We start from the raw sequence: 144,179 nt of genomic DNA, 5'->3' as shown, positions 1-144,179 counted from the left end.
TAAATTTATTTATTCAAAGAACTAACCTTTAGTAGGTGATTATGTCCTTGCTAATAATTGGTGTTAAAATCTCCTTTCATTTAGGAAATGAGGCACTCATATGAGTGATACAATTTTTTTACCATCTTTTTTAGCAAAATAAAAAGATAATAATTTAAGTTCCATTCTCAGCTTTTTTTTTTTAATCTTTCTTTAAAATCTTAAAACCTAAGAGCCATTTCTCAGCATGACAAACTATGTGTGATCTATCATTCCCAAGACTTACCAGTTGTGGGTAAACACCTAGTCACAAAAAGGATTACAAAACCGTGTTTTCCTGTGTCTGCTCCCACCGGCAAGGCCAGTATTACAGCCATCTTCTCTTTACCCTTCTCTTGTGTTAGGACTGGACAGGAGTCCACAGGACGGACACTGGGGTAGAGGGGAGGGGGTGAGGGACACCTACTACCCAGCACTCGGAATCACTGTCCTTTCTGTTCCTTGGCGTTAGACCAAGGTGTGGTGGCAGTAGCGGGAGTATGGGCGCCAATTCTTTGATCATGGCCGTATGATACTCTTTCAATCCTCAGTCCTTCAAGCCACCTTTCCAACCATATCGGGTCGCCTTTCCCTATGGTGACAACCCCGCTGCTATGGTCTGCGTGGAGGACCGCAGTCGCTCACAGAAGCAGACCCTGGCGGGCTGCTGCGCCAGGGCTCCAGAAAAGATTCGCGACGCCCGAATCCTGCGGGGCTGAGCTCAGTCCCGGCGGAGGTAGAGCCCTACAAGAATCTAGGCACCAAGTCACAGGACACGGGCACAATGAGTTAGCCAGCAGGAAGACCTGATCATCAAAGGTTCAACGAAAGCTGCCCCGTTTCCTCCTACATATGACCTAATAGGAAGCCCGCTGCACCCAGTTAAGAGATATGCTTGTCCTACAATTTAGGGAGGTAAACAAGTCACTCTACTTGGGCCTGTTTCTTCAATTCCAAAACTACATGTCTAGGATGCCTTGCAGGAAAATAAAACTCTAAAATCGAATAGGATTTGATAGACTTGTTGGGCAGGAGCCACGTGGGGTACAATGGGAACCTGGCGCCGGACGGGCTGAGCCGACAATTCTCCAGACCTGACTCTCCGCCACGTCGCTTCCGGGGAGGAGGGGCGGGGAAGTCGATGCGCGGCGTGCGCGTCCCCGCCGAGCTCAGCGTGCGCGCCCCCGCCAGGCTTGCCACCGCCCCGAGGCCGCCGGGTGGGCGGGGCAGAGCTGGGCTGGGCGGGGCGGGGCGCGCGGAGAGCACGGCCGGCTGGAGTGGTGGCCGAGGAGCCGGAGCAGGAGGTGGAGAGGAAAGGCGGCGGCCCGCCGGGGCAGAGAGGCAAGGAGGAGGCGGGCTGCACGGGGGTGCGGGGCGCGGAGCGGCGCTGGGACAGCGCGGAGCAGCCGGGTACGGCGGCCACGGCAGCCAGGGCCTGGGCCGCGGTTCGGCCGGGCCGGCCGGTGAGTGTCGAGGAGGCTCGCGGGGGAGGCCGGCCCGGCCCGGGCCGTGCCGCGGCCGGAGGCGGCGGCCGGGCGGTGGGAGGCCCGCGGCCGGGGGGTCTGCGGGCCGGGCCTGGGGCGGAGTAAACACGGCCTCGCGCCGGCCCCGCAGGTTCTCAGCCGGCCGGCCGTCCCGGCGCAGAGGGCGTCCGCGCCCAGCCTCCTGCCGGCCAGCGGGGGAGGCTGTCAGCAAATGGCGACCCAAACGCCGAGGACCGGCCCCTGTGTCACCGGGGCTCGCGTCTGTGGGTTGCGGAGGGGTGAAGCAGGAGTTGGACCTAGGAAACCTTAAGAACCTCGAAAACCCGGCTTCTCTTTCCTTTTGCCGTTTAGAAACTTGGCGTTCTTTGGGGACAGATGGGTTAAAGGAAGATTGGGAGGCATCATCGGCTGTCTCCACGGGATGAGTGAAGTTGGTAACTCTTCCATTCATGGAAGTGACAGGATCTTAGTCTTAGCCTCAGTCCTTATTAAAGAAAAACTTCCTGAGTTTATCGCTCTGAGGGATATGACCATTTACAAGTATCTCGTGGAAGTGCATTGCTTGGAAGGGGGGCCACAGAGTGCACGCTGGATTCACAGCAAATCCCCTTGAGTACGTTTTTAACGTGTGTGTTTAGAGAATAGAGAAGGAGCAGCGTGTTGTTTACCATGGTTCTAGTACTCCATTCCCTTCTCCCTGTCACTTGTTTTTCTTTCTGAGCCTTGTCGTAAGGCTCAGATAAAAGATGCTTGGGAAGGAATTGACCTTTTATTCCATAATTACGTTGTTGGCTCTGACCCAAGATGAAGTTATTTATGGGCATTCTGATAGTTTAGATTAACTTAAAACTCCTTAAATACCAAAAGCCCGAGGTTTCTAAACTTTAATTTGTTTGCTACATTTCAATCTGTGTTGTATCCTTTAGAGACTTAGTAAATTATATTAACAGATTTTTGCGTTTGCTTATACTTATTAAGCTTTTCCAAAGCAGTCCCATTGTTGACTCGGCAAAAGGGTAAGAGTAGCATAAAATGTACGTGTAAGATTTTTCTAAGGGTTCAGTTTTTCAGTATGCAGTTTTCGCTGAATCACTCTTCTTTACGCTTAGTCACTGTTTCTTACTACAGAAGTTTAATTGGGGATAACATGGTGTTTTGCTAACTTTTTAAATCGCCAGTTTGTTTTTATTTGGTACGTTAATGCGGTGACATAGCATTTTTTGTGATTTTGGAAATGTTAGTGGGTGGAGTTTTGTGAGTATTATCAGAGAACTGTAGTTTCCGATACAGGTAAACTTACGCATTCCAAATGTACTAGGTATTTAATTTCAATCCAGTATTTCTGCATGTTTGGCCTTGGAGACTTTTAAAGAAAATACACAGTCTCCTAAAAATATGCTATTAAAGAAAAATAATACATATTTTGAGATAATGTATATAATTAGAACAGTACTGTTCACCAAAATAGGCATTGTTTAATGTGCCTATTTATTTAATACAATATGTTACTAAAATGTGGCTTTTAATGGCATAAGCTTAATGTTATTCTGTATGGTTTTTGGGTAAATCATCTGAATTACCGTAACTGTTTATTTCATTAAAAGGAGTTAGTGCATGCTGTGGAATGACATTGTATATGTAGAATTTGTTGATGTCAAAGTCTTCAGTCAGAAGGCTCTATAAAATATTATTTGAGTTGAAATTGATTTTAATGAAATAGGTGAGATTGGCCTTGGACTAGTGGTTTTTACACTGGAGGTGGCTAGGTAAATGCACCTAAGCATGCCTCAAAACCAGTCTGTGAAAAGCTTTTACAGAAAGGGTGCTTTTTTTTTTTTAACGAGTTGGTAATGAGTTAGCATTAGATAGTTCCTAATATGATTACTTTTAAGTGTAAATGACCTGGTATAAAATGATTATATGTAAAGGTATGTGCAGGTACATGTGGCCATTGTGTGAAATAAAGTACATCCGTTTTCTGAGGAATACGTTTGTATGCTACTGGACACACTCGTAATTATAACCCACCTGTGTAGAGTTCTAGGTTGTTTTCACAGTAGAGTAATTGCCTCAAGATGACAAAGCTGAGATTCCTTGAAAGCCCATTCCCCTATGCCATGCAGCCCATTTTAATAAGCTGAGTTCCACCATTTGGGTGGATTATTTTTATCTGGGTATCAGCTCAAATAGGTTCTGCTGTGAGTATTACATATTCATTAATATTTATTACTTAATTTTGGTTGTAAGTCTGTAGTAATTGCATTTGCTTATTTAGCGGAGAACAATGGCAAATAGTTCGAACTTTCAGTTTGGAATAAGCTACCCATGACCATGTTTAGAAATAGAAGATGTATGTTTTGATTATATCATAACTGGAAGGGTGAAAACAAAATTCCATATAATTAGGTCATCATTCTATAAATAAAAAGTCAGAACCAAAATTTAACAAAAGAATGTATACTGGTGTAACCTATTTAGACATTTTGGACTCACCAGTAGGGTATGTGCTTTGAGTTGGGAGTTTAATGAGCTTGCATTTTCCATTTTGCCTAATCACCCCACCCCCCTTTTTGAAACCAGTAAAATCGTGGTTATAGATTTAGAATGGTCTTTATATATATATATTTTTTAATTTTAATTTCATTTTAATGGAGATCCTGGAGGTTGAACCCAGGACCTTGTGCATGCTAAGCATGTGCTCTACCACTGAGCTATAGCCCAGCCCCCTATTACGGTCTTTAAAACTGATGCACCTGATCAGTAAATCATTCAGCACGTGTTTGTATTCACTACGCAGTAGTGCCTCCGAGTATACAAGAAGGGTGAGCCTTGCTCCGGAGGAGTTAAAACTGATTGCTGAATATGAAATTTCATTCATAGACTTACTTGTAGTAATGGTTAACTGATTGAGCAAGTTTGTCTATAGTTCCATTTCGGCAACATTTTATTAAGTAGAATTCTTTTTTATCGAATGTATTGTAATATTAAGGAAGCAGGCTGTTGCCACTTCCTTTTTTGAGCTTCCTTTCCTCACTCTGCACCTACGCAGACACCTGCACACGTGCAGACGCCTCCACCTCTGCTTTTCTTCTTCAGTCTGATGCCTCTATGGTCAGTAACCTGTAACCAGACTGCAGGGTTGATTTAGGACTTAAAGTAGTGGGACAATATACAGGTAAATGTTTCCTTCTGTGCCTTTTATTATTATTTTTTAAGATTTTGAAACAATGGAAGATTGAAATTAATTAAAAAATTTTTCCCTTTGATTTGACTTTTTGATGGACAATTTAGCTTACTCCATATATAATGCCTGGAACACCTGAATAATAAATGTTTGAATACTTCTGACTTTTTATAGCTGGTATAGTGAGGTAATTTTGACTCAATTTGGTTGACTAATAATAGAGCTATAAGGTTCTATCTTTTCGTGAAGTATGTAGTTTTCCATGAAATCAAGAATTGTTTTGGAATCCACTTGGTTATTTCTTGTTTTATAAAAATTTCATTTGTGTTTTTTAAACAGGTGAGGCTCTGATTGAGGCATAGTTTTGAACACAGGGAACATAAGAATAAATGAGACAGAGATGGTCCTGCCTCCTTTGTGGAGCTTATAGTTTTCCCGGGAAGATAAATATTAAACAGCATAATGGTTTCACTCTGAATTGTGACTAGTGTTACCAAGGAAAAATGCAGTGTGTAATGAGCACAGAAGGGATCCACACCTTGCCTTTGAGTATGTGGAAAAGTAACATTTAAGCTAATAAAGATTTGAGGCAATTGCTGGGAAGGAAAAGGAGTATGTGTGTCTTGGAGGCAGACGTTAAGAACAGCCTGAGGCAGCAAGCTGTGTTGAGTATTTGGGTGACTTGATGTAGTGTGTTTTAAAATCATGCAAATTTGCAGTGCTGTATTTATCTCCTTACGTATTTTAATGAATTTGGAAAAATAAAGGATTGCTTTTTGAGGGGCAGTGTCTTTATGTCTAGAAATAGCCTTAAATGACAAGGCATTATTTCATTGTACGGGAAAATGCCATGTCTTAAAACTGCTTTTATGGATTGCTTGTAAGCCACAGAGTATGAGTTGGCCAAGAATTTCTGTTAGACAAAACGGAAACTATTGTAAAGCACTTAATCATTTACAGATATTCTCTGGGCTAATGAAACTTTTTCCAGTCATTCAACTTTAAGTGTAGATAGAGATGTTACTTGGAATGTTAAGATTCCTTTTCAAGAGTTGTTTTTTTTTTAACTTAATACTGAATTTTAAATTAAGCTCATTTTGAACTTGAAGCCTCAGCATAGCAACATGTTTTCTACTGGGCCTGCTATGTTACTGGTCAACTGATAAATCAGGGATTGACATTTTAAACCCATTTCATAGGATTTATGAGTGATTGTGAAATACTTGATGTGGGCATATTTAATTTGATAATAGCAATCTTGAAAGAGGATGGATCTGGAAATTTTGAATTCTGAAACTGAGGGCTCTATCCCCAGAATACTCTGGGTATTGTTTAGTGCATTTTCTTAACTTACTTCTTAATATATTTAATTTTAAAATAGAATTAAACTTTATTTTTTCTTTGTATAGCTGTTTTGGGAATGGTTAGGTTTGTAGTGTTGTTCCATACATTTGTACTGAGCACTATAAATGTAAGTTATTTTTAAAATAATTTAAAACACTTATGTTCAAAGCAATGTGCTATTATAATTAGAAAGGACCAAAAAGACTTTCTTGACCACAAGGGTGATTAAGTTTTGGAATAAACTACAAGCAAAGTTGTGTAACCTTCATTCCTTAAATAACATCTTAAAATTGGATCACCAGTTACTAAAGTACTGCCTTATTTTCTTAAACTTTTTAAAGTGAAGGTATCTATTATTGTCCATGTACATTGATCAGATACAGATTTCAGTCCTAGACTAGGTAGATGACCTTGGGTAAGTCACTAAGCCTTTCTGTACCTCAGTTTCCTCTGGATTGTTATGAGGATTAAGTGACATGTTATATGTGAAGGATAAAATAGGTACATAGTGTTCCCTTTTCCTTCTCTTAAGTCTACTTCAATATGTAATAAATATCGTGGACTTGTTGCTGTGGATGTTTTTGTTTTTATTTTTTAAAACATTTCTTTTGCTCAGATGGGGAATAGTGTGGAAGAGGTTATTTATTTTGAACCTTGAAAGCCCTCTACTTCTACCTTTCAAAGTTGTTATTTTGCATTTAACTCAGTTGTTTGTAACAGTTGCTATTTTAAACACTTTTGAATTAAGTTATTTTTTGAGATGTGTTGTGCCTGGTTTGATCATGTGATGTGCATGTAACGTAAAGTGTTCCTACAGAGTTCTGAGAGCATTGGTCACTTCTGTTGGAACCGCTTGTATTTTTAGGTTTCTCTCTTAGTAACAGTCAAGTTTATAACCTTCAGCCTGTGAGATGAACTCAGTCTAGCTGAAAAATAGGAAAGCTTACAGCTGTTTTTCACAATCTAATCACTCAGTAAAATTTGTCTTAATTCTTATTAAAGTTTCTCTTCCCTTAATTTACAAATATCATTGTTAGTCTGTCATTTCTTTTATTTTGACCCTTTTAGCATGTCTGTCTTTAATTTTACAGATTCTGTCCTTAGTTATAAGATTTGTAGGGATAAACATTCAGAGGTATTTAACTCATAATTTGTAATTTTTAAGCACAATTAAAAAATATTAGTTTCGTTGTTAAATGTGTACCTTGTTTTTTTCCCACCCCCCTAGCATCATCAGTGAGCACCATAGTATCAACTCAGGTGTTTTCTACTTAACAAAAGTTCTATCAATAATAGGTACATTTTGTTATTTGAATTTGAGGAAAATTAAGCCTGGACTGGAGAAAAAGATACAGCAATTTGAGGAGTAATGAGTTTACCTTAGCCACCTGGCACCAAGATAGAATTTATGGAAGAGAATATGTGAGAGAGCTAGCAATCAGTCTTCTCTGCACTTAAAGAAAATAGGATACGAATCGGCTTTTTATCCAGAAAATTATTATTCATTTAATTTGGGAACTGTCGAGGTGAGTTGCCTGTGTCATATTCGAGTAGAGATCTGAAGCTTGGGCAAGGGTTCTGGGCAAGTTTTCAGCATACAGTGGTAATTGAGGCTTTGGAGAAATTGAGAGCACCCTGGGAGAATGTATGGAATGAGCCAGAAATGACATGGAGCCCTGAGGAAGAGTAATATTTTAGAAGAAAAGAGTAAGGAATAACCAAAGAGGTAGAGGGAAAAACCAGGGGAAATGTGAGATCATAAAAACTGAAGAAAGATAATAGTTCAAAAAGGAGGGATTAGTCAACATAATGATATAATGGCCGAGGAAGACGAGATCTGGAAGAAATGCCCTTTGGATTTAGCACTGAGGATCTCAGTAGAGTGTTTTTAATGAGTGGTGGTAAAAAAAAAAAGCCAGATTAATGGGCTGACGAGTATATGGGAACTTAAAAGGGCTTTTTGGTTTTTTGTTTTTCTTTTGAAAGCTTGACTGAATAGGGGGAAAAAATGTAGCAAAAGGGGGATATTGTTTTATTATTTAGGTTTTTAAAGGAAAAATAGTCTTGTAAACTTTTGATGCTAATAGGAACAAACCAATAAAGAAGTTGATGATTATAGAAAAAAAGACATTGAATAGGCTTGGCTATGGTGATTAAATCAATGCATTGTACCAATGCTTTCTCTTCTTTTTGTGTAAAACTTTACTTGGTAAAAACAGGAAAGACCATTAGTTACCTGTGATCCCTGCTATTTCTCTGATTAAAATCTTCAGTGACTTCTAACTACTCAAAGTCTGAACTCCTTAGAGTAACATATAGCTCATTTTTCATGACTTCTTATTCCTGTCCAGCCTCATCTCTCATAGCTACCTGCATTACACCTTGTGATCCAGGGATACTAGGAAACTTGAGGTTCCCCGAACATGTTTTGCCTTCTTGCTTTTCTGTATTTGCAGATGCTGTTATTTCAGCAACAAATGCCTCCTTTCCTTTCTAACCCTGCCCTCCAATGCTGAAGACTTCTCATCTTTCAGGACAACTGCGAATTCTTTTCTATCCCATACCCATACTGATTTTTTTCTCTGTCATATTGATCATACAAAAATGTGACATGATTGTATTGTCATCTCTGACCTCTTGCTGTAGCTTCTTAAGAAGAGTCACTGTGTCTTCTATTTCTATTTCTCTTCTATTGCTACACCAAACGCAGTGCCTGGTACATGGTAGTTAAACAGTAAGTAGGTGTGTAATGAACCAGTGGGAACCGTGGCCCTCAGAAGTAAGTGATCTGCCCTCTGCTATAGAACTGGAGCTAGAAGTTGCCTTTTCTGGATAAATTCCCTGTATGTTTTAATTAAGGCTTACTCTATTGATTTGTTGTAGAGTTTATTAAGGCATATGTAGAGGGAGCAATCAATAGGTGAAATCTTAAATGAATTTATGTATTTAGAGGGAATACAAAGAAAAGTATATAACTTTAATAAAGTTTTAGTTAAGTATATTCATGAAGTTCAGATTATTCTCTTTGAGGAATATGATGAGATCTCTGGAATGTGGGTACATCATAATCAGTGTAGTTAAAACAGGAAAAGCTAAATAAAGCATTCTCTGAGATCTATAAGTTAAATATGCATTAACTTGTTTTTGGCACTTATATATTACACAATATACTAGAATTTAGTATATTTAGTGTATTATATTTTGAAATGTTAGGGCTTTTGGGCATATTGTTATATGGTATATAAAAATGTACTTTTGAATTGCTCCTTGAAGTGCTTAAGTTGTTTCAAGATAAATTGATTATATGTAAAATAAACATGTTAAATATGTTTATTTTATATATTTCATCCTAATATAAGCCATTATACCTTCATGATTTGATTTTTATTCTTAAACGGTTTTTAAAATTCGACCACTTTTTGCCTAACTTCTTATTTCTTTTCATCTCAATAACCAGAGCTGGACTGGCCATTATGGAGGAGGAGCTGCAGCATTCTCACTGCGTGAATTGTGTCAGTAGACGGTGTATGACAAGACCAGAGCCTGGCATTTCCTGTGACTTGATTGGTTGTCCATTGGTTTGTGGAGCAGTTTTCCATTCTTGTAAAGCTGATGAGCATCGACTTCTGTGTCCATTTGAACGAGTGCCTTGCTTGAATAGTGACTTTGGATGTCCGTTTACAATGGCTCGAAATAAAGTTGCTGAACATCTAGAAACGTGTCCTGCAAGTGTGGTGTGCTGTACTATGGAGTGGAACCGATGGCCAGTTAGTTATGCAGACCGAAAATCGTATGAAAATCTAAGCAGAGATGTGGATGAAGTGGCACAACTAGATATGGCTTTGGCCCTTCAAGACCAAAGGATGCTCTTAGAATCTCTCAAAGTAGCCACCATGATGTCAAAAGCAACTGATAAAGTATCAGAATCTAGAGAACAAATCTCAGTTAAATCAAGTGTCCCAGAAATACCACATCCTAATGGTTTGGTGTCTGTTGCTGAAGAATCCTATGGTGCACTTTATCAAGCTACTGTTGAAACAACCAGAAGTTTGGCTGCTGCTTTAGATATCCTGAATACCGCCACAAGAGACATTGGCATGTTAAGTACGAGTCTTTGTGCTTCCCCAAATGAAGTGAATGAAGAACAAAATGCCAGCGAAAACTTACAGAATAGAAACTTAAAAGATCAGGACTGTCTTTATGAGGATGAGATAGGAGCAGTAGGTGGAGTTGACCATAACGGCACCAGTCAGAATGCCCAATTTGAACAAAATGGTTCAAGTGATTTTTTATGTGACTTGGATGCCAGTTCTTATGGCACTCCTGCTCTATGTAATGGCTTTCCCTTGGAAAATATATGTACAGAGGTCATAGACCAGAATTTACATGATGACTCCAAACAAAATAACTTAACAAATGGAGAATGTGTAGCATCTGATGGTACTTTAGAACCTTCTAGTTCACTTGCAGTAGCAGCACAACTTAGGGAAGTAATACCATCTAATGCTTTGCCTAATGGCACAGTTCAGCATATCCTCATGGCAGATGACGATGAAGGAGATTTGTGTCGGAGAAAAGTAGACTTAGGGGACCTGAGGAATGTGGATGTCTTATCTTTCAGTCACCCTCCTCCATTCAAATTTCTTTCTAATTCATGTTGGTCTAAACCAAAGGAAGATAAAGCAGTAGATACATCAGATTTGGAAGTTGCAGAAGATCCAATGGGCCTCCAAGGAATAGATCTAATCACAGCAGCGCTACTGTTTTGTCTGGGAGATTCTCCGGGTGGGAGGGGTATATCTGATAGTCGCATGGTTGATGTTTATCACATTGACTTTGGGACTCAGACTTTTTCTCTTCCATCGGCAATATTAGCGACAAATACAATGGTTGGGGAGATAGCTTCAGCTTCAGCTTGTGATCATGCCAACCCACAGCTTTCAAATCCAAGTCCTTTTCAGACACTTGGGCTGGATTTAGTATTGGAATGTGTCGCTAGGTACCAACCCAAGCAACGTTCAATGTTTACATTTGTTTGTGGACAGTTATTTAGAAGAAAAGAATTTTCTTCACATTTTAAGAATGTGCATGGTGACATTCATGCTGGACTCAATGGCTGGATGGAACAGAGGTGTCCCTTAGCATATTATGGTTGTACCTATTCTCAGCGTAGATTTTGTCCATCAACACAAGGAGCAAAGATTATACATGACCGCCATTTGAGGTCATTTGGAGTTCAGCCATCTGTATCTACAGTATTAGTAGAGCCTGCTAGAAACTGTGTGTTGGGATTACATAGTGACCATCTAAGTAGTCTTCCTTTTGAGGTCTTGCAACATATTGCAGGCTTTCTTGATGGTTTCAGTTTATGCCAGCTCTCTTGTGTGTCCAAGTTAATGAGGGATGTGTGTGGCAGTCTTCTTCAGTCTCGTGGAATGGTCATACTGCAGTGGGAGAAAAAGAAGTATCCAGAAGGAAATTCGTCATGGCAGATAAAAGAAAAGGTTGGTTTAATTCAATTGCATCAACCCCTTATTTGACATGTAATAGGCACTAAGTAATGTTGCTGAATTAATAAAATTAATCTTGTTGAGAAATTGTCCATCCTTAAAGCTTACTAACTCAGTGTATAATCACAAACTTTTTTTATAATGATAATTAATAAAAAGCAAGGATAGTTAGAATTGTTTGTCATAATCACATGTTTACTACAGATATCCTAGAACTAGATTCTAATATCACATGGCAGAGGCCACCTCCGTTTCTTCAGTTGAGGGGTCCTGCACCCATTCACTTCTGTAACAACTCCCTTTGCTTGAGTTTGTGTTAACCAGCCTCTAATTTGGGCTCCATCTGAAACATTGGACAGTGGAGGAAGCAAGGAGAAGGTTTTTTTTATTGCTTGTAATTGGCAGTTTCTGTCCATTAGCAGTTTCCTTCTTTGAACTTGATTGTTTCAGGTACAACTTAAAAAAGGAGACATGAGAAAAGTATAACTACTACTGCTAGTAAGGAACCAGTGGAGTGTTTGGGGTTAGAGAACATAAATGGATGGATATGGAAATGTATTAGGCTGAAGTGAAATGAGGGCTGCAGGGTTTGACATTGGTGAGGACTCTGGGTTTAGTACAGTACAGGGGAGTGCTGCAGATGGGAAGCTGGAGCTGGAGATTGAAGCAGACCTGAGAACAAATCCTGGCTCCACCACTTTCCTCCTGTGATATCTTTTGCCCAGCTTCTGTTTGAGGCACTGTCCAATAGAAATCTTTGATCGAAGGTGTTTTTTCATTTTATGAAACTGATTTTATAAGGTACAAGAAAATTTGATAAACTTCACATTGGCCACACAGGGTTCGAATTTCTGGCTACTTCCTTCTTTTTTTTTTTTTAACCACCCTTAGGATTTCTCTAATTTTTACTCTTTGCTCCAGTTTTTCAGAATTCTGCATCTACTTCTGTGTTCTCCTGGAGCTTTGAGCAGTAAATGAACACACTCATTATTTCATGATCTTTTTTTTCCAAAAGAGAATTCTGGTGGCAGAAAGTTTCATACTTGCTGTATATATGTGGCTATGTGTGTATTTTCATTTTCTACATGATTTGATGTCTTTGCCATTTGGGATGGGACACTCAGAGCATGGCCCCTTTTTGTCCTTGCCCACGAGTATTATTGACCTTTGAGGTGATGTATTTTCTGAGGATTCTTTTCCTGCAGAAAGTCTAATCTACTTTTGGAGTTTAAATTGCCATCATTTATACAGATTACTCACATGTGTTTATCTGGCCATTTTCTCCTCTGAACCCTAGACCATTACATATATGCACCTACTGGACTTCTCCACTTGTCTCACAGCTTCATCAAGCTCAACATGTCTAACCTGTTCCACTTCTGTACCCCTTTTCATCTCAGAAGGTGACATTATCGTCTCTCACATTGTCTAAACTAGGAATTTGGGAGTTAGGGTGGCCCCCCCCCTTTCGTCTTTATTTCCATATCCAGGTAATCGCAGAGTCCTGTTGTCTCCCTTCTTCATACCTGTCAGGTTTGCTTTACTGTTTCTACGCTGTTTCCTTAGTTGGTCCCACCTGGAGTGTTCTCTCTTTTCCTAACTGGGTTTCTATTTCCGACCGAGTCCCTTTCCAACATATTCTCTATAGAAGAGATAGAGTGATAAATAATTTCTTATATATAGTTCTTATGCTGTAGTGCTTAAAAACTTTTTAAATGTCTGTCCATTGCCCTCAGGTAGAGGTTGACTCCTTAGTGGAACATGTAGGACTTTGCATAATCTTGTCCTTACTTACTTCAGTTTCCTTTTGTCACTTTATATCCCAGCCATAGAGTTTACTGACAGTTGTCTGATACTTTCTTCCTTGCCTTAAGGCCTTTGAGTATGCTGTCCCTAGTACCTACATTGGAACATTTGCAATGTGCTGGACATTGTGCACTTTACTTTTGTTTATTTAATCTACTGCCCCTATTTTATGGTTGAAGAAACTGAGGTTTAGAGAGGTTAAGTAACTTGTCCAGTTGATGGATTGAAACCCAGGGAACCTGTTTCTGGAGTTTGTGATCGTCATCTCCTTGCTATATCCTGCATACTCTTCAGATCTTACTTTGAAAGCCTTCTCAGGCCCCATTGAAGCCTTTAGGGAGGCGCACTGCTCTGTGTTCGTGTGGCGCTCTGTTGTGTACCCCTACTCCGTATGCCCCTACTAGAGCACTCACCGTCCTGTTTTGAAATTCACCTATGATTTGCCAGTTCCTTTCAGCAGACTGTAAGTTCCTTAAGAAGTGAGGCTGAGAACCAGGTATCTGCTGCTTAGCATAGCACCTGCCATATAGCGGCACCAAGTGAACACTTGATGGATACTTGGATGCAAAGTTGGCCCATTACTATCTTGTCATCAGGAGATGGGAGCGATCCATTTTTTCTTGAGTTTTTTGTTTCACCAGACTAACTGTCTGGAAGTAGGGAGGCTGTCTGCCCCCATTGAATCTTTCAGCTAATTTGTTCCGTGAAGCTTAACAAAAACTCCTAATTCTTAGCGTAGTTGCGTGGGTGTGGGGAATTGTAATCTATAATGTGTATTGATAGCTACTCTCCAGGCCTTCACTGACTCCAGGGAGATGACTCCACGCGGGGTAATTAATAGAACCTAAGAAGTGTAGCGATAAAGTGCCCTACGTGCTGAACCATGGTAACTTCTGCCAGCTGAAAAGTAGTTTTGTTGCCACAGAATTTGAAGGCATCTGGCCACCCAGAATTCGTACCGTTCTGTTCTGAGCTCTAGTGTGTGCTGAGGGCTTCCCCTCAAATCCTCGGCTGCTGCTGTGGGCCGTGGATTCGGTGTTCTCTCGATAAGTGCCCATTGATTAGCTGAGCTAGGATGCCTAGGCCTGTCCTGCTCTGTTCATGTTTATTACCTACATTCAGATAACTATGTACTTTTGAGTTGTAAAGATGAGAGGGGGCCGCAGTAGTCACAGCTGGACTAATGAGATGGCGGTGCTTCAGGGCTTGGAGCTGCTAAGTGGGCAGAGAAAGTAGTTCTTAATTTTATCAGCAGACACATGAGCAAGGATGGTAGATGAATATTTTCCCCAGAAATGCATTTTATGATTTAAACTAAGATTTAAACTAAGATTCATTTTACAAAAAGCTCTTCCTATAAAAGTTTCCAGAAACATTTTGAAAAAATTGAAGCACTTGCATTCTTCAGTATTACTGAGTGCCTTCACTACTTATAAATAGGAAGAAAAACAACCTTGGCACAGTATTCTAGAGTATTTTGAGTATACTTTAAATGGTATCATAGAAATGAGAGAAACACTTGGAGGAAAAAGTAACGCTCATATTGTCAATATCTCCAGACTAAATAGGTCTGTATATACAGACGTTTGGATAGGATGAAAGACTAGTGTACAATATATATTATTTTAGGAAGTAGCTCTGAATTCATGACGTTATTTCTTAAAAATTCTAAAGAAGCCAGGTTGGATGTGATTTTTAATGTTGAGTTTTGTCTTTTCTTTTTGGTTATTACCTTTATTGAAATCATGTCAAGTAAGTGATTTATTTTATGATTATTTGATAAACAGATTTGTATCCAAATGGATTACTACTTTTCAGCTTTGTAGCTAACTCCTTGAAGCTTTATATTGGGTGTTTCTCTGACAGTTAGAAATGTATGCAGTTAGAGCAAGAAGTATGTTTTGATTCTCGTAAATCGGCTTGTTTAAATCTGAAGTAGAATTTTCTTTTAGGTATGGCGATTCAGTACTGCATTTTGTTCTGTCAATGAATGGAAATTTGCTGACATCTTAAGCATGGCTGACCACTTGAAGAAATGCAGTTACAATATTGTAGAGAAACGTGAGGAAGCAATCCCATTGCCGTGTATGTGTGTGACACGAGAACTCACTAAAGAAGGACGGTCACTTCGCTCAGTTTTAAAACCTGTACTTTAGAAACTGTAGCTCCACTTGCACATCCATGCGAGCACCTAGCATGGTTTCTTTTTAGTATGTGACACTTTATTAATGTATTAAAGAGTACAGCTAGCTAAATTTATTGTCACCGTGTATATAACGTTTTGAAGTGACATATATTTTTATAAAGTACTGTTTAGTTGGAAAAAAATTGCCTTAATGTTTGAAATGTGTGATTTTTTTGGAACTTGCTGGACAGGGTGATTTAATTTTTAGCTAATAATTTTCAGAATTAGTATTTTTAATGGTGTGCATATTTTGGTTCTTAAATTTTTTGCTTCTTAAACTAACAAGATCCTGACCAAACAGTTTTCCTCAGATTTTCTGTGGGTTACAACCCATGCATTCAAAAAGCAAATCTTTGATTCTGATTTTTACATCATAGGCTTTTGAGATAAAAACTTTGAATTGCTTAAATACTGCATAAGACCATTATAAAAGTTTATTTTCTAGTGCTCCCTTATATAATTGTTGATATGTAGGTGATCTCTAATATATACATAATATTTAAAATCATGAGTAATATTTGATAATGCCATTTATCATGTTTTAAAAATAGTCCACAAACGTGTTTTCACCTTACATATTTATAGCTCTCTTACAGAGAGTGACTGTATGCAGCTTTTTTTTTGTTAGATGCCACATCCAAAGACTCCAGGCAGCGTGCTATATGACAGGTTAAAGCAAAATCAAACAGAAAGCCTGTGAATTTATTTAATTTGAAGCTGTATATGGTATTTTATATGTATGCTATGTATTTGATATTTAGAGACAAAAAAATACAGTCGGGCCTTCATATCTGCAAATTCAGTATCCATGGATTCAACCATAATGGAAAATAATTTGAAAAAAATTTTCCATAAAATTCCAAAAAGCAAAACTTGACTTTGCCCCTCACCTAAACTATTTACATAGCACTTACATTATATTTACAACTATTTACATAAAATTGACATTGTATTAGGTATTCTAAGTAATCTAGAGATGATTTAAAGTATATGGGAGGGTGTGCATAGGTTATGTGCAAAGACTACACCATTTTATATAAGGAACTTGAACATCTGTGAATTCTGGTACCACACGGGGATCCTGGAACCACTTTCCCATGGATATTGAGGGACGACTGAATACCTCATTTTAAGTTTGAATTGGGCATGTTGTGTGAATAAATTTCAAATAATCAGAATGTAAAGGGCTTAACTTTTTTTCATAAGCGTTTAAAATTATTGCCTTTTGATGTTTCTAAAAACCACAATTATGTTTTTTAAGACATTTAAAAGTGTGACACTTGATATCTTTGTAAGATGACAATCGTGAAATGCAGAAACCTGTCTTGGCTGACAATCTCTAAAACATTTCCAGGTTAATATTCCATAGACTTTGCTACCAAAAAGTAAGAATTGCATCTTTGTGTAAAAATCAGAGTATAACAAAAATATTCAAAGACCTACTCTTGAACTATTTTATTATAGTGTTCAAATTGATTTATACTGTTATTAACCTGATATGGTCAGTTTGAAAAAATGAATATGTCAGTATTAAGAAATAAATTGCAAGGATGGGAACATGTACTTAAATAATTTAGGTAACTTCTGGCATTTGGTAGTCTGAAATGGTGACAAATTACCTTGTTACAAAATTTCAAAACTCTACTTTGTCTTCTCTTCCTACATGTGTCCCTGAGAGTGCTCTGTTGTTAACTAGGTTCTTGATTCCCATATATGGCAGTCGGGCTGGGCAGAGGCGTTCCTTGGGCATTAGGAAAGAATTCTGAACTACTTAAGACTTGTTTTGGTTGTATCAAATCCTTATTACAGTTGAAAACTATAGCATTAAACACTAATCAATTGTTTTGCTTCACTTGTCATTTTAATTAGTAGAATACTTACTTCTCAGTACTTAAACTATCTTTTTCAACTGAGAGATTGAATTACATAAACAGCCTCTGAGAAGAAGTCAGAAATGAAGTATCAAATACTGTAAACTGTAACTGCCTTTTAAAGCTTTGCTGAAGAATGTGTCTGGTTAGGATAGCACAAACATTAACTTGTTTTATGGTTATGCTTTTTAAAATCCTTGTTTTTTAAGTTTTGACTTTTTGTTTTCCACACTGGATCATGAGATATTTAACATTTTCCACCTTTTATTTCTTTTACACATCTTTGGCAGTTTTTTGTTGTTGTTGCTGTTATGCCACCATACTATTTTGTTAAAATGTGTTCTTTGTGCAACATTTGTTCAGATTCTAATAAAATTAATATTTTCCCGTATATGGCTCAGTAACTTAAAAATGAAAAACTTAACATTTAAATAAAATTTTAATCCTTGTTTGACAAATTCCAGACACAGTCATATTGTTTCTATAGTGGGGATTTTCTGCATGTTGTAGGACTTGCTTGTTGATTATCATTGCTCGCCCAGGTTTTACTGGTGAACATGAATTTTTTTTTTTTAATATGGAAATCTCATTAGTTAGCTTTCTCTGCCCCTTCAGTGTTTTCTTGAAAGTAGTCCCACCTAGGGATATTTCTGAAAGGCTGAATTTTCTGGCAATGTTATTTTTCTTAACTTTGTAATGGGAACAATCTATCTAGACTTTTAAGCATGAAAAGTTTTGTGTGTTGGCCAAGTAAATTGTCATTTGAGAAGTCTTTGTTGATTCCTTAGTCCTTGCTAATCAGCAAGGTAAGAACAAGTGTCAGGAAGGAGGCAAATACCTGAATTCTCTTTTATTCGCTGCCTTCTTCCTCAGGATTGCCTGTAAACTTAATCTCAACGCCCCCCCCCCCCGCCCTCTCCCCTACCCCTCTCTCTCTCTCCTGAGAACCACAGATCACCAATAGTAATGGTTCCCCAAGTGTGGTCCCTGGACAGTAGCATCAGCATCACCTGGGAATTTGGTAGAAATGCAAATTCTTGAGCCTCTCCACAGACTTACAGAGTCAGAAACTCTAGGGTGGGAACCAGCAGTCTTTTAACAGAGGCCTCCCAGGTGATTCTGATGCACAATAAAGTATGAGAATTTAGAGGAAAGCCTGGGACACGCCAGCTATTCTATGAATGATGTGTTACTGGAGCAGGTGCATATGTGTAGGTACATATGTGTATAATCCAAAATTAAGAGGAATAGTAATTTATTAGTATTAATGATTGAATTTAATTTTATATGTTGTCTCAATCTTACAACCATATGACAAAATATATTGGGTACCATGGTTGTCGGACATTTTTTTTAAAAAGCTAATATTTACTAGTATTTTTAATTTACTGTTATTTCTAGTATTTCACTAGTGTTTCTTCTGGTCAGGGTAAATTGCAGTGAAACTTACTGTTCATTATTAGCACTAACATTTAGCCTAGTCATCGTTCATTCCTGTGTTTAGTGGTTGCAGAGTCATGTGAACATATTAGATCTCTAGGATAAACAGAGTAGATGTAAAAAGATACTGGATTAAATTTTACAAGAATTTTGTAGGAATTCTTTGAACCCTATCAGCAAGAGATGGTAAAGACTGTGTTTCTGGTTTACCAGTAGTATAGAATCGTTTTTTGGTCTTTGACCCTGTGCTACATATCCCAGCAATGTTGTTGCTGTTACCCAATGTTAAGGGATAGTTAATACTGGGATCTTTGAAGATACGGTAGTTTATACTGCTGTACTGGTAACAGATTTTTAATCCCTGGCAATTTGAATGTAGTTTTTGGTGTTTAGAAGCAAAACAGATTTCTTCATGTTTTGCATCCCAACCTAAAAAGGCTTAAAGTCTATTAGGTTTAAAAATTTTCTAAGGAATAGTTATGCAAACATTAAAAACTACGTTCCATGTAAAACACACCGCATTGGAAGGTGACACAATTGGAATCTGCAGAGGTGGATGTTTAGAATTGCAGTAGAAAGAAAGCAATTGGCCCTCATTCTTTCAAAAGTCTGGATAGAGCCTTTTGATGAAAATAATTTCCCTGATGTATGTTTGGCTGGTTAACTAAATACAGCTCTTAGTATTAATTAACATTCTTGTGAGGCCTAGGAAGCAAGAGAATATTAGTTACCTTTTAAAGAGAATCAGCTCATCAGTGACTCATCCATTGTATTTAAAATAATTCAGTAATAGGTTTTTTTAGGATATGACTAAATCTGATTTCCAAACAAAAAAGTTTAAGATGTACAAGTAAAGGCCAATGCCAGTAAATTCCTTTCTAAATAGGAGAATGGGAAGAATGGTTTCTTTGAAAGTTACCTTTTACACAAATATTTTCTTTGATTTATAAGATCAAAGTAAGTTCAAAAGATAAGATCTTTATTTTACGCTTCCATTGTATGGATTTAAAAATGTACTCAAAGTTTAGGTACTGATGAATGTTTTGGGGTCTTTGAGAGGCAGGTGTTCTGACACAGTTCACTTTTCTTCTTTACAAATGCAGACTGAGAAGGGACGTATGATGTAGGGAAATACTGTTACCTAGAATATTTGATTCCTAGTAAGTGTTTTGGAAAGAATTATTGGTTAATACCAAAAGGAAAGAAAGTAGAAATTAACTATAGTATGCTACTCTGAAAATCCTTTGCAAAAATAGGGTCTTTAGCTGAACTTTTATAAGTATTTTATTGCATCTGTGATTAGTAGATTCTGTAAATGCATTATTTATACATGCATTTATTTGCACTTAGAATCTCCATAAATTGGCCAAGTAGATTTTAATACATCTTGAGATGTACTAATGGAGATACATCTCAAATTGCTTTTTTACCTTAGAACATTTCAAAACTGACATTTTGGGTTCAGGATATTTTTGACTTCCAATGTATTTTGTGGGGAGTGACTTTTCATTAATAAACTACAAAGAAATGAGTTACAAGGATGATTCATGAACATGCTCTAGAGAAATACAGTAAAAGTTCATTGATACGAATCTCCTATTTTATAATTTTTTTTATTTTTGACATGCTATATTGAAGCATCTATTATTTACTATGAAGAAATGCATTTCTGAAGTAAACTGACAACAGAAACAAAGGAAATCTATTTCTTTTTCACTAACATCAATAAAATTTTAAGCATCCCCCAAATCATTTAATTAACCCATTTGCATGCAAATATTATGATACAAAATGATTCTTCAATATATGAGTAGTTCTAGTGGTGGTAATAGTGTGTGTGTTTGAAAGTAAACTGTATTTCTGTTGAAATACTAAGAGTTACGAACTCATCAGGTCAAATTGTCCTTTTCCAGTAAAAGCAAATTCATCAGATTTGAATTTTACCTTTTTCTAATATAAATTGTTAGAATTTTTTTTTACTCAGACAAGATCTTTAAACAGGTAAATAGGATGATATATGTGTTGGTTCATTCTACAGTCAAAGAGTAACATTAATTGTTAAATTATTCAGTGGTCTAATAAGATAAGAACAGTAGCAATGATTTGTTACTGTTCAGAAGATTGAAGTCGGAAAAAGGAGATCCTGCCTTTTGCTTTCCTCCTAGAAATTGTTTTTTCATTAAGTCCCCCTTTTCATTTTAATTGTCAGTATTGCTTGTTTATCCCATGACTTCAATTTTCTGATCTGGTGATCAAAAAAAACCTAGATTAAGGACATAGAGTTTTTAAAACCTTATTTTGCTAATCAGCCTATGTTTAGTAGTTTTGGTCAATAAAGTTTAGATTTGATTAAGTAACTTATTCAGCTTCTTTTAAAGTCTCTCAGCTCACAATTTGTAGTGTTGAAAAATTGAAGTTTCAGCATTCAGGTTTAATTACATTATTTGATTAAAAGAAATCAAACCACAGAAATAGAAACAATAATAGGGTATTACATCTGTTCAAGAGTAAAATTACCCATTGAATATTTAATTATGTCAAGTGGATGTCTTTCCTATCAACTGGTAACTTTTAAAATTGTTACCTTCAAATTAGAGATTTGAAATAAAAATGGAGAATAGTATTGGTTCCCTACAACATTCCAATAGTTTTATGATTAAAAACTGACATATGACATAAATTGCTTTAAATGGTTAATAATTTGGTGGACATGAATTCTAAAGACGTCTATGCTGCATTTAAAATGTTAAAAGTTGTTCACTTGATCAGTGTTTAAGCACCAGTCAGTCCTGAAAACTTGAATTACATTCTGAAAGGTAATTGCACTGACTCATTAACTTACCTCAGATGTCAGTTTAGTTTCCAAAGTATCTTCTGCTTATGATTTGCATAAAGGTTTTTTTTAACTCTTAAATGCAAAAGGATACAGTATTTCTTGAAAAACATGCTAAGTGAAAGAATCTAGATCCAAAAAGCCACATATTGCATGACTTCATTTATATGAAATAATCCAGAATAGGCAAATCTGTTGCGAGCAATCAGATTCATGGTTACTAGGGCCTGTGGGGAGGGAACAGGGGAACTGACTGCTTAATGGGTACTGGTTTCCTTTTGGTGGTGAAAATGTTCTAGAACAATACAGCGTTGATTGCACAACGTTGTGAATGTACTAAGTACCACTGAATTGTACACTTTAAAATGGTTTAAATGGTAAATTTTATGTAATGTGTATTTTACAACAATTTTTTTTAAAAAGAGAAGTATTTGCAGTCGTTATCAAAGCCAAAAAGTACAGTGCTTTCAAGGTCTGTGAAATGCTTAAGGTATGATTTAGAATTAATTTAGAGCATTAGTATGTAACACATTTATTCAAAGTCCTAATGAAATTTGTGAATTCCATCACGGAAGTACTGCTGACAGCAGCAGAAATAAAGTTATAATTCATCACAATTTCCTTACACTTTTCTTCTACAATTGTAACTGAGCAATTGGCTTCCACATTAATGTTCATTTCTCACATTTTACATTTTCTTATGATTCCTTGTGGCATATCTCAATCACACTTTTTAAGATCCGTATTTAAAATCATGCTTTGAAAAAAATTTGTATAATTTTAATGATCATTTTTTATAGTTTTATACTTTGTTCCTTTTAAAGAGCAAATACATTGATGTATTAGATAAGACTAAATAAATTGAAGTGATGTATACATTTTGCATTCTTTTGAATTGTCTTGTGGGAAAATGCTTGAATCTTGGGATTGGTAGGTACTTTAACAATCGTTTAGTTTCTCATTTTATGTTTGGAGAAATCGAAGCTGAGTCTGCCTGTGTAAGTTCATTCAACAAGCGTTTATTGAGCACTGATGCCAGGGTAGGCCTAATTCTGGAAGGTTGTGACATGCCTCACATCACACAGGAATTACTACTACTTTCTCCTCCTTCTCTGCCCACTGTATATCTGGTAATATACCAAGTACATGGACAGTGGACACGTTCCAGAGAAGGAAAGGCTTCAGGCAGAGATTCACTTTGAATGGTTCCGCACATGTATGCTTCTCAAATGCTAGAGAGATGTTCTTTAGTAAAATACCCATGACTATAGTGTTACTTGAGGAATGCATTAATTAACAAGTAAGTTTGCTTTTGCACTTTAAACCAATTACTTTCCACTAAGTTCCAAGGAGCTGACTTTAGAAAATTGTTGATTAAAATCAATATTAAAACAGTTAAATTGTTTTTCAAATACTGTGCTTCTCATATGATTGAGGGTATATATGCCAATTAAGGTGTTCGTGTGCTCCAACTTGAACAACAGTAAGTGTGATTAAATGGGCTTAACAGAATGAGGCTGGTAGCATGAACTAAACTAACAGGATAAGCAGAGTAGACAAGAGGAGACTTGCATCACAATAGGTCTACTTAGACACTGCACAGGGGTCAGAGTCAAAGGATGGGAGGAAGGGAGATAATTCATATTCCAACTAGTTAGGAGGAAGGAAAATAATTGTCATAATTCACTCATGATTTTTTACTTAGTGGTTTCTTATTAATTTTGTAATATTTCTGTAATAGTTAGGACTTCTTATCAAATAGTTTTTGACTCGATTTCCTTAATCATAACTTCTGTTCCTTCCTCTTACAGGCTACGTTGCTACACCATTTCTCAAACACTCTCTATCCTTTCATGTCTCTGAGCCTTTATATATGCTTTTTCCTTTGCCTAGAATGCCCTCCCCCAAATTCTTTGTCTGGTAAACTTCAGATCGTTTGTGAGGACCCAATTTTGATGTTTTTTTCCTAGACCATCTCAGGTTAATGAGTTACCCATGCTCACTGTGTATCCCCCCTTTTTTTTAATCATACCTAGTTTTTCAGTATCCATCACACTACACTGCCATTATCTATTTGCTGATACCCGTTCACTGCTATGGATTGTAGCCCCCTCTAGGTAGAAACCATGTCTTACTTGGCTTCAGATCCCTGAACCTAGCAGAAGGCCTTACACACAGAAGGTATTCAGTCGGTGTCTGTTGAATGAATCATGAAAAATGATAGAATAATTTTTTAATGCTTTCAGTTAGCTTTTGCTGCATAACTTGCTCCCCAAAACTTCGTGGTTTGAAACAAGTTTAATTAGCTCATGATTAGTTATCTGGACTAGTTTGGTCTGGCTTGACTTGGCTGATCTCTGCCTGGTTGGCTCATGCATCCATGGTCAGCTGCTGGGTCAGCTGGAGGTTAGATGATCTAAGACAGCCTTACTGACATATCTGGTAGTTGGCAGGCTGTTGGCTGGGGTGATGGGGATGATTAAGCCACATGTCTCTCATCATCCAGCAGGCTAGCCCTGGCTGATTTACATGGCAATAGAAAGAACAGCAAGAGAGTTAAGTCCCAATGTGCAAGCCACTGCTTGTCACATTTGTTAATGTCCCATTTTCCAAAGCAGTGACATGGCTAAGCCCAGATGCAAGGGATGGAGAAATAGAGTCTACCTCTCCGTGGGAGGAGCAGCCAAGTTATGTTGCAAACAAGTGTGTGCACAGGAACAGAGAGAGTCATACCCATTCAAATCTACATGAATGCCTCGTAATTTCCAGTTTGATAGTCCCTCCTTTCCTCTTCAGATTTTTCTAACAAAACCCCCTAAATATTAAAAACGAGGGTCAATTAAAAAATGAAGGAGAGCATCAAGTTTGTAAGGATAGTAGGGAGGAACTGCACAGGGTGGAGGAGCAGCAGCAGGTAGGAGCATTGTGACCTAAAAGTGACTCATTCTACTGCTACTGTTTACAGGATCTGGAGTCATCCCTTTGGCTTTCTTAATTTTCTTCCTTAGTTGTTATATGTCATTGATTTTTGCCTCTTTTCTTTATTATTTCCTTTGTTTCTACCCTGTGTTCAGTTTGCTTTTTGTTTACCACTGTCTTACTGTGGAAATTTAGATCATTGATTTTAAACCTTTTTTTCTTTTATGTTACAGACATGTACAAATGTAAATTTCCCTTTAATCACTGCTTCAGTTGCATCCCACAATGTTGACATGTTGTATTTCATTATTATGTAATTCAAAATATTTTCTGACTTCTCCTATGATTCCTTCTTTTATATATTTAGAAGTATTATTAATTTTCTTGACGAGTTGACTTTTTGTCTTTCTGAAATGTTCTTTATCTCTGCTAAAAGATATGCTATGGAAAAGAAAGAAAAACTAGAAGAAAGGGGAATTTGGGAAGGAGGGAATGAGAGGCTGCTTTCAATTTTTAAGTGTCAGAGTAAGCCTCCTCAAGGAGATAACCTTTGAGGAAAGACTTGAAGTAGCTAGCGATGTGGCAAGGGGAAGAGGCAGCAGGTAGCAGCAAGTACAAGTATCTGAAACTAGAGAGTGCCAAGTAATACAAGGAATAACAAGAAAGAGTGATGGGAGAGGAGTGAGTGATGTGGCGAACAGTGGGAGAGCCCATGAGAGAGGTAATGGGCGAGACCAGATCATGTGGAGCCTCGAGTGTTTTTATGAGACTGACTTCTAGTGAAATGGGAGCCATGAAAGGCTTTGAGTATGACTTCCTCCGCGTTCTGACATCTATATTAAAGGGATTGCCTAGTGACTGATTTGAGTCTAGCTTGTAGTGAAACAAGGGATGGAAGCAGGGAAGCCTGTCTGCAACCTATTGCTGTAATATAGGCAAAAGAACAGGAAGATTTGAGCCAGGGTATTAGCAGTGGAAACAGTGAAGTATACGAGAAAAGGGGGAGTCATGGATGACTTCAAGTATTTTGTACTGAAAAAGTGGAACTATTATCCTCATTTTACGTGTAGGAACCTGAGGTCTAGCTCAGTTCATTAGTGACTTTTCAGGAAATGGGTAACAGGGAAGTTAACACTGAGTCCTCTGTTAAGAATAGCTGTCACAGAGGGAGGGTATAGCTCAAGCAGTAGAGTGCACGCTTAGCATGCATGAGGTCCTGGGGATTGAACCTCCTCTAAAAATAAATAAACAAATAAACCTAATTACTTCCCCCTGCCAAATAAAAACTAAAATAAAATGGTGATCATAATTTAAAAAAAAAGAATTTTTGTCGCTATAGCTGTGTCTGTGGCTCTCAACCATTAAAGGACACTGTGTGAGACTTTGGTCTACCAGGACAGAAGTATTGAGAAACTTGCTTTAAATGAAACATTTTATGAAGCGGGTTAAGAAAGCCAAAATTTGCTTACAAATGAAGTGAATTCTTTAGTTGATAACAAAGATGCCTGATATGATTTGTAATATTGCCTTAAAATCCATACGGATTATACTAGCAGAAAGGATAATGGCTTTTATAGAGAGTCAATCTCACTGGTAAGCCACAGAGAAGATATCACACATTGTCTAGCTATATCCAGGGGAAATTCTGAACGCACCCACATCATTTAAAAATGTGTTGTTAATAGGGGAACATGAGATTAAAATGCTATTCTAAGAAGTAAGTGTTTTAAAATATTAAAAAGATGATATGTGTTAAATATAGGGAAATAATACAGATAAAAAGGAAAAATATTCGCATCAAATTTCTGTCACCCAATGTTAATCACACTTAATACTTTAGTTTTTATGTTTCTAGATTTTTCTAAATATATTTGAACCCAGATAATACCAAACAGTAAATGTCATTTTGTGAATTACTTTTTCCTATCAATTATTTATTTTTCCCATTTCAGTAAATTTTTATCCTGCCTATGTCAAAGTCATATTCAATTTTTCCCAATTATTCTGCAAAATGTTCTTTACAGTGTTTTATCCAATGCAGTATTTAATCTAAGCACACATATTACATCTAGTTGTTATGTATTATGTATCTGAAACTAGCACGATCCTTTTTTATGACTAATATTGGAGTATCTACACCAGATTTCTATGAGGACCAGCTCCTGCATTCGTCTGACTGGTTCCCCGTTTCACTTTTTCTTGTATCTCTGGTATTACCTGAAAACTGAAAGCTAAATAGAGGTAACTATTTTTGACTAGACAACATCTTAGAAGATATTGTACTTATGATACTTTTAATACTTTTTTTTAAAACATATGATGACAAAGGATAAAAACTAACATGAAAAATTATACATCCCGATAATTCAAATCTCACATTTAGTCATTAGACTCAATTCAATCTTCATGAAATTTTTTTACCACAGCAACTCTGGAAAAGTGAAAGGTCATTTGAGTTTATATCCTTTTCTTTTTCCTCTCTTTAGTGGAGGTCATATGAGCAACGAAATGATAAAATTAAAGGGCTATCAGGAAGGAGAGAAGAAAAGCAAGATGCCCTCTCCTCACAAATTAGATATAACCCCTAAGTAATATATGCTATTAGAGTACTAAGCACAAGTAAATTTATTTCACTATTTAAAATTTCAAAATATGAGTGACATTATTGAGAATGTCAAAGTAAGGGCCTCAAATATTCCCTTCTTAAAAGCAATGAGAATACTGGCAAATATAGTCAAAATTAACTTTTTTCACAACTCAAGAAGTTAACCGAAGATTTGCAACAATCCAGGGAACATTATTCAAAGAAAATGGCTGAACCTCAGTAAGAATAGCAAGCTTTGTGGCATTTTAAACTCACTCCAATCTCACCTCCCTCTCCCAAGCTCCATGGAAACCTTAAAGACCAAGAACGTGTAAAAGTGGTGAAAACCTGCAGCCTAGCAGCAACCAGAGGGATCAGAATAGGTTTGGAGGTATTTCAAAGTCTCATTCTCAGAGAAATGTAATTATTTAACCTATCTGGCAGTTTCCTGGCAAACTCCATTTGCAATGCATGTTTTTATTTGACCTGATTTAGAGCTTAGCCCATGTAAACAGCCTTTATCCAGCGGCATTTGTTGAAAATAATCAGTGATAATTGTTCAATTTTGCAGCTATGTGAGGAGGTAATAATGGCTGGTGCAAATAACAGTCTAATGAAAAAATTTAAAAGAAAAAACTGAGGAATGCTATGTCCATAGGGGACTTTGTAAAGTTCTGATATATAATGGGGAAATATGTAATTCTACGTGTATACCTATGGCTGTATGCATACTCAGGAAAGACCTGAGAAGGCTATAAGCCCTAGCCTCTGGCTGACTTTGAGGCTTTATGCAAGAAGGCTGCGGTGGAAGTCATGTCCCAGCACACACAGGGCCCTTTGAGAAAGAGTGGACCTTTGAGAAAAATTAAAAAGTGAAAATGAAAAATCCAAATCTGCAAGTAAGAAGTAAAACTGTATTTGCAGATTGATAATCTAGTATGTAGAAAATTCTAAAGAATGTACTATAGAACTATTAGCATTAATGAATGAATTCACCAAGTTCACAGGATACAAGATCAAGTATAAATAAGTTGAATAAAAAGTTTAAAAAATCAATTGTATTTCTACGCAATAGCAATGAACAACGTAAAAATAAAATTAAATCGATTTCATATTCAGTAGCATCAAAATAGTAAAAAAAAACTTAGGGATAAATTTAACCAAAGAAGTTCAAGACTTGAATGTTAAAAGCTACAAAATACTGTATTCAATTAAAAGAAATTGAAGATCTAAATAAACAGAAAGTATTCTGTGATGACTTAGAATCACTAAGATGACAGTACTCCCCAAATTGATCTAAAGATTCAATGTAATCCCTATCAAATCTCCAAAATGCTCCCCTGCCTTTTTTTTTTTTTATGGAAATCCAAGGGACCCAGAATAGCCAAAAAAAAATCTTGAAAAAGAACAAAGTTGGAGGATTTACTGTTTCCAATTCTGAAACTTACTACAAAGCCCAAATCAATACAGTGTGGTACTGGCCTAAGGAGAGACATGTAGACCAACAGAATAACATTGAAAGTCCAGAAATCAACTCTTACATTTATGGATTTTCAACAAGGAAATCAAGACAATTCAATGGGGATAAGAATAGTTTTTCAATAAACAGTGTTGGGGCAATTGATACTCACATAGAAGAAGGAAGTTAGAGCCTTTCCTCACATTATACCCCAAAATTCACTCAAAATGGGCCAACATTCTAAATGTAAAAGCTAAACTATATAAAACTTGCAGAAGAAAAAATAACATAGGCATAAATATTTGTGATCTTGAATTAAGCAATGGTTTTTTACATATGACACCAAAAACACAAGCAGCAAAATTAAAAACAGATAAATTGGACTTCATCAAAATTTAAAACTTTCTGCATCAAAGTACACTAGAGAGAGAAAAGACAACCTACAGAATGGGAGAAAATATTTGCAAATCCTGTGTCTGATATATGCAATATCAAGAATTTATAAAGAACTCAAAACTCAACAATAAAAAGACAAATAACCCAAATAAAAAATGGATAAAGCATTTGAATAGACAATTCTCCAAAGATGATATACAAATGGTCAACTAACACATGAAAAGATGCTCAACATAATTAGTCATTGGAGAAATGGAAACAGAAACCACAATAAGAGCACTTCACACCCACCAGGACTGCTATAATTAAAAAGTAGGAAAATAACAAGCATTGGCAAGGATGTGGAGAAACTGGAACCCTCATGCATTGCTGAGGAGCATGTAAAATGCTGCAGCCACTTGGGAAACAGTTTGGAAATTCTGTTTTAATTTAGTTTCATTTACTTTTTTTTGTGTATTTTTGAAAATTAAGTTTGTAATTGAGATAGCATTGATTTATCACATTATATGTTTTCTTGTGTATAACATTATATTTCTACTTCTGTATGCCCTACGGTGTGCTCACCACCAAAAATTTAGTTTCCATTTGTCACCATACAGTCGATCCCCTTCACCCATGTCACCCTCCCCCACATCTCACCCCCTCTGATAGCCACTACTTTGTTGTCTGTATCTACGTGTTTGTTATTGTTTGGTTTGGTTTGTTGTTTTATTTTGTTTTGTTCATTTGTTTATTAGTTTTTAGATTCCACATATGGGTGAAATCGTATGGTATTTGTCTTTCTCCATTTGACTTATTTCACTTAGCATAATACCTTCAAGATCCATCCATGTTGTTGCAAATGGCAACAACATGTGTATGTGTGTGTGTGTATATACACACACACACACACATATCTCACATCTTCTTTATCCTTTGAGGGGCACTTAGGTTGTTTCCATATCTTGGCTATTGTAAATAGTGCCATAATGAGCATAGGAGTACATGTATCTTTTCGTATTAGTGTTTATATATTCTTTGGATAAATACCCGAAAGTGGGATTGCTGGATCATATAACAGTTCTATTCTTAATTTTTTGAGGAATCTTAATACTGTCTTCCATAGTGACTGCACCAATTTATATTCCCACCAACAGTGTATGAAGGTTCCCTTTTCTTCACCAACACTTGTTATTTCTTGTTTTTTATTGTTTTTTTTTTCTTCATAATAGCCATTCTGAGGGATTTGAAGTGATATCTCACTGTGGTTTTGATTTGATGTTGAACATCTTTTCATCTGCCTGTATGGAAAGATGCTGGCCATTTGTATGTCTTTAGAAAACTGTCTATTCAGCTTCTCTGCCCATTTTTAATTGAGTTGTTATGTTTTTTGGTTTTGAGTTGTATCAGTTCTTTATATATTTTGGATATCAACATCTTATTGGTTACATCATTTACAATATCTTCTCCCATTTGGTAAGTCATCTTTTTGTTTTATTGATGGTTTCCTTTGCTTTTTTAGTTTGATGTTACCACGTTTTTTTTTTTTTTTGCTTTTGTTCATCTTTCCTGTGTAGACGTATCAAGAAAGATATTGTTAAGACTGATGTTAAAGAATGTACTGTCTATGTTTTCTTCTAGGAGTTTTATGGTATCTGGTCTTACATTCAAGTCTTTAATCCATTTTTAGTTAATTTTTGTGTGTGCAATGTGAGATAGCAGTCTGGTTTCATTCTTTCTTTCTCTCTCTTTTTTTTTTTTTTTGCATATGGCTGTCCAGTTTTCCCAACACCATTAATTGAAGAGACTATCCTTTGTTTTAATTTTAATTTTTATAAGTTTTCAATTAAAAAAATAAAAAATGGAATTACTGTATGACCCAAAATTCCACTCCTAAGACTATAGTTGAGAGAATTGCAAATATATAGTTACACAAAAACTTGTACGTAAATGTTCACAAGAGCATTACTATTATTATTTGTCAAAAAGTGGAAACAACACAAATTCCTGTTGATGGTGAATGTATTAAAAAATGTGGTATATCCATACAACAAAATGTTATTGGAAATAGAAAGGAATGAAGTACTAATACATTCTGTGACTTGGTTGAACCTTGAAACATTGTACTATGTGAAAGAAGCCAGACACAAAAGGTCACATATTATATTATTTGATTATATGAAATATCCAGAATAAGCCAACTCAGAGAGAAGGAAAGTTGATTAGTGGTTTCCAAGGGCTGAGGCAAAAGGGGCAGGGGAATTACTATTTATGCGTATGGGGTTTCTTCATGAGGTTGTGAAAATATTTCATAAATATACTGAAGGGCAGTGAATTTTACACTTAAAAAGTGAATTTTGTGGTATAAGCTATATCTCAATTTAAAATATCCATTCACAGAGTTTATTATCATTAACCTACAGAGGGGTTTGAAATTTTTGCCTGTGCTTTGTTTTGTCTGCTCTTAATTTGATCATCAAAATTGTGCGTTTTAACAAACAGAATTGTTCAGAGCATTAATCTCATTTATGTGCTGCAGAGTGGATCTAACACTCAATTTCCTCATTTATCTTTGCCTTCTTCTGCATTAAAAATTTAGCCATGTGTAAAATTAAAAATAAAAAAGCTGATTACAACATCACAACTCATAAGCACTTTCAATAATTGATAATCCTGCAACAGTAAACGGCTCTGCAGTGATAGTCACCCTTTAGTGAGTGTGGCACAGAAACAGACTTGGGTCGTTCACCATTCTCTTCGTGTTGACTCTAACATCCTCTCCTGTCTTTCCTATTCAACCAAACATTTCTGGAAAGCCAGTGAGTGGAAATAATGTTTATACAGAAATGAGCTTTAAACACTGCATTATTGTCAAACTTTGGATCTTTGATACGAATAGCAAGTTAGTTATAAGGGCCACTGGAGCTGAGAACTTGAAGACAGTTAAGTCTTAGGTTAATGGGGTATTTACTTCTTAAAATAACCTCCTAAAATAGTATCTCTTTATTGTATTGCTGCATTCACATTGCCACTCTCTACCATTAATCCGATGTGCTTTCACCTTTAATCAATACTTCCACGGAGTTGCAGGAGCCACCTTACAGAGATATACTGGGCAAGCTAGGAACTCCTGGTATCAAAGGGTGTGCGGAAACTTTCAGCTTACTGTTCCCACTGAGGGTCAAGGCCAAAAAGCTATTTTCTAGACAAAACACCAAAGGACAAGCAGAGCTACTCAGCCACTCTGTATTCCCTAACTGTCCAGAACATCTCTATTCTTTCACTGTCAGCGGGAAAACTTGCTTCAAACATCACAGGAAACAAGACACAGTACTACAATCCAGCATTTTCCTCCCAGATTTATTCTAACTTTTTCTGAATGTGTACTTATCTTTGTTCCTCTTGTTTTCCCTTCAAATACGATTGCTAGTTGATTACAAAGTTAATCTCTTGTACATGCTCAGGATCCCAACTTTCTCTCCTACCCCTTAGGGGAAATACGCTCCTCCAACCAGCATTTATTGCTTTCTACATTCAAATCCTGTCTCCATGCTAAACGTTCTCTCAGCTTGTATATACGGTTGTCTTCTTCATCTTAAAGTAAACAGAAACCTCTATTCGTGCTTCACTGCCCTCCTCCCTTCCTCCATCCCATCATATCTCTTGGCTCTTCATAAAACCAAGAAACCATGAAATCAAGGCCCTTGAAAGAATGATTTACCCTCACTCTGTGTTAATTCGTTCATGTGTCATTCACTAGCCACCTTGAGGAATTTAATTTCCCTGCAGCAATGGAAAAGAAACCTTTCTCAGCAAAGACCTTTTATTTTTATTGACGATTGATGATTGATTAAAGTAGAGTTGATTTACAATATTGTGTTAGTTTCAGGTCTACAGCAAAATGATTCAGTTATGCATACATATATGTGTGTATTCTTTTTCAGATTCTTTTCCCAACATATCAAATACAGTTCCCTTGTGCTATATAGTAGATCCTTGCTGTAAAATAGCAAAAATCTGATTGCAATTCTATTAGGAAATTCTTCTGTCCTTATTGTACTTAAACTCTGACTCTTGAAACTCTTGCTGCCCGAACCTTCCCTTAAGTACTTCCTCCTACTTTTCCTTTAATTTATTTTGGCTGCTGTTAACTGGACTTCTCAAGGGCATGGGCTTTGTCTTATTTGTCTTCCCGTTACCAAGCTCCTGCATCACACAGAGCAGGCACACAAACACGTATCAGTGAATGAGTAAGTGCTCCTTCTCAGTGCCAGGGCTCTTCTCTAATCCCGGGGCACACCAGAGCTTCATCCTTGGCCCTCTTTCCGCTCATTCTGACCATTAACTGGATAATTACATTCACTTTTCACCCTTAGGCACACCTGATTTGGTGACTTCCAAACTTAAACCTCCCTTAAATACTATAGTGATTGACCCAACTGTCTTCCAGTTAACGTCTCCTGGATGGCCTGCAAGTACCACAATTCAGCATGGACAAAGCTTTCCCCATCTTTCCTTCCAGAGTCGCTCCTTTACATCTATATGAGTTATCTATCAGTTGTTAGCAGCATACATGTTGTGGCCAGACTACCTGTTTCCATTTAGTTATCTCCTAAGTAGACAGAGTTTGATTCCTTTAGTTTTCAAAGAGAAACATTTGTGAGACTGACAGATGTTTTTCTTCCTAATAGACCATTTCTTATAGCATAATCTGTATGGGTCTCTGAATCTTTTCTATGCTTTGCCAAAGTCTAAAATTTCATTTATACTACTCTGTTTTAGGATGGACCAGAGCCTGAAGGGATCAGTGGGAAAAGTGTGTGTGCATGTGTGTGTGCACACCTATTAAGTGAAAAATTTTGAGAAGAAAGGAGAGAAAAAATTCCACTTTTGCCACATAAATAATAAAACATAAAATAGGTACCTTTTAAAATATCTTTCTACTTATCTAAAGATACAGATATTTAATAAACATCAAAAATATCTGAATCTTATCAAGCACAAATGTAATACATTTATGTTACAATCACATTGCTAGCTCTTGACAAGTGACTTTGCTAAATAATTTCATTTTCTAAAACATATTCAGCTACATGTCACAGCCTATCTGATTGTCTGGAATTGCCTCAGGTATTGATTATAAATAACCACTGATTTAATACTAATAAATCAAAAGTTTTTACCACATATGGTTAGGTAAAAAGCCAATTTGTTCACAATTTATAAATTTGTATAATAAACGGTTCAAGTATAATATTGGTCCCAGAATATTTTATTACTCATGACATTTTTGTGTATTCAATTGCTTTTTCCTTTAATACTAACACATTTATTTAATGACCACATTTATTTAATGACAAATATATTTATAATAATGCGAAAAGTGGTCATGTGGTTAGGAAGTCCAGGTTGACCAAGAAAAAATTAGCCTTATGACTAAAGTGCTAGGAATTAATACCTATTCATTGTGCTGTAAGATAAACAATGACAATGCTACCGTCATTGTCCCTATTTTAAAGATGATGCAAATGAATCAGCACCACAGAAGGTGAGAATTCTTCAGTAGGAGGCCTTGTGGGTAGGCAGTACTCCCCAGATTACTTCAGAGTACATCAGCCATTTCCTGGCTCCCATCTTTGCTATGAGAAATCAGCTGTCGGTAATTATCTTTCTTTCATAGATTATCTTTTCTCTCTCTTTCTCTGTTTGCTTTTAAGATAAACTCTTTGTCATTGGTACTCTTTGTTTCCATTATGATAGATCTAGGTATAGATTCTTTATTTATCCTGTTGGGATTCATTATAATTTTTGAATCTGAAGATTCATATCTCACAAGAAGTTGTGCCACAAATGGTATTAAAGAAATGTGAACAACAAATAGAAGGTGATGTGAGAAAGAGAGAGGTTTAGTTAGTTTGTTTTAAGGTGAGAGAAATATTAGCATAAGTGTTAGTGGCATATCTGATCCAGTAAAGAAAGAAAAATTGGTGACACAGTGAGGAGAGGTGGGACTTGCTGAAGTGGTGCCTTTGAGTATATAAGAGGGGACAAGATCATGCAGAGATGGAGGACTTAGCCTTAGACATTAGGACTGACATACTGTGAGAGAGGGAAGGAAGAACATATGAGTCCAGGTATGTTTTGTTGGGTAGAAGTGGAAGCAAGAGCTTGTAGAAGTTCTTTTTTGATTATTTCTATATTTTCAATAACAATTTCTTCATGTTGGCTTCTTCATATGTTGCCATGTAGGTGAACATGGAAAAGCTACTTGTGTCAGAAGTTTGTATGGAGTTTAGAAAATGGTACTTGGCTAGGGCAGTAGTTCTCAGTCAGGGTGATACTATCCCTGGGGGACATTTGGAGACATCTGGAGACATTCTGGTTGGCACAACTGCAGAAGTGCTACTGGCGTCTAGTGGGTAGAGACCATAGATGCTGGTAAACACCCTACAATGCACAGGAAAATTTCACAAAATAAAGAATTATGTGGCCCAAAGTGTCAATAGTGCTGGGGTTAAGAAACCCTGGTCTTAGAGCTGTGGTGAGCAAACATTTTCTTAAAGGGTAAGATGAAAAATATTTTAGGCTTGGAAGCCATTTGGTCTCTGTGTAATGAGTCAACTCTGCCCTTGTAGTGTGGAAATAGCCATAGACAGTACACAGGTGAGTGGACCTGTCTGAGTTCCAATAAGCTTCATTTACGAAAACGGTGAATGGCCCAGTTTGCTGACCCCGAATCTAGAGGAGTTTTTTTCTTTCTTTTTTTTTTTTTGCTTTTTCTGCAAACACCTAAGAAATAGAAGCAGGGTTTGGACTAATCTTAGATGGTAACCATGGACAAAACCTCTGCATTCCACAAGACTATTAGTGCTTTGACATGTTGGCTATGCACCTAGTTGACACTTAGTGAATACTTTAAAATTCAGGCTTAAATAATGGTAAGTCAGTAGGCCACTTATCTTTTTATTTCAAGCATTAAATGTCCTCCTGTCATTCTGACCCCTGAGGCGACCTCCTAGTAGCCACTGTTCTCATCCGCATCCTTGTGATCTGGAGCTGCTCGTGTCTGCCCTTTCCCACAACCAGAGCGCTCCCTCTTCTCCATCCTCAGGCGCGTAGGGCTCTTCAGTCCACGCGCTCACACACACAGGGCCAAACTTCACTGAAAGGTCATTATTTATTGTCTACCTCATCACTCTTCTAATGGTTTACTTTTTTTCTACTGTTATTAATCAGCACACACACATCCTAAACAGGAAAAGAGTTTGCTATTTTAGTGAAAACAATGCACAATTCTCTTTAGGATTTGTAAAAACCAAATCTTTAAGTCAGTCAAAATCAAATTTTTACTGGTTAGGGACTGAAATAATATTCCTTTTGCAGAACCAGACAATTAAATTTATTTTATTCCTTTACAATTTTCAGAAATTGAGAAAAATGCAACCTAACATCTCTTTTTAAAATTATGTTAAGTTTCTCAGAAATCTATCATTCTTGATGTGGAGACACTAAGTTAGTAATACTGCCCTGAGTTGCCTTCATTTGTTATCTTTAGCTTAGCTAGCAATAGAAGAATCATATCCAGACAGTGAATGGAAAAGTTATCTTGACATTTTTAATATTTTCCACTGAAGATGTGGCATGTATTACCTTTGGGAATTTATATGTAATTTGACTATTGAAAACTTTTTTTCTTATACCATAGTAATTAATTTTGTATTTATCCTCAATAAGGCTAAAGTTCAAAATAAATATAGTTTTTTAAAGCATGACCTTTATTTCTAGTAAAAGATCGCTTTACTGTGAAGAAAGAAAGATAGCTAATGTGGTTCTGGCATTTCAAAAGAATTTGCTAGAAGTTAAAAAGTAAGATAAATAAAAGAAGGTAGGCCAGAGGGTAAGAAGATTAGAGAAAAGGCCACTGGGGCTTGGCTTTGGGAGCCTCACAGGACTGGGGGAAACAGACTCCATTCACTTGAGAAGCATACACGGAAACTCACGCACCAGGTCCAAGGGCAGAGGCAGTGATTTCATGGGAACCTGGGCCAGACCTGCCTGCTGGATTTGGAGGGTCTCCTGGGGACGTGGGGGACCGCTGCGGCTCACTCAGGGGACATAAAAGCTGGTGGCAGACATTCCAGGAGTGTTATCTACATGATCTTCCCTGGAGTCTGACATCTTGATTGGATCATTAGCACCAAGACCTAGCCCCCCAACAGCCTGTAGGGAAGCCTCAGGCCAAACAACATACAGGGTGGGAACACAGTCCCACCCATCAAAATTCCTAAGCTACAAAGGCCTCTAGACACAGCCCCACCCACCAGAGGTCCAGGACCAAGCTTCACCCAGCAGTGGGCAGGCACTGGCTTCTCCTGCCAGGAAACCTGCATAAGCCTCTAGACCAGCCTCACCCACTAGGGCAGACACCAGAAATTAGAAAACAACAATCCTAAAGCCTGTGGAAGGAATCCACAAACACAGAAAGATAGACGATATGAGGCAGCAAAGGAATATCTCCCAGGCCAAGGCACACGGTAAAATCTCAGAAGAAGAAATAAGTGATAAGGAGATAGGTAGTTTATCTGAGAAAGAGTTTAAAGTAATGATGGCCAAGATGTTCAGAGAACTCAAGAGGAGTATAGATGCACAGAGTGAAGTTTTTAGCAAAGAGTTGGAAAATATAAAGAATACCCAAACAGAGTTGAAGAATAAAATTAGCGAAATGAACAACACACTAGAAGGAACCAAGAATAGACTAAATGAGGCAAAAGAATGGACCAGTGAGCTAGAAGACATATTAGTGGAAATCACTATTTCAGAACAGAAAAAAGAAAAAAAGAATGAGGATAGTTTAAGAGAACTCTAGGACAACATGAAGCACTCTTATATTCAAATTATAGGGGTCTTAGAAAGAGAAGAGGGATAGAAAAGACCTGAGAAAATTTTTGGAGATATAATAACCAAAAACTTCCCCAACTTGGGAAAGGAAACAGTCACTCTAGTCCTGGAAGCACAGAGAGTACCATATAGAATCAACCCAAAGAGGAACACATCAAGGCACACAGTCATCAAATGACAACAATTAAGGATAAGGAGAAAATATTAAAACTACCAAGAGAAAAGCAACAAATAACATACAAGGAAACTCCTATAAGGTTATCAGCTGATTTTTCAGCACAAACTACAGGCCAGAGGGGAGTGGCATGATATATTTCAAGTGATGCAAGGGGGAGACTTACAACCAAGAATATTCTATCCAGCAAGGCTCTCATTCAGACTTGATGGGGAAATCAAAAGCTTCACAGATAAACAAAAGCTAAAAATTTAAGCACCATCAAACCAGCTTTACAACAAATGTTAAAGGACCTTCTCTAGTCATCAAACCTTAAGAAAAGAAAACAAAAAGAAGAAAGAGGGAAAAAAAAAAGAGACCTACAAAAGATTGCTTTGGCTGTTTGGGGTCTTTTGTGGTTCCTTATAAAATGTGGAATTGTTTGTTCTAGTTCTCTGAGGAATGTCACGAGTATTTTGATGGGGATTGCATGGGATCTGTGAATTGCTTTGGGTGGTGTGGTCATTTTGATAGTGTTGATTCTTCCAATCAAAGAGTACAAGAAATCTTTCCATTTCTTTGTGTCATTTCAGTTTTCAGAGTATAGGTAACTTCCTTGGTTAAGTTTATTTCTAGGTATTTTGTTGTTTTTGATGTAATGAAAATGTCTCTGCCAGTTATAAATTTCTGGTTTTTGAAATGAAAAAAAAAAAAGTGAATGAAGGGCTGCAAATGGCAAAAATATCTTTCTTTTTTATGGGTGAGTTGTATTCCATCATATCTATATCTATATCTATCTATACATTTATGCTGCATCTTCATTATCTATTCAGCTATTGATGTGCACTAAGGATGCTTCCATATCTTGGCAATTATAAATAACATTGCTGTTAATGGCAGGATTTGTGTATCTTTTTGAGTTAATTCTTATTTTGTGGTTTGCTTTATTCCTTTGATAACTACGTAAGCTAAAAAGCTAAAGCTCTAAACGTTCTTAGAAACAATGAACAGTACATATATGTACATTAAAAAAAATATGTTCAGTAAAAAAAAAAGAAAGAAATATCAAGCCATGAAAGACATAGAAGAAATGAAAAAGACATACTACTAAATGAAAGTAGCCAGTCTGAAAAGGCTACAAACTGTACGATTCCAACCAAAAGACATTCTGGAAAAGGAAAAGCTACAGAAACAATAAAAAGATCATGGTTTCCAGGGATTTGGGGAGAGGGAGGGAGGAATGAAAAGATAGAGCACAAGGGATTTTTAGAACAATGAAATTAATCTGTATGATACTATAGTGGTGGCTGCATGTCATTATGCATTTGTCAAAACCCATAGAATGTACAACATCAAGATTGAACTCTAATGTAAACTATGGACTTTGGTTGATAATAATGTGTCCATGTTGGTTCATCGATTGTACCAAATATGCCTCACTAATAAGGGATGTTGAGGGTAGGGGAGTGTATACGTGTTGGTGGGGAGGGCTATGTGCGAACTCTGTATTTTCTGCTCAATTCTGTTGTGGAATTGAAACTGCTCTAAAACAGTAAATTCTATTTTAAAAAAAAAGATTAGAGAAAAATGGTGATTAACTTATGGAAATTATGCGGAAATTAGATGAAAGGATAAAATGGAAGAGAAAAAACTTACGCATGATGAGCAATTAGCAGAAGAACAATGAAAAAGAATAATTTTTAAAGATTCTGCTTTCAATGTATCTTGAAAAGGTTTGGTTATACAGGAACATTATTCCAATGATTTAAAGTTTTCTGCTTCAGGATAATATCAAACTTTGATGCTATTGCCCATCATGCACAAGAATTTTTTTCTCTTCCCTTTTGTCCTTTCCACCTAATTCCCATAGATTAATCACCATGTTTTTTTCCTAATCTTACCGTCTGACCTACTTTCTTTTATTTATCTTACTTTTAAACTAACTTAAAATACCAAAATACAAGATGAGCTAAAAGTTTATCCACCAAAGTGAACTGTTGTCATAACAAAAATTGGATGGACTTGAAAGGTAACGAGAAAAATATCTTACCTCTGTGGATCTGGGCATTCAATTCCTCCTACTTGATTATCTACATTATTCTACATATTAATACATATTTTTCCTAAATTGACATTGTTTAAATTGACTTCCCAAGAATATGAAATTCAATAATTATTTAAAAATAGTATTTTTTCTTCTTCTTAGATTGTCACCCTTGTTAGTGCTTAAATATTAATTTAAAATATTTTTTAGTTTAGAAATATATTTTCTAGGAAGGTGTAGATCATTTTCTAAAGTGAGCCCCCAAATCTCTGCTTACGTTATTTTGAATTGTTTTGATAACCTAATATCCTCAAGTCTTAGTAATACGTTTGTTGTCTCTATTAGCTTAATGTTTGAACTTTTATAGCATCTTTTATGTGGTAGCAAACAAAATCAAAGTCTTCCAAATATCTTATTAAAAAAACAAAAAGCCTTTGGAGTCAAAAAGCTTTGGGTTTAAATACTGGCTCAGCCACTTTTTCACTTGTAACAGAGAAAGAGTTTACTTCACCATTTGAGTGTCAGTATCTTAACCAGAAAAATGGGATCATAATTTCTAGTTAAGAAAATTAAAGGAGTTTTATTAGCTAATGTAGCCAAAGTTTGAACCTCAGTACCCACCACTGAGCTTCTCATTAAATGACAACTTCTATTATTATTATCTAATTGAGAAAATCCAAGTATTTCTGAGGCAGTTAAATTTTTTTCCCAAACATTTTACTTTTTTATCCAGATATTTTACTTGCTAAACAATGAGATGCATTATAGACTGTTCTACACAAACAAATACTAACCCTGTGAAATGTCTTTGTGCCTAAAATAGTTTTGTTTTGCATATTTCTCCTGGTAGAAAAATGTCACAGTTTCAACTTTCCAAGTACAAATTGTCAAACACGTCCTATGTAAAAAAGAACTGTTTTCTGAAGCTAGTAAATACAAGGGAAGTTAGCAAAACTTTCCCATCGTTACTTAGCAACCAGCTAATACTTTTGAAAAATCTCCTTTGAAAACTAAATTACCATGCGATGTGTGTCTGTTGCTAAATTGAAGATCAAATATGCAGTCACAATTTCCCTAAAGGATACAGTTGAAACCTGGTTAGCATCAGATCATTACTGCTAAGAGACCAACGTTTTGTTCTTGCTGTTTAGGAATGTGATTATGTGCTGTTACTTAGACATAATAAATTCATAATAATGGCTCTCAGACTGAGATTGTAAATGGGAATTTGTCAGGTAGCCAACTGCTTCTCTTTAATACTTAATATGTGCCAGTCCTCCAGAAGCATTCCTTATTTGGTGTGAGAACACACGTATAAAGTGTGATATGAATAAGGTCACAGTACCTTCTGGTTTGCCTAAGATGGATCTTGCTTACATCTGTTGTAGATCAGTGGATGCTGTTAATTATTTTAACACCTCTTTTCATTCTCAAAATTGACCTGCTTTGGACAATACATTACAAGCTCACCCTAGGTGTGAAACGTTGGCGGACAGTCCAGAAGAGAGTAGTGGAAATAGTTAGAGGCATGGGAAATAGCCTCTATGAAGAAATAACTAAAGGAATTGGGTTCATTTGTTTGTTGAAGAAGAGAAAACTTACGGAGATTACATACTTGAAGGAGAAAATACAGGAGATACTCTAAGAGGAATCAAAAGCCTCTGCCTTCCTTCCCACCCAGAACTAAAATTCTCACATTGGAAACAGGCCATGTAGAGGTTGTAGAGGGAGAGAAAGTAGAGGTTGGGAAGATGCTGTCCACACTGGATTGCGCCCTAGTAAGGGTTATTTTTTCCCCTATTTTGAATATCCTTTAAAGAACAAGTAGACTATGAACATACTCTCTTGTCCAGCAGTTCTGGTTATATCCTGCAGAGAAATGCATGAAAATGCCCAGCAGGATGTCCATATCGGGCTGTGAATAGCTCCACTGTCTGTAATGGGACCATTTGAAAATAATTCATCTGTCTACTAACAACAAAATTTATAAAATATGAGATAGTCAAACAGCGAAATAAACTGTACAAAAACAAAAACAATTGAACTTACGTTCCCCAACGTGAACGTAATTCAAAAACATCATGTTGAGCCAAAGACCTAAGTTAACAAGAGAATGCAGGTTACAAAGGCATTGTCACTTGCACCAGAGGCTGAAACTGCTGCAGGGGTCCAACTACAGCTGGTAATCTTCCAAGTTACCCAGTGAATGGGTTGAGGCAATATTCTCGAGTGGTGGATGTTCTTTAGAATCCAAAGAGGCTTGTTAATATCTGTGCTGCTTTCTTAGTTGTGGGACATACATGGTATTCCTAATGGGATATGCTGGCATACCTCAGACCAAGGATCTCTAAGCACTACTGGTGCTGCAGGCCTCCGACTTTTTGAAGGAATGATTTCCAACTCTCTGGTGTGCATTTTGCCTTACTGACGCATCCAGAGTATTGCAACTTCTTGATCCTCAGTTTCAATTATTATGCTATCAAATATAGTGGCTTGCTGTGAAGGTCTGAGAAATGTCCAGATGACTGAGGTACCCTTGAACTGAATTGTGTTCGAGATCAGGAGTGTTATCGTAGTCCTGGGAAGGCTGTGAGGGAGTCTGCCGTCATCCATCATGATCCATCTGATTTTTGTAAAGGTCAGATTGGTGAATTAAATGGAGACATGATGAGGACATGACCCTGCATCCTTTAAACTTTTAAGCCCTTAAATTTTAAACAGACTTTGCTCCTTATTCTTATGACAGAACTGGACATTTATTGAAAATTAACGACTCTGGAAAATCAATGCTTTCCTCAAAGTGATAATAAATGACACTTTCTAGAAGGAATGTTACTGCCTTCCAAAGATATTTACTTTCAAAAGCAATCTCATGTATCTAACCTAATGCCTCAAAAATTTGATAACTAAATGAGATTATTAAATGTATATTAATTCATTGCCATGACTAATACTGTTTTGCTGATAAATTTGTGGGTGTTACACTCACATACTCACTGCTAAAGGTAATGAGCAAATAGATTATAACAATTTACAAGGTACAGATTTCTGCTGTTATGAAATAGCATAAATGAACTTGTGCCTTCATATTGACCTAAGGTGCATGAAATGGTTTACCTCTTGATTTTAGTAAGTTTGATAGTCTCTCTTTGGACATTAAATACTCAAGACATTTTCTTTTCTCTTTTATTTTCCATCTCTTTGTTAGAGAACTACCATAACACACTTGTCTCTTTATCCATTATTTTTATTACATATGGTGGTATGTGAAACATATAAACTGAAGTGCACAATTATTCTAAAATGCACCTGAATAAGGCAAAATACATGTTTGTCCTAGAAGTAGACTCATGGACGTAGAAAACAAACGTGTGGTTACCAAAGGAGAAAGGGTGGAGAGGGATAAATTAGGAGTTTGAGATTAACAGATATACATCACTATATATAAAACAGATAAACAACAAGGACCTACTGTATGGCGCAGGGAACTATATTCAGTTTCTTGTAGTAAGCTCTAATGGAAAAGAATCTGAAAAAATAAAAACAAAAAAATACATGTTTATCAATTACCTTAGAAAAATGATTTCTGCGATCCTTATCTTTTGCTTCTCTAAAATTGTAAAGGTCAGAATTGGATGGATGCACCAAGGACCTGGACAGGTTGAGTCTGACATCAGGTCATGAAGGACTTGCAACCAACACACGTTCCTCCTCTGACCTTTATGATTCCTGTTTCTAGTTGGCAGTCATTGCCCCGTGACAAGTACTTTAGTAGTCTTACATTAAAAAAATTAGTATTTGTGTTATAATTCAACTTTTCATGTGTATATATCTCCAACAAATACACCACAACGCATTAAGGATCACATCCTAAGTTTGTGATGTCCAAGTCACCTGATCCAATGCTGTCTACTTCAATAGTATTTGTATATTGATTGTCTGATGTGAATTAGCTGCTTTTCGGGGAAGGATTTGAAAACAACAAAAAGGTTATTCTTCCCATCCACCACTTCAAAGAGCAAATCAGTACCTTAGTGTATGTTGAAGGGAGAAAATTCTTTTCTTCTATATTTTTAGGAACCAGGGTTATGTGAAAAGCAGGGGCTTAATGCTCAAATCACTTAAAGAGGCAATACAAGCTGGTAAAATAGTTCCCACCCTTTTTTTTTTTTTGCTACATTCCACAAGCTCTTTTTTGTGTGGTGCTTAGAGAGAATACCCCCTTACTCCATCAGATCACATTAAAAATTGAAGTGAAAGGTGCTCAGGCTGGTTCAGAAAACTATTACCCTCATCAGAGCCTTCTCTGGTCTCCTTTTAAGGAAGGAAGCATTAGAATTTTTGTTTCCTGTTTCACTCATCTCTCTGAATTCCCTGAGCTAAAGAACAACTATGAATTTTCTGGTGAAGTTCTTGCACAATTAAGTCTTAGCAGAGCATAGAATCCCCTACATGGCAGGCCCCCAAAGGCAGACCATCTCACCACAGTGGATGTATATGAAGTGTAGGCTAGTGTTCTACACCTAGTTAGATACATCTGTATTTGTCTAGGCTGATGGATAAAATCTGCTTATAGCTGTAATTTTGCTAAGGATCTGTTCTAATGAGTGAAACTATTGAGATTTACCAAACTGTGTCTAAATAGTTGTCATTAATTTTTTTACACTTTTTCTTTTGAGAATTTTTTTTTCTTGTCCTCCTCCCTTCCCTCCTTCTCACACAAGCTTTGCACTGTGGTACAGTGTCTATGACCATATTATGTGGCAGACCGTCTGGGCTGTCTTTGTTTGGGTTTTTTTTTTTTTGGTCTACTTTTTAAAATTGAAGTATAGTTGATGTACAGTATTATGTTACTGGTGTACAATATAGTGATTCAGATTTTTATAGGTTGTACTCCATTTATAGTTACTATAAAATATTGGCTGTATTCCCTGTGTTGTACAATATATCCTTGTAGCTTGGTTTATATCTAATAGTTTGTACCTCTTAAAATCCTATATTGCCCCTCCCCCTCCACTCTCTCCTCTGGCAACCATTAATTTGTTCTCTATATCTGTGAGTCTGTTTCTTTTTTTTTTTTCTGTTATATTCACTAGTTTGTTGTGTATTTTAGATTCCACATATAAGTTATACAATATTTGCATTTCTCTGTTTGACACTTCACTTGGTACAATGCCCTCTAAATACATCCATGTTGCTGCAAATGGCTTTATTTCACTCTTTTTTATGGCTGAGTAGTATTCCATTGTATGTAAACATGACATCTTCTTTATCCATTCATCTGTTGATGGACACTTAGGTGGCTTGAATATCTTGGCAGTTGTAAATAATGCTGCTATGAACACTGGGGTGCATGTATCTTTTCAAATTAGAGTTTGGGTTTTTGGTTTTTTTTTTGGTTATATAACCAGGAGCGGAATTGCTGGTCATATGATAGTTCTATTTTTGTTTTCCACAGTGGCTGCACCAATTTACATTTCCACCAACAATATAGGAGGCTTTCCTTTTCTCCACATCCTTGCCAGCCTTTATTATTTGTGTTCTTTTTTGATGATGGCCATTCTGACAGGTATGAGGTAAGATCTCACTGTGGTTTTGATTTGCATCCTTGATGGTTAGCCATGTTAAGCATCTTTTCACAAGCCTGTTGGCCATCTGCATTTCCTCTTTGGAAAGATGTCTATTCATTTCTTCTGTCCATCTTTTAATCAGGTTTTTTTTTCAAACTTTTGTAATCAGGGCTTTAACTTGTATATTCCTTAGTGGGAATTGGGAATGTTTCCCTCTGGGAGAGGGAAATAGTGAGATGTGTCACCCCTGGGCACTCACAGGCCCCATGGCTTTATGTACATGCGGCACCAGGCTTACAAAGGAGCAGGCATTTCATGGGAAGAACAGAGCACCCAGAGCAAAAGGCTTTGCAAGTGGAGCATGGGCAGCATTCCACCCCACTGACCCCTTCAGCCCAGTGCTTGTGCGCAGTATCTGAGCTGCATAACCCAAGGCTGAATCCCTGGCTGGAGAGATATTCTTGGGTACAATTCCTAGCTCTGTCGTTCATTGGTTGTATGGCCTTAGGCAAATCAGTTGATGTTTTAAAACTTCTGTCTTTCTTCTGTAGAATGGAGATCATAACAACACCATGGAAATGCGGAGAGGGTTAAGTAAGATAACCCAGCACAGTGCCAACCTCACGGTAGACAGGAGATCCATAAATGAGAAATTACTATTATTATTATATATTGTTAAGAAAAATTATTCAAAATTTAGAAGTAAGGTGCAAGGTTGACTGCATGTCAGGCAGGCTGGAGCAGCACCCACCAGATCCATTAGAGAGTTATTTCCTTTTATAATGAGATTATTCATGCCTTGATTCATGCTACTGTTTATCAATGATTAGAGCCCTACTCCCAAAGTCATAGGTAAAATTTTATAAATCTGTTAAAGAGGCAAGTGATTTCTGTGTGGTAGAATAAACCCAAAGGTCACAGTTTTATTGCTCAGTAGGAAATTAATCAATTGTGTATCTAACCTAGTAATCTTCAGTCTTTCAGCATCAATATACATTGCATCTTGAATTCTTTTTGAACCATCTTTACCATCCTATTGGTTCTCTCATTAATTTACATTAGATTCATTATGGAAAATTATACTTTGACAATGTCTATGGTGGTGCATGCTTGAATGAGTACATATCTTTAAATAAGTGGCTGGTTCCACTAATTAAAATGTGAAGATACCCCCTCCTTCTAACCTATTTTTGCATTTCCATGGAATCTCTGAGGTCATAGTAAGAACTAGAGACTGGGGGGAGCCCAGACTTTATCCTCTGTTTCCTGCTAAAGGCCAGTGGGCTTTCAGCCCAGCTTACAGTTGCACCAGTGCTTACCTTCTCTGGGATCCTGTTCTTTGTCCCGCTGCTGGTGAAGTAAAGGAAGGTCTTCAAACCAACCTTCTGCCTGCTGTCCACTCTCCATCTCAGAAACAGGCATCCTGAACAGTTTCATGTTTAAAATACTTCTATCCTTAATATAAGCACATGGAATGCTTAGGAAAAATAAGCAAAGGATGAATTAGAGTGTTCAAATTCTTAAAAAGTATTGTCAGGTCCCCCGACCCCCCCCCCCAACCCCCATTACCCTTCTTCCCCACCTCAGTCTCCATCCTTCATTTAAGTATAAATGAGCCCGCTCTCCTTTCAGCTAACTTCTTTTCTTTTTTTCTCAAACTCTTTGAAAGTTCCCTTGGGAGTTTCAAAGCATCCCTTCCAGCCACTACTCTTTTATTCCCAAGGGTTGAGTGATTGGGCCCTCTGCCCTCTCTGAGAAAGGTGTTAACTAGCCTGCCATTCAAGTTACCCCAGACCCAGGAGGCTCTTTTTACTGTGGAAGGAAGCTCTAAGCTGGTGTCTCTAACCTCAAGGTCCAGCCACCTGGCGTGACATTCTACTTTCCCGAGGAAAAGTCAGTTGAGGTCATTGCCTAACAGAACCTGGGCCTGACTGACCTGTTGAGTATCGAGAAGTGTGGGGAGGAGGTGTGGGTTTTACAGTGCTGAGAGTGGGATGGGATGTGTGAGGGAGGGGGCAGAGTCAGTGTCTTTGAAAAGGCATAGGTTTCATTGTAATTTTATCCTTGGAGCATGTTTAACAATTAACATTTTTATTGTATACATTACAGAGAAATAAGTATGACACATAAGCATGTGTGCTGGTGATGCACTGGAAATGCAGGACCTCCCTATGACTGTGTGGGGTGGGAAGTGGAATTACTGGAATCTCCTGGAGATAGAAGATTTTTTATATACATCAAAAAGGGACATGGATTTTTTAAATAGTTGAGAAATGTTGTGGGATTTTTGAACAAAGCCTTAGTTAGCATAGCTCGAATCCTTCTATCGCTCCAGATCCTCAAAGGGATTTCAAGTAGCCTAACCTACAATTTTCCAACCCAGAAAAAAAAGTCAGCTGCAATATGCAAACATTTAGAAGTTATTCAGGTTCCCTCTGGAAGGTTTTGTTTCTTTGTTTTTGCTTTTATTTATTTATTTGGCTACAAAATTGCAAATAATATAGGTACATTTAACTCAGTGTGTTCTGACAAGTAATAAACTAATACTTACAATGGTTCCTAATGGATGAAATATGGGTTATATCAGTGAGTGTGCATATACATACACAATATTATAAGGAAAGATTTATGACAACTCACTCACCAGTGGAAGATTATTTCAGAAAACATAAATTACCAGAGATCCAAGTAATGGCTTTCCCTGAGGGGGATTTGAATTGGATCCTGAAACTCTAAATTTAAATCTATCACCCAGACTTCAAGAAATATTGTAGTTATATATAAGATAGCACTACAGAAATGAAATCCAATGACAACAAATTAGTTGAGCCTTTTAAAAATTATTATCAGAATTAATGTTACTCTACTGAGCTAATTCTTGCTCTAAATTCAGCTTGTCTTCATAGCATCAAGAATCTGATCCCAAATGGATTTCATAAATAATCCCTTTTAATAAGTGTATCATGTTTCATTGAAATGTAAAAAGAAATCTCATATGGAGAACTCTAACAAAAAAGAGCTGGGAATAAGACAGCTTAATAATTGGTAAATTTTTTTCACCTTGCCTTCTTAAATCTGTGTTTCTACTGCCAACAAGATAGGCATATTGACATAAAAATGACCATTTTGTAGGACCTAAGGTCAAACCCACTTTAAATACCAAGTTATTTATGTCTTTACAGACTCATTGATCAGTGTAGACGGCCACTTGTGATTCATCTGTTCCATCATTCCTAAGCATGAAGTTAGTTACAGGAAATAATTACAGAAAGTTCGTTTTCGGTTTTTTATTAAGAACTAATGGAGAATAACATTTAAACATGCTGAGATTAAAATGCATTCTGTAAATGATTTCCTTATCAGAAATCAAATCCTGTATTATGTCTTCAACTATATAAGCTGAATAGACGTCTTTTAGCACCTGACTCTGCCCTTTCCTGGCTGTAGGCTGTTAATTGGACCTTTTTTCCCCTGTTTTCTCACATATAAAATTGGGGATAACAATTGCAGTTATCTCACAGAATTGGTGAGAGAATTAAATGAGCTAATATGAATATGAAACCATGTGTCTGGCACATAAAAAGGGCTCAATAGCTGTTATAATTATCACCGTTAATAAATTCAAATGATTGACAAAGTATGATTGAGACTTTGAAATATGTCTTTTAATCCATATTTTGGTATTTCTCTCTTTCCAAGTGCATTTTATTTGGGCACAATGTAGCCATCACATTTGCACTGTATGTAAATCCATGCCATAAAATAAGCTGTTATATATTTGGTTTAGGGGCTTAAAAGGGTGCTTCCAACTGTTAAAATTACTCAACTTCTTTATGAGGAGACAGGAGAAAAAGAAATAATGTCTGTTGAACAAGTACACTGTTTTCTTTTTTTTTGTTACTGTTTTATCTACCGAATGGGCAGTACTCCCTTTGGAAGAGCTGGTGGGAGAGGGAAATGCCATTTAGAAAGCATACAACACAGGCAGCATGGCAAAACACTAAAGTTCTGAACTGTCAGCTTCCAGGGTCCTTGAATGGCCAAATGACTCTTATTTTCCTAAAAATATTCTAAGAATATTTTCTAACAGCAATTTTAATAAACTGAGTCACTCACCACTGTGATTTAACATCTACTGTATCAGCTATGTCTGGCCAGCCCTGCTGTCTTCACATTTTTTCTTTATGTTTATTCTTAAGCTTAGCAACTAACCAAACATTGAGTGGAATATCAATATTTAAAAGTAAAGTGTATTAATAGTTTACTGTTCCACAGAGTGAATGAGTTTGTACAGTTTACATTTTTATACTTCTGTTTTATCTGTGATGTTGTGAATGCATGAAATTTTGCCCCCCCCCCCCCCATTATGTTTCACAAGCTTTCAAATACTGGCAAAAATGTGTCTTTGTGTGTCTTTCGTTCACATAAGAGATTATTATGTTAAGTGCTGGTGAATATAAAAATGTTAAGAACAGGAGAACGATTTTAATAAAGAATCAAAAACTAACAACTATGTTAACAAGACAGTTGGTTTTCTTAAGGCAGTGAACAAAATTAAAACTCCCCGCCTCCCTCATGTAAATAGTTTTCTTCTGACGAAATAGCTATAAGCCCGTGTTTCTGGACACAAAACTGTTTTAAAACACTGCTGACTTTTACCTAAAGCAAATTTTAAGCAAAGTGTTTTATTTTATGCCATTTAAAAATTCTAAAAGTCATCTGTTTGCGGTCATAGAATTACTGTTTTTGTTTTGTTTTACTCTGGAAAGGCTTGAAAATATTTACTCTAAACCCATTTTACCCATACGAAAAATATTACCATATTTTGGAAGAGAACGTGACCATTTGTCATTGCGGGCATCAGATTGGTCTAGGCAAGGGAAAAGTATTTAGTGTTTTTGCATCAGCTCTTGGTTCTGAATGGCGCCTCTTCCACCCATCAGAGAACCTTTAGAGCTGGCAGAGTCTTTAAGATCATTATTTTTTTACCCTCAGTTTACCGATAAGAACCTGAGCTCCAGAGAGTGAGGGACCTGTTTAAGGTGCAGAGCGCTCCAGATAAAGTGCAGGATCCTTCCTCAACTTCCTTGTTGTGGAGGCTGCCTTCTACATGCCATTCTCTTTTTCTTATGATCCTCACAAAGATCATTTCGAGTCTTTCGCAAAAATGACTGGAAAATTGGGGCTTATGAGACGTTTTCCTCGCTTTCTCCACGTCCCCAGCCGACGGCGGAGCCGCGGTGCTGGAAGAGGCAGCCGAGCAGGGGCCAGCCTCCTTCTCCGGGAGAGCGGGTGTTGGCTCCCGCTGACCACATCCCGCAGCCAGAGGCCCGGGCCCCAGGCCGCGTGATGCGGCCCAAAAAAGGTGCAGCAACGCACGTGGCGCCCCGCCGGCGCCCGGGTCTCGGCGTCCAGGCCTCGCGCGCCACCGCCCAATCGCCGCGGCCGCCTGGCGCTCGGACCGCGCCCGCGGGTCGCAGGGAGACTGGGGGCCGGGAGCCGCGCCGCCCGCCGCCATGCGGTTCCGGTTTGGGGTGGTGGTGTCGCCCGCGGTGGCCGGGACCGGGCCAGAGCTGCTGGTCGTGGGGTCTCGGCCGGAGCTGGGGCGCTGGGAGCCGCGCGGAGCCGTGCGCCTGAGGCCGGCGGGCACGGCGGCGGGCGCGGGGTCACTGGCGCTGCAGGAGCCGGGCCTGTGGCTCGGGGAGGTGGAGCTGGCGCCGGAGGCGGCGGCGCAGGACGGGGCGGAGCCGGGCCGCGTGGACACGTTCTGGTACAAGTTCCTGAAGCGCGAGCCGGGAGGAGAGCTCTCCTGGGAAGGTACGGGGAGCTGCGCCGGCCCCGAGCGCCGAGCGGGGCCTCGGCCTCGGCCTGGGGCGGGCCCCACAGTCCCCGCTGCGGCTTCCCGGGCGCACTGCCCGGCTGGGCCGCCCGAACGCCCCGGGCGCCCCGGGCTGACGCTGCGCAGCTGTCGCCGCCAACAGCGCCTCCTGCTCCCGACTGGTTCCCTAGATTCAGGCTGTGTCCCCGACCTCCCGCCCCTCCGACCTCTTCACCACACAACCCGGACGCGCCCAGCGTCTCTCCCCCGCGCCCGCGGCGCGCTCGCGTTCCCCCGCCCTCCGCTCCCGCTGCGCGTCCCGAGCGGCCCGGCCCCTCCGCTCAAGGGTTCGCGCCTCAGCTCTGCCTTAGTTGTTTCTGTGCCCATTTTCTTGTCCTAATTCACTAAAAAATGGCCCAACCGGTGAAGCTAAACTTTTCGCTAGTCCAAAAACCACATCGTGCTACTTAATTTTTTTCCCCATCTTCGTAGAGAGTGAGTTAATGCATTTCTCTCTTTTTTTGGATTAAAAAAAATCCCAAATAAATGGCAGTTGAGATAATGCTCTGATTTCTGGTCTGGGGACATTTATTGTCCTTTGTGTTGCCATATCAGAATAGAAAGGTACTCTCATCAATTATGCCCTTCTTTACAGGGTATTACTATTAGTAGTTTTATATAATTTTTTTCATAAAAAAGTAATGTCTGATAATCTTAATAAAAATTAAGATGGCTAACAACAAAGCTCTCCCCCTTTCCCAGTCCTCCTTTTCTATTTTTAGTGTTTCTGATATTCCTCCCAAAGTTCTGCATAATTTGCTTATATTATTATTTCTTTAAGGTATCAACTTGAACTTTTCTGTTTTTAGATTTTCTGAGAGTTATATATAATTTATTAAATTATTATTATTATTAAATTAAATTCATTAAATTATTATTATTAAATTAAAATATTGACAGCTGCTGATACCTGTAAAATTAACCATCACATTTGCTATGAAATATGAGGAATTTAGCTCAAGTTTATTATCTCTCCTCCCTGCTGATTTTTATTTTAAATTATATATATGGAGTTGACTGTTGACTTTCTATTATATAGAAAGTTCTGTATTGTACTTACGTTATATAGAAAGTTACTCCTATATAAAAGGATAAGAATAGCTCACCTGCACATTCCTTTCCTCCCTACTTGGGTTAATCATTATTTCTCCATTAAGTTCTATAAAATTCATACTCTGTTTTATAATTGTTACTACACCTTCTTGTTTTAGACTGATAGGTTGGTTCTAAGAATTGTAAGTTAACAAAGAGCATTATGAGAAGCAGCAAAGCCAGTGTTTAAGAGCAGTGATTATAGAGCCAGAATTCCTGGCTTCACCAGCCAGTGTGTGAACTTGGACAAGTCACTTAACCTTCCTGTGCTGTTGCTGAAAAGACTAATCTGGCTAATAAATCTAAAGAGCTTTGAGTGGGACATATTAAGTGTTAAATAAGTGTTAGTTATTACTATTTTTGCTATTATGGTTAGGAAATAATTACTTAGTACAGAGCCAAGTAGTGCAATTAGACTCATAAAAAAAAGAAATATAATTCTGATATGAAACCTGTGTACCAGGAGGAAAAACTCTCTTCTCTTACATAATAAGTCATGTTCAGATTTATTTAAAATGACATTTTACTTTATATTTGGGTGGTGATGCTCTTCTACACCTTGTTTTAATATTTCTAGTTCCTTTTTTTTTGTACAAGTTCATACTATCTAGTTACTTTAAAAAAAAAAAACAGAAACAGCCCATTTATCCTCAAAATTACCTAGCTTAATTGCCCTATTTGATAAATACAAATTCCTTACTTTTTGAAGGCATTCTTTTCCTTGAAGAACTGGGATATTCTAATTTGCACTGATATATAACTTTCTGAGCACAGCTATCTGGGACTTTTATTGTTTTTTTCATTGAACTCCTGTGTTAGTTGTATTGTTTTGGATTCCACATTTTTCGCTTTCTTAAGTACCTTAATCATTTCATTGGATTGTATCCTCAAATAACTTTGAGGAAATAGTAAGTAGGGAGTCCTTATAAGCCTTTCTTTTGCTTTCACACTTGATTAATCATTTGGTAGAGTATTTTAGTCTCAAAATAATTTTCCTTTTGAAGGCACTGCCTCAGGAGCTTCTAGCATCCACTGTAGTTAATAATTCTGATGTCAAACGAATGGCGTTTCTTTGTAGGCACTCACTCTATTTTGTTTTTTGGTTTTTTTTTTTTTGTTTTTTTCCTCTTTTGAAGCTTTTAAACTTTCCCTTACACTACTTTACCAGGATATATCTGTCTTTTTTGTTGTTGTTCATATCACTGACAATTGGTTGACTTTTTCAATTTCAGAAACTGTTTTTTTCAACTTACGGAAATTTTCTATTTCTTTATTTCCTCCTCTCTGTTTTTTCTGTTCTTTCCTCTGAGATGTCCTTAGCCATATGTTGTCCCTTCTGCTTTTATGTGAGTATCTCTTAACTTTTCTCATGTATTTTCCATCTTTTGTTTGCATAGATTTCCCTAACTGGTGTTTCCAGATTACTATTTGGTTTTTATTTTATTTTTTAATTTATTATTATTTTTTAAATTCTTTGGTAGGATTTTTTTCTTTTTTCTTTTTTCTTGAATTATAGTCAGTTTACAATGTTGTGCCAATTTCTGGTGTACAGCATGACATTTCTGTCATACAGATTCATACATATATTCCTTTTCACATTCTTTTTCATTATACATTACTACAAGATATTGAATATAGTTCCCTGTGCTATACAGTATAAACTCATTGTTTATTTTATATATAGCAGTAAGTGTTTGCAACTATTTGATTTTTAATACTAGCCATTCTATCATTTATTTCTTACTAGATTTTTTTTTATTTTTGGCAATCATATTTTTAATCTCCCACATTTTTCTGTTATTCTCTGATTTCTTTTCCAGAGCTTATTTTTCTTCCTCTGTGGATTCTATTTATACCTGAATCTTTATGAGGACATTAAATAGAATTGATTAAAAGTTGTTTTTGCCTTGCATTAACTTTTTTTTCCCTTCTGTAGTCAAAATTTTTTTAAGCTAAAGGTGTTCCTTAAATATCTGGTAATCCCACGGTGACCATTCGTTTTTATGAATAAAGGATCTGTTGATTTATACAGGCAGCTGTGCTGGTTTCCTGTTGAAGTTGCTTATGTTTATCCAAAATCTCCTCTAAATGAGTGGACACTCATGGCATACTGTGTAATTTGGCAGATTTTGTGGAGGGGAAAGTTTCCCTCCTTACGGTTTGTGGCCGGGGCTCCAGCAGACTCCAGGTCTGTATCATTAGCGAAGTAAAACCAGACCAAACCAACAAGCACTTTACTGTGGGGAGAGGTTTTCAGTCTGTTTTATTCCTGAGTGGAGTTAGCTTTTTCTCTTGCCCCCAGGTCTGTTGGTGGGTCCAAGGACATCTCAGGATCTGTTGCACTAGATCTCGAGCCCCTACACCCATGCTAGGGCCCTTTCCAGGAAATCCCTCCTGTGTTTAGAGCAAGCTTATTTCATGTTGGGGACAGGGTGGGGTGGGAGGAGGCAGTGGGAAGCCTTTCCTTCTGCTCTTCTCCAGGTTGGTGTCTCTTTATTTGTTAAGTCTCTTCTTACATGTTGCTTTTTCAAAAGTGTTTCCTAACTACCTTCTTATCTTTTCTCCCAGCTCCTGGTCCTCTCCTTATATCATTACAGTTTAAACTCAACATTAATTTATATTGGCTTGGACTCTGGTTGCAAGTGATTAAAAACTGAGTATGATCAGGCCTAAAAAAAGAACTATTATTAACTCGTGGAATCAAACTGAAGATGGGTGGGGTCCAGCCTCCTTCCTCACTTGCCCTCCAGCCTCTCCCCTCTCCTCACACTGTTGCTTTCCTCAGGTACCAGCTTCGTTCTCTGAAGCTAATAGACTCTACCAAGCTAGATTCCCCAGTGGGCTGCAGGCTTACATACTTAGAATCAGAGAAGAAAAAGATAGCCTTCCCTGCCAGCTTGAGTTAGAAAAATCGGGGGGGAGGATTAGAATTCACCTTGCTGGAACCACTCTTGCCAAGGAAGTGGGAGTGCGATGAGCATTTCCAACAACAAACACTTCTTGAAGTAGAGAGGAAGAACGCTCTCCCAGCCCCAAGAAGTGTGTGCTGTTTCAGGAGCAGTTTGGAATGTAAGTTAACAGAAAATACAACAAACAGTTCCTTAAACAAAGAAGGGTTTTCTGCTGTGAAAAATTCACAGGTACGTGATAGTGGTGCTAGTCCACAGCGCACAGATGTCAGGTGAGGGGCCGTTGCATTTTATTTTCTTGGCTTTTCCCTCAAGGCAACCGCTGCCGCTCCAATCATCACACCTGCATTCAGTGGAATAAGGGAGGAGAGGGAAACATGGAAGCGTGAGCCACGGGTATCTCTTTGTATCTAGAAAGCAGTAACTTTGCCAGAACACTTCCCACCTCTCAACACACGTACGGGTACACCTTGTTGTATTGCACTTAGTTAAGCCTTTGCAGATATTAAATACAATATTTATTTGTTTATTTGTGTAGTATATAGCTTCTTTCCAGACTGTGACCTCTATGAAGATAGGGACTATGTCTACTTTCTTCACCCTTTTATATTCTGTGATTGTAACTGGCACATGGTAGCTGCTCAGTAAATACTGGTTGACTGACTGAAGCACAAAGAGAAAGATGGAAGTTTTTCTTAAGTATCTGTCATGTGCTAATTACTTCTTAGGTGCTTTCAAGTAGCATATCCTTTGTCCTCAACAACAACACTGTGAGAAGGAAGATATTCATTTGCCTGCTGTGCAAATGAGGACGTTGAGGCTTTCTGCAGAGTGTAATCTGCAATCTGTTATTAATCTCATCCAGTGAAATTTTCTTTTCAGATATTGTATTTTTATCCTCTGAAAGTTCCATTCAGTACTCTTTTGCATATTTTCCTTTTGTTCTTATTTAGTTTATGTTTTTCTTTAAATTCTAGATCACATTGAACATGCAGCTAGAGTCTTTATCTTCTAGTTCCCTTATACCTGTTTTATATTTGGGTCTGATTTCTACTGACTAATTTTCCTATTGGTTATTAATAATACTTTTCTGCTTCTTTTCATGTCTCCCCAACCCCAACATAATCGAGCTTTATTTGTGTATTTTATTTTTACACATTTTGGACCATATTGCATGTATATTTAAAAATTTAACTGTGTTTGGAATGGTTTTGGATTTACAGGAAAGTTGCAAAGATTGTACAGAGTTCCCATATACTCCATACCCAGCTTTTTCTATTGTTTACACTTTATATTAGCATGATATACTTGTCAAAATTAATTAACCAATGCTGATACGTTATTATTAACTAGGGCCCATACTTCGTTCAGATTTAGTTGTTTTTTTTTTTTTTTAACAACATACCTTTTCTCTGTCCACAACACCACATTACATTTAGTCATCATGGCTGTGTTGGTTTCTCAGACGTTAGTTGTTTCTGAGATGACTGGTAGTTCTGAGGATCTCATCAAGTATTTTGTAGAATATTCCTCAACTGGGATTTTAATGGTGTTTTTCTCATGATTAACCTGGGATTATGGGCTTTTGAGAAGAACATCATAAAGGTCAATTGCCTTTCTCATCACATCATATCAAGGGTACATGCTATCCACATGATTTACCTCTGTTGATACTGACCTTGATCACCTGGCTGAGGTAGTGTTTCTCAGTTTTATCCCCTCTGAAGTTACTCTTTTCCCCTCCCTTTCAATACTGTATGCTTTGGAAAGAATTCATTGTGTACAGCCCACAGTTTAGAAGTGGTGAGCTATGCTCCACCTCCTTAAGGGTGGGGTAAGTACATCAATTTTTTAAAATTCATCTGCATGGGGGATTTATCTTTTCTCCATTTATTTATTTATTCAATCACTTTTTTTTATTTTGGTATGGATTCTTAGGCATTTATTTTATACTTTGTGTTATAATCCCAGTATTTATTTTTTTTATTGAGGTATAATTGACATTTAACATTATATTAGTTTCAGGTATATAACATAATGGCTCAATATTTGCATATATTGCAAAATGATCTCCATAGTAAGTCCAGTTAACGTTTGTCACCATATGTAGTTAGAAACTTTATCTTGTAATGAGAACTTTTAAGATCCACTCTCAGTGTACCTTTAAAATATGCAATACAGTATTATTCACTATAGTCACTATGCTGTACATTACACCCCTATGACTTATCTATTTTAAAACTGGAAGTTTGTACTTTTTGACTTCCTTCACCCATTTTGCCCACATTCCCATCCACCCTCCACCCCCACCTCTAGTATTTTATTAATTTTTTTGCTCAGTTTGGTCCACCTTTGGCCACTGAGAACTCTCTCAGTGGTTCCAGCATCTCTTTGAGATGCCCCATCGTTATGTGTGTGGTTGGTTGGTTGGGTTTTTTTTCTTTGTTTGTGGCTCTTTTTTACTTTTTGGTACTGCGAGGTGCTCCAGTCTCTTTTTCTTCTTTTTGTACTTCCTGCCCTCACACGAAAATCAGCAATTCATCCAAAGAGCTCTGGTTTGTTTTAGCATAGAATCATGTTAGAAACCAAGATCTGGGCACTAAGTATGCTCCTTGTTTCTGGGATATTGCCACCTGTAGGCCCTCTTGGCCGACAGAACAAAGACGTATATATGTGCATGTACACGGGGAACAGATACACTGCTTGTAATATAAAGTTCTGTGAATTATGGCAAATGCAGTCATACCCAGTATTATAATATCATACAGAATAGTTTCAGGTCCCTAAAAATTCCCTTGTCTTTTGTCTATTCAATCCTTCCCCAGCTTCAAACTTCTGGTAGCCCCTAATCTGTTTACCATCTCTATAGTTTTGCTTTTGCCAGAATGTTATATAATTTAAATTAAACAGTGTTGAGGCTTTTCAGACGGACTCCTTTCACTTAGTAATATGTGTTTAGGATCTACCCATGTCTTTTTGTGACTTGTCAGGTAATTTCTTTTATTGCTTCATAGTATTCCATTATATGGATGCCTCATAGTTTATCCATTCTATTGAAGGACATCTTGGTTGCTTCCAGATTTGGTGATTATGAATGAATTTTCTATAAACACTGACATGCAAGTTTATATGACATGCATATAAACCTAAAGTCTTCAAATCAGTTGGGTAAATACCTAGGAGTAGGTTTGCTGGATCATATAATAAGACTATATTTAGCTTTATAATAAACTGCCAACCATCTTTCAAAGTGGCCATAGCATTTTTCATTCCCATCAGCAAGGAATGAGAGTTCTTATTGCTCCACATTCTCATCAAGTGCTTTCGTTCATTTTTAAAAAAAAATTTTAGCCATTCTAATAGGTATGTAGTGGTATCTCATTATTTTAATTAACAATGCCCTAATAGTAAATGTGGTTAAGCATCTTTTCACAAGCTTATTTACTACCTGTATAATTGGATGTTGGCTCAGATCTGGTCTCTCTTTTTCAGTTGGGTTGTTTGTTTTCTTATTGCTGGTTTTTTAGACCTCTTTGTATATTTTGGATACATGTTCTTAAGAGATATGTGATTTGTAAAAATTTCCTCCCAGTCTGACTTGTCTTTTCATTCTTCTAACATTGTCTTTTATAATGTAAAGCTTCTAATTTTAATAGAGTTCAATTTACCATTTCTTTCTTTCATTGATTGTGCTTGTGGTTTTCAGTCAAAAAATTCATCTTCAAATCTAAGGTCATCTAAATTTTCTCATGTGTTATCTTCTAAAAGTTTTATAGTTTTGCATTTACATGTAGGTCTGTAATCCATTTTGTGTTAAATTTTATGGATGGTGTAAAGTCTGTGTCTAGGTTTTTTTGTTGTTGTTTTTTATTTGTTTATTTTCTTTTTGCATATGGACATCCAATTTTTCCAGCACCATTTTTTACTGGTTTGAGTTACCTTAATTAAAAGTAGGTCAACTAAAAAAATATTTGCATGAGTCTATTTCTGAGTTCCCTATTTGGTTCCACTGATCTATGTGTCTGTTCTTTCACCATTATCACACTGTGCTAATTACTGTAGCTTTATACTAATTTTGAAATAGTGTTATGTGAGTCCTCCAACTTTGTTCTTCAGTATTATGTTGGCTCTTTTTGGTCTTTTGCCTTTCATATACATTTTGGAATCAATTTTTTGATACCTACAAAATAGCTTGTTGTGATTTCTGTTTGGGATTGCATTGAATCTAGAGATCAAGTTCAGAAGAATTGACATCTTAATATTGAGTCTCTTAACATATAAGCATGGACGGTACCTCCATTTAATTAGGTCTTTTTGACTTCTTTTATCAGTGTTTCGTTATTTCTCCATTTACAGATTGTGTATGTTTTGTTAGATTTATACATAAATTTTTTGGGGGGAGTGTTGCTATTTTAAGTGATGTGTATTAAAAAACTTTTAAATTTTCAATTTCAATTGTGTATTGCTGGTGTATGGGAAAGAAATGGACTTTTATATCTATCGATTTTTGTTTGGATTCTGGACGTTGTAGTTTTACATTGTTTTGAAGAAAGTTTGGCTTTTTGCTGACAGTTAAGTTACTTACGGATTAGTTGGTTTCTTTTGAGGTTTATCTTGAAGGTTTATAAGGGCACGTCTGCTATAGCTTTTACTGTAGGGCTAGTTTAGTCCCACTACTAAGCAATGATCCTCAGATGCTCTCTGCTGAATGCTCCATTACTCTGTCTGCTGGAAACTCGGATGTTTCCCAGTTCTGTGTGAGCACTGCCAATTCTTTGGCTTACAGTTTTCAGAAATTGTTCTTTTCTTGCCATTTGTTCTTTGTATGGCTCTGTCAAATTCCAGTTTATGCATCTACAGGTTGGCATGAAGCCAAAGAATATGAGACCTTTATGCAGATTTATGGACCTCTTTCTCTGCATGGCTTTCTCACCTCTGGAATTTGGCCCTACAAATTCTAGTTGCTTTGTTCTAAACCAAATCCAAACCCAAATTTGGAATTCTGTTTCCTCTGTCAGTGAGACAATTGGGTTCTACTTGGGATTCAATCCCTGTGTAATGGTTCAGAAATTCTGTATAGGCAAAAATTCATGGCATTCATATTGTTCATCTTGTTTGTTTTCTTTCTCTCAGAGATTACAGTCCTGCACTGCCTTTTGTTCAACATCTAAAACAGCTGTTTCATATACTTTGCCATTTTTCCCTAGTTCTTGCTTTTACAGGCAGAAGTCTCTGACTGATTTTTAAAAGTTTGCAGGTAGACATTTTTACAGCACATTTTAAAAAATTTTGTGAAACAGCAATTCCTTATTTTGTCGTTTAATTTATGTCTAATTTTTTTATGTATTTGTGTATATACTTAAAAGTATATGTGTGTATATATAGAGACACACACACACACACACACACACAAGTCTAACCTGTATCTTTCTTGTTAAAATTAGGATATTTTCTTTGGTACTATCTTCTTTCCTGCTGAAGATCCCTAGCTCTCTAATTATAAAGTGGCATTAAATTTTGTTTCCACTCAATTACACTCTGAATTAGGCTTCATAGTCTTAGATTTTAGTGGCCATAAATTCAGCACTCTAATTATCACTATTTTTTACTCTGCTTTTATTCCTCTCTGCAAACTGTAATTTATCTTTATTTCATATTACCTTCTGTGTCACAACAGTGATTGTGTTAGAGTAGATTGACATATTAACATTTCTAATCCTTAAATAATCTATTATTATAATTTAAGAACATTAAGCAAATCAACTTGCAACTTTATGTGTTTAAGATAAGGCATTAGTTTACTAGGGCTGCTGTAACAGAGTACCATGGATTGGATGATTTAAGCAACAGAAATTTATGGTCTCCTAATTCTGGAGGCTCAAAGTCCAAAATCAAAGTGTCAGCAGGATGTGTTTCTTCTGAGGTCTGTGAGGGAAGGATAGTTCTAGGCCTCTCTCCTTGGCTTGTAGACGGTTGTCTTCTCCCTGTCTCTTCACATCTCCTTCTCTCTATGTGTCTCTCTGTCCTAACGTCCTCTTTTAATGAAGATACCAATCATACAGGAATGGAGTACACCCCAGTGCCCTTATTGTAACTTTATTGCTACTGTAGAGATACTCTCTTCAAGTAAGTTCACTCTGAAGAGCTAAGGATTAATTAGGGCTTCAACATATGACTCTTAGGGGACACAACCAATAGTAAATCTTTTCTAATATTCACTTCATTTATCAAATTGTTCTTTACATTCTGAATGATTAAAGAAGGCTATCATTTGTCACTAGGCGAGAGAGATGGCTCTTTGTCTTGGTACCAGAGTTGGTGCCACTGCTTCCATACCAGTAAGCTCATTAAAATGTTTTATTATTCCAAGATGATCATCAATTTGAGTTTCATTATGCAGCATATTTTCTCAGTTTTCTGCTCTAATGGTGGGATCACAGGCCAGAGCCAGCTAGCTGAAGTCTGTAGAACAGTCAGTATACAACAGAGTGAGAACTTAACATTTTTAGTTCTATGACCTTCATGTTTTTAAATGTTAAATCATAATGTCACATTAACATAGAGCTTTATCCTGAATTTTAGCTAATAAACCATACAGCATCAGAGGAATGGTAACTTTGAAATCATTTCCTTTCTCAGTTTAGTTGTAAAAGGCTCTGTTTCTGTGAAAAATAACAAATCATCATTTGATCTGTTATTGCCAAAATTTTTGTATATTTGTAAATTTTATTAACTATTTGTACCTTTGGGAAAAGTTAGCGTAACATTTACATTCATGTCTTTTGCCATAAATTACCAGTTTATTACCATCTTTATTGAGTGCAGTCACTAAAAATTTGTTTGATGAGTGACAGTTGTTATCCAGAGCTGGAGTAATTTGGACTCCTGTACACAGGAAACTGTATATTTGGGAGTTATACTGTTATTTCCATGATCTTAGATTCAGAACTATTCTATATATCACCTGTTGAATTCTGAGGTTGTGCAATTCTGAATGTTGTGTAAAAGACCTTGGTTTAAAGTATTTAACACTTACTAGTTCAGAATAATTATGAGGAAGAATTGAGTTAATATATATGAATATTCTTTGTAAATGGAAGTGATAAATATTTTGTACTAAAAACATTGACAAGATTTTGTCATTGGCTTATTGATGTGGATTTTTTTGTGGTTTTTTTTTTTTTTTGGTGACATTTCACATTTTATTTACAACAAAGGAATATCCTGTAAAAATGTTTATTAAAGAAGTTCTTTACCCTTGAGTTGTGTATACTTTTTTGCACAGACTTCTGTCTTTACTTAATCTGTTTAGAAATTTGAATCTGAAACTGTCACTTGGTAACATTATCTTTTGATTGTGGTTGAAGAGGTTTTATTATTTCTCAGAGAGGGGTACTTAGAATTAGTTAGTGGATCAATCTGATTAGATGTGAGCAGTGTAGAGAGACATAATCCAAATCAAACTTAAAAAAAAGTAACTCTTCTACGTAGTATGCTATTACAAAGGGAATAAGTGCCATGGAAATAAAAATGTACTATTATCATTAAACCTCAAATTTTAATATTATTTAAAACCTTATTTTGGTATTAGCCTTTGAGAAAGGATCTCTGTTACTTTCTCTCCCTCAATTAAGAAAGAAAAAGCCCTAACAAATCAGAATTGGTATTTTATTTATTTATTCAACTTATTTAACAAATAGGTTTGAGGCTCAGTTATCCACCAGGAATTGTGTTAGGTGTTGGGAAACAAAGACGAAAAATTCACAGGTCTTGTGTTTAGGAGACATATTCTAGCTGAGGGGAAAAAAGGTTATAGTCAAGTGGGGACTGTAACAGCGATCTAAGACTCAACATGCAGTGTAGTGGAGGAAGCCCATCCTAGTGGGAATTCAGGAAGGGGGGAGGGGTTAGGAAAGTCTTTACAGAAGGGGTAGTATTTTGGACTAAGTATTTAAAGAAGAATCGGACCATCCCTCATTTATTTTTTCTGTAATTATGGAAATAAAAACAAAGTTACTTTAAAACATCTGCCTAATGTGCATCCAACTGGCTCTGACTTTATCCTCCATGAATGAGAATCATTGTTTTACTAAAGTGAGAAGGAAAACACCCAAATCTGAGGGCTCAAAGGCATGTAAGCCTTTCAGCCTTTTGTGGAGAGGCTCGCCGGGAGTCCTGGAATAAGGGGTGAGCTGTAGGAGTGCCAGTTTTCTGGGTGAAGGAACCCCGAGGGAGGTGCTGTAGGGACAGCAGGTGGGAGGGTGGACTGGGGTCTCAGGAGGCCACTGTGGGATGCTGAGTAGGGCTTTCTTCTTGGAACCTAGAGGACTTGGGCAGAGATAGCCTTTCTTCCTGCGCTGCTCACTTTCAGCCATCTCTGTTGGCGTCTTTTCTTTTTCTTCAAATGGAACTCAAGTAACGCTCTGGGAATAATACACATTCACCAGTGTTTCTCAACCTGATTAAGTATTAGGATCACCAGGGGAGCTTTTTCAACATACAGATTCTTGGGTCAGTCACAGACTTAACAGAATCTCCAAGGATGAAATTGGTCTATTAATATTGTGTGCAATTCAGTGGTTTTTAGCATATTTACAAAGTTGTGTAACCATCAACACCAATTCTCCAATATTTTCACTGCTCCGAAAACAAACCCTGTACCCATTACTAATCAGTTCCATCCTCCCACCCACTTCCTCTGCCAAACACTCAGGTATTTTCTTTCTCCATGGATTTGCCTATTCTGGGTATTTCATATAAATGGAACCATATAATATGTGGCCCCGTGCAACCAACTTCTTTCACTTAGCATAATGTTTTCAAAGGTTTAGACATTGTAACGTGTTTCAGAACTTCATTCAGTTTTATTGCTGAGTAATATTTCATTGTATGGATGTACCACATTTTGTTTATTCGTTTATCATCCCATATGATAGATGGGTTATTTTCACTTTTTGAATAATGCTACTGTGAATATTTGTGCACAAGTTTTTGTGTGGATATATGTTTTTACTTTTTTTTAACTCATTTTTAATTGAAGTATAGTCGATTGAAAACGTTACTTTCAGGTGTACAGCAAAGTAGTTCAGTTATACATATACATATACATACATACATGTATATTTTCAGTTTCTTTAGCATTACATCTCCTTACAAGAAATTGAATATTGTTCCCTGTGCTATATGGTAGGTCCTGTCGTTTATTTTATATATAATAATGTGTATCTGTTAATCCCAAACTCCTAATCCATCCTCCCCCCCCTCCTTTTCTCCCCTGGTAACCACAGTTTGTTCTCTATGTCCATGTTTCTGGCTTGTAAATAAAAATTTTTTTTTTTTAGATTTCACTATAGGTAACATCATATGATATTTGTCTTCCTCTGTCTGACTAACTTAATATGATAATCCCTAGGTCCATCCATGTTGCTGTGAATGGCATTATTTCGTTCTTTTTTATGTCTGAGTAATATTCCATTGTATATTTATACCACATCTTCTTTATCCAGTCATCTGTCAATGGACATTTAGGTTGCTTCCCTGTCTTGGCTATTGTAAATAGTGCTGCTATGAACACTTGGGTGCATGTGTCTTTTTGAATTACAGTTTTCTCCAGATATGTGCCCAGGAGTGGGATTGCTGGATCATATAGTAAGTCTATTTTTAGTTTTTTATGGAGTTTCCATACTGTTCTTCACAGTGACTGCACCAAATTACATTACCACCAACAGTGTAGGAAGGTCCCTTTTTCTCCACAACCTCTCCAGCATTTATTTGTAGACTTTTTAATGATGGCCACTCTGGTGTGAAGTGATACCTCATTGTAATTTTGATTTGCATTTCTCTAATAATCAGCAAAACTGAGCATCTTTTCATGTGCCCATTGGCCATCTGGATGTCATTTTGGAGAAATGTCTATGTAGGTCTTCTGCCCATTTTTTGACTGGGTTGCTTGGTTTTTTGTTTTTTGTTTTGTTTTGGTTTGTTTTTTGATCTTAAGCTGTATGAGCTGTTTGTCTATTTTGGAAATTAGTCATCCCTTGTTGGTCACATCATTTGCAAATATTTACTCCCATTCTGTAGATTGTCTTTTCATTTTGTTGATGGTATGCAAAGCCGTACAAAAACTTTTAAGTTTAATTAGGTCCTATTTGTTTATTTTTGCTTTTATTTCCATTACTTTTAGAGCTGGTTAAAAAAAATACTACTGCGATTAATGTCAAGGAGTGTTATGCCTATGTTTCTGTCTAGGAGTTTTGTAGTATCCAGTCTTACATTTAGGTCTTTAATCCATTTTGAGTTTATTTTTGTATATGGTGTTAAAGAATGTTCTAATTTCATTCTTTTCCATGTAGCTGCCCAGTTTTCTCAGCACCACTTATTGAAGAGACTGTCTTTTCTCCATTATATATTCTTACCTCCTTTGTCATAGATTAACTAACCATATGTGTGTGGGCTTATTTCTGGGCTTTCTATCCTGTTCCATTGATCTATGTATCTGTTTTTGTGCCAGTACCATACTATTTTGATTACTGTAGCTTTGTAGTATAGTCTGAAGTCAGGGAGCATGATTCCCTTAGCTCTGTTCTTCTCTTTCAAGATTGCTTTGGCGATTCAGGGTCTTTTTGTGTTTCCATATGAATTAAAAATTTTTTATTTCAGTTTTTTGAAAAATGTCATTGGTAATTTGATAAAGATGGCATTAAATCTGTGTATTGCCTTGGGTAGTATGATCATTTTAACAATGTTGATTCTTCCAATCCAAGAACATGGTATATCTTTCCATCTGTTTGTATCATCTTCAGTTTCTTTCAATACTGTCTTATAGTTTTTGGAGTACAGGTCCTTTGCTTTCTTAGGTAGGTTTATTCCTAGGTATTTTATTCTTTTTGATGTGATGGTAAATGAGATTGTTTTCTTAATTTCTTTTTCTGGTATTTCATTGTTAGTGTATAGAAATGCAACTGATTTCTGTATATTAATTTTGTATCCTGCAGCTTTACTGAATTCATTGATGAGCTCTAGTAGTTTTCTGGTAGCATCTTTAAGATTTTCTATGTATAGTATCATGTTATCTGCAAGCAGTGACAGTTTTACTTCTTTTCCAATTTAGATTCTTTTTATTTCTTTTTCTTCTCTAATTGCTGTGGCTAGGACTTCCAAAACTATGTTGAACAAAAGTGGCGAGAATGGGCATCCTTGTCTTATTCCTGATCTTAGAGGAAATGCTTTCAGCTTTTCACCACTGAGTATGAATTTAGCTGTGGGCTTGATGTATATAGCCTTTATTAGGTTGAGATATGTTCCCTCTATGCCAATTTTCTAAAGAGTTTTGATCATAAGTGGATATTGAATTTTATCAAAAGCTTTTCCTGCATCTACTGAGGTGACCATATAGTTTTTATTCTTCAGTTTGTTAATGTGGTGTATCACATTGATTGATTTGTAGATATTGAAAAATCCTTGCATCCCTGGGACAAATCCCACTTGATCATGGTGTATGATCCTTTAAATGCATTGTTAGAGTCTATTTGCTAGTAATTTGTTGAGGATTTTTGCATCTATATTCATAAGTGATATTGACCTGTAATTTTCTCTTTTTGTGATATCTTTGTCTGGTTTTAGTATCAGGGTGACCGTGGCCTCATAGAATGAGTTCCAAAGTGTTCCTTCCTTTGCAATTTTTGAAATAGTTTCAGAGGGATAGGTGTTAACTCGTCTCTAAATGTTTGATAGAATTCACCTGTGAAGCCATCTGGTCCTAGACTTTTGTTTGTTGGGAGTTTTTAAATTACTGATTCAATCTCAGTACTGGAAATTGGTCTATTAATATTGTCTATTTCTTCTTGGTTCAGTCTTGGCAAACTGTACCTTTCTAAGAAATTGTCCATTTCTTCTAGGTTGTCCTTTTTGTTGGCATATAGTTGCTCTTAGTAGCCTCTTATATTCTGTGGTGTGTTTTTTACTTTTTTTGGGTATCTACCCAGAAGTGGAATTGCTGAATCATATGGTAACTCTACTGTTTAACTTTTGAGGAACTGCCAAACTGTTTTGCAAATGTTGCAGCATTTTAACATTCCCACCAACAGTGTATGAGAGTTTCCGTTTCTCCACACCCTTGACAACACTTGTTATTGTCTGTATTTTTTATTTTAACTATCACAGGGGGTGTGAAGTGGCATTTCATTGTGGTTTTGATTTGCACTTCCTTAATGGCCGATGATGTTGAGCATCTTCTCATATGCTTATTGGCCATATGTCAATCAGAAGATATATGTAAGTGTGTGTATCTTCTTAGAGAAATGTCTCTTCACATCTTTCTATTCATTTTAATTGGGCTATTTGCTTTTAAGATGTTGAGTCATTGAGCCCATGTATTTTAAAATTTCACCTCAGGTGACACTGATGCAGATCTTTGGATGGGTAATAAGTAACTGTAGGATAGGCTGCTGATAAACCTAACTTGGGCTGAACATTGAAGCTTTTACATTGAAATGCATGAATTGGTTTTGTATAGTGCTTTACTTTGTTGTAAACAAGTAAGGCAATATAGTTTAATGCTGATTTAATGGGATTATCTGTTCAGTACATTTATCCTTCCTTGGCCAACCCTAATATTACTATGTTCATCTTTCTGTGCACTGCTGCTAAGTATAAGTGCTCTTTGAGCTTCTTTACTCAGATCATGTCTCATATTAAGCTATGTTCTTTCTTTGGAGGACCTCCTCCAATCCCATAATCCCATGATGATACAGCTCTGGCTCTAATCCCTCTTCTGGGCTCCAGATTTATATATTCTTTTGTTTATAAGATTTTTTCATCTGGATACCCTGCAAGTACTTTAAACTCAATATATTCAAACTTCAACTCATGATCAACCTTTGCAAAGCTGCTTTTTCTGTATTCCTGATTTAAAGACACCATAGTTTAGTCATTCAAGTATATGGAAACATGAGAACTCCTTAGGCTGGGCTGCCTGCATCATGAGCCCCTGGGGTATTTTCCTAGGCCACATCCTTGAAGACTTTGATTTAATAATTTTGGGATTGTCCAAGGAATAGGAATTTTACAATTTCTCCAGGTACTTTTGATAAGCAACTGGCTTGGGAGACCACTGTGTGAGATTCTGCAGTTGAAATATTTTAATCCACACCCTCCTCCTTTTTTATGTTCATTTTACTGCCTCTGCGGTAGCTTGGTGCCTTGGCATTTCAGTGGCCTTCTACAGCTCTAACTCATTTGTGTCCCTTCTCTATTTGTTCCTTCTCTATGCTGCACTGCTATCTTCCTAAAGTACGGATTGAATAATGTCACATGTGTGATTAAAAATTCTCTGATGATTTCTTATTTCATATAAAATAAGTCTAAACTTCTCAGTATGACCTTTTATGTTCCTCATATTTTGGCAGTTACTTACTCTTTTTTTTAAAAAAAAAATTAGTTTTGCCGGCACTTTTCCTGCCACTTCCTAAAAACAATCTGTTTCAGCTACCTAGACTCTTATTTTTCCCCAGTATTTCATGCAACTCTTTGTTAGTGCTGTACCCTTTTCCTGGATATCTGTCAAAACTATGGCAGTCTTAGATCTGTGACCAACCATGCTGCATTATTCCATTGGCTTGGGTGGGGTAATATGAAAAGTCAGAGATAGCCTTTTCAAATAATTTATATTTATTATACAATTCTTATATACAGCAAATGATTATATAATATAAAATTATTGAATCTATCTAAACAAAACCTTCTGATTAATGCACAACACTCACAGATGCATGTAATATACATACTTTGGATTAGGGATACAGGAAATTAGTATCTTACTCTCTAGGGGGTGTCTGCCACAGTCCACTGGTGACATTGTAGGTAAGGTTGCTTCCTTTTTCTCTGGCAGCTGGCTAGGTCATCAGCATTGATTAGATCAGTATGAAGGCTTTCATTTTAGAGCTTCTGGTCAGAGACCTAACCTTCTGACATTAGCAGAGGGAAGCACATATGCAGCCCTCCTGCTAGAGTACGTGTTATTGAGCAAGGAAAATAGCGTGCAGTTTAGGGAACTCATGTATTTTGGTTATATATACAGTTAGTGCAAATACTGGCTCTGTTGCCCCTATTCAACTGGTTGTGGGTTTTACATATATGTGAACTAGGCAATTGTTAAGTGTTGATGCTAGATTCAGTTTGCACACATCTGGCTCTGATACCCCCACCCACCTGGCTATAGTTTGGTGTATATGCACATTAAGAAACCCTGCCCTGTTGCTTCTGATGAGATGTGATATCCTTCACTGAACACAGGCAGCTTCTATGAGTCTGTACTGATAAAATGCTGAGTCTAAAGCTGAGACATAATTCATACTCACAAACATTCTAAATACCTTTTCTCTTTCTACTTGTTTAATACATTCTCATCTATATCTCACATATCTGAAGCATAAATATTCCAAGTCTCTAGCTTTCTGTGAGAATCCTTCCTTTTGATATTTAAGTTAAATTGCTTGAGTTCCCATCCACATGTTGACAGATCTGATCTCTTTCCTCTGTGTTACCCAGAGCCCCCTTTTCTCAGTGTAGTTGTAAAAGCTGGGGTGTGGCAGATTTTAACCAATATCTATGTCCTCTCCCCATGGGAGGATTATTCTTCTTTGTCCCGTTGAAGTGTCTCTTTGTCATGTGACTTGCTTTGGTCAATAAAACATAAGAGGAAATGATGTGTGTCACTTCCTGTTACTTTGCCTCACTCTTTTCTCTCCAGCAAGAGGTTGTTACTGTTGATGTTTCAAAAAGTGATTGCTTTGTCTTATGGTCCCACATGAAGATGATGACAAAGTGAAAAAGAACCCTTACTTAGCTGATCTACAATGAGCTCTAGCACGGGAGAGAAGTAAACCTTTGCTCTGCTATGCCACTGATAACTTGGAGTTGTTATCACTGTATGTCCCCAGGATCTGAAACAATGCCTGACATTTGGCAGGTGTTCATTAAATACTTGATGATTGAATGAATTTGAACAAGGCACTTTCTAGGTGTCTCAAACTAGCATAGTCATACTCTCTGTCTTTCCATCTTTGCTGTGGTCCTGGGCTAGTGAATCTGTAGCCCAGGAAAGACATACACCATTGTCTCAAAGCAATAATTTTTCTAAAAAACATTTGAGGAAAAAAAAATTCTATTATTTTCTAATTAAAACAGACATGTATATGATATGGAATAGAACACAAATCTCACAGGAATTTTAAAAGGAAAAGTACAAGAATTTTCATGACAGCAGGGTACTGCTTTAATCGTTTTCTGAGACCCCTTGGAAATGTTTGAGAAGCCCTGATGATCTCCGAGTCTCACTTTTTTTTCCCTAGAAAATACAGGGTTCAGACAAGGGTAGAAATGTCAGAGGCTCTAAAGGAGGGGCTGTGTGGTGTCAGCAGCACTGGCCAGGGAGCCGGCAGCCTTGGGCTCCAGTGCTTGCTTTGCTGATAGAGAAGCCAAGGACTCTGTCCAGTCATGTCATCTGCTAGATCCTCAGACGCAGGAAAAGTTGTGCTCACATGTCTGCCTCTGTCCCACTGGATTTTTTTTTTCTCGGTGGGGGGAATAATATATTTTAAAGTATTTTGAAAACTGTTAAGCTCTGTTATTCCAGTTGAAAAGTGGTATGAAAGTCTTGTAATCTTTCAGATTTGAAGTCTTTCATTATACTTTAATTCCACTGGATGGCAGTATTTCACTTGCACGCCACTATAATATTAGGGTTTGTATATAATCTCATAGAAAAGAATTTAATCACCATCTCATTTTCTTACAACCTTATCTTTCCCCTTTCCCTTCCCAGGCACTCCCTATCTCCCAAAACAATTCTGAGAAACTGTTACCATTCGTTTAAAAATGATTTAATGACATAAATGTGAGGACAATCACTAAGACCTAGCAATTTATACAGAACTGTAGATTCTTTCGGGAAGAAGTGTTAGATAGCTTAATTTTGCTGAGATGTAGGTAAATTACTTCGATGTAGGCAAGTAAAATCAGTTAAGAAGTCACCTACAAATATCTTGTCATTGGCTTTTTTTTATAAATGCTTTAACAACTTATTTTTTTCAAATAAACTCGTGTAGTCATTTTTGACTGATAATGCCACGTGCTTATTTTATCCTATGTATCATAAGATGATAAAGTTGTTATGCTGAATCCTTTGATGTCTGTGACATGTTTGTGAAACACTTCATTATGGTTCCATATCAGTTTACTTTGTGTCATACTCTTAGAAAATTAATTCTACAGGGTGAGTTGAACAAGAAAAGTATACTTATAAAGCTTGATAAGTTTTTCCTCCCTGACTTCTGTTGATATTAAGGCTTCCATATAAGTGGTGGTCCAGGTCTACTAGTGTTCCCTGTAGCAAGAAAAAAAAAATCAAGATTCTTTAGCAACATAGTGGATTGCTAGTTTTCACTTGTAAGGAGACCATCAATGCAGTTTTAAAACTGCAGTAATCACTGGATTCTATACAAGAGAAGGTAGCTGCTTGGAAAATTAGATTATTGAAAAGTTGCTTATAAAATGATGTTGCTAGAGAAATTATTATTTTTTTGATGGCTGACATTTGAAAGAAAATTTTAATTGTTTTGTGTCAAATACGTTTTTGTTGTTTTCAAGGAGAAAAAAATGTTAAAAAAGATAGATGTCTAAATGTAAGTTGATATGTTAATGACAATTTCATCTCTTTTTCTTATGGTCATAATTAGGAACCACATTTCCTCTCTTCTAATATACAGGATAATGATAAGCTGTTTCACTGTGTATGAACATTTGAAAAACTTTTTGTGGAAGATAATCTGTAGCTTTTTAGTGATACTCCAAAGGACTTACTAATGGTATTTCATTAGTACCATTGATGGTATTTCATCATTACATATTTTAAATAGATTTAAAAATTGCTTTAGAAGTTTTACCTCATGAAATATCAATCCTCATTTGTGCAAGGGGTAAAAATGGAGGAACAGAGTATCTTAGTTAAGGATTTTAGAAAAATCTCACCATTTCTTTGTCCACAAATTAGAAAGTGACTGGCTGGCTAATAGATTAGTTTGGTGGATCCATTGTAAGTTGAACAACTGAAACTAAGGTGTTCTGATTAATAAACCAGTGGGAACATGAGGCATTTCACAAGTCACTTTATAATAGGTCCTTTCCTGCCAGATCTTTTTATGAGTAATTTAGGAAGCATGCTTGTCCAATTTCCTATTGAGAGAAAACCATGAGAAGTAGTTTCTGTTTCATTTGAGAGAAGCAGTATTCAACATATGAAGTCTCAAAGACAGGAATAAACCAACAAGAAGAAATTAATAAAAGTCAAGTCTTGTATTTGCATTAATGAGTTATTTTATAAAAATAGACAACTAGAGAAATTTCCCTTGAGAACAATTCAAAGTGACAAGATTTGGGAGTTTCAATTAGTGTTGATTTTAGGGAGAAGTTCGCATGGTTTGGGAAGAGATTGGTCAGACTTTGTAAGCTAGGTAAATTGCTGGAAAAAAAATCAGTAGTCTTATCTTTGGAACATGTAGGTCTGAACAAAGCTGTGGTTAAAACAATCTGAGCATATTTTAGGGGGTTACCTGTTTTGCAAATCCAGTGAACAGTTTTTCAAACAGATTTAAAGGACTGGAAGAGAAGAGTAACAGTTAAGCATTGTCATTGAGCTGTTATTGAACACCAGCTGTGGTAGGTCCTGTGTTTAGTCCTTTAAACGGGTCATCTAATTGAATTCCCTCACAACAACCCTATGAGCTAGATAGTACTGCGATCCCCTTATCACAAACGTGGAAACAGAGGCACAGGTTGCTGAAACGACTTTCTCGTTACTATTTACAAACAGTGAATAGCATAACTTGGGATGGAGTCCGAGTCTGGATCTTGAGTCCATGCCCTTAGCTGCTATAATATCGTGCCATCCAGGGGAAAGAGTATTATGAAGCCAACAGAGGGGAGCGTCATCAGAGAGTGGTCACTATCGTTAAATGCTGCGGGCAGGTAAAGAAAGGTGAAAAATGACTCTGACAGGAGATGACTTCATATAAGGGTTTTTCCAGGGGAGTGATGAGGGCAGATGCCGAATTGTAGGTCGCTGAAGAATGAATAGGGAAGTGAGGGTATTTGGTGAGGACAGAGCTAGTTAGAAGAAAAATTAGACTAGAAGCGATGATGGTGGGACAGAGACGACAGGAAAACTGGAAGAGAAGGTTTAAGGCTAGGAGGAGAGTCTGTGTCATAGCGGAGAGGTCATACAAGCCAAACAGTCAAGAACTAGACAGCCTGTAGTCTCTCTCTTTCTTTTTGGCCGGGGTGGGGGTTGGGGGGGTTGGGGTGGTGGTGGTTCAATTTTCAAGGTTTTATAGTACATTAAAATGCTTTTAGTTTTACTGTCGATTTATTTTAAAAGCAGTTTACAATTAAAAATTTAATGCACTGAGTATGTTTGAATTAAATCAGATAGAGACATGGGGTACCTAATGAAATGTGGTTTATCTTCCAAAGTGATTTGCTGGAGAAAAGTGATGTGTTCAGACCCATGGAAGTCCTCATCAGTGGCCTAATTAGCATTCTTTTCTGCCACGTTCCCGGAATAACAGAAATCCCGACTTGTGTTAGTGGCAGTGGGATGAATCCTTACTGCTCTGATCAGTTACGGTACTCTTTGCTCACCTTGGCTAGCAGTTGGTCTAGGGACGTCCCTGTCGCCTAGTTCTGGCTAATGAGATGTAGGAAGTCTTTTGGGTGAGGCTCCCAGGAAAGCTGTCAATTTTCTCACGAAAAGGAGCAGAGACTCATCACTCTTCTTTGTGGCCAGTGGAGTGTCCAGACATTAGGTCTAGAGGGCACCCTTTGAACATGGGTTGACAAGCATGACGACAGAGTCAATGTGTGAAGGACATTGTGCAAAGCAGACATTTAGGAGGCGCTTGGTATTTCACGAGTCCTGGGCTGCCTGGCTTCACACCTCCTGGTTCATGAGAGGCACACATGTATTTACTGAAGTCACTGTTCGTCAGATTTCCTGTTGCTTGCAATCAGATGTAGGACTCAGAGAAGCAAAATTCTTCACCAACTGTTTCTTACACACGTGTAGTTTATTTCTGGCAAATTTTAAGGTAATCAACCTAACTGACCCTCTTCTATTTTTACAGCCTTTAATAATGTCTCATTAAAAAGATTTTAATCTGGTTTTTCAATTTCAGAAATAATCTAGTCTTTAAAAATTATATTTGACCACTCTATACTTTAACTCAGTTAGCTATTCATTTCTAGTTTCTTTCCAGAGACAGAGCAGTGCCTATATGATGTTGACATCTGCTGTATCTCTGTAACATCAAAAAATATTTTTGCCTTGGAAGAAACCAAAGCATGAAGCCATCAGAGATCGTTTTCCCATCAGACCCAGATCAGCTCAAGGGAATGTCTCATTAAACCATTTAGTCCACATTCTAGAAAACCTCAATTGAAGAGAGATTTCATGCCAAAATGTTTATTTACAATGAAACTGCTAAAATACATGTGTGCTGGGCTAGTTGTATTGGGATGGGGTTAAATGTAAAATAATCCTCAGTGTTCTTCAGAGTTCCTCGGATGAATATGATTATTGCAGTGTTCTTTGCACCTAAATGTTGGACACTTGAGATATGACTGCTAGGGAATGTGCTGCTTTCTGCCTCAGCATCATTGGACTTAAAAGTACACAAAGATAGGTAACATAGCCTTTGTCGTGGGCTTCTAGGTGAGTTAAATGAAGCAGTGAAATTTGTTTAGAAGCATTTTCTTCATAGAGTGAGTCTAATATTAATATAGATGCTTTATTTTGATAGTGTGACTTGCATTTGTGTTCAGACAATGAAACACAATGAAATTTCTAGTCAATTCTGAAAGTGCTATGGAGAGAAAAATTGACCTGACAACTTAACAGCAAAAGTCTAGACACTACTATAAAAATTGTGTAAATGACAGTAGGAAAATCAACATTAAAATTATTGGAGTAATCAAATATAAATTTATTAAACACATGAATAAACATCTCTGCATGTGACATAGAAAGTAAATGCAGAATGTAGCAAATATCCAATTATGCAGAGATGGAGCATTTTAATATTCTACTCTTCTTGCTTAATCCCATGAGTCATGGCATAATTAGCTACCAAAAGATTTGATCACTTAAAGTCAGGTGGTCAAATCTTTTAGCTTCTCTCTAGATGATCATCACATTGAATGAATCATTAATAATTCAGTCTTGGTGCTTTGAGTCAAGCTTATTAAGAACAACCTAAGTTTCAGATTTTCTCTAAAAATTATGCAAAAGAAGAGCTCTGTTATTGTATTTAATTTTAAATGGAAGCATAATTGCCTAGTAATGCTATTTTTAGGATGTTTTTAAAGAGAACATTCAAGCTTTGAGATGCTCCCCATTTTAAGATGTGTGTATCAGTATGAGTCACTAATTAATGTAAATCGTCTGCCATACAAAAAAGCCTGACTTCCTAAAATCATGGCTGGAGAAGTGGTAATTCTCTTCTCTGCTTTTCCAAGTCATGACATCTAGTTGTTTTACAACGATTGGTCTAGAATTTGGTAAGTCATTCTGACCCCCGTGGGTTCATATGTTGTCACTCTACCCACTGAAATAAACATGTGTTCTCATTACCTATTTCCTCCTTTGAATCATACTCATTCATACACTGTTGTGTTCTTTGTTAAGTCTCTCAAGCATACCTTGTTGTCAGTCACAGCTTGAGACCCACCCGCTCTGTCACAAACCTTTTCTCAGTGGACAGAGCTCACACTGATACAACCACCTCCATTTCCCAGCCTTCTGCATCCATGCGCACACCACGTGTCTGTCATTTCTTTTCCTAGTGAGCCAGCTGCTCTTTAAAATACATCTCGACGTAGCATTCTGGTCATCATACATTGAAAATGTCGTTTAAGAGGACGCTTATTTGTAATCCTTGAACATTCTGTTCATGTATCAGCATCTTATGTAGTTTTTAAATTATTTCCATCATTTAGTTTAGTTTTGTTCCTTTCACTAATTGCTCTGTGCAACCTTTGTCTAATCAGCAATAGTTGATTCATCGTGAGAATCATGTTTTAAGTTTCACTCTCCACTTCAGTGTGCCACAGGACTGGACACATAACATGCTCTCAGTAATCCTTGGATATTTTCTGGACTAGAAGTCTCAGGTCAGGGGGCCAGCTGGTCTGGTTTCCTGGCTTGCGGATGACTGCCTTCTTGCTGTTTCCTCACACAGCATTTCCTCTGTCCCTGCATGGAAACAGCAATCTCTGGTTTCTCTACCCTTTCTTATAAGGACATTGTCCTGTTGGTTCAGGGCCCCATCCTTATGATGTCATTTAATGTGAATTCCCTCCCTGTTGGGCCACACCCCACAGGCCGGCAAGACTGGAGGGAGAGCCCAGAGTTAGCGACAGAGATGTCAGTGGTTTAATGGATAGGGTGATCTTACTAGTCTGAAGCAAGGCCCTGGAAGGACACCCCAGCATGTGCAGTGGTCGGTGGACAGGACGCGGCGGCAGTCTTTGCTCTTGGAGGGGGGTGGGTTACCAGTCATAGAGGGAATTGATGTCAAGTTGGCTTATCTGGGAAACCAGCAGAGAGCCACGGCCCTCACTGCCCCTTTAATAAATATAGTGGAGAGTTCTCATGTAAAGCCTGAAGAATGTTAGCTGGGGCCTGGGGCAACTGTGTAGGAAGGTCAGTCATGTGAGTAGGGTGTAGGTGAAGCAGGCACAGTTCGAGCGGGGACATACAGAGAGCGGGAGAACAGCCAAGTTGACCAAGTCCTGAGTGACTTGACCATACACTCCCAAAGCCCCTTTCTCCGGATAAAGGCCAGTTAGGCCTTCAACATATAAATTTGGGGGTACATAATTTAGTTCATAACAATGAGATATTAAAGTATTAGTAAATCTTTTAAGAAAGGAACCATTGAATTTTGCTTTTCCCATAACTTTTTTGTTGTTGTTGTATTTCTTCAACCTAGCTTGATCTAAGCCTCCATTTCACCTATCTCTCTCTCTAATCATGGGAGTTTTCCCCTTCTAATATTTTCTGCTCTGTATGATTTGGCAGGCATTAATCAAGTTTTTCTTTAAAATTCTTAGCGGGAACTGATCAAGGCTCTTTGGGGGGTTGTACCTAAAAGATCCCCTCTGGAGGCTTGGCAGAGAGTGAATCCACGGCTAAGCTCTATTAACCACTCCTGCTGTTGCCCTTACTGCACACCTCACGCTCACCTTCGAGAGGATCAACATGTCACACCCACCTACTAAACTGCTGTCTCAAGGACTTTTGTTGATTGTCTCACGGAATTTGAAGCATATGTGAGTGGTCTTAAGTCTGATTATTAATGAGAACGAGTGAGGCCATCTCTATCATATACAAAGGTAGGAGCCCTCCGACTTGTGTTTCTGTCAAGTAATTGTCTTAGACTGAGTGGCTCGTTTTTGACTAAAAGGGTTAGACAGGTTTACGTGTACAGGCTTACAGAAGGGATAAAGCTTATGTATTTTTCATTTCAACTTACAACTTGTCATAAAAACAGCAATCACCAATAATAATTAGTTTTCTACCTTGAAAGACAAACACACATACACATATCTGCATGCCTGCACACATACACACACACACACACACACACATACACACCCCCCTGAATCAGATGTTTGATTCATTGCCAGAACCACCCTGTCACATTTGATGTTTTCCTTTCTGGTCCTCCAAACTCTAGCTCCTTAACAAATAATATTTTTGTATCTATTGTAGAAAAATCTTATTATCTCTAAATCTAATTCCCATTTTCATCATTGCTAAGTCATTATTTTTTTTATAATCAAAACTCTTGGAGCTGTTTCCTGTATTTGCTGGATTGTTTTGTATTAGATTTTTCCTAGGAGTTATTTATTTCAGATCTAACTCTTGGCATAGCACCCTTGACTATATAAATGTTCTATTATTTTAATGTAAAATTGTTATACAAGAACTGGGCTTTGGTCTACATACCTACCTGAATTAATATAGAACTTTCTTCATACACTAGCTAGTCACTGATTTCCTAATTTTCATTAGCCAGATTTCATTATTTTTGCCATGTCTACTTAACACTTTGTATTTAAGATTTGTGCATTCCTGTAATCAAATGAGATAAAAATCTTGAAAATAAAAATATTCTTCCTAGGTCTTGTATTATTTATTATTTTCTTATTAACTTTCCTTGTTTTCTTTCTTAAAATTTTATTTTGTTGTGTGTGTGCAGATTCAGAAAGCTTGTAAAGAGTCTATAATAGCATAGGTTAGAGTTTAACTGTGTCTTCCTCCTTACGGCATGTATGTATCAGTCCCCGTTCCTCTAGGCTGCAGAGGCTGGAGCCGTCTCTTTGATGCCTGTGTAGCAGGGAAGGTTTAAATCCTCACCTTTGCTTTCCTGCTTCTGCTCTGCTTAGCAGATGCAGCTTCTTGTTGCCTGCTTATGTTGCCCTGTTCTGTATCAAGTCAACCTAGGCAACAAATTCAATTTTTAAATAAATTTTCATTAGTGGCCTGTCTTCTCTCTCTCCATACAAGAAATCTGTGTGTGAATGTAGTAGGTTATATTGAAGGTTGGGGGTGGGGGCCGGGGAGAAGAGAGGAATATTATAGAAAGGCATGGAAACACTTGCTGCAATTTACCTGCTCCCGGCCGGCTATTTCCTGACCCTGTGTTTTAATTAGCCACTTCGTGTAGTCTGCCAGTTGGATCTTCTCTTCTTTGCCCCCTTTCTCCATCTCACCTTTCCTTCTCCTTCTCAGTCTTCACATCCTTTTTCCCATCTTCTTCTTCCCTGATTGCACCTGTGTCCTCTACTCTATGATGCAGTTCAGTCTCCCATCACTACTCCCAAACCCAGCTGTTTTCTACCTTGCATATTGCAATGTATCAAAGTGCTCATTTGGAACAGGATCCACTCTCAAAGAGGCAGTTGGTTGACCAAAAAGATTTTTTGCCTTTTGTTTTGTTTTGCCATTAGAACTGAATATCAAAGTGCCAGAGTTGGTAATGATTATACTGTATTTGTACGGCTTAATGCACCAATAGCATCTGGAGTAGTAAGTAACAGATGGGGCGTGAGAGAGATCTGGTGTGGATGAATTACTAGCTAAAATTAGAGATTAATGTGTTAGGTTCAGAATTTATGTTCATGTGCTGGAAATAAAAACGGCAAAGTAATTAAACGTCAAAGAGGATAGAGTCAAATAAAATAACATGAATAATAATTAGAATTTTAATTTTAAGTAGACCACACTATCCAATAGATTTTATTTATCCAAAATAATTTTAAAACGTCTGACTTTATAAAAAACAAAGTCATTTTAACCTGAACTTTAAAACTTATAAGCTATTTAAAATAATGTTCAGTTAGATTTTTAGATTCTGAGGTTTCTTACTCCTCTGGCTTTAATGGGCATGCCCAAAAAGCAGACCTCTTACTCCTTCACGTTTATTCACTTTATTTTAACTTACCTAACTTGTCTCAATAAACAAGTAACATGATGCCCAAATCTGCTCTAAGGAAATAGGTGTTTACTGTTAACTAAACCAGTCCTTTTCCACTTCTCTGCCAATAACACAGATGAGTTTATCCCCACCTTAGTAGCTGTCTGTAAGTGTATTTATTTTATTTGATTTTATTTTCATTGACATATAGTCAGTTTACAATGTTGTGTAAATTTCTGCTGTACTTTACAGTGATTCAGTTATACATATATATTACTTTTCATATTCTTTTTCATTATAGGCTATTATAAGATTAAATATAGTTAATGCTAATGAATAACTGGCAATGGCTGACTTCAGTCTGGATAGATAATTCACTCCTACTTGCTCCCTCCCCACTACCCCATCCCCTGACACAAAGTTACTCCTTCAACCTTGTTAGAACATAGCCAGCGGACTCTTTAATGAGGCATATGAGATCTGGAAAAGTTAACTAAGCTTCTAGGCTCAAGTGATCACCATGGTAGTAAACAATGCATTACACACTGTACTTTTAGGCCAGCCCTATGGAACAGAAAGTAAATCAAAACTGAAAAATTCTCCAGTCTATTTGGAAAAAACAAACCAGGATTTATTTTTTAATTACACTTTTTTATTTTGAAGTAATTGTATATTCACACGCAGTTGTAAAAAATAGTAAGGAAAGATCCTGTGTAAACTGACCATTTCCCTCAATGGTAACATTCTCATCACTGCAAGGATCTCTCTTGTTGCTCTGTTATCCTTACCCACTTTCCTCCTAGCCCCCAACCTCCAGCCCCCTGGCAACCACTAATCTCATCTTATGTTTTCTTTCATTTCAAGAATGTTATATAAATGGAATCATGCAGTATGTGAGATTGACGTTTTTTCACTCAGCATAATTCTCTGGAGATTCACGTAAGTTGTTGCATGTATCTTTAGGTCATCCCCTTCTATGGGTAAATCATGGTGTGGATGTACCATGATCTGTTAAATTATTCACCCATTGAAAGACATCTGGGTTGTTTCTAGGTTTTGACTATCATGAATAAAGCTGCTGTAAAATTCTTCTACAGGTTTTGCATGAGTAAAAGCTTAGTTTCTCTGGGATAAATACTGGGATTATAGTCGGGTTGTATGATACTTGCAAATTTAATATTTTTTGAAAAATTGCCAGATATTTTCATCTCTGTTCACACTTTCAGTCACGCCTCAGTTACTCCTAGTTATCCTCTCCAGCTTCTCTTTCTCTACCTCCTTTATAAGCTCATTCTTCTCTATTCAGCTATTAAATGTGGAAATGCTTTTCAGACTCGGTTCTAGAAGCCTTTTCTTCTCAGTCAGCATTTGTGTGTGTGTGACTCATCTGTATCCTTGTCTCAATAACCACTTATACTTAGGTGACTCATAAACTTATGTTTCTAATTCACATCTCTGGTCTGAGTGTCAAACCAATAACTCCAGCTCCCTACTTGACATCTCCTTTTGTATCTAAATAGCACTCTAAGCCTCAAACGCCAAAACCAGGCTGATGATCTTCCCTTCCAACTCTTCCAGATTTCACGTCTCGGGGAATGGCACCACTGTATGCTGAGTTATATTTGCCAGAAGCCTAGGAGTATTTATTGCTTCCCTTGTTCCTTCACCTCTCATATCCAATTAACCACCAAATCCTGTGGCTTTTCCCTCTTGAATCTTCCCCCTTCTTTCCATTTCTACCTCCAGGCTTTTATCATCTCTTACCTGGGCTAATGCAGTAGTTTCCTAACGGACTTTCTTCTTCTGATCTTTTTGTGCTTGAATTAACTTTTGACTCTGTAACCAGAGAGATAATTTCAAAATAAAAATTTGGTCATGTCACCTGCCTGCTTAAATTTTTTTTTATTGCTCTTATGGGAAATACCTAAATCCTTAACATGACTTAGTACATACAGTTGACATTCAATAAATATTTATGGAAGAATAAATAGATAACTTATATAGTGTATAGTATTAGCTATTAAAACAGCATTGCTACACCATGTATGTATCTGCGTATCTTTCTTTACTCTGTTATACTTCTGTTGGATGTATTTCTAGAAGTGGGATCACTAGTGTAGTTTGGCTTTCATCTACTGAGTATCAGGGTTACTGGGGCAGTTGGTGTAGTGCCTCATAGCCACGAAGAGAAAACTGAGCTAGGAAGATCTGTGATGATTTATTAAAGGAGCCACCCTGTACCTCCTGTCTGATGGAGGAGGGTTATAGTCTAAAGAACTGCCCAATGATTTAAGGATTTTTAAAAAACAGATTGTATGCCATATAACCTTAGATTAAATATTTTGTAAGGCAGAGCAAGGAACACATGAGTTGAATTTTCATATTCATAATAAATGTGACTTATCCTTATTTTATTTTGCTTATATGTTTTTCTTATTAAGGACAATAAATGGAAATTAGGTAGTTTAAGGAAAAGAATGATTTGAAATCAGGTGGTCACATAAGAAGGGCTAATAAAAATAATTTATGACTTATAATTTTTATAGAAATAAAGGATCTGTTTACTAATGTAGCTGATAACTGGGCAGAACTGTGATGTCCGCAAATAGTATTTTCAGAAACATGCTCTTCTGTCTCTGCCTCTTTTGCTCCCCTCCCTGGAAGGAAGATGGTACGTCTCAGTGCATGTGGAGTAGGCAGAAAACAGCATGAAGGTATCCAGTGCCTGAAAGGTGGGGGGTAGGGGTATCAGGTTACTGATAGCTTTGTACTTGTTGGTTCTGTGACCCTGGACAAGCTAGTTAACCTCTGTGATACTTAGTTTTTCCATTTGAAGAAAATACTAACCACTGGTTTACATGCAAACTGGATTAGATGTCATCATTTGTTTTATTATTTATTAATGTATTTATTTTTTGAAATTTCTTTATTTTTTTGAGCTGATATGAAACACTTTATTACTGATTTTAATCATAAATTTGCATACCAAGAAGTGAAAAGCATGCAGTGCAGGGACACTAATGGCTTTAAAAACCCTAACAGCAGCTTATCAGGCTGCGAAATGACTCACAATGGGCTCCTAAGGCACTGAGAGGTACCATGAAATTCTGAGAGTTACTGTGCTTTTGGAAATATCCACGTTTTCAAAAGGAGCATAGAACTCTATGAAATTCATAAGCAGCACTAGAGTTTTTTTGCATTGTGTTCCTTCTTACTCTAGACTGTTTTTGTTTATACTGAAATGTATTAATTATGCAGCTTTATATTTATTTTCATCTTACTATCAATGTTGCATCAGCTACTTTGTGGCTGCTTAATTGATGTAATTGCCCTGTCTGTCACTCCTTCTTGTTCTAGGCAATGGACCTCACCACGATCGTTGCTGTATTTATAATGAAAACAACTTGGTGGATGGTGTTTATTGTCTCCCCATAGGACACTGGATCGAGGCCACTGGGCACACCAATGAGATGAAGCACACAACAGACTTCTATTTTAATATTGCCGGCCACCAAGCCATGCATTACTCAAGGTAAAAATAGTGCCATATTTATAAGCACAGAAGTAGGACAAGGGTAGCATTAGGACGATGGAAGTATTTACTGTCTTCAAAACTGCAGTTTTTCTCTTTGCGGGGTTGTATAGGCCTGTGGTACTTTGAGGAGGTAAATTGCAGTGAATTACTGTGTGAGCTTCTCTGCTTCCAGATGTGAAGGATCCTTTTTACAGAATTCTTTTATTAAATACATAGCCTGACATCAACATACTTAGACCAGACGAGAGTTAACCAATCTTTGTACTTACATAGTGGAATAAAAATAAAAACTAGACTAAACGATCCTAAATCAGTATTTTAATCTTTTATGCTACTAAGCAATAGTGAAACAAGAATTGGTGTCTCTTTATAAAATTTTATTCTAATAAACATGAGTGAAGATGTAGACATAAAACTAGATTGGATATGATCACTTGCTCTATTATTTATTAATATATTTATTTTTATTTGTCTGCTTAATTATTATGCCAATAATATGTGCCATACTGTAACTTCAAACACAGAAGAGAATTTTAAATGAAAAGTAAGATTCAATACATTTTCATTCATTCCCACTCATCAGAAATAATTATTTTTAACCATTTTATGGTTAGTTCTTCTGGAAGTTAAAACCAAGTCTTAAATAATATGCACATATTTTAATTGTAAATATATCAACTCAAAAATCGCTATTAATTTTCCTCTATGACGTGAGAGAAATTTAGCTCACTTATACTCATTTTCTCTCCTGATTCCCAATCCCTACCAGGCTCATTAAAATAATTCTTTTGTTATTTAACTTCATAAAAATTCTACTTCTTGACCCATAATTTTCTTTTTACAGTGTCTCTTGATTTCCTACCCTGTAAGATCAGAGATTTATTGCCCCTATATGTTCCTCCACATCTGCTTCCACCCATTAACTCCTGTTTTCCATTACTTATACATGTTCAAGTTTTATAGAACTTAAATTTATCCAGCAAATAGAAATGTCTTTCATACTTTGCTGATTTAAAATTTAAAACCAATGCCCAACATTTAAAATATTATGTATGTATTATTTGCTGTAGAACATGCAGTACTTGTACCATAGACCAAGAGATCCATTCTCATGTACTTAAAAATTGTATTGCTTTGAATGAGAGATACAATGAATACAAACAGCGTTGTAAGGGGTGGGAGAGAGGAAGAATGTAACTTCATCACAGTGTTAGGGAATTAACATTCTTCTTGGACATACCTTTCTTATAAATTCACGTTAGATGTTGGCCTTGGATGCAGAGCCTGAGGAAAAGAGGAATTAAGTATGACTTGTGGTTTTATGGTCTGAGCAACTGGATTAATGGTGTTAACCGTTTACTGAGATGGCAGAGATTTAGAAGAGCACTTTGGAGTTGGGATTGAGATAAAAATTCTACTTTAGACATACTGCATTTGAAATGTAGGTTAGATTGCAGAAACAAAATTAACTTGATGTCTGGAGTTTTGGGGAGAGGTTAGAAGTAGAGAGATAAATTTGGGATTATCAATGTATAGATAACATTCAAAATGGTAAGTCTAGATGAGATCACTTAGCAAATGAGTAAGATGAAGAAACGACAAAGAAAAGAAGAGCCCTTGGGTCCACACAAATCAAGGATCAAGAAGAGGATCCAGAGAGAAGAATGAAAAGGAACATTCACTGAGATGTTCTGATATTTAGCGAGGATGTGTTTATGGGTTGGTTTGCATTTCTGCTGAGCCACATCTTCTCTCTGAAGAGTCACGTCTTAGGCTCTAGGGATTTTCCTCTGCTGCTTGATTGTTTCTCTGCCTTCACTGTCTTTGTTCTTCCAGTAGAGATACCCCTTAAGGTGGATGCTGGACCTCGTGGATTTATACTCTATTCTTGACTCTTTAAAAATATTTTCAGCTTCTGCTTTGATGGCTTTATATTTTAGGAGACTTCTTTTTTTTCCCCCCAACTCACCACATTTTTTCCCCCTTAATCTTGATTCCTAGTTTTGTGTTCTTTATTTTCATGAGCTCTTCCTTATTCTTTTATTCCCATTTTGCATATTTTTTGTTCTAGTTTATGAACAGATACATTCTTGAATCTTTCTTAGAATACTTAGGAGAATTTTTTTAAGTTATCTTCTCTTACTAAACAGTTTGTTTCTTCCTAAATCAGTTCTCTACTCATTTTGATCTTTCTCTCTTTTATTGTTCATTTAAAAAATAACTACTAATTCTTAGTTGTTTATATTCATTATTTGAAATACAGAAGGTTGGTTATTAATTTTGGTGGGCATGAGTTTCCTCTGCCACTACTAGCTTCCATACCTGTGAGAGTGTTGACGCAAGCTGTGGACGTGTGGGCAGATCACCTCTGCCTGAGTGGAGCAGAAGCAGACAGTCAGCCTGGGCCCTCCTGCCACCCCTCCCTGAATGAAAAGATGGGAAGATCTGTGTGGGGCACACCTCTCACTCTGAGAGCCTTTGCACCCCAAGTAGATGTTTCAGTTTTTAAAGAAGGTATTTCTTCAGCTTCACATATAGTATCATAGCTGTGTATGGAGTGAGTACAAATCATAGTTCAGATACTCTTCATTCACGCAAGAAAGGTTACATTTTAAAATTTTCTTTAAAGCAACTTTGTTTTATATCTAACTTTCTATCCTACTGGATTCTCAGGTAGTTCAGCCTGTTATTATCCTCAGGTGTAAAAAGAAAAAATATGTAATATAAAAAATTATATAACATAATATATATGTATATAAAGTATATAATTTATGCATAGTATGTATAATGCATAATAAACATACTTACACCTGGGATATTATATATGTAGTATATAATACACACAGATACACATACCTGTATACATATATAAATGTGATAAAATCTCATCCTCATCATTGTTTTGGACCTAACAGTAGTATTCTTTCTTTTTCCCCTCTATTAACTAAGAACTTGGAAATAAGTAACAATTGTTTATAGTGGACCTGATGTCATATCCCTGCTTTTAAGTCCCATTAACTCCAGTGTTTCTCACAGTTCAGTCTCAAAATTAGCTACTTGAAAATCAATTAGGTGGTATGATTTTTAAAAGTGAAGACCAAATTGGGTGTTTTGATTTTTTACAATACAGATTCGTGAGTCCCATCAAGTCCTGGAATCTTTTTTTCCCAGTCTCTCCAAATGATTCCTATGGGCAGAAAAATGTGAGAACTTCTGTGATTAGTTTAATAGAGTCATTTAGAATTTAAAAAGGGAAGATTTTTATGTACCATCAGTCATTTTAGTCTAACTCCCCTTATAAATTCCAGCCGCAATTCATCCTGTCTTGAAACGGGACAAGATAAAAATCTGCATTCATTTTATAAGAAAAGAATTGAAAAGCCATCCATATATTTCATTATTTAATTGAAGACATCTAATTGCTACTGCTTGCTATATTCATCTGTCTGTACAGTGCTACAGTAATTTGTGAATTTATTTTAGCTGCTAAAAGAGATGCCCACATGATAGGTTATATATTGAACATGTGTAATAATAGAGATAGTCAAACTCACCTACTAATTTGTAATCACAAAATACCAGCCTTTAGTTTGAATATGGGAATAGAATCACACCTAGATTTTTTTTTATAATTGAGATAAAAAATTGAGTTGCCAGTATCAGTAAGGATAAGACTTACAAGATTTTAAGATTTTAAAAATATCTAATAATTAAATTTTACGTAGTGTGGCAAATTCTTTCATCCAGTAAAAATTGTGTGGGCTCCTTTGTGTAGCCCCTGCATTCAGTGCTGGACAATCAAAGATGGAGGGACAATGACCCTTGCTCTCAGGAACTCATGTTCTTGTGGAAGACAAGCACATAAACAGCTGTAATGGAGTGAGATAATTTTTATAATGAGCTTGTATATGCAGAAGAATGAGGGGCAGAAGGAGAAACCTTTCGTGTAAGGAAATCTTTTCGAGTAGAACTTGAACAGAAATGGGAAGGATTTTTCTTTTCCAGGAGGGTATTTGTGGGAAGGAAGCCAAGTTAAGGAGAATAACAAGTGCAAGGTGTACATGCACGTGTTTAATGAATCTAGTAGGTCTGCAGGCTTGATTGTGAAGACAAGTCTGCTGCTCCCGTACCTCCACATCTCCTCTACTTTGATCTTTCTATAGGCAACCACTTTCACATCTTTAAACTGATTATTCTAATTACTTTCAAGTAAATGATAAATACCATGATTACATTACTACTTCTTGATTTTAGTTTTTGATATTATCTATTGTCTTCACACCATGAATAATGAAGATTTAGCTCTTTTTTTTTTCCTCTCCCCCTCAAACCTCAGTGACATCCTCCTGTTGTTCAACCCTCCCAGTAGTTATACCGTCTTTCTGATGAGATCAGTATGGCACATGATTATTCGTATGCCTGTGTAAATGCTGCTTAACACCCCTAACGCTTCACAAATGTCCAAATCTCCTTTGGTGAGTGTGTAGCTTTCAGGTGTGCTATTGAGGAACTGAAGCCGTTACAGTTCCTAATCCTTTATGTTTGAACTGAGTCACCCCCAGAACTGTTAGAATCTTTCATTTTCAATATTATGAAATTTCATGATGGAATATCTTGATGTGGGTCTCCATTTTATCCATTTTTGCCAAGCTCTCAGTGAGTAGAATTTTTAGTCCTGTAAATTCTGTAAATTCTGCAATTTCAAATTCTTTGGGGCTAAATTTCTTGATTTATTTCTCTTTATGGAACTCCTATTATTCAGATACTGGAATCATGGCTTGAGTCTTTTATATTTTGCATATCTTTGTATTTTTTTTCTCCAGATTTTCTCACTTTAATCATCCATCACTGCTATTTAGTTTTTTATTTCTGCTATCACTTTTTATTTTCTAGGTGCTCCTCATTGAATTATCTGAGTGTCCCCCAGTCCAAAGACTTGTTTAACCTTCCAGAAGATAAACCTCTAGTCTTTGTCAGGATGGGAGAGGGACAGTGTCCCAGCTGAGGACAGTGGAAATAAATCTGAGGGCTGGCTGCTTCCTAAACAGACTTGCAACCAGTTCTCTGCGTCCTGTCCCCCCACATCCAGAAGTCCCTGGCAGCCCCAGTTTCTGAGCCTACTGGGGACTCTGTAGTCTAAGTCTAGTTGTTCCTCAGCTTTCTTTATTGTTGGCCTTAGCACTTAATATTTTTTCAGTCTGCTAGCTTATTCAGTGATCAACCAATTGCTTTTTAGTTTCCACAGTTCTGTTGTCTTTCCTCCTGTGCTCTCTCTCTTGAGGTTTTGTGTGTTTAATTTTTTTCACAAAATCTTTTCATGCTTGTTTTAAAGGGATTTGATGAAAGAGTCAAATTAGATGTGGAATCAATTTTTCTGCAATAAAATTGAAGTGAAATAAAATACTCAAAGTGTCTAATATAAACCTTGGTAAAGAGTAGCTTTATAAATATTGTCAATTCTTTCTTTCTAACATTAAGTTTGTATTCTGTTCCTCTGACCCAGCTAAGATTCTACTATGCTAGAAAGAGATTTTTAAAATCAATGTATACTTCCATATTCAGACTGTACTTGGTACCAAACTGCATCCCCCTCTTCAATAGATTTTTTTTATGCAAAAGAATGAATGTTTGCATTAAAGACACAGATAACTAATTTAATGAGACTTTAGTGGAAAGGGACTGTATTTTCTGTATCTTGAAAAGGCTTATTGCCAATTAAACACATTTCGAGAGCCGTAAATTAGACTTTATGAAAGTCACACTTTACACTCTTATAAAAATGTTACAGTTTAGAAAATGTGTTATAAAAGCATGATTATACTTTGCAGCCTCTCTGGCTTATAAAGAAAAGGTAGACAGTAATTTTCAAAACTCAAAATTTACTTCATACACTGTAGAACAATAATTTCACACATTTAAAAATAATGTTTTATCTAGCACATTTTCCAAATGAATGGAATTAATTACTTTGGAGAAAGAGTGAGGAACTGGGTGCCAGCCCAGCTCTCTCATTTGCTGCTGGGTAACCTTGGGACAGTCCAGCAGTTCTGGATTTCAGTTTCCTGATTTACAAAGTGAGCTGGTTGAAGTAGATGAATACTAATGGCAGTTCAGGAAATAATCAAGGATTAAAGTTAATTTAAAAAACTAAGCCCTACGCAACATTCTGCCAATATATTATATTGGCCTAACAATGAGTATACCCCATATCAGCTTCTCTGATTTCAGATTCAGCCATCAAATACCTGCAGTCTGGGGCTACTTCCTTTCATTTTTGTAGCTCAGGACATACTCGACAGGAGCATTTGGAACTATTATTTGTGCACCATTTATAGACAGTGAATAAATAATCCTTAATAAGTATGTATATACTTATTTTATAGTGATATTTTTACATGGCTCAGATTTTAATCAAATTTCGACAAGAAATCTGTTTTGCAGTAAATAGAGAACAGCCACAAAATTTTGTGCAACAACAGGACCTAATTACATTGTCCTGCTTCTGTAGTTAACAATCAAGACATTACTGACCAAAGGAAGAATCTAATTTCAATTTGTATTTGCGTATGATTGGATGATTTGAGATTTTTCTAAACATTGAAACCAAGATTATAATTGTTCATTCTACTAGGAAAGGAAACAGCATAATCTTTCTTCTTATTGAGTTCTGCTGATCGGGCAATGCTTTTTGTTGAGTATTAACTGAGTGTAGGAGATTTCCTTGAAGAGTTCCTTTTCCATGTATAAATAATGCTGTTCATATTTACAAGGCCAGATTAGTTGATGGCTGTCGTCTTTTTCTTATGATTAAAATAAGTGTTCTTATATGAAAGATTTAAGTATATTAAAGTAGATTGTATATTTAATATTACATGTATAATTATATTGAGATGATTTATCTTTAATATTGTGTCAAAAACTTAGTGATAGATATTAGCATCTTAATGGTAATATGAGCTACTGTGAACATACCCCTTAATTCTTATTTCTTAGAAGTCATTTAAAATATATCTGCTAAAGGTCATGGAGAAGCCAGTTTTTGCTGATAGCGCTGATATGGATTCAGTACAGTTAGAAAGGAAGCAGCTGGATTCTGTGCTGCCTTGTATGTTATCAACGACATTGTTATTTAAATTATGATTGAAATTCTTGGTCAGGCAAATGAGAGACAAGCCTGATTGAAGGAGAGAACTCGATTGTCAGATCTCAGATTGTGTCTGAGGAATGGTAGTAAGAAAGAGGGAATATTCTATCATATAAGTTAAGCAGTTTGGATCCCTAACTCACTATGTGGGGAAAATATGGCAGTTTTGCTATGAAAATATGGATTTTTTTACTACAAAAGAGAGCAGAGAAATAGGGATGTATAGGGTAGGGGAGGGTAATTTACGACAGCTACTATTACAGAATGTTTGGATGTTGATGAAAATGATCCCACGGAGTGGAACACAGTTAATGATTAAGAGAGAGGCGAGAGTCTTGGGAGCAAAATCTTTTCGTAAGCAAGAATGATCTGAGTCCAGGAGAACAAAGAGTACATCCATGGTCCTGGAGGAAACAGAGAACTTGGGCACAGATGCAGGCAGGTCAGTGAAGTGGTGAGGGCATGTGGAAGTTCAATTTTTGTTTCTTCTCTTTTCTCCGTGAGATAGGAAGCAAGGTCATCAGACAAGAGTGAGAAGAGAGGGGAGTTTTAGGCTAGAATGAGATATATAGATGGGGTAACTAATGGAATGTAAATGTACTGACTCATGAATTTTAATTTTTACAAGACTCTCCCATTCCAATATTATAGTGGCCATGGCAGGCAAAGAAGTTATTCTCTTATTTTAAGTGAATATGGAAGACAGAGTATTTTTGACAATTTTCTGTGTGACTCTAGACAGATCAGAAAGAAGTCTAAGTAACACGCAAAAATGGAGTCTTGATGGTTTGGAAATTATATACCATATGTTTCAGAGCTAGAGTTAAATTTATTAAGCTAACCATTATGGAAGGTCTACTTCAGGAAGAACAGCAGATCTACTTAGACTGGAGTCAGTGAACACATTGGGGAATGCTGCTTTCTCGTTTTCAGTGTTGATATATTCATGTAACTTTGTCAATCATTGATTGTGATCATTTAAATGGGCTTAAAATGACTAGTTTCTTAGGTTATAGGCTCTTCTTTGGCCAAAGAGAATGCAAAGATGATCAAACCCATGGTGGAGGGGTCAGCTAAGAAGCAGTAGTCAAAACGCACATGTTACGTACTATATTATAAGACAGTCAGTTTTGTTGTTGGCTATAAGTAAAGGTCCTATTGTGACTTGTGCATTCACAGACTTCTTTGAAAAGCAAGGTCTTTATTTTTATGCTTTGATAAGTTGTGATTTGCCTTTCTCGTCCTTTTTCTGAGTTCTTTAAATTTTTTTCTTTGAATGTCCTGTAGATGTCATTTCTGATAAATGAATCAATAGTGATGAAATATTAATATAATTGATTGGCATATGTAAATACTAGGTGTTTCAGCACATAGCTGATAGATACTCTGTAAAAATACTGTGTGTATCAACACACACACACACACAGATATGCGCCCCCCACACACATAGACACCCCCCCACACACACGCACTGATAACATCTCCTTGTGCAGGCTCTCCATCTTACAGGGAAAAGATTGTTTTCTCCCCACAGGCCATGTGACGTGTTTGATGGAGGGCTGGGTCAGGACTCCAGGCTTCAGGGAATAGGTTACAGGTGCTGTACAGGGTTCCACTCGGAAAGTAAAACCACAATAATGCTTTGTAACCCTGAGCTCCTTCTGGCTGAGAGAGAAGGAATCTTACACAGCATCCCCTCCTGCTCCAGGGGAGCAAAGTGGGAACCAGATCGACGAGGTCCTGCTCTGAGGCCACGGCAGCTGACCTCATTCCCAGACTCTGTTTTCTTGCACCAGCGTGTTCCACCTCGACTCCTGATCAAAATGCACATCTGGACACAAACACATGACAAAAATAATCCTGCTTATTTTCACTAATCAATGTTTAAAGTTTAAATAGTCAGTATAAGTCAGAATATGTGGAATGAATTCTAAGAGGGGCCTGAAAACTTTCTCTCTCCCAGCACCTGCATGCTGTGTTTTGAAATTGGTATTTGTTCAGGCATTTGCCTTGTAGCTCAACTCACCTTGCTACCCTTCCCCACCTTATAATCCTGAACTGTCGTATTAATTGCTTGCCTCATGTCCCCGTTCCCTAGACTGCAGATCCTGTCCCAACACCCGTTCCTTCCGTAAGATTCATTTGTTTGGACTGTTTTGTTTCTCTGAGACAATTATTATTAATCTTCTAACTTAGTCACTGGCATTTCCATTGCCATGCCCTCTCCTCAGCCATGTTTATTTCACTCCCCGGTGTGAACAGGCTTGTTGATGTGAGAGGAAGGCATCTGATGAGAGGAGCTTCTGGCATAAACTGCCTCACGCTTTTTCTGCTGCTACTCCAGCTTCATTATTCTTGGTGTGACTCCTCATGCTAAGTTTTATGGAAACAAGATATAAAATCCTCAAGCTCAAAGAGACGTATTTGAACAGGAAGTCACCAGAGAATTTACTTAAATGGTGACCTCCCCAAGGATTTAAGAATTTGTTTCCATGCTTTTTTATTTGTTTGTTTGTTTTCTTGGTCGAGTTTTAGAAGGAAAGAGGAACCTAAAGCTAAAATTAATGATTAATCAAGAATGAAACTTGAGCATCTCAAAAATGATACATTGATGAGAAGCATGATCAATTTGTAAAAAAATAATAGGTTTATACAAATTATCAGGAACCGTTTTGTTGCACAGAGTACAGTGTATGTATTTATAAAGCTGCTTGTATGTTTGTAGTTGGTTCGTCATATCTTGGAAAAATTAGAAAGAAAGAAAGAGGAGGAAGGACAGAGAAGAAGGTGGGAAGAGGAAGGAAAAGAGCTTGGCCGCTTGTCGTTCAGCTGTTGTGTGATGGCTGGGGAGCCATGGATTATTTTCTTAGTCCCATTTCCTTCTGAAGCATGCTCTGACCCTGGAAAGTTCACCCTGAATAATCTGTTGTTTTTGATGGTACCAGAGGTTTGGAAATAGGGCCTTTTGTGTATCTCATTGCTTCTAGCCAGGTGAATGAAAAATGTTGCCTGCCACGTCAGTAACCAAAGGACGTTGCAGCCATCAAGCCACTACAGCCACCCCAATGGTGCCCCTGAGGGAACTCAGGATGGAGACCAACTGGCTGCCCACTGCTAAACCCTCAGCCATCGCTACACCCTGAGGGGACTCAGGATGAAAAAGAACAAGATACTGGCCCCGGAGAGCTCAGGTCCATATCAAAGGAATGATTTCAGTGAGCCCAGACCTCTGCATCTTCCCATGCATAGAAAAGCACTAAATTCTCTAACAGGAGATATCTGGTTTTCTTTAATTAACAGCACTCTTATTGATGTTCCAATGACATGGTCTTTGTTGCAAAAATGTCTATATATACTGGCTCCTCCCTTACCTCTTAGTCCCTTAGAGAGACCTGAGAGGCTGTCTCCAGGGCTTGGCGTCCTCAGAAAACCCAACGAATAAAACATAATTCTCAATTTTAGGTTGTGAATTTTTTTTCAGTTGACAGCCACAACGGTGAGTTTTTATTACTTCAGAGCTTAAAGAAAAGAAAAGAAAAGAAAAACGAACAAAGCACAGGGATGCAGTGAAAGTGAAAGAACCTTTCTGAGTGAGATCAGCAATGCTTTGATCAATGGTCCGTAGCCAGAATCACAGCTATTCAGTTGCTGGGTTTGAGAGCTGCCCCTTAATTCAGGATATTCGTATCAGATATCATTAAGTCAATATGGAGTAAAAAGGATGATAAAAAAGGATATAGAAGTGGAAAGTACACGTAGTTAATTTGATTATAGAAATAGATGTGAACATAGGAACACTAATTTTTAAAATATCCTTTGCTTGAGACTGGCTAATGTTATTCCCTTCCCTACTTACGAAAAAAACCTGAAAAGGTGAATTCAGAAGTAGGATTTTGATTATATACCATGGTATACCCGGTGTTAGGCATTGTTAAATATTTCTAACTTAAATAGTAATGAAAGTATATGGCATTTATTTGCATCACGAAAGTGTTCTTCCCTTTGTGGATATACTCCCTTGCTTTTAGATGGGAGACCTTCTCAGGATGGAGCTGAAGCGGGAGCATCACTCCCTGGCCTGAGTTAAGAACACCTGAGGAATGTGATTGTCCTGGCCACCGCCACTGCAACTAGGAAAAATTAATTATAGGGGAAAAATCCCCCTAAACTGCGAACAGTGGTTAACCAGCTAGCTCACATGTCAAAGATGAGCAATGAGAAGTTCAGATACTGACATTCATGGCCGTGGTGAACTGCAGGTTGCAGGAGGGCATTTATAAATTTTTTCGTACAAATGCACCTTTGTCTAGCAGGTTTTGCCCTTACTCTTTGCCACCTTTTCTATTTCTCCACCATTTTCTGTATTTCCAGTCTACTTCTCCCCCTACCCCCACTTCCCTTTGTTTTCCACTGTCTCTTCCATTGTCCTCTGTTTCCCTGTCTCTTTCTCACCCTCCCTCTGGCTTTTCCTGTCCCTTTTTTCTTATCTTTATGTCCTTCTTCCTTTCTTCATTTTTATCTTGATACTTTATTAACTGGCCACAATATGGAATTGAAGCCCATACCTAAACAGATATTTAAAACATTTTGTACTTTCTGTTCTTAAATGGTAGTCAGATGAGTTTGGTCTGTCTCCATTCATTCATTCACTCATTCAACTACTTTTTGAGTGCCTACTTTTTGCAAGAAGCCTAGATACTGGGGGTTCAAGGTCAAACATGTCCTAGTGTCTCTCCTTCAGAAGCTAATAGACTCACAGTAGAGACAAATAAAATACATATTACTGTGAAAATCTTAATCCAATTTAGTTTTTACTTTTCTGAGATCTTCCAACATATTTTCTTTAAGTGATTTTTAGTGAATTAAGGTCTTGAATTCCAGTTGAAATCTCTCTACATGTAAAACGTGACTTGGCTTACAAAAATTTAATTAATATTTAATTTTCAGGAACTTTTTTTTAATAAATGGAGAGACCATGATACTTATAATTTTATGAAGGAAATTAATAAAAATTTTATTTACCTCATACTCTTATTTTCTCACCCTAATAAAATCTTGGTCAATTATTATTCTGTTCAAGTACAGAAAAAGCCTTCTGGGTGAAGTATAGCACTGTCTTAAAATTGTGCTTTAGATTTTTATCCTTATTTGAAGTAAATTTTCATAGAGGGCTGGGGACAGGACCATTGTCTGGCACAACTCCAGAACAAATAATTCACGTAGTAGTTTACGTGAATCCCTGCTCCACCGATTCTGCTGCCACTCTGTGCAGTGCAAAGCCTGCCGTGCTATGTGTGGTGGACCAGGTTGGGTAATAATTTTAAACACTATACACAAATCTATTTGGTGGGCATTATAATTTTTTGGATTGACATATACTTAAAAACTTCATAGTAGATTTGTGACCTAAGATGTAATAACTTCTAAGAATTACCTGTATTAAACTTTTTAGTTTGTAAGTCAACTGACTGATATTCCATCACATTTCCTAAGGGACTCAGAGTGAGTTAAGGTCTCTTGTTACTAAACCAAACTTGGCTCATCTCGCCCACGTGCAATAAAATCAATATACTGACACTGGGTTTTGGTGAAGGAAAGTGTAGCGTTTATTGCAGGGCACCAAGCAAGGAGTCTGGGACACCTAGTGCTCAAAAAGCCTGAACTCCATGATGGGTTTTAGCAAACATTTTTACAGGCAGGACAAGGGCAGGGAATCCCAGGATATGTGATCAGCTTGAGCACAGTTCTCTGATTGCTTGGTGGTAAGGGAAAGTAAAAAGGCAGGTGATAAGTTGTTGCAAACATTTCCAGCCAGATTCCAGAGGGGATGTGTCAATTTCTTTCATTTCGTGGGGGTTTTAGCATCTGTAAAACAACTCAGAAAATGTGCATCAGATACTGTTGTCTAGATACTTCAGACAGGAGCTAAAGCAGAAGATACAGGGAAGGGGTCTGTCCCAGGAAGGCTGCATAGGGTCCCGCTCAGTTACATTCTCCTGTTATTTGATCTTCAAGTGCATCCAACATCACGGTGATGGGGTTTAGAACACGCTGCCCTAGATATGGCACCTTGGGATACTGAATAATTTAAGCTAAGGAATTTGAGAAGCAGCATATATAGGAAGGACTTTTTGACCTTCTCCTAAAGCAGGTATTAAGACCCTTCTGTGAGTGGTGCCCTCTCTACATCCAGAGGAAAAGAGCATCTTTATCTCTGAAGACTGAGAGCAATCCAAATATACAGGCCTTGCCAGGTTTCCCCCAGTTTACCTCCCTTAGCTCACATTCTTTTGTCCTATCACATTTTCCCACATCTTTTCACTCTTCATTACACCTAGTATAATAATGCTCAGGTTTAACTGCTTCATCAGGTCCTCATTTCCTTGTGAAGGCTCCCATGTCCTATAAAATTTATATTAAATAAGTATATATTATTATAAATAAGTGTGTGTGCTTTTCTCTTATTAATCTTTCTTTTGCCAGTCTAAATTGTAGAGACCCAGCCAGAGAACGTAGAAAGGTAGTAGGAAAAAGAATTTATCCCTTCCCTACAACAGCCTAAAAAAGCTTCCTGGAATTTGCACAGGGAAAAGTGTCTAAGCCTAGAAACAAATATTTCTAAACACTGTAGAAATATGGAGATTAGAAAACTATATGGAAGCCTCTAATCCACTGGCAAGATTAATATTTGACATTAGGTTACTTAAAAAATTAAGACTACTTTTGGATTTTGAATTTAGAAAACTGTTACGGCTTTTCACTACTTTACCTTATAAAAGGCAAGTAGATTTTTCTACACATTCAGGTATTTGAAATAGTTTTATAAGGCATATGTCATACCAAAGAAGGTGTTTTTTTCAGTTTTCACTTTTACTAGGTAGAATTGTTACAGTTTGATTGTACATATACAATATATTGCATGTAAATACATATATACAATATACTGCACATATTTTTAAAATTTACGTGTGTGTACTGTTCATTGTTTCTAAGAACATTTATAGCTTTAGCTTTTTAAACTTACATAGTTATCAAAGGAATAAAGCCAACCACAAAATAAGAATTAATTCAGAAAAGATACATATACCCCACTATTAACTGCAGCATTATTTATAATTGCCAAGATATGGAAGCATCCTAAATGCACATCAGTACATGAATGGATAAAGAAGATACAGCATATATATGTAATGGAATACAACTCACCCATAAGAAAGAAAGATATTTTGCCATTTGCGGCCCTTCATTCACTTTTTTTTTTACCAAAGTAGATTTTTTTATTGCTTAATTATAAAGTAAATTTTAATGAAGACAACATAACTTTCATCTGGAATTCAGTGAGCTATGTTATTACAGGATACATTCTATTTTAAATGAGAAGAATAGGAAAAGTATCTTCTAAGGATAGAAATAAAAGTGGGAAACAACTAACTCTCTGACTAAAACTATCTCGGAGTTCTAGTAATTGTAATGAGAAGGAGAAATAATGAGTTTAGGAGCAAAAGCCATCTATTGTGTTGGAAATGGTGAATCTAAACTACAGATCTTCATTAAAACTAAGAAGCCTGTAAATTAAAAAATGCTGTAGAGTAGTGCAGAACAGGTCAGTCATTTAATGGAGCATATCTATAAATAAAATGCAAACAAGGAGAGGGTAGTGTATGACTGCATGCTTGGACAGGTGCAGATGGTATTTACTGTCCAGTTTTGGCTTCAAATATTTTATCTTGTTGACTCGACTAATTTCTTCAACTTATTTAAAGATGTTTGTCTTAGGCTGCTGTCCTGCTAATGCAAATAGCTTTTTGGGGGAAAATCAAAATAGCAAACATAGTCTTATGATCTACTAAGCTGTTGGGAATTTGTTGTTAACTGTTTAGGACAAAGTTGAAGGGCAGTCCCAGGAGATGCATCAGCTGAGTGACCGTATGTCTGAGTTCAGCAGACTCTGGGAGCCAGAGATTGTAAATCTTCTGCTGTTTTAGAAGCGAAATGACAGTCTTTTGATTAGAACATGAAACTGGTCCTTAAAATGAACTTGAAAATCTTAACAAAAACTGCTTTGTGTCTGAGATTCAAATAAAGACCTGCCTTGTAGCAGCCTCAGACCCCAACTCACGAAACAGATTGTTTCCAAAATGCTACTTACATTGAAAGTTCCCTGATTATGGAGCAAGTGGTTAAGAGAAGCTGGCATGGAAGGAGAAGGAGCAAATGGAAGAAAAGGAATAAAGAATGTAAATGAAAAAAAGCAAAGGTCAGAAAGAAAAGCTAAATACAACTAATGAGAATAAATCCTATCAGTTAGATAGGAAGTGTAGCTTCCACATGAAAAAATTACAGTGCATATCTAGAAAAAAGAATCAGAATGATTAAATCTTTCAAATTAAAAAAATGATGGATGTAACACTCTTCAAATTTTATTGTCTATTCTAAATCTACTACAAGCATTCTCTAAAATGAACCCTGCCTTATTTTATTAGTAGACAGTGAAAAAATTTTCCAGTATTTCCTAAAAAATAAGCTAATAAACATAAGATCTAGGAGATTATATTACCTGTAGATCTGCCAGTGTGGGCAAATGTCATGCTGCCAGGCTCTCAAAGAAGTGTTAAAAAGACTTGGAGAGCAGGGGTTTTTTAAGATTTCAAATAATTGTTCATGGCTTTCTGTGGATAGAACATAGCCAGTCATCCAGCTTCATATGGCTCCTTTGGCAACAACACTGTATCTGTGTCAACTGTTTGTATGATATTGACATCATGTCATCACGTTGACACCACGTCATCACGTTGACATATCTGAATGTTGATCAGGCCCTTTCTCTGATGCCACCTGCCCCTCCTCTGGTTGTGAGAGTAGAGACTTTGACTATTTCATTCACTGTTGTAGTCCCAGCTCAGGTGCCTACACTTTGTATTTGATCACTTCTTACAGTATATAAAAGTTATTTAATGATGCATGCTGTAAGAAGACTATACTCCTTCAGTGTAGGCTATATATCTGAATTCAGCTGCATATCTGTTCACTGCTTTACAATGCCTTACACATAACCGATGGTTATATGTGTAGATTGAATGATGAACTTCATGTACTTTATTTAATGGCTCATTATTTACTATTTGCCATCTGGAACTTATCCAAAACTTTCACAACTCATGGGTAGATCTTGTGTGGTGCCAGGGGCTGGGGTGGAAGAAATGATAACTGAATTGCGATAAAGCCATAGCTTGGCCACCATCAGGCCCAGTGCGTTCTCCTCTCTTTGAGTCTCTAGAATACCATGTATTGTTGGCAGTTCACAGGGGATATTTTTCAGAAATAACACAATGATGATGAGTACACATCTCAGCAGACAGGGTGACTAAGCAGATGGGAGTAGAGAAAAAGGTAAAGAAATCTGAATTATAAGAAATTTTTAAATGTAGAATTGTGGAATATTATTGAGTCAATTGATCACAAATCATAGAGGGAAACTCAGACAAAGGTAGTTGAGGGCTTCAAGTTCACTGTGCACAAAAAGAGTTAGTAGAGCAAGCTTGAAATTGCCTGTTCGTAGAATAGTCTGCTTGTCAGGTTGGCCCACTTACCGGTCTCTGGGAACCTGGCTAGTAAACAGACCCCCATCCTGATATAAACTTTTCCCTAGATAATAATGGTGGCTCACTGTACCTAAACTGGGCAAAGAATGTGTTTATACTTAACACTTGCTTCCTTTTGGGAATCTAGAGTTTTGGTGCATACTAGGCAGAGGGTACCTACACACCAGCCCCCAGTAAAAACCGTTGGTGGTGTCTCTAAGGAGCTGCCCTGGTAGACAACACTTCCCACTTATTTTAGCACCTTGTTGCTGGAGGAATTAATCATGTCTTATGCAATTTCACTGCATGTTTGGGGGACTCTTAGAAACTTGCACCTAGTTCCCTGCAGACTTTTCCCATGTACCTTTTCCTTTTGCTGATTTTGCTTTGTATCCTTTTACTGTAATAAATCTCAGCTGTGAGTACAACTATACACTGAGTCCTGTGAGATTGTCTAGCAAGTCACCAAACCTGGAGTGGTCTTGAGGAACCTGAACATATTCACTTTGTGGGACACAGCCCAGCTAATGTCTCGGGCCAGTCCGGGCCAGGACTGCAGGCTGTCGGAAGGCCCACCACCAATCAGTAGAGGTGCAGGTTGTCTTTTAGTCTTAGACCGGTATCTGGCCGGCCTCTTATGAATCCCAGGCACAGTTATGCCTTTTCTGTGTGAGTGAGTTTTTTTCCCCACCATATTTTCTAATTAATTTCTGCTTATATAATGTAATCATTAAAAGCATGTGCTCTGAGATGGGCTGCCAAGGATTGAATTTCAGCTTTACCACTTCCTAAGCAGTAGGACTTTCTGAGTATGTTACTTAACTGCTGTGCATAATCTATAAGATAATGGTAATAATAAAACTTAAACCTTAATAGGCTGTTGCCAAGATTAAAACATTAACACACTTAGTAAGTGCCTAATACATGTTAAATTATTTTTACAGTTGGCATTATAAACAAGTAGCAACTTTATTCTGCCTCCCAGAATTCAGTAGGGAAATTCTGCCCCTGTCCCTGGATAAAAATTGGGGCAGGTCAATAATTTCTTTGGTCACTTATAGGTAATAAAACCTCTATATTCATTTAACTCATAAAATGCAATCTTAATTTTCTACTCAGAAGTTTGGCTCCTTTGAAATAGTCAAATCTTTCAATTTAATGTAAAATGAAATCTTTCAACATCCTTGCCTTGAATTCAGTCTTGCCTGCTAGTAAAACCTTGTTCCTTGATTTATTTTTACAAATAATAATTTAATGATAAATTAATCATAAAAATAAAATTTTATCTGTCCGTTTATTTTATACATTTCCCAATTACATTGTTTTTTCTTTGCCTTTTACATTTAACATGTAGTTAGATTCCTTTTTTGAGTCAGGGAGAGTGGTTTTCCTTTAATGGGTAAATGCAGCCCGTTAATATTTAGTGTTATAAAATGCTCAGTCTTAACCATGCCATCTAATTTTAAGATTCCTGTTTTCAATGCTTTTTAAACATTTCCTGCTTTTCTCTCTTTTCTGTATGATCATCTTTCTGATAAGTTAGAAAATATAGAGAATGTTTCTTGTCCTACTACAGATTATCTTCTGAATGTGAACATGCTGTTATTTCAAATTCAATTTGATCAGTTGAAAGCACCCAGAAACACCTCCGTTTGAAAGACCATAGAAATTTTTACATAGGTAGGTATATGACCCCCTTGACTGCAACCTTGCTTTTCAGTATTAGTGAGATTTTTCCCCGTCCCTTATAATTATTTTTTTTTATTTTTGATATTATATAGTTTTACTTTTATAAGTGATACCACATTGTTTTGTCATTATCAATTCTTTAGATTTAATTACATATTTAAATAAATTGCTTGCTTATTATGTCATTCATATAATGGCATTATCTTTCTTGAATATTTTAAAAGTCATCACTGTGTTGGTTAGATTCAATCACAAGGTAGGGTTTTTCGAGAAAGACTCATGGGAGTTTATTTCTTAAATCTTTTATGTATTTAATATGTCTTCATATTGTCTTTATACATGGATGGCAACTTGATTATATATAGAATTTTGAATTACTTTCAAATATATTTAGAGTTGTTTTTGGTCTCCTGACTTGATTATTGCTATGGAGAATTTTAAGGCCAGGTTTATGTTTGGGGGATCAGTGAGGAATTTGTAGGATTTAATGTGCCCACCTTTGACCCTACAGAACTGACATCTTTAGGGTCATGAGAATTCAGATAGTGTTTATCTTTATAATTACTAGGAAAGAGTACAAGGAGAGTCTTCTAGGGCCTGATAGAAGTTTTGTTTCTGGATTTGGGTGCTGGGTATATGGATATATTGTTTGTAAAAAAAATTGTTGAGCAATACATTTATGTGTGTTTTTAATGTATATTATGTTTCAATAGAAAGTTTTTACAAATTCATGTAATCAGTCTTGCAGATACTTAAAAAAATTGATAGGGTGCAAAATCCTAATGTTTACAAAGATGAGCAAGCAAATTAACTTGTTGCAGTATTTCCTTTCAATAGTTTCCATCAGAAAATTAGATTCCCTTTAAAGGCAAACAAAAAGGGGGGGGGTAAAATATAGGCAAAGAAAAAAAGTTTCTTAGAGGTCCATTAACTGATTTTCAGTAGATCCACCCAAATTGTGTTTCAGATCTTTGGTCCTGTGCTTGTTTTACTTGTTGATGTTCATCTCAAGAATGCCACGAGGCCAAATTGCTGCATTTGTGAGAGTGCTTTTTGATGTTCGTTAAAACGGAATGGAAAAGCCAAGGTAATAGCAGTATAGCCTGTTTATAGACCATAAAAGGAACAAGTAAGCCTCTTAAAAGTATATTTGAAGCTTCACTGGTCCTAGTCAGAAAATGGAATTATTTAGTGTTTCGGTAGAGCAGTGGGAGCACCCTCCTTTTATGAACCGTTAAGTGTCATGCCAGCCACCTCCTTTTAATATCAATGAAAAGAGAATGGATGGGATTTTCACACACACACAGTGTCTGCTGGAAACAATAAACATACCCCAACATCTTCTGCAGATCTCCTTTGATCTATTTAATAAAATAACAGAATCCCAAGTTATGAGTTTTTTTTAAAAGTACCCGAATAGCTGAGAGGTATCCTTATTGCAGGTGGGTTGGTCACTAGGGTGGACATTGGATAGCTCAGTACCCTCCATCACTGCCACCCTCTTCTCTTTTGGTTATTTTACATTCATGACCATTCTTCTTTCTGGCCTTATGTAAATGTAAAAAATATACCGCTTAATTGCTGATTCTGTTTGCTGGCTAGAGAAGGCGATTCATTAATACATCACTCAATATTTCTGGTTGCAGAAATTCTGTGCATTGCTAAGCAGAGGAAAGGGCTCTCAGGAAAGCTTCCTTTACATTGATAGAAACAGGTGTTCTCTTTTAGTTGTCAAGTCAGCTCCCTTCTGAGAATCTCAGATAAGTGGTCCAAATTACATGTAAGAGGAAAATTCGCCAAAGCATAATTACTTTTCATCAGGGTGCCACAAATAATGGAAAGCACAGAACACTGGAAGTACATTGTAGTCTACTTAATCACCATCATTTTAGAAAGCTGATGTAGAATTCCTTACTTCGAGACAAAATTGTATAGCTTTGGTGGTAAATTAGGCATATTTTCTAAACACTAAATTGCATTTTTTTCGAATTCATATTTGGCTAAGGAAAGCTGACTGGTCTTTGTAGCAGTGGAATATAAGTGATAAGGTTTGCAGCTGCCATTTCGAACAGTGCATTTTTGTCTATTATCCAATAGCTTCTGCGTTTCATTCACACTTAATGAATCCCTTTCTTTATCTTTCTTGTTAAGATAAATTTCAGTAGGATTGTTATCTTTGCAGGATGCAGGCAGATTCCTTATATCACCTGTCCTGTCCATCCCTCTCTTCCCTCACCCCCACCCAGTAGCTAAACTTGTGGAGAACGGTCAATTATTTGTATGGGTAGAAATAGTAAAGCTTTGCCCAGTGATAAACATTTATTTAGCATAGCGCATGAGAAATTCTCATCATTAGAATCTTATGTAGCATTTGTCTGCATTTAAGAAAAGTTCTAAAACTGAGTAACTTTAGTCAAGACCTAGTGGAAAATCTGAGACCAGTAAAACTCGGTTTGACTGCAGGCTCAATCATTGACTAGCTATGGGAAGGCTGCTTAAACTTCGCTCTTTATTCATCCGTCAAATTGAGACAGTAACATTCATCCTGTAAAAAACAAATAGAACAGCAAAAACATTTTTCTAGGATGGTACTCGATGAATAGTAGTAATTATAAGGGAAAGCTAATATTTGGGGGGAGCTATGTAGACGTTTGGGGAGGAGATGGGGAAAAGTGCCTGTCCTACGTCAGCACTTTTAACTGGTTTCAAGGACTTCAGGTCGCCTGTTTTCCCGACTGCTTCCTATTTTTCCTGTCGGGGCCAGCCGACAATCGATCAGGTCCAGAAACCTGTGCTGCAGGACTGAGAAAAGAAAGACAAGACTAGAAGGTGGGGTTGAGAGGGTCTCACTCTAGCCCGCAAGACGCTAGGTCAAGAGTGGACGACGAGTTTATTTCTTGCAGTTAATTTATATGATTTTAACCCATTAGCTCATACATTCCTGCACGTAGGCAACGGTATTGTTTTAGGGTACATTAACAACGTGTACTAAAATCATTAACTTGTATATTGTTACAGACATCATCATTGTTTACAGTTCTCAATAAACTAAGATTAACTGTTCCCGAAACCAAGATCGTAAACTAAGGTATTGTTCCTCTAAGCTAACATCGTGACTCGTGTACTATTAACTCAGGTGATTGTTCTTCAGGCTAAGATCACTAACGTGTGCCGATTGTATCTCTCCTTCCAAAGGTCCTTAGTGACTTAATAGCTCAGGATGTTCCTCAGGCTCTAATGCACCTGGTGCATTCTTCAAAGGGGTGGCGGGACAGAGATTGTCTTTGTTAGAATCAACCTCAGAGCCTGACGCCCTGCACTGTGGGAGTTTAGGCCCAACTTCTGTGCTCGGCAGTCCTCAGGTTATGAGTGGCCCCCCGCATTTTCCCTAATCAGCAGCTCTTCTTCTATGATCCTGACTGTTTATTCTTCCCAGAACCTGTCACCCCCATGTCCACTGTCTCTTTGCATCCCACATTGATGACCGTTTCCTTTCTCTCTTTAGCCAACTGGGTTGATGGAATAGAAATGCTTGTTCATAAAATAAAATTTGTCTCAAGTTACCATGGGGAAGAGCTGCAGGCTTCCCAGTACGGCAGGGACTGGCAAAGGGTGGACAGTATATATTTTAGGCTGTGTGCGCCATATGGTTTCTGTTGCAGCTATATAACTCTTTTGTTGTGGTGTGAAAGTAGATACAGACAATATGTAAACAAGTGAGAATGGCAGTGTTCCATGAGAACTTTATTTACGAAAACAGATGGTCAGCTGGATTCAGCCCATGGACCATATTTTTCTGGGTCTCTAAGATGCAGAGATGAATCACACCGTAGCAGAGTTTTAAGGGATATGGCAGTCATGTGGTCCGGCTTCCCCCAAAGTGCGATCCACAGAGAGCTGCCCCCCTGCAACCGAAGGTTAACTGGTGATATGTTTTTGAAATGCCACACAGTGTGCCCCCTTCTTAGTGGCTCACCAGTACATTAGCAATCCTCAAGGCCCTGACTCTTCTCAAGGGTGTAATATAGCGGTAGGGATGATGACTAGTGCCTTAAGAGTGCTTACTTGGTGCCCAGAACTATTCTAAATGCGTTTATGTACATTATGTCATTTAATCTCACAACCCTATGAGGTATATAGTACTGTTAATGCTATTTTATAGTTGATGAAACTGAGGCACTGAAAGGTTAACTCATCTGCCAAGGGTAGCATGATGAGTGGAGCCACAATTCAAATTTAGGCAGTCTGGGTCCAAGGTCTGTGGCCTCAGCCACCCTTCCACCTCTGTGTAGCGTCTGAGAAACAGTGTGAGCTGAGAAAGTGCTTCTTTAATTCAGTCCTCTCAGTTTACAAGTTGGAAAAGCGAGATCCGGAGAGATTCAGGTCACTTTGCAAAGGTCACAAGAATAATTAAGAACTGAGACCAGTCTAAAAGTCCACTCAGTCGCTACCTGGTACTTGAAACAATGCTTAAATTAATCCTTTATAAAGACAGACAATACTATTGAAAATGAGTAATCATCTCTAATTTCCCCTTGTTAATTCAGGTTTTTATAACCAGCTTCATTTCCATGGGGTAAATAAAACAATTCGATTTTTTTAAAAGGTAGAATTATTTTTACCTTAAAAAAATCTAATAGGCAGTCTCCTCTCTAGAGAAAGATGACAAATATTTATCTCCAACTCAGACCTCCTCCCAGGCGCTAAATCATTGATTCTCAGTGTATATTAGAATCACTTGGGGGGCTTAGAAAAAATGATGCTGATCCCCACCCTGCTGCTTCAGAAATTCTGTTTTAATTGAGGATCCGATGTAAGTATTTCTAAAGCTACCCCCAAGGAGATTCTATTATGGGGCTAGGTTGTCAATCATATTTGTTACTGCCTGCTGAATTTGTCCACCTGCATGAACAGCTAACATTTAAAATACTACATGGTATGAAATGAAACTTAAGACTACGGTCCATGGGTTATCATTAATAAAAGTGTGACCACTTTCCAAGCATGAGTGGAACTTTATTCTTGCAGATAAATTGTACTGGTGGCTATAATAGTCAGTCAGTTTTATGTGAGTGGGACTTTTGGATTGACATGCATAGTTACAGAGCCAGACTGACTGAACAACTTAGGGGTTCTGATGGATGGCTACAAGTCTGTGGGGCTCAAAGAAAGGCTGGTATTTACTTCTTAATTGAAGTATATTTGGTGTACAATATTGAGTTAGTTTCAGATGTACAGCATAGCGCCTCAGTTATTCTTCTTCTTATATTTCATTATAGGTTATTACCAGACATTGAATGTAATTCCTTGTACTATGCAGTAAATATTGGTTGCTTATCTGCTTTATGTGTAGTTGTTTTTTCTGTATCTGTATCTGTTAACTCTATACTCCTAATTTGTCCCCACCTCCTCGCCTTTACTTTGATGTGGCTTTTTAATGCCTGAGATGTAAAGGGGAAGAAACATTATTTTGAAGAATTAGATTTTGCCACCATCCCTTACCTACTTACAGATATTACAGTCACTTACAATGGAAGAATTTAGAAAATAAATCATGTATAGTAAAATAATTAAGGATAGAAATAGAGCATCTCTGACAGGAAATGGGGTAGAATTTACCAGGGACTTGAGATGGTCTAATTGCTACTATTGAGCACTAAATTTAACTTTAATTTTTGGGGGGCAGTTAAGGCAAAAAAGGAAACATGTTGGGTGACATGGCTTTATATTCTGGCCAAAAACAGCTTTAAATATTTGTCTGTAGAGAGAATTGTTATTTTTAAACTAATTTCAACCAGTAATTTCACACATATATCCTTGGGATAATGCAGTTAAAATAATTTCATCACAGTTTTGCTAAAGTCATAGAAATGCTGTTCGGTTGGTGATAGTTGTATACAGTTGAATGAACCAAATATTTTGAGTAATTAAAGACATGTCTAAGTTGTTCATTCACTCATTTATTTATTCAATGTAAAGTTCTGGAGATACGGTGATCAATAAGACGGCATTCTTGTTCCCAAGGAGCTTATAGTACAGAGGGGAAAATGCTCAGAAAAAAGCAACATTCAGAATGAGAGAGGTCAGAGTCTGAAATAAAGGTGTGTATGTGTTACAGGAACACAGAGGAGGAGGACCTAAGTGAGACTGTTGGGGATCAGGAAAGATTGAATAGGTTTAATCAGGTAGATGAGCAGGGACAATATATTCTAGGAGGAAGAACAGCAGGGTAAGTGGCAGGGAAGGGAGCGTGCACGGCGCTTCAGGAGAGTTACAAATACCTCCCCTAAACTGGGGGGTAGGGTTCACATGGGGATGCAGCATGAGAGGCATATGTAGGTGTCAGATTCCAGAGTCAGGTTAAAGAGTTAAGACTTTATGTGAAAGCAATGAGCAGTCACATTAGCATTTTAGGCACTGGAGTCACATGATCAAATTTGTGTTTTAGAAAGATCATTTTAGCTCCAGTGTGGAAGGGAGACGGACTGGGAGGTCCCATAGGAGGCTATTAGTGTAATTCACTTACAGCTGAAGAATTTGAGAAATAAATCATGTATAGTAAAATAATTTAGGATAGAATCCTTAAGGGTTGAGGATCTGAAGGAAAGCAATGATAATGGAGAGCAGGGGACAGGTCTCTGCAGCTGTTCAGGAGATTGACTTACGTGATTGGGTTAATGACTGTAGGGAGAGGAAGAGGAAAGAACCAAGAAAAGTTTCCTGGTTTAGGTGACTGGGCAGCTTATGGCACTGTTGATGGAGATCTAGAATAATCAGTAGAGAATCAGGTTTGTGGGTAGGGAGCAAAGATCAGAAGATGGTGAAGATGATTTCAGGTGATACGCATGGGACAATGCGTGGAGAGTTCCAATAGAGCATGGAGGTCTGAGCTGGAGGCAATAGATTTGGAATTCACCAGCCTGTAGATGGCAGTTATAGGTGGCAACATATATTCGTGAGATAACTTGAGTCTATAAATTAAAGAGAGACCAGAGTTTGGAACTCTTAGAAATACTTGCATCTACAGAGCTTGTAGAGGACACGGAGTTTATGAAGGGAACAGAAGCATAGTAAGAATAAACTAGGAGTATGCACAGGAATAGAAGTGGTCAATAGGATATGTGCTACCACCTAGGGATGTAATTTGGGACAGAGATAGAAAGTGCACATTAACTGGCCCAAATTACATCCCTAGGTGCTCATTCTTAGGAGGATGTACTGACTTGAATGACTTTCTTTTGGACATCTTGAAATATATTATATGTGCCCTGACTCCAGGCTGAATGAAAGAAGCAAAACTTCCCAGGGATTTTGTAAGTCCCAGTATTACAATATTTTTAGCTGTGAATCTCTCTTCTGTCCCTGCAGTCCTAACTACTTCCATCTCATCAGGAAGAGGAGGTGTTTATTGTTTGTCTTTCTGGAACCGTATCTAATTTCTGATACCTCTGACTGCAACACTGCTAACTGCATCAGAGTTTTCTTTTATGTTCCTTGGTGTTCCAAACATTTCAAGTTTTGTGTGTACCTTCACCAATTTTCAGCATCCACATGTAAAAAAATCACAAACATTATTTTTTTAATATTACTTTTATCTTTGTTTATTTGTTGGTGGGAAGGTAATTAGGTTTATTAATTTACTTATATATTTTTTAGAGGAGGCACTGGGGATTGAACCCAGGACCTTGTCCATGCTAAGCATGCACTCTACCAGTTGAGCTATATCCTTTCCACCTCAAACTTCATTTTTAAAATATAACACAAAAGGGAATTTTAGGTTCCTATCAAGAGGCCAATGAGCACTGTAAATAAGGAGAAAAGAGGAATGTTTTAGAACCAAAGAAGGTCATTATGCAAATATAATTGTTTGATTTCCTACAGATTCTTCACTGAGAAACCAAGAAAGAGGGCTAAAGAGATGTAAAATTTTTCTGTAATTAGTAGGATATTTTTTTAAAAATGTGAGCCTCTATGCACCATTAACATTAGGCCTCTAGTATTAGCATCAAAACTAGAGAGAAAATGCTTGTCTTTTTGTTTGCTCTCACAAAAGGACCTTATTTCATTTACTTCTCAGTGCATCTGAGCATTATGAATTGTACTGAACTATTGTGATGTATAATAATATAATAATAGTATTTAGATTAAATACCATTATTAGAGTAATCCTTGCTACTCAAAGTGTGTTCTAAGACTCAGCAGCATTGATATCACAGGAGAGCTTGTGCAAATGCAGAAACTCAGGCTCTAACCTAGATGTACTGAATCACTGTCTGCATCTTAACATGATCTGCAGGTGATTCAGCTACATATTGATATTTAGTAAACATTGGTCTAGATGAATCATAACCATACAAATATCCCAAATGATTTATTTTTGGTCAAGAAAATTACAATGAAAATAGCTATTGTGGCTCAAAGTACTTAATAGAATGCTTTTCACAACAGAACTTTTTTATATTTCAATAAATCAAATGATTAGTTGGCAACAAGGAAGAATTAACATAAGAAAAAAATTGTGACATTTTTTCATTTTCCAGCTACCTTGCTTTCTAAATTCATTTTTGTTCTAGAGCTGAAATAAAGACCCACACGTACAAAGAATAAATTTTAAAATTATCTTCTTAGTGAATTATTAAATAAATCAATCAGTTTCATTGTGTGCCACCTTGTCTATAATGCATATTTCCTGGATATGAGTTAAATCTAATTGATGGGCAACATATCCTGTGTACAAAGGTCTTAGATCAATAAAAAACTTACCTTATCAACATTTGTACTATAGAAATAAAGATTTGAGTGGAAAACTGAAAGGAAGTTTGAATAGTTTGATAGTCTCAAGATTTAGGTATATGGATGCCACTAGCATGGTGTCCAGTAAGTAAAATGTTGGTTAATCTGAAACTTGTAAAAATACACAGTAAAGAAACTTAGACAGATAAGCTTCATTGATCTGGTTAAGAAACTGTAGATTATAATATCACATTAGTAAGCTTAGGGTCATTTTGGAATCTTCCCTTCCCCTCAATCCTTTCATCCAACTAATGTACGAGTTCTGTTGGTTCCACCACTAAAGTACATCTTGAGTTAATCCACTTCTTTATCTGCACCACTAACTATATTCAGCCATCACTATTGAAAAGCTCCTTTGTCTTCTTCATAGTACCCAGAGTCACCTTTTAAAAACTGTAAAATTAGTCCATGTCACTCCTGTATTTAAAAATCCTTCACTCTTATTTCATTGCTTTTACATTATTATACAAATTCCTTAGCACATCAATACACCTCCACATGGTCTGGTCAATCAATCTCAAGCCACACTTCTTCCTTATTCCCCTCACTCCATGTCTCTAGGTTTCTCTCAGTTCCTAAAGTACACCCTTCTCACCATAAAAACATTGTATGTCTTGCTCGTTTTTCTACATTATGTTTGTTTTAATGTCACCTTTTTGGGAAGGACCTTCCTGATTATCTTATCTGAATTCTAGCTCTTCGGTGGTTCTCTATTTTAATTCCCTGTTTAAGTCCTCCATAGCACATTACAAGTTAATTTTATAAATTTTATACATTTTGTATATTTATTTGCTTATTGCCTATCTTCCTCAAAGAATAAAGACTCAAATAAAGACATATTTTGACTGTCTTGCTCACTATTGATTGTTGAGTACTTGGCAAAAAGCAGACATCATTACATTTTTATTGAATAGACAGAATGACTTTAAAATAAATACAAAAAATTCACATGTTTAATTTTTTTATTACTTCCTTGATCTTCTGTGATTCCTAATTTATTATGCAAGTGATTAATTTTGAACAAATCCTTTCAAGTTCATTATGTGAAAAAATATAAAACATGACATTTTACTCTTTGAAGGAACTCAGCATTGGAAACAAAATTAACATGCCAGGAGGATACTTTAACGGAACATTTTGTTGAAATTTGTATCAAGGTAACTAGTTGAGGCTGCTAGCCTAGTTATTTGTCCCAGTCTGTGGTACCTTGTGATTAACTTTAAGGAAGTGAAGTGTGCTAGTTGCCCTATTTACCACAATAATCTGTCAGTATGGCTTATAAACCAAATTTCAGGACAACAAATGTGCAAAAATAAGAAGGCCAAATTGCCTGGGACAAAGAGTCTGAAGAAATTATGAATCTGAGAGACTGCTTCTATACAATTCAGGTGATTCTCCATTGAGGCCCATACTCTCAAAGCCAAGCAAAGGGGCCCAAGACTCTATTTCTCAAAACCAGATACCTCAGGTCTTCAGAACTGAGTTATTAGATCAAGAAAAAAGACAAGTAGTCCATCCAGGGGCCTGAAGATCTCTTGCGCCATGTCGGAGGTGCACAGGTGGATAGACTGCAGTATATGAGTAAAGGAAAGAGGGTGGGGAGTTTTGTGTATCAGAGAACAGTCTGGCACCCCAATCAAGTGTTAGTTGTATTTACAGGAATTCTGAACATCAGGATGAAATGTGAAAGATATCTATTAAAATGCTTAATTGTAAGTGCATCTGATATATGGATATTTGGAGAGTCTGGATAATTGTATATATTTTGGTAATTGTATATATTTTAAGTCTGAATTTTAGACCTTGTATCCGCTTCCTGGGGTTGCCATAACAAAGTGCCACAAACTGGGTGGCTTAAAGAGCAGACGTTTATTTTCTCACAGCTCTGAAGTCTCAAGTGTGAGGTCGATGTGTCTGTGGGACTGATTTGTTCTTAGAGCTGTGAGGGAAGGATCTGTTCTGGACCTCTTTTCTTGCCTTGGAGATCAACATCTTACTCCTTTTATCTGCACATCATTCTTCTCTCTGTACGTTTCTGTTCAAATTTCCAGTTCTTATAAGGACACCATTCGTATTTGATTACAGCCCACCCCAATGGCTTCATTTTAACTTGATTACCTTTGTAGAGACCCTACCTCCAAATAAAGTCGCACTCTTAGGTGCTGTGGGTTAGGACTTCAACATGGGAATTTTGGGGAAACACAATTCAACCCATAACAGACCTTCATAATTAAGTTATGACATTTTATAGTATAGAAAATGAGAGAACATGTGTCAAAAATATTTGCTTCATTTGGCGATAAACTACATAGCACATCCAAAAAAACCTAAGAAACTGACAGCACTTATAGAAAGTCACATGTGTTCTATATACACTAGTCTTTGACCCACAAGCAAACTATAATAAAACTATTTTTTATTAAAGCAGATAATTAGCATTGCTCTCTAAGTTGGAGTTTGTCTTTGAGCAGTTATTCAGCCTTAACTGGAGTCTGTTACAAGCACCCTTTTGGCATAGAAGTTTGGCATTAATAACTTAACACCTGACACCGGAGAACAGATTTTCAGCAGAAGGAACTATATGTGCTAATGAAGCTTGGAGCTTCCTGGAGGTTGATTTTAATGTTTCTCTTGCTTTCTCACTAATGAGATCTAAATTGCAGGACTGATAGACTTTTTTCTTCACCCATTATTTAAAAGCTAGATCACATTTTAATTTCACATTGAATTGCCCATAAAATATTAAATAAGGTAAATGCAGCACAATTACCCATCGTAGGAAATGTGCTAATTGTTCTTTTTTTTTTCCTGCTAAATTCTTAGCTGGATTTTACGAAGAACCTCCCCCAAATCCATTTTCTCTGTCTTTGAATGGTGCTGAGTTTGAATGGGGAGAAGAGGGCGCTATGGTTCAAGGGCTGTGGTCTCTTGGTGTGATGACAACTAATCGCCTATGTCCATACGTTGATCCCACCATTCCTGTGGTTTCCCTAATTTTTCCCCTCTGTGGACAAAAAGTGATGCAAATTTTCACCTTCAGGAAAAGGTCACTCTGCCATTTCTCATGGTCTTTACTGATGGAACCTGCAATGTGGAGTCCATGTTAACTGTCTCGTTTCCTGAGATCTCTTGTCTTTTCCACACCAATACCCTGTGGTGTTTTCTGCAAAGAGCTTGGGTGCTCACTCTGCCTGATGTACTCATTATTGCCAGCGAGGCCTCCTTTGACTGACAGCTGGGGTGGAGCAAGTGGTTCCGATTCACATGCCTCGGTAGCTGTTGTATCACAGGCCCCGGCCTGACAGGTGAAGCGGACGGTGCAGTGTTGTGATGTGATTACCTGGAACTGCACATCCAGATTCATTCAAATGAATGAAACTGATTTTGATTTGCAGTCCAGGAAAGTAAGCTTTCAGAACGTCAGCCATCCAGCTCTTCCCCCTGGTCTTTAGCTGAGTTGTGATATTGTTAGGATAGATTTTATTTAAGTTCAATCTTGTTAAATCATAGTGGCAACAGTCAAAACCCAAGTTCATAATTTTTTCTATGGTAGTACATTCTTAATGGATATAACTATATTAAATGTGTGTCATGACTCAGAAGTAGAGTTTGTTTTGACATTTTAGAAGATAATACGCATTAAACACATGGACATATGTTCTCATAAACACTCTCTCATAACAGTTCCCCAGGCCTCACTCTCTGTCTCGGAATCATCTGCAGTCTTGAAACTATTTTTGGAGACAGTAGAGGCTTAATTTTATATGTCTATGTGTAGAGCTGAGCAAGTTCATGCTCTCATCTCTATATGTCTCCCTGCTACTAAAAGGTGTTGAGACCCATATACTAAACTTCTCCTATATGTTTATTGGGTTCTGCTAGGCTAGTGGTTCTGGAATCTTGATGCATAGTAATATATGAAATCCGGTTAATTTCTAAAAAATAAAATAAAAATCAATTCACAGAATCTTAGACCTCACTTAATTTTTTCATTTTTTTGTTTATTGTGTGTATATATATATAATATATATATATTTTTTTATCTAAGTATAGTCAGTATAGTCAGTTTACAATGCTGTGTCAACTTCTGGTGTACAGCATAATGCTTCAGTCATACCTGAACATACATATATTTGTTTTCATATTCTTTTTCACCATAAGATGTTGCTATACAGTAGGCCCTTGTTGGTTATCTGTTTTATATATGTTAATCCCAAATCCCTAATTTACCCCTCCCCCACCCTTTCCCCTTTGGTAGCCATAAGTTTGTTTCCTATGTATGTGAGACTATTTTTTTTTGTAAAACAAGTTCATTTGTATCATTTTTCAAAAGATTCCACACGTAAATGATACATCATATGATATTTGTCTTCTCTGTCTGACTTAGTTCATTTAGTATGGTAATCTCTAGTAGATCTCACTTCAGAACCACTTTATGAGTATCTCTGGGGTAGGTCCTGGTGATAGAAGTTTTTATAAAAGCATCACATGTGGCTTGAATGCAAAGCCAGGTTTGGGAATTTCTGTTCTGGGTTGACTCTGTGAACGTCCATTTGGTACAGTAGTTTCTCGTTGACCTTTCCAAATAGTCTGTAGTGGAGCCAGAAATCTCTGATGTAATTCGTGATTGATAGTGAATTATTCATAAAGTAATTCTCTGGAAGTTTTACAATGCAATTTACAATGTAAGTGCAAGCTATACTCTTTATTCCAGTAATTGTATCTTTGAAGTTTGATATGTCTTGCATTAAAACTACCTTTACAGAAGATTTTTATGCCCTAAAAACATATTTCAACAAACTTCTTTCCATCTTTGAAAAGTCCTGATTTTTAAAATAGTTTAAAGTATCATCAACACCAAAAGAAGATTAAAACTAAGATGAGATGAGTAAAAATTGCTTTTTAATGGTGTCAAATCATTCTCTCTTGAATGGACAAGTAGAAGTTTAATTACTGTTTAGAAAGGACATCATGCATCTTACTACCTCTAGTATATCATGTAACTAGAAATGGATCACTTGCTATTGGAGGCAACAAACTGAAATAGGATGCATATAAAGGGCACTTTAGCTGTCCAATTATGCAAGATCTATTGATCTGTGTGTTTCCAACAAGCCTAGTATTTTGCCTACATGTCCCATAGAATGGTTCAGTAAAATTTACAACTTTAATTCTCTATCCTTCATTACAGTGCTTGTTTTCAGAATTTATCTTTAGTTATTCATCTCCTAGGTCCAGAACATCTCACTTAAACAAGTCAGGAATTATTTTATACTAATTTCGTAAATATGGACTCTGACTTCCAGCATTTCCAGGGGAGGAGCTAGTTATGTTGCTGAAAAGTTGGAAAATATCTGATATACATACTGGTGTTTATATGTGTGTGAAAATGTATGGGAAATGTTTAATGGCTTATTTCCGTTAGAAATTTGATGTGGAAAATATATATGTTAAGGCACTAACTTTGGGGCTGTTTGTCTTTGATTTGTTCTGAGTTTCCTGAGGTTCCTGATTCGTTTAAATACATTTGCTGACCAAGGCTGAACGAGATGATAAAATAACACCTTTTAAAGCAACACAATGTGATCTGTATATTGAGTCTTGTTTGGAATTCTGATTTCTTATTTTGTAGGCTCCCATATCCTGATTTACCCTTTGTATATCTCTATGAACTATTCTTTGGCATTTATGCAAATCTTGCATGCTAGTCACTTTATTTTATTTTTTTACTTCAAAGTTCATTTTATTTTATTGAGATATAGTTGACATGCCCTATTATGTAAGTTTAGTGTACAATGTGTTGATTTGATATATTTCCATATTGCAATATGATTACAACACTGTCGCAGTAGCTAACACATCTATCATATCACATACTTATCATTTCTTTTTGTTAGCCAGTTTATTTTGGCATTTATTTACTAGCTAAATACTAAGTTCTAACCACTCAAAGAGTACAATATTCAAGAAAATTCTGGGTAACATTTGAAATTTAGCTTGCTTGCCATGAATATTCATTTTAATCTGTTACCAGACCACTTCAAGATTTTGCCAGTTAAAGTACACTGTCGTTCAAAAGGTCATATTTCTTAATTATGTAACTGAGGTGTCCAGTCCCCCAAAGTACAGGTATGGCTGCCCAACCCTGTAGTTATCTGCTGGGCATCCAGCAGGTTCCTGCAGAAGGGGTCTTTCAGATAATGGAAGGAGGGATGGAACATCGGGATAGGTGAAGTCTCCTACCCTCACTTAACAGCCAGAGGGAAGGGACAATGGCCCAGGTGAAGATTCCACTCCTGCAGAGACTGGACACTCAGCGAACAATGTCCTCATGAAGTGTAGTTCTCCGGCACTCTAAACGCCCCTGCCAATGGTCTTCCTCTCAGTCCACCGGCCCAATGGGGTATCTGAGAATTCTTTGGGGTCAGAAATAAGGTAAAGAGAACTTTGGATCCTGTGTCCATCTTCAGAGCATCATTAAGTCTTTCCTGGGTTTCTAACTTTTCTCTGTAAACTTTATCCTTTTATTATTTCCATAATAATCCTCAATAATCCACAAGGAAATTCCTAGTAACCCATTAGACTTAGAAACCAAGCAGCGATAAAAAATTGGTTTATCCTTTCCCTGAGAGTGGGTAGGATTCAAGCTTTAGAAAGATGATGCTTGATCTGGTAAGATATTTTTACTGAGGATGGATAATGCCCACATTTGAGGATTCATCCATTGGCTTCTTATGTTAACACCCACAATGACAACAGCAACAGCTCGAAGGAAAAGACAAGCTGAATTTCATGTTTAAAAAATTGGGTGAATAGTCTATATTCTGCAGCATTCAAATGGAGGACACAAAGGACAATGGAAAAGTATTTGAATGGTCATTTCAATATAAAATAAATTACTTTTATTATTAACATAAATTATTTTAATAAGTAAAATATAAAAACTGGACATAAACTCCACTTGCATTTATTGTACATCTGTTAGTGTCAGTTTTATTTAAATACCTTATTTAATTGTATTTACTTCTCACAAAATTCCTGTGAGGTAGTAATTTTTAGGACCATTTTAAAAAAAATTGAAGTACAGCCAGTTACAATGTGTCAGTCTCTGGTGTACAGCACAATGTCCCAGTCATGCATGTATGTACATATATTCGTTTTCATATTTTTTTCCATTAAAGGCAGGACCATTTTAAAGATGAACACACCAAAGGCTCAGGGATGATAAATACTTTGGCCTAAGGTCAGAAACTTATTATCAAGTTCTTTTAAAAATACTGTGCTGAAGTTGTATTTGAGCTCAGCCTTTCTAGCTTGTGTTCAGTGCCCTTTCCCCATGACACCACACTACACGTGTCGCCCTGCTGTTCAGCTGCACAGCATTAGGCTTTTGCTTCACTCCCTCGGTTTCTCTGTGTATGCATATATACATACCTGTTCTACAGTGTAACCTGGAAGCATATTGTTATCAGACGGTTGCAGCTGATGAGCCACAAACTCCGTGTCAGTTATGTTGGTCTTACTCCAGCTCCATGTTCCTTTTCGTTCTACAAAAAGTAAAGAGTTCTCTTCCACATTTATTTCCCTAAATGAAAGCTTCTTAACTTAGACACTATTGACATTTTGGAGTAGAGAATTCTTTGCTGCGGGGGGATGTTCTGTGTGTCTCTGATCTCAGTCTACCAGATGCCAGTAGCAGCACCCAGCTTGATAGTCACTTGACAATCAAAAATGTCTCTGTAATCATTGTCCAATATCCTCTGGGAAGCAAAGCTGTTCCCAATTGAGAATGACTGCTCTAAACTCAAAATGAAAGTCACTAAATAAAAGTATAGTCCCTCTGCTCCGTTTCTTTCCTCCATATTAGAGACTTTAGAGCAATTGGTTTATTTAGGCTTTGTATTGGTCAGAATAAGTTAAGTTATGCTGTGGTGACAAACAATGCCAAAACTCGCTTTACACAACAAGCCGTTAGCTCTCCAGGCAGCTGTCCTCCCTGAGGTAGCCTGACATTCCAGGCAGCTTCAGCTTCCAGCAGCCCAGCATCCTCACGTGCCTTCATGATCATTGCAGCCAGGAAAGAAAGAATGGACAATCATGCATAGGGTTTGAAGTATGTACCTCTGGAAGTGACATGTGTCACTTCAGCTCACATTTTATTGACACAGCCATATCTAACTTGGAGGTAGAGAGGGAGTTTAGTCCTCCATGCTTGAGAACCCTGGGGAGCATCAGTGATGTCTGCCACAGTCATCTCATAACTGTTGTCTGAATGCCCTCTAATGGACCTAGTAAGGTTCTAGGTGATATGATTCAACTGTAAAGTTTGAAACAGAGTATTTGCCCATTAGTTCTGGAGAGAATGTACACATGTGAAATAATCAGTGAACAAGACAATATAACCATATGCAACAGATTATAATAACATGCATTTAATTTATATATTAATTTAGAAAATATTTACATTTTAAAGATATTTACATTTTTTTTTATCTTAAATCTTCCAACTAAAGAGCATGGTTATGCCTTTTAGGTTCTGGGACCCAGTTCCAATGTGTGTGTGGGAAGGCGTTTCCTCAGATATCCAAGTGATTCTCTGTGGACCAGTTTGGTGTCCTGTAGTTCAACTCAGTTCTGACCCCATCTACCTGCAGATGTATCAGATTCCACACATTAAGGGTTCAGTCCCACAAGACCCACCTCCCTAACCTGCCTTCAAACACCAGTCATGAGCCCAGGTTGTTCCCTGTTACTGACTGGCTACAGATTGGGTGTTTCCCAGACTCCCTCCTTAGATTTGAGTTTGAGTATTTTGCTACAGCAGCTCACAGAACTCAAGGAAACATTTACTTATGTTGACTGAAAAAAAAAGCACAATGTGAGAACTATGGGTTAAGTTTTATTAGATGCTTACTGAGGACTACAGCCCGGGAGACAGCCCGTCAGGACCTGCTGAGGTGGTGGGGGAGGCTATTAATATATATATGATGTTGGTGAAGCAGGTATGTGCACCCAAGTGCATTTCTTGGTAGAAGGGTGCTGCTAGTTGCAAGGAGCAGATCTCTCCATTAATGATTTTAGTGCTTTTCTAGGAAAGAGCAGATGTAAGAAACTGAGTTCATAAAATTTTCTCCTGAAAATATCTAACTATCTAAAATAGCCTGTTCTCACAGTTTTTCCCAAAGCACAGAATGCCTGGTCCTGATCTCCACCCTGAACTCCTTTCAGTGTATGTAGAGAAGGCCAGTAACTGCAGTGCTAGTGACTTCATTCTTGTAGAACCAGATGGTGAATTACAACTTTCTTTAATTTGCACTGAGTGGATCACCAGTTCAATATAAAAGGATATAACTCAGGAACAGTCAGATATAAGAGATGCCAGGGGAAGGCATGGGGGAAAGGGCAGAGCTTCCATGCCCTCTCCAGGCACCACCAAGTGTTCACCAGCCTGGAGGCTTTCCAAACCCTGTCCTTTTGGGTTTTTATGGAGGCTTCATTACATAGGCACGATTGATGAAATCATTGTCTGAAGGTGACTGATTCAACCTCCAGCCCCTCTCCCCTTCCAGGAGGTCAGGGGGTGGGAATGAAAATTCCAAGCCTCTAATCACAAGGTTGGTACCCCTGGCAACCAGCCCCCATCCTTAGGTGCATTCCAATAGTCACCTCATGAACAAAAGACTCCTCTGTGGCTCTCATCACTTATGAAATTTCAATGGTTTTAGGAGCTCTGTGCCAGAAATGGGGATGAAGAACAGATATATGTTTCTTACTGTAAATCACATATCACAGTATTTATTTGTTGTTATTTTCTTAACATCCTGAAATTTTATAGTTCTTTCTGGTTTAAGAAATTCTGAGATGTTTTGTAATTTTGAATGAGATTTTCCTTCCTCCCCACACTCTGTTTCTCCCTGGCTCTTGGCAGTGTAGAGAAAAGCTGATTGGTTTTTATGTATTTTCCCTTATCCAGATATCTTAATACTTTTCATGGCTTTTACAGTTGAATCTCTTTTGTACAGATAGTTGTATTTCTCCTTCTTACCTTGTAGCATTAGATGAAACATACAGAATAATGTTAGGTACTAATGGAAATAACCTTTACTTTGATTTTATTTGAAAGAAGATTGTTGTTTGTTAGTTTCTGGTAATCTCATACTATTTGCAATTTTTATACAGAGCTTTAAACAGGGATGATTGCTGGGTTCTAGCACATGTTTCCCAGAATTTATGACATAATCACAGGCGTTTTGCCTTTAATTTACTGGTATTTGAACCATGTTGATGGGTTTCCTAATGCTGAACCACATATACATTCATGGAGTAAGTGTAACTTGGTGGACTTCCTTGAATATATTGCTGGATTTGGTTTGCTAATGTCTATCTCCTGGCATTCTAGTTAATTGAAATATTTGTTTTCCCCAAAACACTGCCACCAGTATTTTTGCCTTTCAGTAGTAATGTTGGTTCTCATATTCTTAATACGGCTTTTCCTGCACCAGATTTAAAGGTTAACTTTGCCTTTAAATACTCCGTGTTTCATGCAGTGCCTCAGGCTTTAACTCATGACACCAGCAATAGAGATAGTTGACTCCATGTGTTCTTATTAGAATTCTACCAAATATCTGGCTGGGGAGCTGCCCTCGTCAAGTGGAACACGTAACCATCAAACTGAAGCATGAACTGGGGGTTACAGCCGTCATGAATTTCCAGACGGAATGGGATATTGTACAGAATTCCTCAGGCTGTAACCGCTACCCAGAACCCATGACTCCGGACACTATGATTAAGCTGTACAAGGAAGAAGGCTTGGTCTACATCTGGATGCCGACACCAGATATGAGCACTGAAGGTAAGTATCAGGAGGACCTCTCTGGCTCCTGGTCGAATGTGTTTCAGAGAAGCCCTTGCTCTTTCTGCCAGTCTGCCAGTCTGCCTGTCTACCTACCTACCTTTCTACCTATCACTGAATGACCAAAAAATGAATGATAGATATGGAATAAATACGAGTTTTGTGGTTTAATATATTTTACATATATTTATCTTTTGACTCGTTGGCTAAGATTCTGTTTAACATGGGTTCTTTGTTTGTTTATTCATTAAACGTATTTACTGTGTATCCACTATGTGTGTGTGTGGCAGTAGGCTGGTGGCTGGGACTACAACAGTGAAGGAAAGCGGGCACACCTCCTGTCCTCATGGAGCTTACAGTCCTGTGGGGAAGACAAGCATGCATTAAATGACTACAGATAGAAATTTAAAACTGTGACGAGTTTCTTTGTTAGAAAGATACATAGATATTGCTACGAGAACGTGCTCAGGCAAGTCAGACCCCGGAAGAAGGGCCAGGGAAGGTTTTCTTGGGTGCGTCTGAGCTGAGATCTGAAGTGCAGGCTGGGCGAGGCTGAGGAGGGAGAGACTCCCAGGCAGAGGGAGCAGCTTGGGAAGAATCCTCGTTGCAGGAGAGCAGAGTGCTGCAGGGACTGAAAAAAAGGCCAGTGTGGCTGCAGGTCTGGGAAGGAGGGAAGAGAGTCTTGCAGGATTTTGTACACAGTAAAAACTTCAGACTCTAGATGCTAAAGTGGGGAGAAGCAGTTGAAAGGGTAGGAGCCTGACAGATGCCAAGATAACCATTTTTTCTTCCTCAGAAACCGCCCTTTGATTGCAGTGTAGACAATATAGGGGTGAGCCCCAGTGGATCTGGGGACGCTGGGGAGGAGTCAAGGTGAGAGATAAGGAGGGAGAATGCAGCTCGGGGTAGAGTGGCTACAGGGTGGCTGCACAAAACCTGTCATTGTGGAGAGAGGATCAGGGTGTGACATGGGTGCTGCCGGGGAATCAGGGACAAGTAAGGCATGATTTTGATCTAATGGTAAGAGGCACTAAGATAGGTTCAAAACTAATTAGAGTACAAAGAAGAGTGTGAGGAGAGGAACGAGTCGTGCGCGGGGAGGGTGGGTTATGGTGTGGGAGGAGCAGTTTCTGTGGGGGAGCACAGTGTGGCTACGGGAATGTCCCGGTATTTGAGGTGGGCGTGACAGGTCAAGGTGGAGGGAGGAGGGGCATGCCGGGTGGAAGAAAACGTAGACCAAGGCACAGAGGCCTGGTGCTTCAGAGGAATGGCCTGTATTTCAGGCTGGTTGTAGAATTGGGTTCTTGTAGAAAAGGGCCGGAGATAATTCGATTAAGCCGAGAACAAGTTACACTAATAATATCAACCAGGTGTCAGCAGGGGGCAGCAGAGAGCTGTGGAACGGCACGGGCTGCGGGAGTTTGTGAACTGCTCTTCTGGGGAGGAGAAAGAAGGCCGTGATTCTTAGCGAGGAGGAAATGCCTGTATCATCAGCCCTCTTCCCCCCACAGTACATTATGTATCAAACACTCTTCTCAGCAATTCAATGCATTAACTCGCTTAGTTCTCACGACAAGAGCCCAGGCAGATGAGGTAGTTCTCTCCAATTCGCAGAGGAGGAGAAGGAGGCACAGAAAAGTTAAGTCACCTGGCCGAGGTCCGAGAGCGGAGATGCAGGCTGGGTTTCCGCGCAGGCAGTCCGGCTCAGAACCTGGCTCCAGGCACCAGGGGAGGAAGCTGTTCTCTACATGCTCTCTGCACGGACTCTTCAAGGAGCTTCTGCAGACCACCAACCACACTTTCAGTCCTTCCTGTTCATCATTAGCTGGAGTTAGACAAAGTCCTGAGCTGCTCAGGAGGTAGCTTGTCCCCCCAGACAGAGTCAACAGTCCAAGATGTGAGTGGGGCAGGAGACTGAGAGTCACGGGCTGAGAGTCACAGGCTGCCTCGGTCACTGGACCTTGGGACCTGGGCTCTCTGTGACTCTCAGGTGGTTCTCCTGGCAGGGCTGGACCCCTTCGTGGGTCTGTGTCTGAACTGAACTCTCACCGGGAATGAGGTATAGGTTTTGGCCTGAACAGGAGGTAGTTTGGTTACTCCCCTTGGTGATTAATGCCCATCCAAAGGAGCTTGATTTAGCAACAAGAGCTCTTTTTCCAAGGAAGAAAAAACTAAAAACCTTATTTGCACAGACGAACACTGATTGAATCGAGGTCATATTTGTCCTGTCCAGTTTCTCTCGCTTAATAACAGATAAGATTGTTAGGACAGTGTGCCTGTAGCTTTCAGGGAGTGTTTTGATGTTTACTTCTTCGACTCTGATTTTATAGCATCATTATCCCACTGGAGAATTAACGTGAGATGAGGCTCAAAGAAGCTGAGATAACTATGGCATGTTCCACCCCGTGCACTGATTGCCCCCAAACCCTGCTGACTAATAGGTAATTTGCTTGACGGTTTGGGAATATGCAGAAGCCTGAGGGAAGATTCTATCCCCAAAGACCCACTGTAATTGTATCAAACCCTTTTGAGGGGATCACAGAGCCACCAGGTCCCATTCACACAATGGAGCACCTCGCACACGGAAGCAGTCTGGAAACATGGAATGGCAGCAAAATGAAAGCTCCTACTTGAAAAAGGCCAAACCCCAAGACTAAATAAAGGGTGTCTTTGTTTCAGCATAACCTGCGGAAGTAGTCAAAGGGTTAACAACCATTCCTGAGTCGCCCAGGAATTTCTGACCAGCAGATCAATCTATGTGGCTCACAATATTAGCACAATGAACACACCGATTAATCCAGCTGAATGTTTTTGGAACTCTAGGGAAAAATCCATCTGGAAGTGTTTTGAGCTGCAGCATAACGCTGTCAGATAAAGTCAGAGAAGGAAGACACTTTGTTAGGGCTGGCTGTCACCACTGGTTGTCACAGACCTGTTGCAATCAATTGGGCCATTGATTCTTACTCTTGTACTTTGTGTCATATGCAGAGGGGTTGGGGTTAGTTAGGTTTCTTTTCCTTTTTCTTCTTCTTTTTTTTTTTTTTAATTTTGGTTTGTGTCTTTTACCTGAGAAACAAAAAGCTCCCAAACCTAGCACTCACCTGAAAACATTAAATCCGCTCACTGAAAGTCAGTTTTCAGACTGGGTTTTGACCTGTGTCAGCGCAGTGCGGTTGGTAACAGATGGTCTACCCTTGCCTCCCAAATGGGTTAATGTGCTGCCCGGAGTCCTTGGCCACCCCTCTGTTGTCACAGGCTGAGTCCTTTCTCTGACTCAGTGCACTGAATTCAGCATTGCCACGGGGCAGAGACACGGCCTTGGAGCCACAACACCTGGGCTGGAGCCGCCTCGTCCTTGAGCAGCTGTGTGATATGGGCAGGCTGGTCCCTGTACTTGGAAAATAGGGAATAGTAATCTGTGCCTTACAGGATTATAACACCAGAAAAAGATAACTGATAGGAAAGTGCTTGCAAAATCCCCAAGATGTGTCCATATGTTTAGTCACAAGTCTTTCAGTTTCTACCAAAGGATGTTACAGATAACATGGACCTTATCTACATCAAGGAAAAGAAGACAAGCTCATATGCAATAGTAATATATTCAGCCATAAATCTGCTTCTGGATTTAGAAAGGAAAGGGGTGTGTGTGTGTGTGTGTGTGTGTGTGTGTGTGTGTTTGTGTGTGTTGGAAAGGCTGAAAGTTGTGCCAGGAATGATTTCTTTCAGGGTCAGCCTTAGGTCAGCCTCAGACATCCTTAGGGCTCCCCACTCCCACTTATTCAGGACCCAGTGCCTCAGGCTGCCCCACCCTGCCCCTGTCCCCTTCTCACCACCTTTGCTTGCTTGCTCATTACATGTCGTCAGGTAGCTTTTCATCCTTCCAGAGCTGGATTCACCTGGAGGAAATGTGGACCAAACGTTGGATTAGAGTCGTCTCATGGTGTCTCATATCAAATCGGTGTTAGTGGTTTTGTTTTACTTTGTTTTAATTCATGTACTTAACGAATGTTTATTGAGCATCTATAGAAAGTCAAGGCCTGTTTTAAATTCCAAAGTAAGAATCACAGATGGTGGAGTGTTTTGTCGGACCTGCACAGGGTTTAAAATTTTCAACTTAGTTGCCAACATTTAAAATTTGGAATATTTAAAAAAAAAATCAGCAGTTCTTTCTTGCCTTGAGGTATTCTTGTTCTTAAAAAGGGAAGCTTTCTAGAATCAAATTAAACTCTATATGGAGCCTAAATGTATGAAACATAAAAATTAGGGGCTCTGGTTGACACTGGCTTGATTGGGTGAGCCCTGCACCTGGGGACCCCGCTGTGATGCCTTGGCGGCTTGAACGTTAGCTCAGGCTCCCTAGAATGGGTCGGCAAGTGGAAGGGTGTGAGCCTGTTGGGCACAGATGGTCCCTCTGGGGTGGGGACAGAGGTGCTGAGCCCCAGGGAGGGTGTCACACAGGGGTGGGAGCTGCAGCAGGACCAGCCAAGTGAGAACTCAGATTGACAGCATGATGACCTGCAGGTACCGCTGACCTGGTAGGTTAGAGAAGGACAGTGGCACAGAAGTTGAGACCAGAGGCTTTAGAACCTGGATGGCTGGGTTTGAGTGGCCACTGGGGAATAACCCTGGGTAAATCTCCATGCCTCCATTTCCTCAGATATAATGAGGATAAGAATAGTACCAACCTCATAGTTGTTGAAACCTCATAGTGCCTGTGAAGGAGCTTTTGCAAGCCCAGTGCTTAGAGCAGCGCCTGGCAGGTAGAAAGGGCTCAGTAATGTTAGCTGTCATCAGTCACAGCAGGGTGATCTGCAGTCCCTGGAGGTCAAAATAAAGGAGGGCTCTGGCTGAGGCCAGGCTGAGACTCCTAGCATCCTAGATCAGCTGCTTCTCTGGTGCCCCTTTTTATTTATTGATTCATTTTTACATTATGTAAATAATTGTCTGACAGTTCTTAAGTGGAATGGCTGAGTGGTTCTAGTAGAAGACCGCCGGTGGGGGAAACTCATGTTTAAACTGGGAGCCTTCGGCGTTTCCACGTGGAAGTTGACATTTACCTTCCAGGATTATGTGTCTGAGTCTATTGAACCTTAAACTAACACGCCCCTTTTCAGCTTCTAAGCCATATACATGCCTCTTGAAGAATCTTTTGCAGATAAAAAGGAAAGGGGGACATACTAGGTCATTTGGGCCACTAGGTGCAGACCCTTCTTTGGGGAACCTCTGGCCAGAGAGGATGTCAGGGGAAGGGACCCTGATGGCTCCCTGCAGACCTGGCTTGGGTGGGCTGGCCATGCCAATGCTGAGCACCAGGGGCTGGGACTCTGATTCCAGCAGCTCCCCCAGCAGATGGCCACCATGGGATATTCAGATATTGGAAACGTGATAAAAACCCACATTAAAGATATTTCTGTTTACTTCCTGGCAATGCACTTGGTAGCTGGAGAGGCAGATGTAACAGGAACTGGAAAGGTGATCCCAGTTGTGGCAGGAGCAGAAAGAACCCAAGCTTCCTGGATCCATCACTGGGCGCTCCCTTCCCAGCCAGTGTTACTTAAAGTCAACCTCCAACACCCCCTGTGTGGAACAAGTGCTCACACTCGAACAGGACTCACCCTTATCAGCAGTGTCGCTCAAACAGACTGGGAGGTGTTGCCTCCTCTGATCCCCCAGCTCAGAGAGTGGGTGACATACACAGTACTCTCTCCCTGGGAAATACAGGGAGACACCGCTCCAGAACATGCGATGTCCACACCTCGTTACATCTCCAGTGATGCTTTACTGCCCCTTGGAGATGCCATGAGTAACTGACTGTATGGCAGGCCCACCTAGCACTAACCTCAGAGCACCCTGCAACCAAGCACAGAAGTACAGATCAGTCTGGACTCTGAGAAATCAAGCAAGGCATAGGAGCTGATGTGTCTCCAATTCAGATGCCCCCAAGGAACAGGCAGGGAAGAGGAAAGTGTGGCAGCAGACCCTGGGGAGAGATGGAGCTTTAGGAACTGCAAAGTGTGCTCTGCCTAAAGCATTCCTGTTAAAAACATTTCTAAATTGCGTATGGGGCCTTTAGATCCCTTAGTCAGAGGGATTAACAGAGCACCAGCAGAAACATTAGAACATTATCTGGCTTCCACACAGATTTCCTGCTTTGATCGCGGAGTGGGGTGAGCCTGAAGCTAAGGTGGACACCCCCCCTCACATAGTGGTCCCTGGGAGGGCCTTCCGGCTACAGAGGGGTTTTGGCAATGTCTCTCCTTCTAAGGTGTTGATGCCTGATTGCAGAGTGTTGTGTTGGTCTCTTCAGGGTATTTGCATTTAAAAAAAGACATCTTAAGAGAAAAGTCTAAACTTGAGTGGCTCTCTTGGGGGAATTCTAGCCCTCGGGGAACATCTGGCTTGAAATTGTTTGAGGGAGGGGCTTTTCCTGCCTCTGAAGTAATCCTCTGGGTGGGCAATGTGAAGGCTGGACTGGGCACTTCTCTGTGGCCCTTGGAGGGTCCCCCCGGGGCTGTGGTGTCTCTGTGTGGTTGAGGACAGAGAGCGGCTGGAGAATGTGAAGTCAGAGCACGCAGTTTTCATCCAGAACTGTGGTCCCCTCTTTCATCGCTTCTTGAAGTAATTTACACTGACCATCCCCAAAATCCACTGAATTAATTTTGCTCTGAGATCTGTGAGTAGAAGAAACTCCAGGCACCCAGGCGTTTGCTGATTTTAGGGGGCTCTCTGTCCCTGGGATGACAGAGAGGGCTGAGTCCAACGGGCCTCAGCAGAGCATTGCATATCCTGTCTTAGTGTGACAAGCAGAAGACAGTTGGATCATCTAATCATCAAAATAGTAGCACACAGCAGCAAGAACTGTAGTCATAATTGCCCAGTTAAAGAAGAAGTTGAATCAGTTTTAATACACACTGTATCACGAGGGAGTGAATGAATGATTGGCTACGCGACACATTTCAGTGAATACCTTAGCCGGTCCATGGACAAATGAATATGTTGAACACATAGGACTGACTCCTTTAACCAACATGGACGAATTCTATTTTGCCTTTACCTGAAAGATCCTTCTGGATTAAAGGAGCTTATCTTTGAAATCCTTTAAACCTCTGTGCGATCTGTACAAACCGTTCTGATAGATGTAAAAATCCATTCTGATCATAGGCGGTGGTGAACTTACCTTTGACCGGAAATTTGCACGGATGCAGAAGTGAGAGGAGCAGCAAAACCAAGGGACAGTTCAGAGCTGACCTACTGCCTCTGGACGTTCGTTCCACTTCATTCCTAGCAGGTGTTGACCCTGTCTCACCTTTTCCTTTAAAGGAGTGACGCACGCTCGGACCTCCCTGCGTCTCCCGCCCTGACACTGCGATGTCAGCTGCGCTGGAGGAGTAGCTGTGAGTCAGCGGCGGAGTGGGGGTTCCATTTCTCACTTGTCTGTGCTGTGCTCTCTCAATCCCAGGCCGTGTCCAGATGCTGCCGCAGGCGGTCTGTCTCCTCCACGCGCTGCTCGAGAACGGACACACCGTGTACGTGCACTGCAACGCCGGCGTGGGCCGCTCCACGGCCGCCGTGTGCGGCTGGCTGCAGTACGTGCTGGGCTGGAGGCCCAGGAAGGTGCAGTACTTCCTCGTGGCCAAGCGGCCGGCTGTGTACATTGATGAAGAAGCCTTGGTCCGGGCAGAGGAAGATTTTTATCAGAAATTTGGGAAGGTTCGTCCTTCCATACGCGGTGTGTAGGTGATGGGCCTGGACCCCCTCCCTCCAGGTTTCCTTAGGATGCCTGGGGTGATGACAGTAAATGACCCAGAGACCGAGATTCTTCCTCCTGACCCACCTTCTCTAGTCTGGGCTGGCTTTCTGTTACGCTTTGATTGAGCTGTATCTTCTCTGAAATATTTCACAAAGAAAGCTGTGACTGACACACAGAAAAATCCGCAAGCAGGTGGGCTATGCAGTTTTTCTAGCATTAGACAGAAGGGAAGGGGTGTAGTTCCACTGCGAGCAGGCGGCCGGGCCCTTGCTGCGCGGTTGCTGCTTTTCTGTAAATTCAGGGCCGCCCTTGCGTGTTCATTGAGACGCGGTGCGGGGATGAGGTGTTACGTAGATGTCATCACTGTGTGTGCGTGTGCACCAGCCCGCGCGTGGGCACACGCACGCGCGCACACACACACACACAGCCTTTCTGCTGTACTGAACTGAAATCATAAAATAAGAATCAGTTAGTTGGCCAAAGAAGGGAATCAGGTGGGTAAGAGCCCAATACGGCCAAAGGCGATGACTTTCTAGACTTTTTCTTTTGCATCGTGCTTTAGCTGTTCCAAGTGTGTTCCAAGTCTTCACCTTCCTTCTCTTCCCACAACCATGTAGATTTATTATCTGTTTGTTTAGGCTCAGTGAGCACAGAGAGCTTGCCCAAGGCCTCAGGGCTGGTCAGGGATGAGCTGGAGTTTATAACCGAGGTTTATTTGACTCAGTGCATTTTCAATACAGCTAGTGGCTTTGCCAGCATACTGAAGTGAGTTCAGTTTCTCTCAGAATAAGGTCGATTTTTCTGCAGTAGTTTCTGCGGTGAGAAATGGAACAGTGTTCCGATCAGTTGCCATAGAATTCAGGAAAGTAGTTATCCTAAATTAAACCAGAGTAGGCCGTCTCAAGGCCAGGGCGGCCTGAGCCATACATAGCTCACAAGAGGAGCTGTATTCCCCAAAGGGCCCAAAGGGCCAAAATCCACAGATAATTGTTCCATGACTTAAGAGTTACTTTAAAGAAAAGAAGGAGCAGAAAAATAAAATACAGTCGTTGTGCTTCCAGACTATGCGATTTGCTACCCTAAGTTCCATAGGAAACGCAAAGTTTAGTAAGACTCTGCCTCCCAAAAGCTCAGAGCCTAGAAACAGCACTGTGTTCTGTCAGGTGCACTGCAGTACTGACCTCGTAACGACGGGCTAGAATGGGGAAGGGGAGTAACTTTTACTGGGTGCCTCTTACGTGCTGGGAGCTTTACGATCTTATTTAATTTAATCTTCACGGTACCCTGTGAAGGTAGGTTTTATTATCTCCACTATATAGAAGAGGAAACGAAGGAAGTCTCAGAGAGGTTAAATCAGCTGTCCAGTATTACACGGTGAGGAAATAGATGAAATGAGATACAGAGCTAGGTCTGTCTGACACGAAGCCCATACTTTTTCTATTAAACTACAGCGCTTGTTTATTTTTCTGCCCCTTCTTATCTTCCATAAATATTCACTGATAGCTGTGAGAGACTCTGATTCAGGAATTGTGGGGGTAAGAAGGGTGCAAGGTGAGTCCAGGGGAGTTCAGAGGAGGGGGAGGCATCGTGTAACTGTGGGACTCAGGGGAGATGGATGTTTAATTTGGACTGAGAGGGTTGGATGGGGCACATGTATCCTACAATTTTACAAAGCTAAATTTACAAGCCAGGATTAAATAATGTGAAGTCCAGCTCTCTTGCTAAAAATAACTAGAAATAACTGTTGTATCCAAGTAACCCATTAACAGTCATAATGTGTCATGTAAAATTTAATCATAAAAATGGAATATTTCTAACTAATTATATAACTCTGTGTGTGTGTGTGTGTGTGTGACAGAGAGAGAGAGAAAATTTCTTTAATGTCTAAGAATACATAATTTCCATTATAGAAAGCCTTTTTTGGGTGGATTTTTTCCTTTTTTTGCTTTGATAGGCAAAATCAGTTTAGGGCTATTAAAGAATGTTTTGGAACAACCTCTTGTCCTCAGTGAATGGGATGTCCAATTTATTTCAAAATCCCCTGGAATTTTTGCTAAGTAAAAGCATTAAAAATGACCTCTGTGTACAGACTTTTTTTTTAATGTTATTTATTTAGTTTGAAACCCAGAAGAACAAACCGTATTTCCTTATTTGTAAAAGAGGCAGTCATCTGAGCTAAATTGTTTTCCCTTATCACTCTTACTTTCTCATTAGCTGATGGAAATTGGCAGTTACAGGACAAAGGGAAGTCAAAACTGAGGGGACCACAAAGAAGCTCAAGGGTGTGTCAGAGAAAATCGAAGCAGATATTGTGTCATTAGCTGCTTGTCACTGGTGTTAACGAAACTTTTGTCACAGATTTCTCAAAGAAAATCATAAGATCTCACTCATGGAAAAGAAACGTCCAAACAAGGTTACTTTCTTTTAGACTTGAAACATTGTTCTTCAAAATTTTTGTGTGCCAGTGTGAGGAAAAATCTAAAAAAAGAAATACACTCTTTTGATCACTATTAAGGTTTGAGTGAAAACTGCTTGGCTTGGCCTAAGAAATAATGATGAAAAAATGTAGTTAGGACTTTGAAAACTACAAGGAAGTAATGAATGGAAAGATTTGAGAACAAGCTAGCCAGGAACTGAGAACTTGCCACACATGAAAGAAACACTGAATAGCTAAACATAAAGTCCGTTTGATCAAAAGTCAAAATTGAAAGTATCTTTGGAGATAATCTAGTTTAATTCCTTCATTTTACAGAAGAGTAAACTAGACTCGGAGCCCTCAAATGACTCTTCCTGCAGCAAAGAGTATTAATTGAGGACCGGCAGAAAGAAATGAGCTGGGAAGACAGGTCAGGAGATTTACTGCGGTGTTGAGTCATAGGAGAGTTCCTGGGAGCGAGAGCAGACAGTGTTGTTAGCGGGAAAGAATAGGTGGGAGGATTAATGGAAACTGAAGTAAGTGGAAGAAAAATGGCTAAAATGAGAAAAAGCGAAGCCCAGCGAAATTTCCAAAAGAAGAAAAAGCAGGTGTTTCCTTTCTACTGGGGGTACTGAGAAGGATGGTGTGAATGTAGAAAAAGAGGAGTGGAGTCAAGGTAGTGTTCTCAGGAGAGGGTGCTGCACTAAGTATCCATTTGCTTCTCTCTGGGACTAGATTATGGTAGGAAAGAGGACCAGCTGGATGTAATGTGAGGACCAAACAGGAGCGTGGGATGCGCCGTGGCTTCTTACCTGCTGGGAAAAAGAGAAAGTCTGATAGGAGACGGGATTAAGAATCAAGAGGGAAGGACTGATGAAGCTACCTCTTGTGACCACAATAATACCGGCGGTAGTAATAATGGAAGAGGAAGAACAGCCGTAACAACTCTGTTCTTTCCTTCCACAAACCATTAGTCCAAAAGTCTTTCCCAATTCGGTTAATGGAAACGTGCTTCCAATTTCTCAGGTTCACACCTCAGAGTCATTCTTAACACCATCCTTTCTTTCAGACACCACAATCAATCCATCAAGAAGACCTGTCACCTCTCCTGTCAAAATATCTGCAGCCTGACTGTGTTTTACCTCCTCCACTGAACAGCTCTAGGTAGAGCCACATTCTCTCTAGACTGGATGTCAGAAACAGCCTCCTACCTGGTCTCCCTGTGTCCTGCCTTCCTTTCCCCATCCCCTACCTCTGCCCCTACCACTATCAAATCCATTCTCAAACAGTGGCCAGGGTGATCCTATGAAAATGTACGTCAAATCATGTCACTCCCATGCTCAAAATCTACAGTGACTCAGCAAGTCGCTCAGAATAAAAGCCAAAGCCATCCGGGGACCTACACAACCTGGTCCCATTATGTCTCTGATCTCCCCTCCTCCTGCTTGCACCTCACTCTGCTCTAGCCATGCTAGCCTCCGTGCTCTTTGTTCCATGCTGGCTTCGACATCAGGGCACTTGCACTTGCTCATCTCTCTGCCTGGAATGGCCTTTCTCCAGGTGTGCACTTGGCTCACTCCCGTCCCTCCTCCAGTGGTGCCTCTCTGCACCATGCTATTAAAATTGCCACCCCCAATCCCAAACCTCCTCTCTCTCCTCATTCTCTGCTTCACTTCTCTTCATGGAACTTACCACTGGCCAGTATGTTGCATAATTTGCTTATCTGTTTTATTGTCTGCATCCTCTCACTGCAGATGTAAGCATCATAAAGGCCAACATTTACATCTGCTTTGTCTGGTCATGTACTTACAGTGCCTGTAGTAGAATCTGGCAGGTGGTTCAACGAGCGAAGGCCAAGAATAGCTAGTGACTTCGGAGAGCGTACGTGGTCCATGTACTTTTCCTCTAAGCGCTTCACCCGAATCAGAGCTTTTAATCTTCCCAGCAAATCCTATGAGGTAAATATTGTCATTATCCTACTCTACAGATAAGTAAGCTAGAGGCACAGAGAGCTGTGAACTTATTCCAAGGCAAGTAGGACAGATTCTCTCCTGGTCTGGTGGCGTAAGTGCCCAATGAACCACCGTGTATGAGTTCTGGGCACCACATGCATTGGTTTGTTGGGGCCTCTGAAAAATGCACTACAAACTAAGTAGCTTCAACAACAGAAATCCATTGTTTTACGGTTCCAGAGGCCAAAAGTCCAAGACAATGTATCTGAGGGTTGGTTCCTTCTGAGACTCCGAGGGAGAATCTGTTCCACACCTCCCAGCCAGTTTCTGTGACTTGCTGGCAATCTCCGGTTTTCCTTGGTTTGCAGACTCATCACCCCAACCCCTGCCTATGGTTTTCTGTGTGTGTGTGTGTGTGTGTGTGTGTGGCTGTGTCCAAAGTTACCATTTTTATAAGGATACCAGTTACACTGGATTAGTGGTCCACCCTACTCCAGTATGACCTCATCTTACCTAATTACATCTGCAAACACCTTATTTCTGAATAAGGTCATATTCTCAGGTACTGGAGGTCAGGACTTCAATTTATGAATTTTTGGTGGGGATGCAATTCAAACTATAACATTACAGAAAGCAACTTCCTGAAGACAATGGCGAATGAAAAACAAGGCAGATTGGAGAAGAGTGGAAGTTTAGAGGAAGGGTTCAGAATGGACTAAGTTTCCCATTTTTATAGGTGTAGCCTGATGCCAGGCCACACTCACAACGATGCTGAGACAGTTAAAACACTTGACAGAAAACCCTCTCCTCTTTGGTTCAGGAACCCAGAATTGAGTAAAAATCAAGTATTTCCGTGGTAATAGAGATTAGTTCAGGAAAAAATATGTGACTTAACAAGGGCCCCGGAGATACATGAAGAATTCTGGGGGCTTCTGGGTAGTTTCCTCACTCTTAAGAAAGAACTACAGGAAAAGATGCTCTTTCTTCCTTTGGTGGCTGTTTTGTGTGGATATGTGAGTCAGGCTAGTGGAACCATCTTCCTACCAGCCAGAGAATAAAGCCAACACCAAAGGAAAGAGAAAAGAGAAGTGCTGAAGCTGGAACTGCTAGATAAGTTAACCCTGCCGTCTGCCCAACTTCCTGACTCAGTTGTGTAGGATTACATACTTGTTTGTGTTTAACCTGTCAGAGTTGGTTTCTGATTGCTTGCAGCTGAGGGCATTGTATTTGGTTCATAACCAACACATAAGTTCTACTTTTATGATAGCATTTTAATTTTTATTATAACTTGTGGCATGAAAATGTATTCTGATTTCTGATATCATTTGGATAGCTTATATTTTATATTTTGCTTCTGCTGGGTTTCAGAGGATAGTTCTTATAAGAAAGATGGAAGTTCTTAAATGATGATCTGCAAATGAAAATTTTGTGACAGAGAGAAGTGTTCTGTAGTAGATTTATTAGACTTAGAATACTTTTATATTTGTGATTTCCGGTTATTGTCTTTGAGTACTGAGTGCTTCTTACCTAGCTAACTGAGAACCAACCTAAGATGAAAGACATTAAAACCTTGCCATTTTTCTTGGCAATAAACAAATACGCTCCATAGGGTTACACCTTCAGGTACTCTCCAAGCCTTATGTGAGCCAGGTAATCTTCATACCTAACCAGGTAGCTGGTGAAAATGAAATGGACTGGGCAGATTTGAAGTTTATGACTTCTTTTCCCTTTAGTTAGAAATTATACTGAGTATACAGTTTTTTTTTTCAAAGAAAAGAAACAAAAGGATAGCATGTAAAGGAAGAGGCAGTAAAAATAATGGGCTTTCACAAATGGAAGCACTAACCCCTGAATATATGAGTTGGGTTTTCACATTTTAAAAGTAGAATTCTGAAGTAGAAATTTAAATGGGAGAAACTTTAAAATATGGTCCATATGACAATGTTCAGTGTTTCTAGTTGTATGCCTATACTATAAACTTGGGCTAAATTTTTATCTAATAAAACTTATATTTAAAGCTCCAACACAAAGCACATTCAAAACTTCCTTTGGTTGAATAGCTGTTTTTTTCTCATGTAAGATCATTCAGAACTTGGTAAAAATGTATTTGTGTATCTCGTATCCGTAATCTTCTACTGAGCAGCTCTTTCATCATCTTCTAAAGAGATCCCTTTAGTCTTTCTTGTTTGTGTATCTTTGATTTCTTAGCATTAGCTTAGTGTCAACATAAAATACGGGATTAGGATAGATTGTAGTAGACATGGAATAAGCAGTTAAGCTCAGGACTCCTGTAGCTAGAGGACATTATAGAGTATCTAAGAATCTGTCTGATGGGGGAAGCTTCAGCCTCACATACAATTTGTCCAAAGGACAGAAACCCAAGAACTTAGTCCAGAGACAGCTGAAAGAGTAGTCGGAGGCAGACAGAAGATGTGGGGCCATTGAAATAACAGACAGGATGAAGTCCTGAATTATAATTGTATCAGGAATTGTAGCAGTATTACTAAAGGAAATACTACTTAGCATTCAGTGAATAAGATTGTTGCCATTTAAAACCTGAACTATAAGCAGTTAGTATTAAATGATCTGGCATAGCATCAGAGTGGTGTGGATTGCAAAAAAGAAATTCAGGAGGAATTGGACAGTGAAAGAATAAAGAGCTGGACCTAACACAGAACAACAGACAATTGTCATTGTCACCCATATCGAGGCTCTCATCAGTTCCTGGTGAGAGAAAACTCAGAACTCACTGAATGAAATTTAGTTTACTGTGTATCATTGTTTAAGAAAATGGAATGTATTTTTCATTCAATAGAGATCCTTATTGTTGCTTTCTTAACGTTAAATGAGAAATCCAAAGATAGATTCATGGTCCAGACAATGCCAGCGAAGATTCTGTACCCATTGTGAACAAACAAGATAAGCATCCTGCATTTCTTACAGGCTGGTGTTCAGACAAAGCTGCTGTCGGCCCCACACCTCACATGTCTCAGGGACTTACGCCATTTCTGTTTATTGTGATTACTGATATATTTGGACTTGTTTCTCTTATTTAGTTTTTAGATAAAAAATTTTCTGCTTTTTTTGTCTTATTTTCTCCTTTCTTGCTTTGACTTTTGACTTATTTCCTTCCCCTTAAGGGAAAGAACACTAACATTGACCTATAGTCACCGGTCTTTATCCCCCTTCCTGATGACATTACTACAGTTATAATTATGAATTGTTTTAGATATACTTTCTTTTTTCCTTTTTGTATTTCTAACTTTTTTTAATTGTTAGGGAGGGCAAAGAAAACGTTGGTGAGGACATACTCTTCCTTGCCAGACTGACAATTACTACCCCATCTCATTTTTGCTTTCTCACCTCTCCCAACTTCTATTATAATTAAGAACTTCAAACCCAGTGACTCTCAAGGTTCCAGTGAGCACATTGTTCATTGTCCATCTCCCTGAAGTACTGCATCTCCTCATTAGATCTTCTGAGCCACAGTCTCTTTCCTCTGGTTCATCCATCAACCCACTTCCAGAAACATTCTTTCATGCTGAAATACCTTATCTGCTGGTAATCCTTCTTACTTTTCTATTCATTGTTGCAGGTGGATTTCTAGCCTAAATTTTTATGTTGTAAATTCCGTTCAGATGTCAGGAGGAATCGCATGTTTGCCATTTTAAATCAGAATTTTCTCAATCATCATAGATACCAATGACACCCAAATCTCAATCTCAATTTTAAAGCCCCTTCTTGAGTGCCAGACCCATATATCAAAATTTTTTTCCTGAACAGTTTAATTTGGACATCTCTCAGGTTATCTTTCAAATTCCACAGGCCACAAACTGAAGTTTTCTTTCTTTTGCCAAACTTCTCATATTTTCTCCTTTGGACAAACCTTTCCTCAGTTGCTCAGATCAGAAACCTGAATGTCATTTTTGCCATTTTTCTCCCATTCACCATCCCTCTGATCACTCAACAAGTTCTTTCAATTATGCCTCCTAAATATCTCTTAAGTAGGTCCACTCCCCACTATCGGAGGGACATAAATTGTTAAAACATTCAGACTTATCCTCCTCATGTTATTCTTAGCCCTTTCCAGACCATTCTTTATGCTGCTACCAGAGAAACCTTTCTAAAATTCAAATATGACACAATCTCTTCCTTGCTCAACATTTTCCAATAGCTCCTCATTGTTCTAGGGAAAAAGATTAACGGTTCTTATTGCAACATATAAGACCCTTTGTGATCTAGACCAGGCCTTTCTCTCCAGTCTCCTGTCATTCCTATAAGTGTCCGCCAAGAGTACGCTCCAGTCACAGTGAATTACTTAAATGGTCAATGACCTTTTTTACCCTCTGGTTTTGGCACATGCTCTTTCCCCTACCTGGAATCATCTATGTCTGGCCTGTATTAACTCATCCTTTGTTCTCCAAGGTCACCTTCTCTGAGATGTCTTCAGGAGTCCTCAAGGTTGTTCCTCCTAGACATTTTCATAGGACCCACAGTTGCTGCTCTTTAAGCACTTAACGCACTGCACTATAAAATCTTTAGGCAGGAGTTTAAATAGCATTCAGCAACGTAGGCTTTTGCACATTCTCAGATGGCACTAGAGCCAAGTCCTTGGACTCCTGTGCTCAGATCTAATGTATATTTTAATCTAAGAGAAATACGAAGAAAAAATTTCAGGGGAAGTTTTTTTCTTTTCATGTAAGTTAATGATTGGGATAATTTATTTAATAAAAGTACTATCAGAGGTTTCCTTTGGTGGTTTTTTGTTTTAAACATTTTAGTAACAACTTCTATATATGCCACTAGTATTTAATGATATTGTCATAACAAGTATCGTATGTCTACATCAGAAAACAATGATCCTATAAAAATTTTATGTTGCACTTTCCACCTGATCTCTTGCTGAAAATTGCATTTATATTCAGTCCCTTTTTGGTTTGCCATCATAGGCTAATGCTGATGACCTTCGAAAAAGAACACCTTATGAAATACACCCTATGTGTACTGGAATTATTGATTGTATTACACTGTACAATAGTCTCACAGTGAGTGATCTCATGGAAGAAATCTCCTTCTGGCCAAGAAATTAAGCACAGTTATTGTTTTCTTGAGCAATAAAAAATACGTTGTGCAACTGTGAAGCTTACAGATAATTATGTTTCCCTCGTCTCAGTAACAGTTAGGATTATGTAGTACAGATTCCTTGAACTAACTTTACTCCATGGTCTGCCTTGTATTTCTACCCATTTTTACCCCATTGCCTCATCTTTCTTACTTATTTGACATTTCATTGTCATTTTGCTATATTGTTTGCCCCATGATAAGTGTCATATTTAGTTCCTTTTGGAGAAAGAGAGGTATACATAAATACACAAATAAAATAGTTGCCACGTTGAAGTGCTTGCACAATAAAGAATGGATTTGAATACTATTTGTGTAAATGTCAAAAAGAGGTGAAATGTCATATATGTTTCAGGGTAAAATTCTATCTTTTGCAAATGAAGATACTCTAAAAATAGTATCGTCCTGTATTCTTCACTTCAAGGGTACGAATGTCAGAGGATTGTCTCAAACCCCCGGAATGTCTTCATGCCTGTGTGTTGATCTGATTGATAGATGTGTTCTTATGCTTAAGCAAGGATGAGCTGAATTCAGGCAATCATCGTAAATTTCTAGGACATCTAAAACCTTAGAGACGGAGGCATGTATTTTTTTCCTCTTTTTCCGACTAATCCTACAGTTCGCCGAGTCTCCATAATTTCTTTGATAATCAGTGGAGTAAATAATTAGATGTGAACACCTGTTCTTCCTCCATATATTCTGTGGAGCAGAAAGCAGCTGCAGGCCTCAGAAAGTCATAGATAAAACTCATAGCTAAAAACTTAGGGAAATCTAGTGACCTGTTACATTTCACATGTCTGAGTAGTGGACTTGTGTCTCCCAGAGAAAACGGCAGACTTGCTAGCATTGTTAGGACACTGGCAGTATTCCCTAAGTTAACACCAAGTTTTAACTTTTTTCCTATTTATAGCACATTGTTTTCTCCAAGGGTAATCAAAATGTGTTCACTTATTACTGAAAAACACTTTCAAATTTCTGTACACAGAAGTTTTTTGAGTATTTTAAATATATTAAGCTGATGATTTGAAAGTGGAGGTGACACCCTTTGGACGATAATGAATTATTACATATGTAAACTAGTTTAAATAAAGGAGCCTTGTATATAACCACTGGTAATCAGTAATTGGAGCTGTGTAAAGAAAACTTGTTTTATTATTAAGTTATTTAAATAGTTATGAATATGCATGAGGAGTAACAACTGATATAAAACAAGTCTCTTTTGCAAAGTGATTTTAATGGGTCTATAAGCAAATGTCCCAGTTTAATTTGAAGCATTTGCCAATATTCTTTCTCTGGGAATTATTTTCACGAAAATATTTCTTGATAGCACAAAATGTAGTTTATCCCTCGGTGGTCTATTTCTTTCAGATCAAAGAGGACTTTTTAACCCATATGATACGATTTTTAATTGTCATTTTTAATGACAGAAATAGAGAATACATAAACAAAATCCACATTTTAGTCAAGAGTCAATCTTCCCATGGCTCTTGATAAAAATGTTATCAATAGGATACTTCGCAAAGATAAAAAGGGAGAAACCTGGCTTAGTAATAGTTCTAGTGAAAACAATGTAGGATATCTAAATCAGCGCAACATTTGCTGTTGTTGCTAAAAAAAGCTAACAAAATGCTGGGCTGAATTTTTTGCACACAAAAGTTTACCGACAAGCAAGGAGTGCTCAGGACTTTACCACGTAGAGCATAATGCAGAACGCTGGCTCTCTACTAGCTAATTGGAGGATTGTGTTCTGTTCTGTCAACAGGTTTGCAGTAGGGTACTGACATTTACAGATCAGACAGTTTTCCAAAGAGTGTTTCTGATTTCTTCTGAAGTATAGATGGAGAAAACAAGACCCAGAGGTCTTTTTGTATTAGTAAATTCATCTTTCAAACAATCATGCAAATGCTTACTTATTTTCCACTTATTATACAGGACTTCTACTCACTTAATACTCACAATGGCTTTGTGAAGTGGATGTAATTGTTAAAATATAGAGAGAGGAGCTTGGGACCATTAACTTGGAGAAAAGCAGACCATGGAAGGAAATAACACCTCTAAGCATTTGAAGGACTGATACATAAATAAGGCAATTACCTTGCACTTTGCTGCTCCGGAGGGCAGAAGTAAGATTCATGGCTGGGAGTTATAAAGTGGTAGCTTTTGGCTTCCTTTAAGGAAGAACTTTCAAAATAGAGTTGGAAAATGGTAAAACAGACTGCTTTGTGAGATAATGAGCTTTCTGCCATTAAATGATTTTAAACCAGAAGTTGAACCCTGCTCCCTCACCCCCCACCACATTCTACAAATCTTTTAAAGAGGGTCGGTTACTGGATAGAAAATTTGATCCTATGACTTCTGAGGTCCTTTCCCAAGTTAACAATTTATGCTTTTAATTATTGATTTATGTTAGCTTTCAATTTCCTCTTTTTCCTTGAACATTAAAAGCTACAAATTAGCATTTATCAAGGCAACCAAAGGGCATGAGAGCAGGGTGCAATTGTCCCACGTGCTTAAAGGGAAAACTGGATGCTCAGGTGGCTCTTGCTACTTCCTAGTGATGTTGGGGAAGATAGGGTAATGGAATGAATGAACGAGTAAGTGTCAACCTTCTGTAGCTGTGCAGGGAATCCTGGAATAACATATCTGGGGCCAAATGGAATGAGCTGTGGACAGATTCTCCAATGAGAAGAACTTTACGGAAAAAAGAGGGTCATAGCTTGCGGGAGGGAAGAGACCATCTTTGCCACAGGAATCAACTCCTGAAATCACTTAGAATTCATGTAATTGTCTTGACTGAGTATAAATCATTATCTTCTCCACGTATTTTCCATGTAAGATTTTTATTCAGAATTCATAAAAATTTCACTTTAAAACGTCTCTGACAAAAATCCAATCTGGTGTCAGTAAAACAAATTTAAATTTGATCATTCCTAGACACAGTTGTAGTTTACTGGTGAACAGTTCTATGGGCTGCGTTAGATTAGGGATATTGACTGGTCAGGTCCTGCTTGCCTATTCATTTTTTATTTTAATTTTGAGCCAAGCACAGAATCAGATCAAACTAATTGATTCAGAACACTACTCAAGGCAAGTGTCTGTGACACGCCAGGATTTTACTAATTACCTAGTCTTGTGGCTAATGACTATCCCCTCCCTCCCACTGGAAGAGCTTACTTCCTTTCATTGTCTCATGGGATGAGAGCCGCTTGCTGCGGCAGTGTCTCAGCCAAGCACATTAAAGAGAAGAATACTTGTGCATATAATCACATTCCTCAAATAAATAATCTCCTGGGCAGTTTTCTCCCTGATTCCCCCGCTGTTTAATTTTTTTCCCTTTGACATAATTTGCTGCCTATTCTGTTAAAGCAATTAGATATTTGTGTTAATTAGATATTTGTTGTGTGTTCTGAAGTGGAGGTACTTAGCTGATGAGGGGAGCTGGCTCTCAGATGCTCATTCTGAAAAGAACTTTTTGTTTTGCTATTTTCTCGGTGGCACACGTGCATCGCTTTCTTCCGCTCTGTGTAAGGCTCTCTGAAAATCCATCAAACTTAAATGGGTCCTCCAAGCAGCTCTTCTTCTGTACTGTCTGTTGTTTAAAAATGTGTTGTGTATACTACTTTCTTCTTTAGTAACACCGGAGAAGAGAGATGACCAACCAAGTTCCTCTCATTTACCACGATTCAGCTGTTTATGAAGTGATCCGTGTGGAACAAATGTAGGGGATAACAGAGAGATTTTTCATATGAGTAAGTGCAGAAACAAAAGTCATTCTACAAAAGAAAATAACATGAAAAGGGTGTTAAGGAAATAATTTCTTAAGTTTAATTCTGATGCTGTTTTCTAGCTTTGGAAGGTGTGTAAGTGTGCATGCATGCTTCAATCTGTGTGGACATGAAACTATTTTTGAATACTGTGTACTGTCTTCCACCTGCACAGGCCAAGTGCCTGCCCACCAGGCAACTGATAGTGACAAAGGTTTGAGGATAGGAGAGAAGCAGCAAAGGATTTAGATAGTAAGTGCTGACCTCACATGGTATCAGGAGCTTTGAAATACAAATGTAATTTTCCTTCCGCCTACTCACGCTCTTGGCTTATATTTCCCTGAATAGAGGATGAGTTGGGATGGAGATTGTACGTCAGTTGAAGATGCAAGAACAGTGACATATTCCCTCTGTATCCCCTGTTCCACCCCACTGTCAATCAAAGCAGCTGTCTCATCACCATCTCTTTCCCATTTCGAGCCATAGACTAGTGTCATTTTACCTCCTCTGCATTCTGCATTCTGTTTCTGTGTTTTATCTCTGAACTAAATGGCCCTTTGCTTCGTGCTTTCTCCTCATATCTGTCCCACATTTTTCTTCCACTCCTGAAGGCTACCACCTGTCCCGGGGACTTTTTATTTTGTATCTTGATCAATTTCAGTCTCCTTCTGGACTCTCTGCCTACAGCTGTTCCACACTTATCACTGTCATCCTTGTGGTCAGCATTGTTTTCTTCATCCATCCCTTAGCCCCTTAAAGTTCTTCCTAAAATTCTCTTGCCTGTCTCCCCTCAAAGCTCTGTGGTGACTTTGTCACTGATTATGTTCTCAGAATCCTAAGATCCACATAGCATACATCACAGCCTGTCAGGGACAAGCCTTGAACTTCATTTCCTTAGTTTCTATTCTTTGGTTCATGGGTCTTTAGTCATGTTAGGCAAATTTGTCCCAAGCTCCCATGATGTAGTCATTCCAGTCCAAATGCCAAGCCTCTACGAGAGCAGCCTTATAACCCTAGATCAGGCTCTTTTCTTTTAAATCCACCCAATTGTGTCTCTCCTGTCATTAAACTGTCACTGTCCCTGCTCTTCCGTGAAGTCTTTCTAGATTAACCAGAGGGGACCTGCACTTTTCCTTGTGGAATACAGAATTCCCAGGGATTTCCAGGGCTGTCCCCACATCGCTTCCCATTTACCTTTGACCTGTTTCTACTGTCAGCATAGCACATCTGTAGATGATGTTCTCAGTTGGGTGTCTCAGAGTTAGGTCTAGGCCATTCTGTTGCAGGATGTGTGTATGTGTGCTTGTGCTCATGTGTGGGTCTGCAGCTTTTAAAAGGATTCAATTGATGAGCTCATATACCTAGTGTCTAGCAAGGCATCACGTGTCTATGAGTGCATAATTGACTCTTTGGAATGAAAATGAGAACAATACCAAGATACCACCTTGGCTGGCAATAGTAACAGTGCTGGTCTAAAATGAATAGGGCTCAT

The 144,179-nt window shown here is 38.0% G+C and overlaps 2 protein-coding genes across 10 annotated transcripts; both read left to right on the top strand.

Annotated features, from left to right (window-relative positions):
* Positions 1–1,278: 1,278 nt before the first annotated feature.
* Positions 1,279–17,793, top strand: FBXO30 (F-box protein 30). Of its 6 annotated transcripts, XM_072965986.1 has the most exons (4): positions 1,516–1,932; positions 7,352–7,556; positions 9,488–11,534; positions 15,299–17,793. In XM_072965986.1, the coding sequence occupies exons 3-4, from the start codon at positions 9,504–9,506 to the stop codon at positions 15,500–15,502; spliced, it is 2,235 nt and encodes a 744-aa protein (XP_072822087.1). In that variant the 5' UTR covers positions 1,516–1,932; positions 7,352–7,556; positions 9,488–9,503; the 3' UTR covers positions 15,503–17,793. The 6 variants fall into 6 exon arrangements, with proteins under 6 accessions (XP_072822085.1, XP_072822084.1, XP_072822089.1 ...); XM_072965984.1 differs by lacking the exons at positions 1,516–1,932; positions 7,352–7,556 and adding an exon at positions 1,279–1,359; XM_072965983.1 differs by lacking the exons at positions 1,516–1,932; positions 7,352–7,556 and adding an exon at positions 1,279–1,481.
* A 16,773-nt stretch (positions 17,794–34,566) lies between these two features.
* On the top strand, positions 34,567–131,488 carry EPM2A (EPM2A glucan phosphatase, laforin). 4 transcript variants are annotated; one of them, XM_072965982.1, is made up of 4 exons: positions 34,567–34,671; positions 83,448–83,622; positions 121,443–121,684; positions 129,144–131,488. In XM_072965982.1, exons 2-4 carry the CDS (start codon positions 83,561–83,563, stop codon positions 129,419–129,421), a joined length of 582 nt encoding a protein of 193 aa, XP_072822083.1. In that variant the 5' UTR covers positions 34,567–34,671; positions 83,448–83,560; the 3' UTR covers positions 129,422–131,488. The 4 variants fall into 4 exon arrangements, with proteins under 4 accessions (XP_072822083.1, XP_072822081.1, XP_072822080.1 ...); XM_072965980.1 differs by lacking the exon at positions 34,567–34,671 and adding an exon at positions 51,079–51,495 and having other exon boundaries at positions 83,526–83,622; XM_072965979.1 differs by lacking the exon at positions 34,567–34,671 and adding an exon at positions 51,079–51,495 and having other exon boundaries at positions 129,144–131,487.
* Positions 131,489–144,179: the final 12,691 nt, after the last annotated feature.

This window comes from Vicugna pacos, chromosome 8 (genome assembly GCF_048564905.1).
Source record: "Vicugna pacos chromosome 8, VicPac4, whole genome shotgun sequence".
In the NCBI taxonomy this organism is placed as follows: Eukaryota; Metazoa; Chordata; class Mammalia; order Artiodactyla; family Camelidae; genus Vicugna; species Vicugna pacos.
This window is presented reverse-complemented; position numbering and strand designations above follow the sequence as displayed.

What these genes read in the sequence shown, in the direction of transcription:
- FBXO30 (XM_072965984.1), top strand. Translation starts at nt 9,504, where the DNA reads ATGGAGGAGGAGCTGCAGCATTCTCACTGCGTGAATTGTGTCAGTAGA. An exon ending in CATGGCAGATAAAAGAAAAG is followed by an intron (nt 11,535 to 15,298) that starts GTTGGTTTAATT and finishes ATTTTCTTTTAG; the next exon opens with GTATGGCGATTCAGTACTGC.
- EPM2A (XM_072965979.1), top strand. Translation starts at nt 51,195, where the DNA reads ATGCGGTTCCGGTTTGGGGTGGTGGTGTCGCCCGCGGTGGCCGGGACC. An exon ending in AGGAGAGCTCTCCTGGGAAG is followed by an intron (nt 51,496 to 83,447) that starts GTACGGGGAGCT and finishes TTCTTGTTCTAG; the next exon opens with GCAATGGACCTCACCACGAT. An exon ending in ACCAGATATGAGCACTGAAG is followed by an intron (nt 121,685 to 129,143) that starts GTAAGTATCAGG and finishes TCTCAATCCCAG; the next exon opens with GCCGTGTCCAGATGCTGCCG.